The sequence below is a fragment of the Oncorhynchus nerka genome, linkage group LG14, assembly GCF_034236695.1.
Source record: "Oncorhynchus nerka isolate Pitt River linkage group LG14, Oner_Uvic_2.0, whole genome shotgun sequence".
Lineage (NCBI taxonomy): Eukaryota > Metazoa > Chordata > Actinopteri > Salmoniformes > Salmonidae > Oncorhynchus > Oncorhynchus nerka.
The window spans coordinates 71,142,026-71,286,204 of NC_088409.1; the positions used below are offsets into that span (position 1 = coordinate 71,142,026).

The 144,179-nt window shown below is 44.2% G+C and overlaps 1 protein-coding gene and 1 pseudogene across 1 annotated transcript; both read left to right on the plus strand.

Annotated features, from left to right (window-relative positions):
* The first annotated feature begins 731 nt into the window (after window positions 1–731).
* Window positions 732–12,959, plus strand: LOC115141821 (serine/threonine-protein kinase Nek8-like; annotated as a pseudogene).
* Window positions 12,960–13,392: 433 nt separating this feature from the next.
* On the plus strand, window positions 13,393–62,013 carry LOC115141822 (TNF receptor-associated factor 4-like). Its single transcript, XM_029681048.2, has 7 exons — window positions 13,393–13,706; window positions 50,390–50,441; window positions 54,056–54,160; window positions 54,392–54,553; window positions 57,444–57,605; window positions 58,487–58,642; window positions 59,395–62,013. Exons 1-7 carry the CDS (start codon window positions 13,564–13,566, stop codon window positions 60,025–60,027), a joined length of 1,413 nt encoding a protein of 470 aa, XP_029536908.1. The 5' UTR covers window positions 13,393–13,563; the 3' UTR covers window positions 60,028–62,013.
* The last annotated feature ends 82,166 nt before the right edge of the window (window positions 62,014–144,179 follow it).

The following is a 144,179-nucleotide window of genomic DNA, read 5'->3' on the forward strand; positions in this document are numbered from 1 at the left end:
GATGGAGTTCCAATGAGCAAAGGGTTGTTATGTTTGTACTTTAAGTCACGGGTGAGCTGATGGAAACAAACGTGACACATATTTCTCTGCCTGTTAATGAATGATGGTTTCTTTTGTTAACAGACTGACAAAGAAAGGTGTTTAGGCTGTAACAATGTTGTTGACTGAAATCAACAGAAACCCATCACTCCATGAACACACACATAAGAGCTAAACCAACTCAATAGAGCCCTCACTTCACTGCTGTGAATAGAGTCATACCACCATGAACACAGCGGATAAGAACACAGCGGATAAGAACACTGCACCTCTATCATGTAGACAAAGATGTAGGTAAACCACACATTGTCTGGGTCAGCAAGTCATCCTGATTATAGACCTGAACCACTAACGAGACAGGCACTGGCTGAGTTCTAAATGGCACCCCTTTCCCTACATACTGCACTGCTTTTGGGCTCCAGAGTGGCGCAGAGGTCTAAGGCACTGCATCTTAGTGCAAAGAGGCTATCACTACAGTCCCTGGTTAAAATCCAAGCTGTATCACATCAGGCTGTGATTGGGAGTCCCATAGTGCGGCGCACAATGGGCCCAGGTTTGGCCAGGGAAGGCCGTCATTGTAAATAAGAGTTTGTTCTTAACTGACTTGCCTAGTGAAATAAAGGTTCAGTTAAATAAATGTAAATTGACCAGAGATATGGCCCCTGGTCAGAAGTACAGTAGTACACTATGTACCATTTGAAATGTAACTACCCTCTCTAGTTTCCACATCTAGTAAACAATCTGCAGTGGGAAGTGGATGTTAGGTAATAACATATTTTGGATTTGATTCTGACTTCCACCCATTGATTCCTGGCACTTTTATGAGGTGTCTCTCATCTCATGAGATCTCATAAATGTGCTGATCTCTACAGATTGATTTACAACCAGTCAAGCAGTTTCAGTTGTTCTTATCTTCCCACTCAGGTACATACTACGTGATTTAATGTCCGTAGTTTCGGTGTGCACCCTACACTACACCTTCAGATAGTGCATTCCTGGACATTGACATCCATCCATCCAGTGACACACACACAAACACCCCCAGTGATAGCACACAACTCAAAACAAAATATGTCACCCAGCAGGTCAAATATGTCACCCAGCAGGTCCAGGTAGTGTGAAAGAGAGTGCACATTTCAGTTCAGCAAGGTCAACAAACAGTGTAAACAGACATTGATTACAATGATTTTCAGATCAGCATGTGGTGTTGGAAGATGTACCTGAGAATAAGCAGAAAATGTGCTGTGATGTGTAACCAGCGCATTTACAGACCTGACAAGGCCTTGTCAGTGAGACTACAATATGTTTGTTGTGGCCTGCATTAGAGCAGAGGCGGAAGCAGAAGGGACAGGAGCAAAGCTTGCCAGCTGCCTGCTTATCTCAGCCAAAGGGAAGGCGCTCCATAATTACATGCCGTCTAGACACTGTTATCTACAGCCCTACCTAGGAGAGAGATAATATGGGAATTAACACTCACTCACTCACACACACAACAGTATTTATGATGACAATGTCTAATTTAGTAAAATTATATGAAGGAGCATTCAAAAATAGCCTACAACAAAAAGCCTTTGTGTAACCACAAATAGCCCTAGACTCAGGCTCAAGGAAAACAGAAGAAGCTCGCTTTCAGACTTGCGTGCCTTTTGTCCCTAGTTGATCTCTGTAGGAGCAGAGGAAGTGTTACCTGGAGACGACTTTGGATGTTTTTTTACAGCCTAGTCTTTACAGAGATGGAGAAGTATGAGAAAATCAAAGTGGTCGGAAGAGGAGCTTTTGGGTAATCCGAAAGAATGTACTTTGAACTTCTTGATGAAACTACATGGCTAAGGCACATTACTCTTATTCATACTGTAATGAAACAGCAAGAAGCAGATCTCGAACCCTCGACCCCGAGGTGCGCTATCGACTGTACCGCAAAAGCATGCTCGAGCGGTAGAGTCGATTTCCGCGCTTAAAAGGCCAGGGTCGTTACACTACTCACTCCCTTCAAAGAGCGCGTCCTCGCGCTAGCTTGCGACTCTACGTCTTACAGGAACGCGCTCACTGGCCAAGTACACCTACTGTCGTGGATGCAAGGTCCGATCACTTCTGACACCAGTGTAATGAAACAGGCAGGGAGCAGGTCACAAACACTCGACCTTCTAGCCCGAGGTCCGGCGCGTTATCGACTGTGCCGCAAAAGCATGCTAGAGCGGCAGAGTCGATTTCCGCGCGTATAAACCCAGGGTCGTTACAATACTGTCAAACTTAAATCACGGAAAGCATGTACATTGGTTCATGCGCGCCCATCTTTAATTAAATGTCCCGCGCTCATAGAATTCGAATTATGCGCTCATTGTATTTCTATCCCTGCCCTAATCAATATTGTACAATACTAGTACATGACGAGTGCAAAGCTACTGTGTTATCTTTTTAGTCATAACTAACTGTGATGTGTAATGTTATTTGCCCATTATATAAATGGTCAAATTCTAGATCTAATGCCCACATGCATGAATGCATTCGTATTTATTACCCCATCTTCCTGGGGTCCAGCAAAATTAAGGCAGTTTATACAATTTTAATAACTTTACAATACATTCACAGATTTCACATATTACATAGCAATTTTCAATAACATCTTCCAAACACATGTGACAAATACAATTTGATTTGATTTAGCATCCATATCAGTAGCAATAATGTACAAGAGCATACAAGCAAGTAGGCCCACTGTAAGGGGATAGCCTACACCAAAACACACTTTCCCAACTCTTCACCACGCTACTCATTCTCCACCTTCCCATGCCATGTGTGACAGGATAGTGCACCTGTGTCGCCTGCGCAGTGACGGGGCCTTTGTGATCCTGAAGGAGATCCCAGTAGAGTAGATGTTCAGTGATGAACGCCTCAACGCCCAGAACGAGTGCCAGGTGCTAAAGCTGCTCAACCACCCCAACATCATAGAGTACTATGAGAACTTCCTGGAGGACAAGGCTCTGATGATCGCTATGGAATATGCACCAGGTACTGTCACATTACCCCCCCCCCCCCCCATAAGGTACATAGCTCACTGATCTCATGAAAGTCTGACACCTATGCTGTAACATAGGGTGCCATATGTTTTGCTTGTCAGATGTTCCCCATGAGGTCTCATCAGATGTCAGTCCCTGTTATAAAGCTTCAGAAGATATATGATAAAGGGCACCGCATTATGTTATAAAACTCGGTGGCCTGAGAGCCTGATCTATTCTACTGTAACTATTATTTCCCTGGTTTCTTACTGTAGGTGGAGCCCTAGCCGACTACATTCAGAAGCACTGTAACTCCTTGCTGGATGAGGACATCATCCTGTAGTTCTTAGTCCAGATCTTGCTGGCCCTGTACCATGTGCACAACAAATCCATCCTACACTGCAAGCTGAAGACCCAGAACATTCTGCTTGACAAGCATCAAATGATTGTCAAAATAGGCGATTTTGGAATCTCCAAAATACTTGTCAGCAAGAGCAAAGCCTACGCTGTGAGTGGACATGATCTAGTATTGGTCACCTGACTACATAGTAACAGCAAAATGCTTACGCTGATGATAAGCATAGTCATAGGCAGCACTGGCAGTAGAGTTTATCCTTTGTTTTATTTCCATTCAGGTGGTGGGGGTCCCATGCTGCATCTCTCCGGAGCTGTGTGATGGAAAGCCCTATAATCAGAAGAGTGATATCTGGGTGCTGGGCTGTGTTCTATATGAGCTAGCCAGCCTCGAGAGGTTTTGAGACTGCTGTACACATTTCTTTCAAATACACTTCGTACATTGCCATTACAAGTTCAGAAACTGTCCTTGCACAGGATCCAAAAGATCCAAAAATAGCATTGAAGTGAATCATATCTCACATTAGTTTTTGAAGCACGTATCTTTCCATCTTCATGTAAAATGTATTTAATTTGTTGGATGATGCATAAAGCTTACTGGTCCAAAAGTAAACCCATAAAGAAATCAAGGCATTAGTATTGTTTTAATATTTAATTCCTCTCCTTGGGCTTACACACTCTTCCTTCTTTTACAGAACCTACCTGCCCTAGTGTTGAAGATCATGAGCGGTACCTTTACCCCCATCTCAGACCGGTACAGTCCAGAACTCAGGAAGTTCATAATGAACATGCTCAACCTGGACCCATCCAAACGCCCACAGATCAATGAGATCATGGCCCACCCTGTTTGCATCAAACCCCTGCTCAACCGCTTCACTGATATAGGCAACGTCAAAATGTGCAGGTAGGGAATGCCACAAAAGTCTATCCCAAATGGCACACTATTCCCTATACAGTTCACTATATAGGGAATAGGATGCCATTTTGGACACAACCAAAGCCTCTAGCTTCTAGTCACCAGACTCATCGTAAAAACAACTATTTATCTCATGTATACATGCATTACCATTGATGGAAGTGTATGTATATAATATTCAAATACATTTTGATTTCTGGTCCATAATTGAGAAACCACTGTCCACTGTGCAGTCAGGAGGTCATGGTAAACCGGGAGGGCGAATGACCGGCACAAGGTCATTCAGAGGTCAGTGACATTCCTGCTACATCTATGATTGAACCGGTTCTGTAATAATTAACACCCTTTAGTATAATGTTTTGTCCTGTACTAGATGGACAGATGGGAACAGGAAAATTGCACTCCCTCCTGCTGTCATCAGTGTACACATGGGGCAGTGTCATCCCTGCGTCTGCCCATGCTCAACACAGAGGTGCTGTAGGTGGCCCTGGGACGCACACAGAAGATGGGCGTCACCAAGTCAGGCTGACTCATCACCTAGGAGGTCAGATTGGATTTCTTGATCCACATTTCCCTTCTCTGTCTGAATTAGCCTTGTCAACCTAGGTTTCATAGATAAATATTGCCCGTAACCATCTAAGCTACTAGCTGCCACTTTAATACCCTCAGATTATGCATTAGAATGGTTACAAGATGAAGGATTTGTTTTTAACGATATGAGAGTGTTATCTGGATAGTCTTTAGTATCAGCAGTATTCACACATTTCCTAACCACATCCTAATGGTACGGTGCCAGGCGATGTCAGTAGGAATTGGTGAGCCCACTCTGCCTGGTGCAGTAGAACAGATGCAGCTGCAGTTCAGCTCTCGCTTCCTGGAGGGACAGTCTGGAGTCACCATCAAGTCTGTGTCCTGTGGGGATCTCTTCACCACCTGTGTGACAGGTACAGGCCATAATAGCATCTCAACTGGCACCCTATTCCCTATATAGTGCACTAATTTTGACCAGGGTCAATAGGGCACTGGTCAAAAGTAGTGCACTAAGGGCCCATAGGGCTCTGGTCAAAGTAGTGCACTATATAGGAAATAGGGTGCCATTTGGGATGTACACCATCGCTTATTGTTTCCTGCTGGGGGGCACAGCATCTGTGTCAGGTCAGCCTCAGTAGGGGAACTATAGGAAATCAATATTTATTCACTGTGTGTTTTTGCTACCGCACACAGACACTGCAGTATATAGTACTATCATAAAGCACTGGAGCAGCATTGGAATGTAAGCTGCACTTGGAAGTGTGGATGTAATCACCTCTTTTACAGAACATTCATCAGTGTTTGTCCTCCCCTACAGAATGTAATCTCCACACTGCTGACCTGGCGTTTAGTAGGTATATTTTCTCTAACTGGGATACACCGTTAGTCACAGTCATAGTCTTGAGTGAGCTGTCATTAGTCCAATACCAAAAGCAGATAACACAGGATTAAAGTCCCAGCTCTATTTCCTGCTCATTTATCACCATTTATCACTGTGGTGGAGCAGATTAGTATTCCCTTGTTAGGGATTAAAACACACACTGTGCTATAGCCACACCCATCAGCTCATCGTACCTCCTCTTTTTATTTTCAATTTGCAGAACAAGGTGTTATTATGACGTTTGGAAGCGGAAGCAATGGCTGTCTCGGACATGGGGAATTTGAATGATGTAACACAGGTAAATGTCTATGATTTTGAGGTTCATTATAAACGTTGTCAGTCATTCTGGGGGAAAGCTTGATATTATTTCTCTATATGTATTTATGCCCAGCCCAAGATCGTGGAAGCCTTACTCGGATACGAGCTGGTCCAGGTGTCATGTGATGCTTCCCATGTGCTTGCTGTGACCAATGACAGAGAAATATTCTTCTGGGGAAGAGGTGACAATGGTAAATGAGCAAGTTTATTTTGGGGGTCGTCAATCACTCTCTGTCTTCTTTGATTATGTCAGCAGTGGCTGTGGGAGATCTTGGCATTCTAACAGAATGTTTTGCTTTCTGCACCCTCATGTTCCCTATCTGTTCCCCTCTGTGGCAGGTCGCCTGGGGCTGGGCATCCAGGACTCCCACAACTCTCCCCAGCAGGTGTGTGTGCCAGGGGAGTTTGAGGCCCACAGGGTGCTGTGTGGAGTGGATTGCTCCATGGTTATCAGCACCCATAACAGCATTCTGGCCTGTGGCAGCATCGGGTAAAGTTACCTTCTCTTATAGGCTACTTAGTAGAATATTTGAGTTCCAATTAACCAGTAAGCAAAATCCTCTAGTAGGATCAAGATATGAGCTACAATGCATGTAACAAACTAGTCCACATTTAAAATCAATTTCCTCTTCTGAACAGATGCTTGTTTTATAGCCTAAATATTGTGCATTCATTAGGATAAACATTCCCCTGGAATGTAGTAACAACAAAATGAACATATTCAGTCATTGCATGAAAGTGCTGTGAAATTGTACTGGCATTCCACAGAGGTTACTATTAATGCGATCAATCCTTTTCATTAACAACTCACTAAAGAGCAGCGCTCACGTTAAAGGTGAAACATGCCCTTTATTTCCATTGCACCACCCTGCTTGCTTAAGCACTGACATAGCTCTTCATTGACATGCTTTTTTGTGTTAAACTAATGCATGGGTTTATAGAGGTGGTGGATGCCATTTTCTTCTGGGCCAATATCCAGTGAGGCAGCATTCTCTTACGGTGACAAACACTCTCTCTGATAGTTAACCCATCTACCAGAAATCCTCATGGGCAGGAAACAGGGTTCTATTAGAGCGAGGGTTAGGAGAATTAGCACAGTGCTATCTGATCTGGGTTCAAATACTATTTGAAATACTTGATCTGTGCTTAATTGAGTTTGCGTGGTTTAATGGACCAATATAATATTTTCAAAACTGCTAACCTTGCCAATCTGTCACTACAGACAGGTTAAACCTTACAGTCATAGTATTTGAAAGATTTCAGATAGTATTTGAATCCAGGCCTGAGTGCTATAGCAGGGCATAGTGTGATGCTGAGTGGAGACAGCACTGCCCAGATACCTGTGGTTTACCTACTTCCTGCCCTCCCTAACTCTCTTACTCACTCTACTCCGTACTGAATATTTTCTCTGCCTTGAACACAGAACAAGAAACTCCCCCTCAATGAATTCTTACAGAACATGACACAGCATTTCCTCCTTACACTTTTGTAGTGTGAAATTGTAGAAAACACATTTCAGCTGATAAGGTCAACTGGATCTAGTTTACTTTTAAGATATCAATGTTTCCCTTTTGATACGATTCAAACATTATTTTTAATTAATTGACCAGAATAGTAGATTGATATTTTCTTCTAAGGCTGTGTTTACACAGGCAGTCCACTTCTGTTAGTTTTCCAATAATTGGGTTTGGACCAATCAGATCAGATCTTTTGCATGCCAATAATTGAGCAAAAGATCAGAATTTGGCTCCCCATTATCATTTACATTTAAGCCTATAAATGTGTTGCCATGAAAACAATTGCGACTCCTCTAAATGTGCTTGGTTAGGTACAACAACCTGCGGTTAGATAAGATCAACGCTGCAAAGGAGCCAGACCCCTGTGACCAGATTGAAGAAGTCCACTCGTTCAGTCTTGTCCAATCAGCACCGCTGAACGTGGACAAAGTTGTTTACATTTATATTGGAACAGCTCACTCTGTTGCTGTCAGAGGTTAAATTATATTGTGTCTTCACCTGACACGTCACCACGCAGTTCCTGAACCCATTGTAATTAGAAACCCAAAGTTCCTATAAGCTGCAAGGACGTGAAATCCCCCCCGTGTCATGCCTAAATAGTAAAACATCTAGATGTATTGTAATATATAGTATTATCTACTATAGGATGCTTGTGCTTCTATGTGTCTTTATTATAATAACAATATTCTTCACACATTTAATTCCCCTGTTCTGTATGTCCAGAGGAGGGTCAGTGTTTCACATTTGGTAGTAACCAGCATGGTCAGTTGGGCTGTAGCTCCCGTCGGACCAGTCGTGTGCCCTTCCTGGGCCTACAGGGCATCACCATGGCAGCCTGTGGGAAAGCCTTCACTCTAGCCATTGGATCAGGTGTGTAGGGGGCATTAACAATCAGGGAATATGCTTTAAGCGGACATTTTCAATTTATATAAAGTATTGGAGAAATGTGATGTCCTCAGTAAACTTTGGATGTTAGATAACGCACTTTATTAGAAGAGCTAATTGAACACTGTACCAATCGGTTTCTGTGCTTTCAGCAAATGCTTTAACATATATGTATTAGACATTTTCCAAAGGGTAGAAAGTTGTGGAGAATGCATGTCAGAATGTGTCAATGATCAGCATGACCTCCCATAGGGAGATTGCAGGCACAGTCACCTCATTGTTTAGGGCTGGCTTTGTTCAGCTCTGCTCTCCCAGGGATAGAGCCATTATGCTGGCATGGCAGGAGCAGGGAGGAGAAGAGAGGGCAGGTAAGACGAGGGAGAAGAGAGGGCTGTCTGTTAAGGATTGTGCAGATTCATGAATCCTGGGGTGTGCGCTGAAGAACGTAACTATTCTCTTCACTCTATCTTGGTGTAGAAGGGGAGGAGTATATCTGGAGAAAGGGGGCCCATGGCCGCCTCTGAAGAAAAGAGGTGGATTCTGGGATACCGAAAGCAGTGCAGCTCGACGAGAGCCACCCGTTCACTGTGACGGTGGCCTGTTGTCATGGCAACAGTCTGCTGGCAGTGAAACATAATATTTTTCCTATTACCTTTTTGTTAAACAAAAGTATGTGAAATTGCCAGTAGCACATACTGTTTGTGGTGAAATCAAACAGAAGGCAAAGGTGAAACTTGAGACAAGCTCCCTTAGATGATGCTGACAGAGATCCATGTTTTTTTCCTTGTAGAACAGAAGATCTGAAAGAGCCTATTTGTTAATAGCTTGATAATTAGCTAACCCCACCATGCAGATTTTCCTGTAGCTTTCTCACAGTCAGTTAATTCAAAAGTGACCACCAAGCCCCATGTTTGGCTTTTTGTGTCTCCATCGCCTCAGGGTCTGTAGTAACAGAGGCTCATTAACGTGGATGAGGCAATCAGTTGTGCCTTGCTCTCCACAAGCAATAAAATTAACAACAGGGGCCTGCCTCCCTGTCATGCTTAGCTCGTTAGGCATTGGGGAGATGAGCTGGGGTTAGCTCTGTTTATAAACCTGAATGTAACAAACCAGTGTCTCTGATAATAGGCATCCTCTGCCATCTCCACAAAACCAGGCAGAGGGTTGGTTAGGTTGAATGTCTGTATCCATTTACACCAGTAATCATTTACTCACATTTCACTATTTACCATACACAGTGCACATTTATAGTTATTGATTTCAGTTTGCTTGCATGCAGTGTATGGATCTTCATGTAATGTGAATATTTCCCCAACCTCAACAAGAGAATGTATTATCCAACCTGTGAGTAACGGTCCCTCTCATAAGGAAAAGCAAACAAGCTAGCAATTCCTCTGCTTTAAAAAAATGATGGTTTCGCAAATGGCACCCTATTCCCTTTGTAGGGCACTAATCACTAGTACTGCACTATATAGGGAATAGGGTGCCAAATGGGACGCACACAATATCTATTAAAATGCAACCCTCCCATTGAAAATATATACAGATTTAGGAAAGATTCAATTGAACATAAAATCTGATCAGTATGTAAGAGAGACGTCTCTAATTTTTGGAAGAGACCCAAGTTCCAGTCCTGTTCAAATGTAACTCGGACCTGGCTGCTTACCATGTGGTAGTGACCTGAAACGCCAACACAGTAGCCAGAGTGCCCTCACACAGGTCATTTCACCCACATTTGACTTCCATGGCTTTTGTTATTTTATCAGTATATGAGTAGTACATGAGTCCAGATACAGTATGACTAAATCCATGGTAGACAATGGCAGTGTGTGGGCATTCAAAACATTCTTGTGCCACCACACCTACTGCATTGTGAAGTAACCAAGAAGAAATGTGGGTGTATCTATAGCTAAAATACAAGAGGGAAATAATTCAATACCTGTCCTGAAACCTTTTCAAGACTCAGACCCCTTATTGCATGTAACTGTACACATGCATGCATTGGGTAAGATGGTATATTCTTGTCTGTCTTTAGTGCTAATATAAGTGATACGTTGATGGCTTCTCTGTTTACTCTTCTTTTTCTCAGCTTTGCTTGAGGAGCCCGTCCCCAGATGATACAGCTCTGTAAACCATTCCACCACCGTCCAGCCCCTCGTTAGCTGTCAGGAGAGAAACAGTGGCACATGGTGAAGGACTACTAGCCTCCTCTGAATAACCTCTTCCAGTGGCCTGTCCTTTACTAAGCCTTTAGAGGATCCCTGCACATCTTAAATCGTTTCAGTTGCTCTGTCTCAAGTCAGTTTGTATTAACTTTTAATGTTGTGTTTTTCATATAGTATTGTGTAAATGTTGGTACCTTATTAATGGCACAATTTATGGAACAAATGCAAATCATTCCATTTTAGAAGCTAAACTAAGCAAAAAAAGAAATGTCCCTTTTTCAGGACCCTGTCTTTCAAAGATAATTCGTAAAAATCCAAATAACTTCACAGATCTTCATTGTAAAGGGTTTAAACACTGTTTCCCATGCTTGTTCAGTGAACCATGAACAATTAATGAACATGCACCTGTGGAACGGTCATTAAGACACTAACAGTTTACAGACGGTAGGCAATTAAGGTCACAGTTATGAAAACTTAGGACAGTAAAAGAGGCCTTTCTACTGACTCTAAAAAACACCAAAAGAAAGATGCCCAGGGTCCCTGCTCATCTGCGTGAACGTGCCTTAGGCATGCTTTAAGGAGGCATGAGGACTGCAGATGTGGCCAGGGCAATAAATTGCAATGTCCGTACTGTGAGACGCCTAAGACAGCGCTACAGGGAGACAGGACAGACAGTTGACCGTCCTTGCAGTGGCACACCACGTGTAACAACACCTGCACAGGATGGGTACATCCGAAAATGACACCTGCGGGACAGGTACAGGATGGCAGTAACAACTGCCCGAGTTACACCAGGAACGCACAATCCCTCCATCTTGGGGGAAATGTCCTACAAGCCCTTAGTCGAGACTCTTTTTTTTGCCGAGTTTATTTAGCTTCCTAAGCTTGTGTAGCTAATATAATGCTCTACCAAAAGTATTGGAGTGAGATAGCAGGAGGAGGTCATTGGGGAGCTGTCGTGCAGTAAGGTTTTGTCTTCTCTCACTACCGAGGTTAGCATGATACAATACACAGTCCCAGGATGTCTAACTGGTTTGGTAGCTTTATTTACCCAGTATTTAGTTAGACAAAACAATGTTGAGGACTGCCACTACAGTGTGAGCCTACTAACTGACTCGTCAGTCAAATGAAGCAAACAAGTACGACACTTTAAATCTTGAGCACATTATCAGTGGCTCTCATTGTGCTTTTAGGATTAGTCCTCATCAATTGGATTAGTAACTTTTGTTTTCATTTACAATGACACGTGGTTTGTTTCGTGTCATAGTAAGGTACTTTTACACAACACATGAACAGTGAAAGTTTCTTTAAGGCTGACTAAAGGAGGCCACTGCTATAGTAAATGCAATTCTCAAGTGTTTTTCAAGATTTTTGATGTGGAAGGGTCACTAACAAAGCATGGCACAGGTATAAGAGACACATTAAGAGTCAATCTTGTCTCTTCAGCTGTGTGTGTCATAGGCATGAGTCCGTTTGATATGATGTGCTTAATTGTAACACTGGCTTCATCCCGAAGGGCACCCTATTCTCTACATAGTGCACTACTTATGAACGGAGCCATATAGGCCCTGGTCAAAAATAGTGCACTATATAGGGAAAAGGGTGCGATCACTGGCTTGATCTTACGTTGGAAAGCCTCCAAACAGGCTGAGATGGTGCAAAAAAGGTGGGTCACTGTCTAGTATAGAGATATTTACATGGTTATTAACGTCACGCCAGGGTAAGCCTACATAAAACACAGTCCTGATTTTAAGTGTTTCTAAAATCCCATATGGGAAAAATGAATGCTGGAAAAACGATTGCAACCATTTCCCTGTTTGACCGCTAGGTTGTATGGGTATTATGATTCATACTGTGGTACTATATGGTTGACAGGGTCTATGATTTAGTAATACTACAATGCTGTAGCAGATTTTCGCCAGTTATTTGAAGAAAGAGTATGTGCCTGTGTGATGATGTAATCCTGAAGCAACAAGGTTGGTGATGACAACCTATGGCTATTGAATATTTGTAAATGGACACAATTTTAAAGGTTTTAAAGACAAGTTATTGTCCTGTCATTCGAAACCACTTCCGACAATTATCGAAGTCATTGTTTCATATTGATGATCATATTTATCTGCAACCATGAATATCAGGCTCTTCTTTTTCAGTTTCACCACCAGAGGGCAGTTTTTCCTAATTAGTTATTAATGTGTCTACCTAGGGTCAATTCATCAATACATGTCATGTTTTCTGTGCAGACTTTAGGATGTCAAAACATTTCACTTTGTGATTGAACATTAGATACTGTATCTGTACCCTTTTTTAAGTGAACATGCTCCTTTCAAGCTATTTTATTAAAGTCACAATTTGCAGGTGAAAGCATACATTATTTCCATTCATTTTTAGATTATCATTCATTTAATAAAAAAGAGAGTTGAATTAAATAGCTGACAAATAAATCAAATCAAAGGAGGAGATATCATTGACCCATAGCATAGAAAAGCAGATAGGCTATGTTGAGTTCACTTTCGACTCCTCCCGCAAGAAAAATAGTAGGCGGGGGTATGTACCTAAACAGATGGGATGAGAGCATTGTCTTTAATCTGTCACTGTTACCTCTGCATAGAGACATGCGGACGATTTTCCTCCATTTATAGACCCAGATGAATATTGTCAGAAGAAGACTTCGCCAGGTTTTGATGCAATAACGTTTATACTTTCGAGGATTCCCTTTGTTTCCATGCACTCGGTCACCCGGTTGCTGGAGAGACAGCGGAGCTGAATCAGTCAATAATTTCGTCTCGCAAACCGATCTGTCGCTGGCTGGCGAAGGGGACATGAATATCTGAGAATCTCTCTGGTGACGGCCATCACAAGAGAGACATCGGTGGCATCATACCACAAATCGCATAGGTGGACCGGACACAGGGGCGAAGGGAGAGACATTAATCAGCAGTGTATTTCTACTCCTGCAGCAATGCCGGGGTTTGATTACAAGTTTCTGGAGAAACCGAAGAGACGGTTTCAATGTCCCTTATGCAGTAAAGCCATGCGAGATCCTGTTCAAGTTTCTACGTGTGGCCACCGATTTTGTGACACCTGTCTACAAGAATTTTTAAGGTAAGCTGTTGGTCTGTGTCTGTGTTTCTGTATGTCTTTCTGCGTGTGTCTGTCTCGCTCTCTCTCTCTCTCTGAATGTATATGTGTGTGTGTGTGTCATATTCCAGATTCAGAGCGATTAGCCTATTGGATTGTCATAATGATATTACATTGTAATGTGTTCTGTATACACAAAGCCTTAAGGGTAAGTCAACACCACTTCCTTTTACCTATAATATTGTTTCACCTGTGAGTGCAAAGACCTTACAAAGGAAGGACACACCTACAGGATATGTTTACATATATACTTTCCAATTGAAACTGAACATTAATGATTAGTTCCTAGAGTGTGAGACAAGACATGTAGCCTATACACAGAGAGAGAGAGGTCTAAAAGCAAGTTTTTTCAGTGTTCTTTAAACCAGTGGTTTTGAAAGTCTATGTCAAAAAATATATATATACAGTACATTCGAAAAGTATTCTAACCCATTGACTGTTTTCACATTTTGTTACATTACAGCCTTATTCTAAAATTGATCAAATAATTTTGAAGGCCAGCATCTCGGAGTCGCCCCTTCACTGTTGACATTGAGACTGGCGTTTCGCCTGTACTATTTAATGAAGCTGCGAGTTGAGGACTTGTGAGGAGTCTGTTTCTCAAACTAGACAGTCTAATGTACTTGTCCTCTTGCACAGTTGTGCACCGGGGCCTCCCGCTCCTCTTTCTATTCTGGTTAGGGCCAGTTTGCGCTGTTCTGTGAAGGGAGTAGTACACAGCGTTGTATGAGATCTTCAGCTTCTTGGAAATTTCTCGCATGGAATAGCCTTCATTTCTCAGAACAAGAATAGACTGACAAGTTTCAGAAGAAAGTACTTTGTTTCTGGCCATTTTGAGCCTGTAATCAAACCCACAAATGCTGATGCTCCAGATACTCAACGAGTCTTAAAGACTGTTTTATTGCTTCTTTAATCAGAACAACAGTTTTCAGCTGTGCTAACATAATTGCAAAAGGGTTTTCTAATGATCAATTAGCCTTTTAAAATTATAAACTTGGATTAGCTAACACAATGTGCCATTGGAACACAAGAGTGATGGTTGCTGATAATGGGCCTCTGTTCGCCTATGTAGATATTCCATTAAAAATCAGCCGTTTCCAGCTGCAATAGTCATTTACAACATTAACAATGTCTACACTGTATTTCTGATCAATTTGATGTTATTTTAATGGACCAAAAATGTGCTTTTCTTTCAAAAACAAGGACATTTCTAAGTGACACCAAACTTTTGAACGGTAGTGTGTGTATTTTTTATATATTTGGATATATATACACACTACCGTATATATACATAGACTTCGAGCGCCAGCTATTCTGAGGGAAACTTCGTAGGGAACCAGCTACTAGATGGTTCGATTAGTCTTATAAATATATATATTGGAACAGAAAATTAAGAGGACAGATTATTCTATGGGAAAATATACAAGCATTTAAAAAACTTAAGTGTTATTGGGTAAATGTATTTATTGGTTCCTTCTAATTTTGATAAGAGATACAAATGTAATGAGTTTAAGGTTATTTGTTCATGTAAAAATTGAAATGTACAGATTTTAAGGTTGTCATTATATTTGAGGTGGGGTCACAATAAATTATTGCGGGACAATAGTGGTGTATAAAAGGGGAAAGAAATGGGGTCCCCATTGAAAAAGTTTGAATACCACTGCCTTAAACCTTAAGGTATTTCACCTACCCAGCCTATGGTATTGAAAATGTTTATAACATATTTCAACATTCACTCCTTGGAAAGTTTCACCCATGTCAACTTTATTCCTTTAGATTAGCCAAATGTAGCCAGCCGTTGGGGGTGTTCTTTATACATGCAAATCTCTCATGAAGTCAGTTTTTTTTTTTCATTGCTGAATTCAAATTGGCCCAACTGGCAGTATTCTGGGAGCCACCAATGAGAACTCAAGCTCCAAAAGGCCACAAAACAGAAGAGAAAACATTTGCTTGCTTATATCATAATTTGGCCCAATGCAATTGTAATATTATACTTATATGTTTCAGATAATAAACTGTCAGAGATTCAGTGCTGTGATGAGGGAGAAATGTTTCAGACTTTGCTGCCATTCTAGCTGAAGTCCCCTACCATGACACATTATCTAATGTTAAGACCTCAGGATCAGGGACAGAGAGAGGGGAGAGGCACTTTGTCTATTTATGTGTGTGAGTCTGCATGGAAATATGTCTGCGTGTATTTGTATTTGTCCACGTGTGTATGCTTGTTAATATCTGTGTTTTCACCCAGGCAGGCAGAGGGGATCCTGGCCTATCTTCCTTGTCTTCTTGTCTGTCTTTTTGCCCTTAGGATGTATGCCTGCCTGACTGCGTTTCGGGTCAGGGGAGGGTGCAGGGTGGTAGAGGTGCTGGGTCCGGGGCAGTCAACAGTGGCGCTGCCTTGGATGAGGGGGGATTAGACAGATTCCTTTATTGGAATCAGGGAATCAGTGTGCTGAGAGATTGGCGGACCATTCACTCGGAGGTCACCAAATTCAAATCTCTTTGTAATCATTTTATTTGTCACTTGCTTCATAAACAACCAGTGAAATGCTTACTTATAGGCCCTTCCCAACAATGCAGAGAGAAAAATAGAGAAATTGCACCCTATCCCCTATATAGTGCACTACTTTTGACCAGGGCCCCTTTATGGCTCTGGTCAGAAGTAATGCACTGCAGTATATAGGGCAGTGTATCCAAACCCTGGTCCTTGAGCATAACAGTACACCTTTTCATTGTAGCCCTGGACAAACACACCTCATTCAGCTCATTGAGGGCCTGATGATTAGTTGACACGTTGAATCAGGTGTGCTTGTCCAGGGTTACAATAAAAATGTGTACTATTGGGGGTACCCAAGGACCAGGTTTGGGAAACACTGATAGGTAGGGTAGGGTGCTATTTGGGAGACATACAGTGTTTAATTTTGGCAACTATTTTAGATTTAGTTTTGAGCCACTTGAGGTTCTCATACCCCTTCACCCCTACCACATCCCTCCCAGCCCCCATTGAAAGATGGCTGAAATACTTGGGGGTCCTACTTTATGTATATTTAATTGGATTTCAATGAAACCCTCATGTAGTTGGTTATTGCAGGATGCAGGAAGCAGAGGTGGGTCTACCTGAACTTTGTGCTACGTCATCTTGGAACACAGCTTGTGTTATTGTTTGAGTAGACAATGGCTGGACATATTTCAGTTATGGCAGTTATGGTTCCCCTTTATGTTTTTGCGTTTCACTTCATTGCCAGAGACAACCAGAAGTGGGATGTTTTTTTCACCGTATAGGTCTTATCTAGTTCTCTACACATATTTAGACTATCTTGGGCTACGTCCTAAATAGCACCCTGTTCTCTACATAGTGGAATACTTTTGACGAGACATTTGCACCCTGGTTGAAAGTAGTGCATTATGTAGGGAATGGGGTGCCATTTGGGATGCGTACCAGGAATGACTTGTCTTCCTCCCTCCTAGCTGCACACTGTGAACACGGCTGATGTTGACACTCTGTGTCAGTCAAATAAATAAGACTCCTAGTCGTAAGCACAGGTTTGCAGCTAGTTTGACCACTAGCAATGCCATGCTGCTTATTCATGGTGCTGTAGATATTATCATAGGACTTGAGCCATGTCTTGTCAAAAAGGAAATTCAACAAAAAGATCAAGGCATTATTGCACTTTTTTATTTGATCATTTCTGGCACTATTATTTTAACATATGCAGTGTCCTCCACTAATATTGGCATCCTTGATAAAATGAGCAAAACAGGCTGTGAAAAAAAAAGTATGACTGCCTCATCTCTGTACCCCACACATAAAATGATCTGTATAGTCCCTCAGTCGAACAGTGAATTTTAAACACAAATTAAACCACAAAGACCAGGGAGATTTTCCAATGCCTCGCAAAGAAGGGCGCCAATTTGTAGATGGGTAAAAAAAAAAATTAAAGGAGACAATGTTTATCTCTTTGAGCATGGTGAAGTTATTAGTTACACTTTGGATGGTGTATCAATACACTCAGTCACTACAAAGATACAGGCGTTCTTCCTAACTCAGTTGCCAGAGAGGAAAGAATCCGCTCAGGGATTTCACCATAAGGCCAATGCTGACTTCAAAACAGTTACAGAGTTTAATGGCCGTGATAGAACTGAGAATGGATCAACAACATTGTAGTTCATCAACAATACTAACCTAAATAACAGAGTGGAAAGAAGGAAGCCTGTACAGAATACAAATATACCAAAACATGCATCCTGTTTGCAACAAGGCACTAAAGTAATACTGCAAAAAAATGTGGCCAAGCAATCCACTTTTTGTCCTGAATGCAAAGTGTTATGTTTGTGGCAAATCCAATACAACACATTACCACTCTCCATATTTTCAAGGATATTGGTGGCGGCTGTATATCATGCTATGGGTATGCTTGTCATCGTTAAGGACTTGTGAGTTTTTCAGGCTAAGAAAGAAACGGATGAAGCTAAGCACAGGCAACATCCTAGATGAAAATCTGGTTCAGTCTGCTTGCCACCAGATACTGGGAGATTAATTTACCTTTCAGCAGGACAATAACCTAAAACCCAAGGCCAAATCTACACTGGAGTTTCTTACCAAGAAGACAGTGAATGTTACTGAGTGGTTTAGTTACAGTTTGACTTAAATCTACTTTAAAAAATCTATGGCAAGACCTGAAAATGGTTGGCTAGCAATGATCAATAACCAATTTGACAGCGATTGAAGAATTTTGAAAAGAAGAATGGGCAAATGTTTCACAATTAGGTGTGGAATGCTCTTCAAGACAAAGTATTGTCTCAGGGGTGTGAATACTTATGTACATGAGATATTTCTGAATTTCATTTTCAATAAATTTGCCAACATTTCTAAATGGGATATTATGTGTAGATGGGTAAAAAAATAAATCAATGAAATACATTTTGAAATCAGGCTTTTACACAACAAAATGTACAATAAGGCAAGGAGTATGAATACTTTCTGAAGGCACTGTATATAAACATATTTTAATACATTTTTTTTTTTAACTAGGCGAGCCGGTTAAGAACAGATTCATATTTACAATGACGGCCTACACCGGCCAAACTCGGATGACGCTGGGCCAATTGTGTGTCGCCCTATGTGTCTCCCAATCACGGCTGGTTGTGATACAGCCTGGATTCGAACCAGGGTGTCTGTAGTGATGCAGTGCCTTAGACCGTTGCGCCACTTGGGAGCCCATCTTAATAAGATGTCTGAAGGCAAAGCTCTCCAAATATACTGTATCAGGATGACAAGCTCGTAAATAGAAAGAGAGAGACCGTTGAAGAGTAAGAGATCATTGGTGGTCAATGCCTTTTGCCTGCGGCTTTGTGTCTATCTCAGAGGCCTCCCTGTCTGTGTTCAGAGAATACAAATCCTTTACTCCCTGCATCCCACGCAATGACTCTTTTTAAAACACGAAGACGCACAGAATATAGATTTTTTTCAAGTCAAAAAAAGACCAAGCCAGTGTTTTTGTAAAGTAGTAACGACTCGTGATCATAACAGACAAAGAGAGCACGATTCAACAGTCAGTTGCAGCTGCAGTATACTGTGAAGTGGGGACAACCAGACTATCAGGGAGAGCAATCATCTGCACCTATTTTGTGGATGCGTAGAGTGACTAATGTTACTACCAGTTATATTCAGAGTTAATGGGGAATTGATTGCACTATTTGTTCAGCTCAAGTTTTTATCGCTTTCCATTTCAATGTTGGTGACCTAGGATGCTTCCCAAATGGCACTTTATTCCCTACATAGTGCACTACTTTTGACCATAACACTATGGGCTCTGGTCGAATGTTGTGCCTATATAGGGAATAGGGTGGCATTTTGGACACACACAATGTCAGTGACTTACAATGTCAGTGACATCATTGACTTGGTAAGCTTGCTAAACTGTAGCGCAGCCAAGAGAGGGGGGGGGCTCTGTTTTCAAAACACATTGTTTTCTCAGGTAGCCAAGCAAACATCACACTGTTATTCTGAATGGTATTTTGTCTTCTAAAACATTTCAGTGCCTCAGAGGTCTGTCCACAATGACTTTACTATTCATCTGTCAGGATCCTATTGGTCCAGCTGAAAGGGGTTTAGGCTATTTAACAGCCACTTCACCCTTCCATCGATCTCACACAGAAATGAATCTAGTCAATTGATTAACACAGTAAAAAGCCACACGTAGCAGAGTTCACCGAGTGTGTTTCCATTTTTCCATTGGCTTAATTAGAACACTGTGCAAACTGAGGACAGAGACAGTTGAGCACGCAGGGATTGCACAAAGGGCAGTTGGGATCATTCTGAAGCAAGCACAAGTAAGCCTATACCAAAGCTCCCTGAGGTAATTTGTATACATTTTGTACACAGAGTGGATCCCCTCCCAGTGAGTCCCAGCTTTTGTGTTCAGTATGTGAAATCAGTCCAGGCTTGCCAGCCAGCTTTCACTTTGACACTGATAGCTCTGCCAGCGTCTCTGGGACCCACCGGGATTCACCACTCTTGTGTAACAGGCCATAAAAATAGTTTATTACTTTAGAGCATAAATCACCAAATTGACACTTCCACTTACTCAGAAGTATGAATGATCTATGGTTACATCTCAGCAGGTCTCTCCTTCATCTCTATCCAAGTTTAATCTCATCTTCAACTTTTCCTCACAGTATCCCTTGAAACAAGTGGCCTCCACACCCTCGCTTCAGGTTTAACGCTTTTCATATGCTATCGTACAATAACTTGTCCCTTTTCTCTGACAGACACACTACTTTTGAACTAACACAATATTTGTTTTTTGCTGAATTATGCCAAAATCTGTCATTCTGCCCCTGAGCAAGGCAGTTAACCCACTGTTCTCCGGGCGCTGACGACGTGGATGTCGAATTAAGGTAGCCCCCGCACCTCACTGATTCAGAGGGGCTGGGTTAAATGCGGAAGACACATTTCAGTTGAATACATTGTTGGACAACTGACTAGGTATCCCCCTTTCCCTTTGTGATGAAAAGACTTAGCTTGTCTGTCAGCGTGTTAGCATGTGATGCTAATGGGCTGTTTTCTCCGCCCATGGAAAGAGCGAGGAAGTGGAGGAATGTTTAAATACAACAGGCCAACAGGCAGAAGCCCTGGAGGCTCCCTGGCCCAGCCCTGATGTAGAGTCATGGGGTAGTAGAACGAGTACAGCCCTGAGGCTTATCACTTCTGCAATCAACTGTAAGTCACATGCCTGTATGCTGATCTTGGTATGCGTCCCAAATGGCACCCTATTCCCTACTTTTGACCAGGGCCATAAGGCTCTGATCAAAAGTAGTGTACTGTATAGGGAATAGGGTGTCATTTGGAACGCAGCCCTGGTTGCTAACGGCAAACCCCTTATCATAGGCCTTGGCAATTCGCTCAATGCTCATTAGCAAAGGAGAATAAAAAAATTCTCCCCATGATATAGCGTAAGAGCGGCCTTACATGCCAAACCCATCCCATACATGGTGTGATACATGGAGTCATGTATCTTGGGTTAGTGTGTGTGTGAGCCAAGGCAGGGTCACACTTGCACAACTGTGTCATCTCTGTGGGAATACTACAGTGCTCCGGCCTAGCCTTGACTGGATCAGTAATTGGTTTATTCTGCCCCATAAATTCTTCCTGGATGTGTTTCCTCAACAATATGATAGACTACTGTAACTTATTCCTGGATGTGCCTCCACAACACTATGGTAGCCTACTGTAACTTCTTCCTGGATGGGCCTCCACAACACTATGGTAGCCTACTGTAACTTCTTCCTGGATGGGCCTCCACAACACTATGGTAGCCTACTGTAACTTCTTCCTGGATGGGCCTCCACAACACTATGGTAGCCTACTGTAACTTCTTCCTGGATGGGCCTCCACAACACTATGGTAGCCTACTGTAACTGGTAGCCTCCCACAACACTATGGTAGCCTACTGTAACTTCCTGGATGTGCCTCCACAACACTATGGTAGCCTACTGTAACTTCCACTATGGTAGCCTACTGTAACTTCTTCCTCCTTCCTGGACAACACTATGGTAGCCTACTGTAACTTCTTCCTGGATGTGCCTCCACAACACTATGGTAGCCTACTGTAACGTCTTCCTGGATAAGCCTCCCCAACACTATGGTAGCCTACTGTAACTTCTTCCTAGATAAGCCTCCCCAACACTATGGTAGCCTACTGTAACTTCTTCCTGGATGTGCCTCCACAACACTATGGTAGCCTACTGTAACTTCTTCCTAGATAAGCCTCCCCAACACTATGGTAGCCTACTGTAACTTCTTCCTGGATGGGCCTCTGTAACTTCTTCAACACACTATGGTAGCCTACTGTAACTTCTTCCTGGATGGGCCTCCACAACACTATGGTAGCCTACTGTAACTTATTCCTAGATAAGCCTCCCCAACACTATAGTAGCCTACTGTAACGTATTCCTAGATAAGCCTCCCCAACACTATGGTAGCCTACTGTAACTTATTCCTAGATAAGCCTCCCCAACACTATGGTAGCCTACTGTAACTTCTTCCTAGATAAGCCTCCCCAACACTATGGTAGCCTACTGTAACTTCTTCCTGGATGGGCCTCCCCAACACTATGGTAGCCTACTGTAACTTCTTCCTGGATGGGCCTCCCCATCACTATGGTAGCCTACTGTAACTTCTTCCTGGATGGGCATCCCCAACACTATGGTAGCCTACTGTAACTTCTGACTTCCTCTACTGTCCCGAGGCGCTTATGGTCTAATTGTTATGCCATTTTGGAACATGATGCCATTTGGATAATTGCCATGGGGTTTATACATGTGGTGATTAATCATCCCCACCGGCCAAGGAAGTATGAGTTTGAGTGTTATGAGAGGGAAGATGATTAATTTAACATTGGCAGCATAGTGTCCATGAGATGTGGTGATTGTGCTGTTTTACTGATGCAGGCTATAGGCCGACTCATCTATTCTCTCTGCTCCCAGACTTGTCTGTATGGCTTCTCAGTCTCCCACACATGTAATAACACTGAAGTCCATTTTGATGCAGCATCACCAGCATTCTCAGTGCCTCTGCAACCTCCAACTTCCTCTCTCCTTCCCCACATCGCTCTTCTTCCTTCCATCCCTTCCGCCATCTGGGAAAGCGAGTGCACAAAAAGCTTATTGTGAATGAGGAAAGAGTTTGGAGGGAAGAAAAGGGGGATGATTGATGTGGTCTGAGACAGTGGAGAGATAGAGGTCAGGCTCTCGTCAGCCAAGGGAATCTGGATGAGTGGTCTCCATTAAAGCCAGATGAATTGACTTCTGTCTATTGTGTGAGCAGTTTGATAGGGAAATGCAGAATAGAGGCACTTTTGGCCAGGGATTTAGCTAGTGTCTTTTAAAGGACTAAATGGGGTCCGGGAGCACTGGTGCCTTTCTCTGTGTGTAAGCCAGGCCTGCTCTGTCAGCTGGGCCATAGAAAAAGTGTGTGTGTGTGTGTGTGTGGGTTCAGCCGGACTAATAATGAATGGCTCAGTGAATGAGGATCTCTAGTTCCAAGCCCCACACCCATCCTCTAGTCTCTTCACATAGGCCTTCATAGACCCTCACAGGTGTCCAAAGACATTCATGTATGTATGGCACACAGGGATACAGAAGGGGATGCGGAAGGAATGTTTTTCTTTTGCTTCGTCTATTGCTGAGCAAAACGTAGTTCACTGTGCTTCGTTGAAGGGGGTTTAGTTAGCGGAGTGAAAGCCCCCAGGCCTCTGCTCTGGTCTACTCTGCTCTGCTCTGTTCTCTGGGTGGGTGGTGACGACCTCTCAAAGCTGAGTAGTGCTGTTCAGGCCAGCTGATGAACTGGGAATGATGAAGTTTAGAATCCTTCTAGAAACACTGAGGCAGTAGTAGCCCATACAAAGGAGTAGGGTGAAGTTGCTCCTAGACAGTGATCTTGGTTCAGTTTCCCCCACTAATGGTTCCGGTTAAGATTTACGGAGGGGAAGCTGATTATTAGACCTGTACCTAGAGGAAACTTCAACCCAGAGCTAGTACACAGAGGCAGTTCCTGACACACTGTAAAAGGGGGGCAGGGTGGCACACCCTGGAAGTATCCCAATCTAGGCTGTCACTATTGAGAGAAACTAAACCAGTACTTCCTCACACATGCATGGACTTTGAAGTAATCCATTGTGTGAAAGTCCACTGATCTTTTAAAGTTGAACATGTCAGTTACACTTCCCCACTACCTGAGCTAAGAGGCGTACTGCACCTGGTGAATCACAAATAGAGCTCTGCAAACATACAGTATGAATTATAGCTCTGCCCTTCAGAATAACTCAATGACCTATATTGTGCTCATTCACCCAAATCAACTGGTACAGTAGTCATTACTGTACATGAATGGACACACTGATTTGATGGCCTTGGACTCTATACATACACTACCGTTCAAAAGTTTGGGGTCACTTAGAAATGTCCTTGTTTTTGAAAGAAAAGCACATTTTTGGTCCATTAAAATAACATGAAATTGATCAGAAATACAGTGTAGACGTTGTTAATGTTGTAAATGACTACATTAGCTGGAAACAGCTGATTTAAGAGGCCCATTATCAGCAACAAACACTCCTGTGTTCCAATGGCACGTTGTGTTAGCTAATCCAAGGTTATAATTTTAAAAGGCTAATTAATCATTAGAAAACACTTTTGCAATTATGTTAACACAGCTGAAAACTGTTATTCTGATTAAAGAAGCAATAAAACTGGCCTTCTTTAGACTAGTTGAGTATCTGGAGCATCAGCATTTGTGGGTTCGATTACAGGCTCAAAATGGCCAGAAACAAAGTACTTTCTTCTGAAACTCGTCAGTCTATTCTTGTTCTGAGAAATGAAGGCTATTCCATGTGAGAAATTGCCAAGAAACTGAAGATATCGTACAACGCTGTGTACTACTCCCTTCACAGAACAGCGCAAACTGTCTCTAACCAGAATAGAAAGAGGAGTGGGAGGCCCCGGTCCACAACTGAGCAATAGGACAAGTACATGAGACTGTCGAATTTCAGAAACAGACTCCTCACAAGTCCTCAACTAGCTGCTTCATTAAATAGTACGCACAAAACACCAGTCTCAACGTCAACAGTGAAGAGTCGACTCCGGGATGCTGGCCTTCTAGGCAGAGTTCCTCTGTCCAGTGTCTGTGTTCTTTTGCCCATCTTTTCTTTTTATTGGCCAGTCTGAGATATGTATTTTTCTTTGCAACTCTGCCTAGAAGGCCAGCATCCAGGAATTGCCTCTTCACTGTTGACGTTGAGACTGGTGTTTTGCGGGTACTTTTTAAGGAAGCTGCCAGTTGAGGACTTGTGAGGCATCTGTTTCTCAAACTAGACAGTCTAATGTACTTGTCCTCTTGCACAGTTGTGCACCGGGGCCTCCCACTCTTCTTTCTATTCTGGTTAGAAACCATTTGCGCAGTTCTGTGATGGGGTAGTACACAGCGTTGTACGAGATCTTCAGTTTCTTGGCAATTCTTTGCTGCCATTTTGAGCATGTAATCGAACCCACAAATGCTGATGCTCCAGATACTCTACTAGTCTAAAGAAGGACAGTTTTATTGCTTCTTTAATCAGAACAACGTAATTGCTAACATAATTGCAAAAGTGTTTTCTAATGATTAATTAGCCTTTTAAAATGATCAACTTGGATTAGCTAACACAATGTGCCATTGGAACACAGGAGTAATGATTGCTGATAATGGGCCTATGTACGCCTATGCAGATATTCCATAAAATATCAGCTGTTTCCAGCTCCAATAGTCATTTACAACATTAACAATGTCTACACTGTATTTCTGATCAATTTGATGTTATTTTAATGGACAAAATTTGTGGCTTTACTTTCAAAAATGAGGAGTTTTTATTTAATTTAAAATTGTACCCCCTTTTTAACCCCAATTTCGTGGTATCCAATTGTTAGTAGTTACTATCTTGTCTCATCGCTCCCGTACGGGCTCGGGAGAGACGAAGGTCGAAAGCCATGCGTCCTCCGAAACACAACCCAACCAACTGCTTCTTAACACAGCGTGCATCCAACCAGGAAGCCAGCCGCACCAATGTGTCGGAGGAAACACCAACAGCACCGATGAGACAAGGATATCCCTACCGGCCAAACCCTAACCGCTAGGCCAATTGTGCATCGCCCCATGGACCTCCCGGTTGTGGCCGGCGGCGACAGAACCTGGGCTTGAACCCAGAGTCTCTGGTGGCACAGTTAGCACTGCGATGCAGTTCCTTAGACCACTGCGCCACCCTGGAGGCCAAAACGAGGACATCTTTAAGTGACCCCAAAGTTTTTAACGGTAGTGTATATGGGTCAATAAAAAAAACTATTGGTCTCTATTCCATTAGGTTATTCAACATTTGTCTTACTCAGGTATTCTGGGGAATGCGTGAACCCTTTGCTTGTTGTTCGTTTTGAATGACCTCACTAAAACAACAAACCAACAAGGTGGTATTTTGTCAACATCTATGGAATACAATACTTGGAATGGAACTTACAACACCAGGATATTTCTATTGCCCTGATAAGAGGTTTCTGTTGTGGGTGCAACTGTAAAACACCGTCTACACTTGCAAGGGTGACGTGTGCTTGTGTTCACGTGTGAGTGTGCGGCTGGGTGTGAGTGTGTGTTTGAGAGAGTATTGTATACTCCCTGAACATTTGTGTCACTCACGTGGCGTGATATACTGTGTATGCTAGAACCTGAAGTCACCCATCCATTTAATTTAAAGGCACCATCTTTTCTCATTCAGCTCCTTGGCAGAACATGAGCCTTACTGTTCTCCCATAAGACCTACTGTACCATAAGAGGAGTTATATGGGTGTGAGCCAGGACATTGCAAGATGATATCATTGAATGGGGTCTCATGGGAGGAAGCTGAGGGGCTTTAGAGGTCCAGCTGTGATGATGACATCGCTGAGAGAAAGTTATCGGGACTGTTTCACACAGCTGCAAAGTTGCAGAGTTCCTTCACACAGACTGTCTCCACATGGACCGGACAGCCCAGTTGTTATTGTCAAACTCAATTAGCGGGAACTGGGGGTCATTTGGTTGAATGTTGAATGGCATAAGGCCTTGGTGGTGCTAATTGCTGGTCTAAGCTAGGCAAATGTGAGCAAATCTATGTACTTATTCTGGGACTAAATTTCACACCTCTCAAAGAGGGAAAGCACTTAAAATTCTTTGCTGGATTTTTCTCCCCCATTGAAATGTCCTTCCTCTCCAAACGCACTGACCACGTTCCTGAGTCAATGTCCCTATGACATTGTTCTCTGTATGTCAACTCTTTATCAACATTGTTGGTTTTATACAAAAGGAGAGTTTACAAACAAAGTGTGCACAAAGCATCCCTAGAGCAGGTTTGGGACTTGCTGAGACTTGTCTGTGGCTATGGGAGGTCTTTTATTCAAAGGAGTCTGGCAGCTCTTCAGGCCAACAAAGGCGATAGGCATTCCAGTTATGCAGCAGAGCACCTTGCCCCTCAAACAGAGAGCATGTTGGGGCCAAGCTGCCAGAGTCCCAGCCTTGTCACTGGAGCCTGGCCAGTTGGCAGCCCTCCCCAGCATGGCCAGTGCCTACATGTGCATGGGTATGCATGTAAGGTGTTTATTGTGAAACATATTAGCCCTCGCGTCAGACTACGCCATAGCCACTGTCTGCCACACAACATAGTGTAATCTGCTGGAGCTTCTTCAGACCAGACAGAGCAGACCCAACCCAGGATGTGTTAGCCAACACAACAGCAAATCCAGAGAGCGCCATCTTCTCTGGGCCAGTAGTTTTTACAATTTGTACCATTTAATTGAGATCAGGATTAATGGACAATGTAGAGCAGAGAGAGACTGGGTTAAGGATTGTGGGAACTGGGAAGCGATGAGGGCTGTTAGGAGGTGGATGGATAGGAAGATTACCCAAGGTTACACAGCGGACATGGGAGGGTCTGCTCGGCCATGGCACAGCTTGTGCTTAGGTGTTCGAAACCCATTCCACTGCTCGGCAGACTCGGCTACATCTGTGCACTGCATCCTGTTGTGCTAATTGATTCCCCCCAATCTGTCTGAGTAGTCACTGCACTGGCTATGAAGCTGACAGCCCCTCTGTATACGCGCGCACACATACTCAGACTCCCACATATATTAATCTAGTATAATGCATTAATTAATGGATAAAATTCAGTTAACAATTTCTTCCCCCAAGAGAGGCTACTGGCTACTTTCTATTAAACCCAGTAGTCCTTAGAGCTATTAGAAACGTGTCTGTGAGGGATTGTTTATGTTGTGAGGCTCATTAGCAGTAGGCAGGCAGCTGACTGACTGACTGACTGACTGACTGACTGACTGACTGACTGACTGACTGACTGACTGACCACTAGGTCTGGTTGCCGAGTGGATGCCCAGGCATGTGAGGAATTTGTGTCTGGGCTTTGAAAGGAGAACAAGGGGACAGGAACATGGGGAATGGAGCGGCCCGGTCCTGCAAGGCACCTGTCTCAGTGAAAGGCTCCACTATGGAGCAAAACAGGTGTTTGCAGAGCAGTTGAGCTCTTCACTAAAAGCATACACACATCCTGAATTATAGTATTTATTTGGGAGAGGCCCCTTCAATGTTAAGGTCATTGCCATTCAACCCTAAGCCATTCCGTCCTGCCCCTCTCCCTCTGGCCAGTGAAAGGGCCATTGTGATGATGGCTCCCTTCCTTCCTGCCCGAAGTCTGCTGTCCCTTAACATCAGCTAGCTGTACTTATTGTGTTGGTCAACTAACTAAAAGCTCAATGACCTTCTCAAGTCCACCACTACCACTCTCTGTCTTTGTGGTCTCGTCCCTTCTCTCTCACAGCTCATTTCAGATATGTCAACACGGCACAATGCTCAGCCTCCTCCCGTCCTCCCATCTCCTTCCCCTGCACAGACGGGCTATTGATCCTATGAAAGAGCCGAGTGGAGGAAGTGACTAACTCACGTGCGTGGCCAGATGCATCATTCACTACCGCTCTGTTCGGGATGAGAGCGCATTTGCCTCGTAGCCTCTCGTCTCATTCATATCTTAATTAATTTCCAATTTCATCCCCTCTCAATTTAGCTTTGGTTCCGTGTCGTTCCTTTCAGTCGTCATCCTGACACGTAAATCAATACCGCTGAACAAGAGAAACCTGCTGAAGTGTTCTCTCTCACACTCACTCACTGACTTATGTACAGGAATAGTGTCACACCAAACTGGGCCATTGTGCTTTGTTTTTGTTTAGTAAAATCCACATGGCTAATCGTCCGCTCTGTTCTCCCTTGTCTCTGTCCTTCTGATTCCAAAAGCTTTGTCATTTACCTCAATGGTGTCACTCCTGGCAACAGGAGCAGCTTTAAAGAATGCATGCAACAGGAGCAGCTTTAAAGAATACATGCAACAGGAGCAGCTTTAAAGAATACATGCAACAGGAGCAGCTTTAAAGAATGCATGCAACAGGAGCAGCTTTAAAGAATACATGCAACAGGAGCAGCTTTAAAGAATACATGCAACAGGAGCAGCTTTAAAGAATACATGCAACAGGAGCAGCTTTAAAGAATACATGCAACAGGAGCAGCTTTAAAGAATGCATGCAACAGGAGCAGCTTTAAAGAATACATGCAACAGGAGCAGCTTTAAAGAATGCATGCAACAGGAGCACTGCTTTCGTTTCGAGACAAAGGAGTCTTTTTGACGTCACTGCCTCGCCTGGCTAAACAAAGAAAATGCATCCTCGAAATGAGGAGTGGACAGCAGCTTGAGCTGCAGCTGAATGCTGGTTTCAAACATGTATGGCTCAAGGAGAAGGGGACGGAGGGAAGGAGAGGATTGGATTTCTCTGGCAGGTTGTTTTTGTCTCTGAATGTATATGTGCTTCAGATTCAGGCTGATAAGGGAAACAGGAGCAACAGCATGTCTGGAGACAAGCTACTGCGTTTATCGTGTTTGTGTTTGCAGTCGGTGTGTGTCTGCGTCGCTGTTTAGATCACAGACAGCAGCCCTCTGACGGCTTTCTGAGCTCACTTCACACAAGAAGCCTTCCTTCCCTCACTGTTACCATGACCACAGCCAGCACAGGGCCCTCCCAAACTGTCACCATCAGCGAGGTGCACAGCTCAAACACACCCACTTGAAATGAATTGGTTTACCGAAAAAATAAGAAAAATAGCTTTTTCCTTCATGTCAGATCAATGGAAATGCAGGTAGAGCAGAAATATAAATTACTATTATGTAACGCTGTTTTTACTCTGAAGTGTCCCTGTATAAAAGTGCCAGGATAAGGCATCCTTTTGATCACCTTTTTGAAGGCAAGCAGCATTTAGCGAGGGCGTTTGAAGAAGGCGATGAGGAAAGTTTGGACAGTTTTGTGGCTGTGAGCGAGGAGGAAGCCTGTGATGAGCGACTTATGGCGGATGAGGGAAGATGGTTGTATTCTGTGCCATCCGCCGCAATGATGACTGGGTGCATCCCAAATGGCACCTTACTCCCTTCATAGGCCACTACTTTTGACAATGTCCCATAGGGTCTATGGGCTCTGCTCGAAAGTAGTGCACTACTGTTACTTATGCAGAGGCAGGTCACACTGCCAGGCAGGCACAGGGAGAATCCACAATCATTAACTTCTCCCAGTGCACTCTTCCTCAGATCACCACGCCCTCACACAAGTTCTTCACAGCTTTACTTCTGTGGAGATGTTGAAGAAAAGTAAACTGCATGTTATCAGTTATCTACAAGCTACACCTTCAAGGCACATTAGGACATACGTTTCAGCAGTTGGGGTTTATCATTTTGCCTATTTATTTGTCATGGGGAATCTTTGTGGTGTTTTCCTGATTGAAAATTCTCTCATTCTCTTACACAACCTGCTAATGAATGAGTTCAACAACATTAAAGGCTTGGCATAATTTTTCCCCAGATGTTCCATTGGGATAAATTAAGCTCCCAGACACCACATGACATGAATGAAAGTAGTGTACACACACCTGGTATCTCACTCACACACATTGGCCTACTGTACAGTCAGGAAGTGAGATCAAGGGACAGAGAACAAACCCTCTGACCTCACTGTTGGTTTTATCCATAAATAATATCAATCTCTATGGGTACAGCATTAAGCTATGGGTAAAGCATTAAGCTATGGGTACAGCATTAAGCTATGGGTGAAGCACTAAGCAATGGGTACAGCACTAAGCTATGGGTGAAGCACTAAGCTATGGGTGAAGCACTAAGCTATGGGTAAAGCACTAAGCTATGGGTGAAGCACTAAGCTATGGGTGAAGCACTAAGCTATGGGTGAAGCACTAAGCTATGGGTGAAGCATTAAGCTATGGGTGAAGCACTAAGCTATGGGTGAAGCATTAAGCTATGGGTGAAGCATTAAGCTATGGGTGAAGCATTAAGCTATGGGTGAAGCACTAAGCTATGGATGAAGCACTAAGCTATGGGTGAAGCATTAAGCTATGGGTGAAGCACTAAGCTATGGGTGAAGCATTAAGCTATGGGTGAAGGACTAAGCTATGGGTGAAGCATTAAGCTATGGGTGAAGCACTAAGCTATGGGTGAAGCATTAAGCTATGGGTGAAGCATTAAGCTATGGGTGAAGCACTAAGCTATGGGTGAAGCATTAAGCTATGGGTGAAGCACTAAGCTATGGGTGAAGCACTAAGCTATGGGTACAGCACTAAGCTATGGGTGAAGCACTAAGCTATGGGTGAAGCACTAAGCTATGGGTACAGCACTAAGCTATGGGTGAAGCACTAAGCTATGGGTGAAGCACTAAGCTATGGGTACAGCACTAAGCTATGGGTGAAGCACTAAGCTATGGGTGAAGCACTAAGCTATGGGTGAAGCACTAAGCTCTGGGTAAAGTACTAAGCTATGGGTGAAGCACTAAGCTATGGGTGAAGCACTAAGCTATGGGTGAAGCACTAAGCTATGGGCGAAGCACTAAGCTATGGGTAAAGCATTAAGCTATGGGTACAGAATTAAGATATGGGTGAATCACTAAGCTATGGGTAAAGCATTAAGCTATGGGTACAGCATTAAGCTATGGGTGAAGCACTAAGCTATGGGTGAAGCACTAAGCTATGGGTGAAGCACTAAGCTATGGGTGAAGCACTAAGCTATGGGTAAAGCACTAAGCACAGTAGATCACCTATATTCTGTGTAAACCGTATCAAGGTGAAGAAAGGAGAGCAAATTGGAACTTGACCTTGGTGCTATCTCTTTTAACATAACTAGACATTTAATGGCAACAGGTTCTCCTTTCAGTGCACCCATTCAGGCTTTTTGTATCAGCAACTCCTAAAAGGTGACAAGAAGGTAATTCCTTTTCGCCATTGTTCCCTCCAGAAACAAATACAGCCTGCAATGAACCCCTCTGGTCTTTACAACCAGCAAAAGGCTTTATGGTTGTTGTGGGAATTGAGTATGAAATGGGAGCACGGTGGTGAATCACAGGTCAGATAGGTTAGACACAGAAAAAATATTGCTTTCAACAGTCCTCAATTGTATCTTATTTGCCTAACTTACTCCTCATCTATTGATGTGCCATAGAAGCAAGGTATAAATAGCTTGATGCTAATTAATTCACTGCCTTTTCTCAAAAGACATTTGTTACATTTTGCTGACATCTCACACAGTGAATGTTTTAAAAGAAATGAGTGGTGATGAGAGGTTCTTATACTAAAATCAGTCTTACCAGTGCCGTCTTTAGCCAACGCTAGCATACTGCTGCTACATGTTGCATGTCTCTGTGCAGGCTTGAGAGCAGATGCAGGAAAATCAGAAGAAATGTAGTCCATAAGACATTATTGGTAGCAGGGAGGGATTATGTGTCCAGCCCACCTGCTGTCCCTGGGACAGTGTGCTGGGGGGAAGCAGCATGGAGTTGGTGAGGTAATCCGCCTTTAGCCACCAGCTTCCTGGATTAGCACAATGCTAATGTGGTCTTGCCACCGTGCGATCCTGTTGGCAGGCCATTGTTGTTCTCCCTAATTTGTGTCAGTTTTTGTAATCGCCTAAACTTCTCCATTGACCGGTGTGACGGAAGAAGTTGACGAAGGATTAGAGGGTCAGGACACTTCAGATTGGGTTTTCTGCTTTCCTCTGTATGGTCTCTTTCTGCAGAACCTCATTACATTTACATTTTAGTCATTGTAGTTGTGGTGAGTACATTTTTCCTCAATAAAGAATTTATCAGCAAAGTCCGTGCTAGTAGGAAAAGACAATAAAAAAAGGTGCAATAAAGTAAATATTTGTTTATGACTCCTTTCTCTGTGTGAGGAGTAGGAACAACAGTCACTGTTGTGTGCATTATTTCAGTGATGGACGAAGCACTGATTTCAACTCCACCATGGAGCAGATGGCTTGGCTGTCCAGGCATTCAAAGGGGCTCTGCCTGCCCGGCTCGCCTTATGCCTCAGTGAGAACAGAATAATGGAAGGAGTGTGCTCAACCAACAGAATGACTAAATGACTGTAAAATGTGCTCTGTGATGTCAGGGAGCAGGTAAATCACAGTGAACTGGGCTGGAGGGTCGATGAACCGTCACTGGTCACTAGTGGCACTGACTGTAGTGTAGAGCCTTGGACTAAGAACATTTCAAGGATGCCTAATTGAGAAACTAAACCGCTAAGTGGCTTGTGATAGATATATTACTTGTAGTTGGACAGCTGCCAGTAATACTTTATGGAGAGAATATTTTTTCTTGTCTTGGGAGTAACAGATCTCACAAGCTCTTCACAAGCACTCAGGGGGAGGATTACTCTTTGGGGATACATGCTAATGGAGGAAACGAACTAGCCATGGTCATATTCATCACTCTCAGTTCTGTGGGCCTAGTTTATAGCTATGGACTCGAGGCTTTATCGAGATTGTATTTCATCATCATCTAGAGCTGTTATGGTGACCGTATTACCGCCACACCGGCAGTCACGAGTCATGACGGCAGTCAAATTCGATGTGACCGTTTAGTCATGGTAATTAGGCTTCTCTAAGCTCTGATGCTGCTGATGGTCATTGATAGCCTACCAAACTTGGTAACTGCCTGGTACTCAGCACTCTATTGTCCCTCTAATCACTCTGACATCAATGTAAATGTCATCGAAAATCTAATCAAACACTTCATGAGAGCCCATGAGCTCATGTTGCGCAACATTTCTATAGGCTATGCAATTGTGGGAGAAAACAGAGTGATGGCCTCTATTAAAAAGAGGAGGATCCCACCAGCTTTCTATAGGCCAGGCCTACTATATTTATTTCTCAACTTTCCTAATATTATGCACATTGCTTCTCCTTACAATAGGAATATAGCCTACGTGGCTGGCATGAAAATGTACCACGGGAAAGGAGTCCTCCATTCTCTATTTAAGTGCATAGATGACATGTATTTTCCCCCCTGCCCCTGTTTCGAGACAGGTGCATAATAATGGTCCATTCTAAATCAAAACAAATCTCACACATATATTATTTAGTATATGTAAAGAGAAAATGAAATCAAGAATAGTGTGATGGGTGACAATATTAGCCTATCACTTGTGAATGATATATTATCGCTTGTGAATGATGGCCATCTTGTGTGCAGTAAGGCAAGAAAATATGCATGTTTTTTTTGGCAAAAAAACGTGTTTCAAGTTTGGGGAGATCATTGTCAAATTGTGAATGAGAGACGTGTGTACAGCCTGTACAAAAAAACAAAGCAGAGCTCATGCCTCTCATTAGAGTCGCAGCCTTACAATGTATTAAAAATCTAAACATATAGCCCAACGTTTGTATCACAACTAAAGTTACATAACTTTAAATGAAGCAAATAGGAGAACACAGAATAGCCGCATGTGTGCACTCCCTCAAATCATTTTGAGAACATATCCTTTCTATTTTATTCAGCTTTGTTCAATTGTATTTTTCATACTAGAAGATAATACCATGGAATGCTCAGCAAATCTTGTCTGCTAAATGACCTAGTGTAGCCCACAGCCATATGGCATAGCCAGATCAGGACCTAACATAGGGACAACTCAGAATATGCTATTCTGTTCTTCTGAAATAGACTCCATTTTCTTCATATCATGTTTCTTAAGACCAGTCTAAAATAAATAATGGATTTATTGTAATGGTGTAGGCTATATTACATGGATTTATTAGACTTTTTAAAATGTAGATGTTCCAAAGGTCTACATCAGTGCCTTGTAGCCTAGCCAGGAGATGCTAATTGTGTTTATGTTAAAGAACGGTCGACTACTGTGAGACTGGCAGTTATTTGCTTGACAATCGGCTGACGAAATTACAGTACATGACTGCCACAGCCCTACTCATGTCTAGAGGATGATCGACATTCTACTCACAGTACTCTGACTGTGGTTTTTGGTGGTGGGATGCCTTCTGGGGGAAACCTCTAGTTTACGGTATGATATGTGTCTGCTGATTACGTCATACTTCAGTTTGGTCGTAAGTATCAAGGCAACTTTTGTGGTAAGTAGTGAAAAAGTGCCATTTTAATCTCTGTCAGTCTTACAGCTTTTTGCCTTTGTTAGAATGTGCAGAGGATTTACTTACGCTCTCTCAGGGATGCTGCAGTCTTTATCCCTAAAGTAGGCTGTCCCATGAGGTCTCAAATAAATTTCATTTCCCAATGAGGAACCATCTCACCTCTGCATTAAGGAGCTTATACCTCCAGCAGTGTCTTAACTAATCACAGGCGGTGCTTTAAGAAGCAGGGATGGAATAGTACTCTTCTGTTTCTCTCATCCCTCAGGATTAAGACCAAACCTGCACTCTTCTCCTCTGCCGGATATCCTGCCGGTGAATACCAGAGATTAGTGAGGTGTTTGTAAGAGGAGTCTGAATACCTCCTGTGAGTTTGAGAAGGGGGCAGGATGTCACCTTTATGTCTCAGATTTACTGTATTGATGTATGCTTTACTTTCTGGCTCCATTAGCTCACTCAGGTTGGGCCCTGGTCAAAAGTAGTGCACTACATAAGAAATAGTATGCCAATTGTGACACATCCTCAGTGTTTGAGGGGTGATGGCAGGACAGTCTCTTAGTCCTATGCTATGTGTTTATAATAAGACAAAGTGCCTCTTTTAATAAGCCAATCAGTGCTTGGGCTAGTCATAAGCCAGTCTCTGAGCCCCTCTGCCCAGCGTTGGTTGGCATTCTTCAGGATTACTGTGGCGGCACCACAGCCCTTCAAAGGCAGCAGACGTCGCTCGTTGCGGATCACCCCCACAGCAGACATCTGCCCCCTGAAAGCAAAGCTAGAATTAGATCTACCATCTGTCATTAAAACGTCAGGAAATGCATGTGTGAGGAAATGCATTTACTGTGTGTGTGTGTGTATGCTAATTTGAGTCCAATATGTATAAACTGAAGATTAAGATTCTGCTCTGTTTTATAGTGCCCCAGTTTACCAGAGTTGTGTGGGTGTGAGAAGTAAAGAGAGTAGAAGCAGACAGTACTGATCAGAGTGGGGAGTTTCACACCTCTAATACTTTGACAGGAGCTCTTAGCACTTCTTCAGAGGCTAGTGGCTCCTTCTCACATGTGTGCCATGTCAAACCCAGAACCTTCATTGGCCCCTGGTGGTAGCCAAGCCCTGTGGGAAGCCCATTCAACCCCACTCCACTACCTCTACACCTTGGGTGCATCTCAAATGGCACCCTATTCCCTTTATAGGGCCCATAGGGCTCTGGTCAAATGTAGTGCACTATATTGGGAATAGGGTGCCATTTGGGATGCAACTTAAACTTAAGATCAAAGACAACCTTCTCCTTTTTATTCCCTCATCAAGTCCCCATTCTTAGATGGGTTGTCATGGGTTCAACTGAAGTGCTCAGAGCAGTGATACTGCTGGTCCTGCTTGGGGGTGTGTGTACAGTGTGTGTGGCTGTAAGGGGTTTCTTGTCTCTTTGTACTTTATCTGTGCTGCGAATGTATTGAGTATGAGGGCGGCTGCAGTCATGCGTGGTGTGCAGCCAGAGCCCAGCTAGCTCCCATTAGGATTGATGGGACCGCTCTCCATCTCAAACCCCACCCTGGACCCACATCAGCAGGAGTTAATGAAATTGAATTGATTCACTTGTACCTCCTGCATGCAGGCAGCATATAAAAAAATGTGGGTGGAAAAATGATCTGGCAATGCATTCAGGGCTCTAAAGTGTGACCGATTTGGCCGCATATCTGACAAAATATTTTGCTGTGCGACCAGGAATTTTATTTTGGGAGCACTTTGCAACTATAAAAAATATCTCCCAGATAATAATTGTTGTAATAACAAGGCTTGGCTGTAGCGTTGTTTCAGAGTGCCCTGGAGAAACAAGTGAGAGCTGATCCGTTAGCATCATGGTTGCACCATTACTACAGCGAAAGGGACTTGCTTCTAACCCAACCAGGTCAAAAGATCATTTTTATCTTTCTATAGCGCAGGGTTTCCCAAACCCAGTCCTGGGGCCCCCTCTGGGTGCATGTTTTGGTTTTTGCCCTAGCACTACACAGCTGATTCAGATGACTTAGTTATGGGGGGAGGGGGCCAGGACAGAGTTTGGGAAACTCTGCTATAGCGGATCGCAAGGATAAATCATAAACCATGTTGTGGGCCGTTCTAGAACTACTTGCGTGTTATTAACCATTTGTTACTGCTTTGTTCAGTCACTTTGTTCAGCCATTAACATAGACAGTGGAGTGGGTTGGCTGGCTAACAACCAGGTAAATGTACCAGTATATCCAAACATTTGGGGGCACAGAAAGGAAGGAAAAGGGATAGCTTCTACAGGAGATCAATAGAGAGAAATAGTAATGGCATCTTTTTGTAGGCACTAACTGTACCATGGTTCGTTGGACAAAGCTTATGGGAAAAATTACCATAATCCATTGCGCATCTACTGTTCAGGTCTGTTTCTTTTACGCCTGCTACGGAAGAGACCGAACAATGCAATCGTGAGAGGGTATAGAGAGCAGCTGTTGCTTCATGAGATATCTCTACCAGAAAATACATGATCTAAGTGATTGATAGTTGATTTTCAGAAGTCATAAAAGTGTGCTTTATTTACTTTGAAGAACTACTAAAATAGGGATTTTGGCAGACCGCACAGGCAGCAGCTCTAAAGAGATGAGATGATGACTTGGAATGAAATAATAAAGTCAGCAAATAAAACTATTGTAATATATACAGCAAATGAAATATTTTATTCAAGTAAAGTAATACGAATAAATGATGTTTAATAAGCAGTAATGGGCAGTCACTACAATCATGGGACTTGTATAATTTTTTAAATTATGTGTTGTTAACGTGATTCTTTTTTAAATAATCAAACCAACCTCAAAAAGCAATAACCAACACTACGAGATGGCTTTGCATATATTTATGGCATAAGGCTAGTAGCATAGCATCTCTCTTCATTGAATACAGGTGGTTAACGTCATCAACCCTCATTGAATATTAAAAAAAGGATTACAAAAATGAAATGTATCCACCAATCCCAAAAAAGGAGAGGTGGGAGCTGGACAGCCGCTTTGTGGACAACTCCCATTGTTACGACGGAGAGACATGTAATCTTGTCAGTATGTCCATGATCTTTGATCATAGCAATAAATGATTGACAGTTCTCTTTCATCTCATCATCACGAACCTGATGTTTTTAAAGTGACGGTGTACAATTTTCAATTTAATGCATCTCGATGGGAAAATAGTGCTTCTACACAATGTAGAAATCTAATATTCTACATATGACTTTGTAATTGCAATGACAGGTATTCTTATCAACATTTGAGCTTTTATAATAAACTAGTGTGTTTGCAGTGTTACATATTAGTTTCTAGAGCACAACATGCTTCAACAGTTGCTAGAATTCATACAGGTCCGATATAGGCTGTACCTAAATCAATTTTAAAAAATGTTATTTTCTGGTGCTCCTAAATGTCATGTATGCACAAGTGCTACCAGTGAAAAATGTTAATTTAGAGCCCTGGATCGCATTACATTTGCTAATTTATTTATCCTTTTTGAGTACCATCCAAGTACATGTAGGCTAAACAGTACAGTTAAATCCAGCCTTATATGCAGTCCATCCCATTGGAGAGGATTCATTGCCAACCCAATGAAGCACTTAACTCTGCCAGCTGAGCTATAGATCACCAATGAAGGTTTGCCAGTTCAAGCGAGTTCAAGGAAACCATAAAATTACTCAGTTGACAGTATTTTCATCCGATTGACTATTACAAAAGTACAAAGTCGACAAGAAAGGTTGTGCTGGGTTGGCAGTTGGTTTGGCAGTTTGCAGGCCACGTGAAGACTCTGAGGCCCTGGTTCCCCTGATGAAGACTCCATGTCTATAGCACAGTCACATTGATGGAAGGAGACGGCAACAGGGATTGTGAAGGAGTGAAAGCTCCGTCTCCCCTCCTCTCACACACTTAAACATGGATTATGGCGTCTCAGAGACTTGAACCCAATTTGCAGATGGCTGCATCCCTCCCTCTCTCCTCTGTGCTCTGGCAGGTGGCTGGACCCTTTGGGGGGTCCGTGTTTTCTGTTGCGCCAGAACACAATCGACTTGCATCAGAGCTGTGCCACTATGAGTCACAGTGTAGGCTAACGGTGTAGAGCAGACGCTCCTTGTTTCCAACCGATCAACCACCTCAGATCCCCCTCTGAACAGTGTGCAGAACCTATTCCATGATGTATTCTCTGAGAACTCCCTGTGGCTCAGAACATACGTCTGATATCATAAATGTCAGAGAACTATCCGTCTGTTCCTTTTCTTACAAGGATGTCAGGGAACATAACTTTGCCCTTTTTTGTTGTCAGGTTTTGACGTGCTAGCTTGTTCCCCTACGCTCTACTCGGGGGGGGCTGCTGCCATGCATGCAATTCGTAAGCTTGATTATGATTATGATGATTATTCAAAAGCTTGATTATGATGCAATTCTAAAACCCTTGGAAAATATACGTTAACACATTATTACCCTTCAACAACTGCCTGCATTAGTGCTGCTAAACAAAGATGGCATTTGAAAACAAATTGATAGTTCGCTAACCTTTGAACGTGGTAGGACTGTGTGAATTAGCTCACAGATTGCTTGTGCTCACAATTGCCAGCTCACACGGAGAAACGCAAAGAAAAATGTATTTTGTTAAGTAAGCGGTGCAAACTAGTGCCGTCACTTGCATCTGAAGAACTTCCATCTTTGTACATTTTTCTAGAGAGCTGTCCCATGATCAATACATGCGTCCGTAATGCCACCATTTCCCCAATATAGTGGTCTACTTTTACCCAGGACCCATAGGGCTCTACATGTGAATAGGGTGCCATTTGGGATGCAACCAGGCTCACCCCAGCCCTCTTCTTTGCCCCTGGGAGGAGAAGGAACTTCCTCCACTTTCTCTGTGCATGATCGGCATCACCGAGACACAGTGGTAGTGCACTATATAGGGAATAGGGTGTTATTTCGGACGCACCCAGTGACTCTTTATGGTTCACCTGACCCCCACCTGAGTTATGGGAAGCTCTCATTAAACACAACATTGCATCCTTACCAATACTGTTTATGAATCTTCCTGAGACACATCCTCCTTGTGTGGAATAAGGAACTGATATGATGGCCTTGGTATAGGCCTACTGTCGTGGCCAAAAAATATTGTCCCCCTTGCACTTTTTTCAAGTAACTAAGTTGAAATTAAGTATTTGGTCTCCACAATTCTTTATTTCACTTAATATTACAGAACCTTTGTTTTTTATTCATAACTTAACATATCCATTTAAAATAGCCTAGACTTAATAATTGGTAGCACAGCCTTTGGTCAAAATAACTGCAATCAACCGCTTCCTATAGCCATCAATGAGCTTCCTACACCATTTTAGTGGCAGTTTGGCTCACTCCTCTTGTGCAAACTGTTCCAGTTCTCCCAGACTTGAAGGGTGCCTTCTCCCAACTGCTGTTTTCAGATCTCTCCAGAAGTTTTTAATGGGATTTAGATCTGGACTCATTGCTGGCCACTTCAAAACAGTCCAGCGTTTTATCTTGAAACATTCCTGGGTGCTTTTTGAAGTGTGTTTTGGTCATTGTCCTGCTTGAAGACCCATGACCTTTGAAGGAGACCCAGGTTTCTGACACTGGGTCTGACATTGCACTCCAAAATGCCTTGGTATTCTCCTGATTTCACGATACCGTGCACCCGTTCAAGGCACCCAGTGCCAGAGGCAGCAAAGCAACCCCACAGCTTCCCTGAACCTCCTCCATGTTTGACTGTAGGGAAGTTTCTCTTTTTGTTGAAGGCTTCATTTTTTTCTGTAAACATAGAGATGGTGAGGGGCCTCCCGGGTGACGCAGTGGTCTAAGGCACTGTATTGCAGTGCTAGCTGTGCCACCAGAGATTCTGGGTTTGAGCCCAGGCTCTGCCGCAGCCGGCCGCGACCGCGAGGCTCAGGGGGCGACGCACAATTGGCCCAGCGTCGTCCGGGGTTAGGGAGGGTTTGGCCGGCAGGGATGTCCTTGTCTCATCGCACACTAGCGACTCCTGTGGCGGACCGGGCACAGTGCACGCTGACCAGGTCGCTAGGTGTACGGTGTTTCCTCCGACACATTGGTGCGGCTGGCTTCCGGGTTGGATGTGCGTTGTGTCAGTGCGGCTTGGTTGGGTTGTGTTTCGGAGGACGCATGGCTCTCGACCTTCACCTCTCCCTAGTCCGTATGGGAGTTGCAGCGATGAGACAAGACAGTAACTACTACTAATTGGATACCACGAAATTAGGGAGAAAAAGGGGTAAAATAATATATATATATATATATATATATATATATTTTAAACATAGAGATAGTTTGCTTTACCAAAAAGCTCAAATTTGGTCTCATCTCTCCACAGAACATTCTCCAATAAGGATTTTGGCATGTTCAGGTGTTTTGCCAAATTGCAGATGGGCGTTCTTATGTCTCTCTCTCAGCAGTGGGGTCCTCCTGGGGGTTATATGATAGGAGTATCATGGTGCTTGTTGAAACTGTCGTACCTTGTGTCTGAAGGTCAGCTTGAATCTGTGTGGCAGTTGATCGAGGTGCTTTCTTCACCATTCAGATAATACTTTGCTGCAATCTTCCATCAACTTTTCTCTTTCAGACACGTACAGGGAGGTAGGCTACAGTGGGCTTTGGACTTAAACTTCTTGATAATATTACGTACGGTGAAAATGTGAACATCAATGTCTCTGGAGATGGAGTTTTAGCCTTGAGATTGATTGTCCATGCTTGGCTACAATCTTGTGTCTGACCTCTTCAGATAATTCTCTGGTTTTCTTTCTTTTCTCCATGCTCATTGAGGTACACACAGTGACACAGAACAGGAGAAGGAGTCCTTTTCTCTGATCAAACTGGTTAAATGTGTGCTTTTTATATTGCAGGCACCTGCAACTCACTACAGGTGAGTTCAATTCCAAAGTAAAGGAGAAACACCTGCTTGAAATCAAATGATTTTTAACTACTTATAGAAGGTGTCAATAATATTGTCCAGGCCATTTTAGAAATGGTGTATTATTTGAAAAAAGTGCAAGGGTGCCAATATTTTTGGCCACAAGTGTATATTTTGTGTTGATCACGAAGCTCATCTCTTGGATGGGAATGCTCACTGTCTGAATGCTATGTCTGTCTGTAGGCTATTTAAACACAGTAGTTTTCCCCATGGGTTTCTTCTACCTTAGTCAATATCTTTCATCCTAGTGAGGAGAGTGGGTGTGTCCCAAATTGCACCCTATTCTCTTTATACTGCACAAGGCCCATAGAGCTCTGTGCACTATAAAGGAAATAGGGTGCCATTTGGGACGCATCCAGTATGTTGACGGGAGAGCAGGAAGAGAGAGAGAGCCATGGAAACGCTGCCAGACAACCACCCACACACTTGTCCTTGTAGTATGAGGCCTAGTTGGCTTTCCTCCACTTGCATCATTTGTGCTATTGTAGCTGAGAACAACAGTAGAAATACTCATGAAAATGTATTAAGAGTGTCTGTAGTAGAGTAGATACAGAATACATACTGTCTGGGTCCAGGCTTGAACAAACTGGATCTTGAGGAACTAGGCCTAATACCTGAGGCTGAACCAACTCTTGTTGATGTCTGTGACATTCAGATAGTCAGACATGGTCAGTTCACATTAAGCTGTCACTGACTGGACATGGACAATTCCAACACCAATGATGTGAGTCAGATATGATTTTACAAATGACATTTGCTGTACAAGCATGTCCTCTATGCATCAGTCAATCAAACCCCGATTAAAAAAGGCAAAACAAAACAAGATGTGCAGTACCAGTCAAAAGATTGGACACAGCTACTCATTCCAGGGTTCTTCTTTATTTATACTATTTTCTACATTGTAGAATAATAGTGGAGACATCAAAACTATGAAATAACACATATGGAATCATGTAGTAACCCAAAAAGTGTTAAACATAGAGAAAGTGGAGGTAGTTCCTTCTCCACCCTGGGACAAAGAAGAAGTCTGAGGTGAGCCTCGCTGCTTCCCAAATGGAACCCTATTCTGATATAGAGCCCTATGAATCCTGGTCAAAAGTAGTGCACTATGTAGGGAATAGGGGCTGCATATTTGGGCTGCTGCCCCTGCCTTTGTCCAGGCTGTAAACTGAGTCTGCATTCAGCGGGAGCAGGGAATGCTACCCTCCCATCGTATCAGGTTCCATAGGTAGAAACACCTGCTTCACCCTGTGTCCTCCACCTCCTTCCTCATCCCGGGGATCCCTCTGGTTGTGTCTCAAATGGCACCCTATGCCCTATATAGTGCACTTATTTTGACCAGGGTTTAAAGTAGAGGTCGATCGATTAAACGAAATGGCCGATTAATTAGGGCCGATTTCAAGTTTTCATAATAATCGGAAATCGGTAATTTTGGATTATTTATTTTTTGACACCTTTATTTAATCTTTATTTAACTAGGCAAGTCAGTTAAGAACACATTCTTATTTTCAATGACGGCCTAGGAACGGTGGGTTAACTGCCTTGTTCAGGGGCAGAACGACAGATTTTTACCTTGTCAGCTCAGGGATTCAATCTTACAACCTTACAGTTAACTAAATCATAATCGGTCGACCTCTAGTTTAGTTTAAAGGTCTCTAGACAAAAATAGTGCACTAGTAGGGAATAGGGTGCCATTTGCGAAGCAAATTCTGTCTGTTCTTTGGCTCGGGGCCCTTCATTCACCCAGTCACTGCCCAATGGCTCTCTCCATCTCCCCCTCCACTGTTCTACAGACCTCTTCACTCATGTGGATATGGAGTGTACTTCAGATCACTTCTCTAATCCCCTTTGTCTCTTCTCTGAATGAAAAGGTACAATATATATACAAAAGTATGTGGACACCCCTTCAAATGAATGGATTCGTCTATTTCAGCCACACCCGTTGCTGACCGGTGTATAAAATCGAGCACACCGCCATGCAATCTCCATAGGTAAACATTGGCAGTAGAATGTCCTTACTGAAGAGTTCAGTAACTTTCAAGGTGGCACCGTCATAGAACGACAAGTCAGTTTGTCAAATTTCTTTCCTGCTAGAGCTTCCCCGGTCAACTGTAAGTGCTGTTATTGTGAAGTGGAAACGTCTTGGAGCAACAACAGCTCAGCTGTGAAGTGATAGGCCACACAAGATCACAGAACGGGACCACCAAGAGTTGAAGCGCTTAAAAACTACATCTGCACAAGAACTGTTTGTCGAGAGCTTCATGAAATGGGTTTCCATGGCCAAGCAGCCGCACACAAGCCTAAGATCACCATGCGCAATGCCAAGCGTCGGCTGGAGTGGTGTAAAGCTTACCGCCATTGGACTCTGGAGCAGTGGAAACGTGTTCTCTGGAGGGAGGAATCACGCTTCACCATCTGGCAGTCCAACGGACGAATCTGGGTTTGGCAGATGCCAGGTGAAAGCTCCTTCCCCAATGCATAGTGCCAACTGTAAAGTTTGATGGAAGAGGAATAATGGTCTGGGGCTGTTTTTCATGGTTTGGCTGTGCCCCTTAGTTCCAGTGAAGGACATCTTAACACTACAGCATACAATGACTTTCTAGACAATCCTGTGCTTCCAACTTTGTGACCTTCCCCAACAGTTTGGGGAAGGCCCTTCCCTGTTTCAGTATGACAATGCCCCCATGCACAAAGCAAGGTCCACACAGAAATGGTTTGTCGAGATCGGTGTGGAAGAACTTGACTGGCCTGCACAGAGCCCTGACCTCAAATCCCTCGAACACCTTTTGGACGAATTGCAATGCAGGCCTAAACGCCCAACATCAGTGGCCAATCTCACTAATGCTCTTGTGGGTGAATTGAAGCAAGTCCCCACAGAAATTTTCCAACATCTAGTTGAAAGCCTTCCCAGAAGAGTGGATGCTGTTATATCAGCAAAGGGGGGAACCAACTCCATATTAATGCCCATGATTTTGGAATGAGATGTTCGATGAGCAGGTGTCCACATACTTTTGGTCATGTAGTGTATTTAGTCAAATGTGATGGAGGCTCTTTATCTTTTGAAGGAGAGCTGTGATTTAGAGTCCTTTCATTAGCTCCAACTGCTACTAACATCAGCAAGAAATCTCCCAATCTGTTGTTGGTTACTACTAGGCATCGTATAAACAACAGAAAATGTAGTTTTACGACAGGCCATTTAATTCAACTGGAACGGGTTTACATTTTCTCCCTTTCAGCATTGCATAGGATAGGTTCATTGTGCATATATTATATTGTGCAAGCCAGAATGGCCCTTAGGGTCATGTTTCTGTGGTGTACAAGTACAAGTACACCTCCTGGACAGGAGGCTAGTCTGTCAACAGGCTTGTAAAGGGCAGTTATAATGACAGTCTCATTACTGTTGGAAACAAGAGGCTGATCATTTGATGTCAGTTATAACACATACACACACACATTCATATACACACAAAACAACTGTTGGATTTCGGGGATTAAGAATCTCCTGCTGAGATGAAACAAGATTCCTGTTTTCTCCCAACATTCTGGGAGCAGAAGCATGGACTTGGGATCAGCTGGGAGACTGAAAGCCAGGAAGCCTGAATAAAAGGAACTGATGGCATTTAAGATCTTGTTTGTGTAGAAGAGTTAATCCACTTCTTTACTTCAAAATAAAATGATTTTGCATGAGGATGAACATTAAACCTCAGGGTAAGCTTCCAGAGAAGACAAGCAAGCCAGGCCTGATACATCTACTTGCCAGACAACCCAGTCAAGTGTCTTGATAAGATCTCTGAGTTTGAAAATACCTCCTCTGAGTCCCAAATGGCCTATGGGCCTTGGCCAAAAGTAGTGCACTATTTAAGGAATAGGGTACTATTTGGGACACAAGCCAACCTCTCACAGCAATAGCAGAACTCTCTTTTGGACGTTAACAGGTCACAGACGTCCTGCTCTCCAGAACTCTCATAAACTCCTCTGAGTTGTTTGTTTAGCTCTACACAGCCATGCCCTTTACTATTGTAAACCTGGTTAGGGTCTGGGGTCTCCCTGGCAGCTTTCTCTGTGTGTGGTGGCTGTACTGTACGGTCCCTAGACAGCCTGTCTGCAGTCTTCGGCAGGCCAACCAAACCTGGGGGATTTGTCTTGTTCTTCTCGGCGGCCGTCTGCCTGTCACGAGGCATATGGAGGGTGACGGTACAGTGTTGTGATTGCTGTCCTCACTTTATCACTGGGCTCAATGGATGGCTGTTTAATCTGCTCTCATGGCCTACAAGAGGATTTGAGGGCAAGAGAGAGGGTGCAATTAGGGGCTGGAGAGGGGGATGGGTCAGGGGGTACAGGGAAATAATAGGGTAATGCTGGGGGAAGGGGGGGGGGCTTTCACCCATGGAGGGGAAATGACCCTAATTAGAACTGGGGAGAAGGCTGTTGTCTGACCAGATAAGGGGGTGATTTTGAACATGTAATTAGGTGTGGGGCATACTCATCCAGCCTTCTGCTGTTTTGGTCCGCGGGCCTGCTGGATCGGATTTTGGCCTCCCTGCACTGCAGCACAACAGCTGTGGAGCCTAGGCTACTCTCACGGTATTAGAGACAGGGAAAGGATGGGAACCCATTGACATTTTAATGTGGTGATTATATTAAACACGCTATGTGGTTACCGAGCAGTTCTGTCTGCAGTGCTTTCCCAACATGAGTGATTGGTTAGTTTGTAGTTTATCAGCCACTCACCCTGTATAATCATTGACTTTGCTTGTGAGAGCTGTGTTCAAGTCAGGCACTGTTATCTCTGACCTGTGTATCGTAGTAGGCACATATTTGTCTCCTGTGAAACTGTAGCCTAGTTGGAGTGAAACTGTTGGTATCAGTAATGCCGTTGGTTTGTGAGTGGACAGGGTGCAAGGTCCCTGCGGGTGACCAGGCTGTACTGTATGTATGCAAAGTAATTTTCCCTTTTTTCAGTGTTACAATAACAATATTGTTGATCCTCTCACAGTGCTGAGTGATTGGAGGTGGGCATTGAAGTAGTCAAGGGCATTGAACAGTCATTAGTGCAACCTTACTCTCCACTGTAAGAAGGTCTTCAAGTAGTCATAGAAATGGTTTGTCAAGAGAAGGGGAAGACTTGTATAGAAGCTATTATTAATCCAATGCCCCCTCCTCTCTGCTAATGTGCTGTCACAAAGCGGCAGTGAGCTCCACAAACAAGCGGGCTGTAGAGTCGGGGAGCATTATGAACAGCGGGCTGTAGAGTCGGGGAGCATTATGAACAGCGGGCTGTAGAGTCGGGGAGCATTATGAACAGCGGGCTGTAGAGTCGGGGAGCATTATGAACAGCGGGCTGTAGAGTCGGGGAGCATTATGAACAGCGGGCTGTAGAGTCGGGGAGCATTATGAACAGCGGGCTGTAGAGTCGGGGAGCATTATGAACAGCGGGCTGTAGAGTCGGGGAGCATTATGAACAGCGGGCTGTAGAGTCGGGGAGCATTATGAACAGCGGGCCAAGCAGATGAATGCGTGGCTGCAGGACGTTCTCTGCAAAGCAGAGAGGGAATAATCCTGACAGGCTGTGACTACGTTTTTTTCGACTGTCTGCCTCTCTGTGTCAGACAGAGCAGAGGAGCAGCCTGGGTGGGTCCTTTACCTGTAAACCCTTCTTTCCTGCACTGCTTACATCTCCCCTGTCTAGTCCAGCAAGGAACCCCTTTTTTGTCTGTTCCTATTTCCTTTCTCTTTATGGGGGAAGAGTCACTACACAGCCCCACGTACCAAATGGCCCCCTATTCCCTATACAGTGCACTACTTTTGTGGGCCCTGGTAAAAAAAAAAATAGTGCACTATATAGGGAGTAGGGTGTTGTTTGGGATGTAGCCCACAGCTCTGCGTCATGCAGTCCGGCCCTGTGGCTCTAAAATGCATAATCAACATCAAATAGATGAGGCTCTAATGATGGAGATTAGTAAATGATTTCACAGTACATATGAGATGTTCTGCTGACTGGGCTCTTTCACCTGGTGATCGATAGATTTTTTTTTTTACAGACGCATTGTTAATGAATTGCTCTCCAGCTCCCTGCTGACAGAGTGACCCTAATGGACTGGAATTACTGTCGTCTCGTAATGCATTAACTTCCCCCTCCCTCCCTCCCTCACCTCTCTCTCTCTCCCTCCCTCCCCCTCCCCCTGTCATCCCTCTGGTCTGTTGTTCTGCATGCAGCTGATTCCACAGCAGCTGGAGAGGCAGGTCAGGCAGCCCAGCCGGGGCAAAGTGCAGGATGATCACTGATCATGTGTTCCACCACCACATGGCCCTGGGTCTCTGGTCCACTCCCTGGGGGCCTCAAGCTCTGTCAATTGACATTGAGGCCAACTAGATTCCAGGGTGTAACAATGGCCACGGGGACCCTGGTCAATAGGGACGTTGTATGCATCCCAAATGGCAACTTATACCCTACATAGTGCAAAAGTAGTCCCCATAATGGGAGGCACCCATTGTAGGACCCTGGGAGCAGAGACCACTGCCCTCCCTGCCCCCTTCGGGCTCTTTGTTTTCCTATTAATCTATTAATGTACTTTAGAGAATGGAGAGGTCAGCTTTTTTTTCTGTTGTTTACCTCGTACATGGTGATAGTAGGACAGATGGAGCTTCAGGGCCTTGTGGCTTCAACCCAAAACACTGAGGTTATTTTAGTCCCCCTCTCACACCCGTGGGCAATGAAAAGGTATGCAAAGCAAAGGAGCATTTCACCATGAGTGTTACAGTACCTCTATCAATTCTTGCAAAACTCTTGCCTGGCTGCGGCCTATGAAAATTACATTACAATCCCATAAATGTGCACTGGGCCACGAGGAAAGGGAAGTACATTCTCATGTCACTGACTGACTGACTGACTGACTGACCCTCTTGATCCATGTCCCAGCCACCACTATGGCTTAGCAGGGGGCCTGCAGCCCACCACTTCACTACAGACACGTCTCATTAAGGGGTGCACACATCGCACCGAATGTGGATTTCCCGTTCGTCTACCATTCATTTAGCGCGCTGTTGATGTCTGACTGCTGACATTTTCACCCGATTGTACATGTAAAATCAGTTTGCACTCGGTTCCCCTGTACTCTCGCAAGGCAAAATCTCAGGGGATCTGCCACTGATGGCCCTTTAAAGTTGCTCTTTGTGTCACTTATTGACTCGCTTTGCTGTAAATCAAATAAAATGACATTGGTCACGTACACATATTTAGCAGATGTTATTGCAGGTGTAGCAAAATGCTTGTAAGAAATAACACAAAAAAAAACAAAATACTGCAAAGTTGCTCTGTCAGCGCCTTCTTTGTAGATCTACTGCATAGTACATCTATGGGCTCAACACGGTGAACTTCCCCCCACTGCCTGCCTACACTACTGACGTCATCTGTATTATTTACTAGAGTGAATATTTCATGGTGGCATCAGGACTGGGGACGTGCTGCGTTGTACCAGAGGGCCACCACCACCCATCTCATGGCAGGCCACCCATCTCTTCCTGCCCTTGGTAAAAGGCAGCTAAATCAAGGCAGGCAGTGAGTGTTTCATTTTTGGCGCTGCCTGTGTGATAAAACCAGAGATCTCAGATCTTAATTTGGGTTTTATTGCCGCTGGAGAAAATAGAGAAGGAGGGAGGGTACAAAGTTACCGGCCTCCTGCTCTTTATAGGAAGCAGAAAGCCTCTTCACACACGCTCAGATTGTCATCCCCCTGCCTTTAAAAAGAGTGGTAAAAATGAACACCTTTGACATGACAGCAAGAGAGAAAGGGAGGGGTAGGGGCGGGGGAGAGAAGCCCTTAATGTATTATAGATAGACAGATCAGGCTGCAACATCTTCTCTTTTCCTCTCCAGTAATACAACTGTGAATGTGTGGAAATAAATCCCTGGAGGGAGGAACATGAAAGGGCAACTTCATAAAAGTTAGTGGCTCAGAGAAACTAAGCTTTATTGTACAGTGCAGTGTGGTTGGGATGGGTGTGTGAGAGCAGAGAATGGGTGTGCGGGTGCTTTTTGAAGGCAACTGGAGTGGCACTGTGTGTGGACCTCTTAGGACAGTGGTACCCTATCATAAAAATGGATTTTCAATGATTATTAACGTGTCCTTTCCTTCTTATGTCTTACAGTGAGGGGGTCTTCAAGTGCCCAGAGGACCAGCTGCCCCTGGACTATGCCAAGGTACGGTTAAAACTCACTTATCCACTTTCTCACATGTCCCTGACAGTCCCACCCATTCAAGTTTGAATACGATCTGTGTGCCAGTTAACCAATACTTAAGCCTACAACCATAGTTAAGCCTACAAACACGCCCCAATCAACAGAATTCACCCTCACTTTCTGATGTGCTCCTTCTTACAAAATCATGTCTCTGGGCTACCCAGTAACTTCCCCATACAACACACGTATTATGAATGTAAATCTGTGTGTTGTACCACGTCCTGGTCAGGCTGAGATGAGGCCTTATTTTAACTGTGAATCTGAAGTGGTGTGACCTAAATGGCACTTTTGACCAAAATTAGTGAACTATATAGGGAATAGGGTGCCATTTGGGAAACCGCAAGAACACATGAGTCACCATGTCCCTTACCCCAGACCCATAGACCAACAGACAGAGGGCTCAGGCAGCTAGCTAGCCATCTTCGTATAGGCCCACTAATTGCGATAACGAAGAACCACAGGCTACTCATTCCCCTTGGAATGTCAGGGTTGATGACGGTCCGTTTCTCAGTGCACAAAACAGTTCACTCTCGCACACTACTGTCAACATGGAAGTTTTACAGTTTTATACAGTACCCATGAAAAACAAATGGGCAGACATGATTACACAACCGGAGAGTGGCTGGGGAGTGGTAAAAGCACTCTCCAGCCTAACAGCCAAAGTCAAAGGTTGTGGTATATTTTTAAGTATTGCATTGCTGGAGAAAAGTGGGGTATTGCGTTGATCTGACAGAAAAGAGAGTCAAAATCACTAAAACAGTAGCTCTCCTAAAACTCTTCATCCCAGTCCAGAGAAAGAATACCACATCTAAATCTCTTTAATTAAACTTTTGGCTTCTTACGCCGTCTTTTATTTTAAGCATTTAATCAGATTGTACAGGGGGTGTATGGTGGCAGTCTATTCGTAATGAAAGAATGACTCTTTCACAAACATGATTTCCCCACTGTGCCAGAGTGTGCAGCGAAAGGATAAGGACTTAATTCTGCTCTGTGCATGAGAGGACCCCAAGCTTAACGTTTAACAAAGGAATTAAAACACCAATGACCACTAATTCATCATCTCAGTTACTGTACAGTCTCATTGGCTAGTTTTCCCATGAATTAATGAATTGCCCATACAGTAGGCCCATCCTGCTCTATACTAGAACATTAGCATGCTAAAGTGTGTTAGGAGTTCATAGGCAGTCCTGTGAGGTGGTGAGGTCAGTGGGGTAGCGCTGCTTATGCCGAGCTGCGAGCGCTAGCGAAGTTCTTAAGGAGACTGTAGTCACGACAGAGAAGCAGTACATGGGTCCCCACTGGGAGGACGTGCTCATTGCACACCTGTCAGACACTGGTATTTACTGATACCTTCACAGCCTCCCAGTCACCTGTAAAATACACCCTACTGGTGATTAGAGATGCGTCCCAAATGGCACCCTATTCCCTATATCATACACTTCTATTGACCAGAACCCTGTGAGCCCTGGCCAAAAGTAGTGCAGTATATAGGGAATAGGGTGCCGTTTGGGACACAGTCCAGCTCCCTGGGTACATCTCATTACACTATGTCCCTGTCCTTGCCCTCCCCTGAACACATCTCAATTCTAATAATGCTCTCATTTCACCCAGGCAGTGCAACATGTCATTTAAATATGGCCCTGTTGTCAAAGAGAGGAAGCAGAACGTCAGTAATGTAAAGGGATGTGTTCTGCTGTGAGACCGCAGCTGACTGTCTATTCCAAAACAGACAGACAGACAGAGACAGACACAGACAGACAGACAGACAGACAGACAGACAGACAGACAGACAGACAGACAGACAGACAGACAGACAGACAGACAGACAGACAGACAGACAGACAGACAGACAGACAGACAGACAGACAGACAGACAGACAGACAGCTTTAGTTCCATGATCCTCCAGGGACTATGTTATTAAAAGGTCTTTATTGCAGTCCCCCGCAGACTCCCAGGCTGGAACAATAAGGGAGTGTTAAGGTTTACTTTAGAGGATTTGATTTCTTTGTCATCTTGGCTCAGCATGTGATTTCCAGTTGGAAATAGTATTGCAGTTATCTGCTTCAATCACTCACCATGCATTATTATGCTGCGTACATGCTGCAGTAAATTGTAAGAGACAGTGCTGTTCTGTAGCACAATACAATACTTGCTTTATTGGTCCATTTGCACAGATAATCTATTCTTTATTTGTTGCTGTCATAGTACCCAACCTGACACACAACACACACATCACAGACTGGGAGCAACACACACATTCTCTGCCGTAGTGCTGAGTTCTTTTCAAATGGAAAGATTCTTTTCTACTTTATATTTTGGTGACTTGAAGGCAGTTTTCATTACAGCATGGTGAATGTGATATATAATTCATCCTCACTAGTTAAACTACTGTAGCACACAGCTTTTATTTGAGATGACATAACAGTTCATGTAAGTTAATGGACCAGTAAATGTTGCCAAGTCAGGAGAGTGAAAAGTTTTACCTCAGATCTACTTTTGGCCCTAATGTATTATTCACTGGACCCTTTTCAATTCCACTGCACACTTACCATTTATAATTCTGACTTTTACCGTTCTAATAGGGTGACGAGAACATAAACATTTACAGAGTACTTATTTATGTCTAAAGAAAACATTTAAGCTATGGTAAAACCATAGTATCTCAATGTTTTGATTCATAGCCTATAGAGAAAGAGACCGCCTCTCGTATGAAGGCGTGTGACTACAGTTGAGCTGTTATTTGTTTTAGGGACAGCTCTGACATTTTGAGGAAGTTCCTTTTCTCTTCGTGTGACAGAGGCAGCCTGGGCAACATATGGACGGAAATTCATGCAGTGCTGCCTCACAAGGGTTGTCACGGAGAGCGTGTGTGTATTTGTGTGGCCTAAATCTGTAAATCCAGAGGATACTGTTCTTTAGGGAGCAGATTTGGCTTGATTGGATAGAGAAGGACCTCATCCTTCTTGATCAGTGACTATGGGGTGTTCTCTCCCTCCTTCCTCACTTTAATTCTCTCTCTGATGTTTTCTACATTTCATGAACTATAATTCCAGAAACATTGCAGTATGTGTTCTTGTGTTCACAGAAGTTCAATTGTTATTCCTAATTTTGGGCCTGATTCATTCGTCATTCATGTCCAGGACTTGTACTTTCAACTTCCTCTTCTGCTGTTTTGCTGTTGGTCGCTAAGACCCTCTTTGTCAAGGCTTCATTGTATTATTAATACACTTAGTTAGGCATCAACATGATAATCATTCCTAACTGCTGGGAACACCCTTTGTCTTAATCAGTGACACACTATATTAGTTTGAGTGTTGCCCTGGGTGCGGCCACTATTCCCCCACACTGTCCCCATAAAATAACCACACCATCCAGGGTTTATACTGCAGTTATCCCAGTGTGACCCGATGACTGTGTTTTGCCATCAGTATTAAGGAGATAGCTTCCTGTACAGGCAGTGTACTTGTACGTCAACCTGCCTCATGCTACAGAAACAGGAGATAGGCTGGACAAGGCGTATCTATACCTGTGAGCCAGTGCTGATCATGTCCTCATGGTTGTGTCATGGCTACAGATCTACCCTGACCCAGAGCTGGAGCAGCAGATCCTGGCTCTGCCCATCCGCTGCATCCACAGTGAGGAAGGCTGTCGCTGGACCGGACAGATGATGCAGCTCCAGGTCAGTAGCTGCCTGCCTGGCTTTCTTACCTTTTTTTTACCTCTCTCTCACTCATCCTCTCCCTCTCTCATCCTGTCTAAGATACCTTTTTCATGTCCATAGCCCTGTGTCTCGTGCCTCCAGTGTATAGGGTTATCTGCTAGCGCAGGCCTGGCTAAATGCAGGCTGAATGAGCGTGTTGGTGTCTTGCTGCTGACACATTCCTCTCCCCCCTCCCTCCGTCTCCCTCAGGGTCACTTCTCCACCTGCGCCTTCAATGTGATCCCCTGCCCCAACCGCTGCTCCATCAAGCTGACGCGCCGTGACCTGCCTGACCACCTGCAGCACGACTGCCCCAAGCGCAAGGTCAAGTGCGAGTTCTGCGGGAGCGAGTTTACCGGGGAGGCCTATGAGGTAAATAAACAACAACAAGCAGAGACCTACTTTTTCTTTTTTCTATTTTTACAGAGTAGCACTAGCAAGTAAACAACCTGGTTAAGGCCACATTTTTCACCACTGAGTGAATAGTAGTCTTTGTAGTGTCTACTCCAGGAAGCCAAGTATGTAAATTACGCTAGCTTTTGATGGTGGCAGTGTATTTAGAAATAACACGTTTGTTGGCGTGAGGGGAGAGACGTAGAACTGTGCACCTTTCATACTGTGTTTTTCTCTCCGTCCAGAGAAGTGGTGCCTCAGGGTTAAAGTTAGCCTCTCTCCCTCTCACTAACACCTCTGTTACTGTTTACAGGCTGCCCCTCCTCTGCTCTGTTTATACAGGCCCAATGTGGCCTTTCCACCATAACAGAATCCTTAATATGGCTCCAGCTTTTTATAGGAAAGTCAGTTGTTCATTTTCAGTGGCAGTGGGATCATAAAATTGGCCCTTGAATGTTTTGGTACACCTACTGGAGAGCTCTTCTTTGACTACACCCATTCAGCATCGTTCACACCCTCTTAAGCCTTACACGGAACCCAAACCGTCTGCGTGTGTGCGCCATCGTGCATAAATTCATTTTGTCCACCTACACCAAACGCAATCACGGCACGCAGGTTAAAATATCAAAACAAACTCTGAACTAATTACATTAATTTGGGGACAGGTCAAAAAGCAATAAACATTTATGCCAATTTAGCTAGTTAGCTTGCACTTGCTAGCTAATTTGTCCTATTTAGCTTGCTTGCTGTTGCTAGCTAATTTGTCCTGTGATATAAACATTGAGTTGTTATTTTACCTGAAATGCACAAGGTCCTCTACTCCGACAATTAATCCACACATAAAAAGGCCAACAGAATCGTTTCTAGTCATCTCTTCTCCTTCCAGGCTTTTTCATCTTTGAACTTATATGGTGATTGGTATCTAAACTTTCATAGTATTACCACGACGACAAGCAACACAGTTCGTCTTTCAATCACCCACGTGGGTATAACCAATGAGGAGATGGCACGTGAGTACCTGCTTCTATAAACCCATTAGGAAATGGGAGAGGCAGGATTTGCAGCACGATCTGCGTCAGAAATAGAAATGACTCATATTTTAGCCCTTGGCAACGCAGACGCTCGTTGGTGCGTGCGAGCAGTGTGGGTGCAATAATTGAATAACATAGATTTCTAAATGTATTATGCAACGTGAGCGGTTATTCATGGTATTTGCCCCACCCGTTAAGGATTCACATAATCCCAACCAATACTACTAGTGATGCAAACTGATTGTCATAGCTAGCCACCATCCATGAATCTGCAGGTAGCTAAAGTTAACCAACTAAGTTCAATGTTAGCTAACTAGCTAACATTAGGCTATAACTAGCAATGATAATGGCTTTCTGAGATACAAATAATATTACTACACAGATCATACACTTAACGTTAAATAGTGAGCTAGCCAGCTAACTAGCTAACAGTTTGCTATAACTTGCAACGAAAATTACTTTCTGACCAAATTAGAAAACAAAAGATAGCTAAAAAATGTTGCTAGATTCTTACCAGTATACAGCCGCCTGTGTTCTCTTTTCGACTTCCTTTGCATTTGCAATCATACTGTACTCTGCTTCCACTGGGCATTCCACTGATTTCAAAACTTAGTCAACTTCTTCCATGACAACAACACTGATCTCTATTTCTTCCCCATTACTTTCATCAGAAGACTAGGTTTTTACCTAAATCAGGGATTTCCTCATCGTCTGATTAATTTACAGTCCGAGAGAGTCAGCATGGCACGATCGTTCTCCAGAAAGTAGTCCATCAGGAGGCCTCCCGAGTGGCGCAGTGGTCTAAGGCACTGCGGCTAGCTGTGCTACCAGAGACTCTGGGTTTGAGCCCAGGCTCTGTCGCAGCCGGCCGAGACCGGAAGGTCCATGGGGCGACACACAATTGGCCTAGCGTCGTCCGGGTTAGGGAGGGTTTGGCCAGTAGGGATATCCTTGTCTCATCGCGCACTAGCGAGTCCTGAGGCGGGCCGGGCGCATGCATGCTAACCACGTCGCTAGGTGTACGGTGTTTCCTCCGACACATTGGTGCGGCTGGCTTCCGGGTTGGATGCACGCTGTGTTAAGAAGCAGTGAGGCTTGGTTGGGTTGTGTTTCGGAGGACGCATGGCTCTCGACCTTCGTCTCTCCCGAGCCCGTACGGGAGTTGTAGCGATGAGACAAGACAGTAACTACTAATAATTGGATACCACGAAATTGGGGAGAAAAAGGGGGTAAAAAGAATACGAAAAATAATTTTCCCACGGATCTTTATCGAAAGCGCCTATTAAATTCAGGGCAGCAATGTTGAGAGCAGTAGCAGAACTTTTGCAGTTCTCCATGATATCTTTCATTAAAGCAGCAGTAGCAAGGATTATCTACACATACTGAGCAGCTCATGTTATACACAGAAGCACGCTACATGGCAGACCAATCCAAACTTATCTTTTGGCATGTCCAGCCCATCCATCTCAGCCAATCATGGCTAGCGGTTCCTGTCTTTTTCCATGGCAAAACCAACTAGGCTCGTAATTTAACAATTGTATTTGTATTTACAGATGGCGTACACGTTTGTTATTAAGGCACATGAAAGTTCACATGTTCCAGAAATCATTTATGCAAAAATAAAATAATTTTGATTTTTTTTAAAGTTGACTTTCAAATGCCTTTCCTGTGAAGTAGTGACGTGTGACATACGACTAGCTTCTTGAAACGGGTCACAATAATGATGAACTGCGCTGGAAGCTTGCTAGTTTTACTAGTAGTTTTGTTGGTAGTTTAGTTGGTTGTGATGATGTCAATGCTTGTGTTGTGACCTGTGTGTGTCCTGTCTTCTCTCCCAGAACCATCAGGGTATCTGTCCCCAGGAGAGTGTGTACTGTGAGAATAAGTGTGGTGCGCGGATGATGCGTCGGCTCCTGTCCCAGCACAGTCTGGCTGAGTGTCCCAAGCGCACGCAGCCCTGCAAGTACTGTGGCAAGGAGTTTGTCTTCGACACCATCCAGGTTAGTCAACAACATCAACACACCTCCTCTGACCGAACAAGCTCTAGGACTTCTTCCTTCCCTACATTCTCCTGCATATCCTGTTTTACCATCACATTTGTCATCACTTGATTAATGGCTACATTTTATTTTCCATCAATGTAGTATTTGTATTACTGCTTGGAAGGCCAGACCTAAATTAGTGCCCAAACTCAGACCTGTGAGAATGAAGTGTTTTGAAGGTTTATTCCGGAGGTTTGTTATGAGTCCTTCCCCTATTTCACTGTGTGTGATGAAGGAACAGTGCAGTCTGTCCTGGATGAAGGAGGGTTCTCAGTCTCTGTAGAGCGGGATGGCCCTGGGCCCACAGCTGCATGAACACTGGCTTTCATGGTGCCCACTACTCTGTGCCAGCCCGCTGTGCCTGCTGCTGTTTGTGCTGGCATTGCCCACCCCCGGCAGCACCTGTCACCTCTCTGCACACATCCTGTCCTCAGGCCCAGCGGCCGGCCACTCGCACTCTCCTCTCATACCCACAGTTTATTCATCATGTCTCCCTCTCAGAGCACATGCTTTATGAGTTCAGCTCCATAATCAACTCGTTTATCTCATTCATACATTTTAATAGACAGCCATTATGATATGATATGATACACTGCGTTTCTTAATCACTCATACAGTGATTTTGCTGTGCAAAGGGCTTCATGTTGTCTTGTCGATGCTCTTTCTCTTAATTGGTGGCAAAGATGCTTACATGATACGTGATTTTTAAAAATTGATCCCAATATATTTTTTATCTATCTGGCTGTATAAATCTGGTACATTTCCAGAAATGTTGATTGATGTGCATTGTCTATGTCAAATGAATGTGATAAATCTAATAACTTTTTTCTACCCTCCAGAACCATCAGTACCACTGCCCTCGGTTTCCAGTCGCATGTCCAAACCAGTGTGGCACCCCCAACATAGCCCGGGAGGACTTGGCCAATCACGTGAAGGAGAACTGTGGCAGTGCCCTCATCCTCTGCCCCTTCAAAGATGCCGGCTGCAAACACAGGGTAAGGCTGACCTGCTGCTCTCTAGCTGGTTTTCATTACTTCAGACCCTCAAAGAGAAAAACTTTGATTCTAGCTTTTTGCAAGAGGCATAGTTTTATTTTTCATTACTGCCCACTGCTTTATTGATGTCACGTTTAATAATTTTTCCACTCTCGGGTACTTTTTTGTGCATATTTCCAAAATTATATTTGGATTATTATGCTTCATGCTCCGGTTGAGTTGAAACCCTGTAACTTGTGTCCAAGGGGATGATTGTCTTCAACATACAGAGCCGTCTGCCTGTCCTGCCTCTAGGCTCTATTTTAATGAGAGTCACACGTTTTCTCTGCTATGACAGCGCATTTTAGTCTATTTTTGAAACTGACGTCAATCTGAGAAAATGTGGAGAGCTCTCAGAGTCAGAGCAGACAGGCTTCATGCTTTGTGTTTGAAATGGGCGTTTGGAAAGCTCAGTCCATAGCAATGCAGATGGTCTGACAAAATGCATCAGGATAGAGAGTACAACCAAGCGTGCAGATGTTCAGTACACCAAACACAAATGTGTGTGGCAGGGCTCCCAAAAGAGCAGCTGATTAGCAGACGGCCACAGGCTTGAATGTGAAACTCAAACAGACAAAACAATCTAGTGTGCTGTGCCACATTATTAAATCCAACATATTTCTATACAGCATTTGTACTATACAGAGTTTCACCCTCCTTGCTACACACAGTGAGTGACGTCTCCCTAACTAGTCTCTCCTCTCTTCTTGCAGTGCCCAAAACTGGCGATCGGGCGTCACCTGGAGGACACGACCAAGTCCCACCTGACCATGATGTGCAGTCTGGTGGGGCGCCAGCGACAGGAGATCCTTGAGCTGCGGAGGGAGATGGAGGAGCTGTCAGTCAGCAACGATGGAGTGCTCATCTGGAAGCTCAGCGATTACTCCCGGAAACTCCAGGAGGCCAAGCTTCGGAATAACCATGAGTTCTTCAGTCCGCCCTTCTACACCCATCGCTACGGCTACAAGCTGCAGGTGTCTGCGTTTCTGAACGGTAACGGCAGTGGGGAGGGCTCGCACCTGTCCATCTACATCCGGGTGCTGCCGGGGGAGTACGACAACCTGCTCGAGTGGCCCTTCTCATACAAGGTGACCTTCTCCATCATGGATCAGAGCGACCCGTCGCTGTCCAAGCCCCAACACATCACAGAGACCTTCAACCCTGACCCCAACTGGAAGAACTTCCAGAAGCCGTGCAGCACCCGTAACTCGCTGGATGAGAGCACCCTGGGCTTCGGCTACCCCAAGTTCATCTCCCACGACGAGATCAAGAAGAGGAACTATGTCCGAGACAACTCCCTCTTCCTCAAGGCTTCCATAGAGATCCCCCAGAAAATCATGGCCTGAGGGATTACTGGTTTTGGTTTATCAGGAGGGACGGGAGGGTAAAAGACAGGCTTGAGACTGATATGACACTTACCTTGAGAACTTCACCACACTTATTCTTTAGACACTGACTGACTGTCCACTCCACTGTAGGAGCTGCTAGTCTGTTGGCTTGTGTTGGAGGACTGGACTGGAGGATCCCGCTATATTTAAATGGTAGAGAATTCTAAGTGTTAGGTCTGCAGAAACCATCACTCTCTGATTCTTATTTGTAAATGTTTATTTTCTAAAAAAAATATTCTCAATCTGCAACAAAAAGCCTTGGAAATCGACAGTGCCTAGAAAGTTTATTTTAAGTTATATTTTGTTGTTTTTCTACAGCACAGATGTAAATATTAAGAAATGATTGAGAGATGTTCTGGGGCTAGAAGGTGTTCTTAAGCCTTTGCACTTAGAAATAATGTTTGGCTCTGGTTTGAACCATCCCATCTAATCACGAGCGGTCCAAAGAACAGGGCAAAGCTCAGGCTAGTGGAAGAAGCTCATCACACTCTCAAGCCCAACTGCCGTTTGTTTACATGCTCTTATAGTATCTCCCACTGATCCTTTAACAAATTCAAAGCTCTTGGTTAGCAAATTTGAGATTGCTATTAAGCCCTTTGTCAGCAAACAATATTACAGCTGTGAATTAAGTGTGTTTCTTCTTGTCACTCTTCTATCACTCTCTGTCTACAATTCGTAATTTGGCACATTCTATAATGCTTAGAAGGAGAGGATCATGATCTTTAGACAAAAAACAATTTGTCACAGGCAGATTTATAAGCCTCTAAAATACATCTCCTGTGGGGTCCTGAGAAGATAGATACAGTAGATGGGTTCCTATGCTTTGCTGGTCAAAGATGCTAATGTACAGTATGACGGTCTTTGAATGGGTAGAATTGAATCCACTCAGTCCTGTCAAGGGGTGATATGGTACATGTGCACTTAAGTGTGAAGGGAAAGCCATGAGGTCTTGGTATGTAGGTTGGGGAGAGATGAGCTCAAGACATCAACAGAAAAACATGCATCTGTCAATGCGATACAACGTGGACCACATTTGTGTACTGTAACCTGTATTCTTGAAATCTTCTCCCTTGATACTGAGGGCTTTTTTTTGCAGTGGAGGAACTGTTAAACGGAACCAAATTCTTTTTATATTTGAAAAATGTGAGCAACATTTGTTAATAATGTGTCATAGACAGAAAGACATTGGAGTGAATTAGCTTAACGGAGGGCTGTGAACTGAAGTGCATTCATGGTTTTTACTCAGCCCAGTTGGGCATAGGGGCTGTTTGGAAGATGCTTTATGCCTTGGTCCTCTCCTGAGAATGACGTGCGGGTGCCTCGGAAAAGAGTGCATCTTAATAGTGTGGCGATGCTTGTTACCATGGCCACCAGCGTGCATCTTCACTTCAGCACGTAAGCTTACCATAAGGAGAGGTTGAAGAGGAGCAGCCATGTGCAATACAACTGTCATAGGCTCCATCAGACTAGTAACACCCGCAGTGGAGGACTTGATCAAACATTCATGACATATGTGAATAATACTGATGTAAAAAATGCAGAAGCACATTCTGTCGTTTTTTTATTCTACATGAAAATACCTGGTTTCTTGTTATAATACCAGCCAATATTTTACAGTGATTTTAAAGTTTAAAAAAAAACATTTTGTAAGATTATGTATTTTGCAAAGTACTTAAATGTTTAATACGACTTTTTGTTGGAGAGTTAGGGTTGAGCTTGGGGATTTTCTGGACAGTTTTTAAAGTTGAATCTCTTCTGAATCTGAATAATTGGTTTGTTTGTTTCGTTTGGATCTCACATATATTGTGTCTGTATTTCGTTTTTAAAGTATTTATTTTAAGGCGCCATTACGTAAGCTTGATTAACTAGATGGCAAAAATGTTTTAATATGTTGATTGATGAGTGCTTCTCAATTTCTCTTTTAAAATAAAATACTATCTATTACCTCTTGCTTCACAATGCTGCTATATATACTCTTTATGTAGTTGTATGTCTGAGTGTTTGCATCACCTACTGAGCTCTCCGCTTTCATCCACATTTTGTCAGGCAGTTTGGCCTCTCGTTGTTTACATCCCCCCCTCAAAATGTTTTACTGATCGCATTGATGATTCTGCTAGGCTTGTAGCACATACAGTAGACCAAACTAGATACAGTTCCTGGCTCAGCTGTCTCGTGGGCAGATACCTTCACTTGTCTGAAACTACAGCAAATGTTACATTAACTCTTGCTTCCTTGATGAAAAGGTGCAATTTATGTCTGAAATTCCTGCCTTTCTCAGCACTTTAAGTTTTTCTGAGAGAAATGTCTTGCCTCACCGTGTTTCACTTGTTTTTATTTAGTCTCATGCTGAGCACCCACCATGCATCCATAGTCTGAATTGACTTTTCACCGTAGAGCTGTCTGAGGAGCAGGCCCCATCAGATTACAACACACAAAGTCCTCCTGGTCGCCTCCCTCCCTCGCTCCCTTCCTCCCTCTCTGTTCCGACACCTCCAGAGATGGAGGGAACAGAGGAAAGGGGGCAGAGGGAGAGGAAGCAAGGCAGACGTTTGCCCTGCTTTGATGTGGTGCCAGGAGTTTGCTGTAGCTCTCAGCTTGAATGACGTTGAATGTGGAGTTTAGGGAAGGGGAAAATGAGCTTTTACCTCCGTTACTCAAATGTCCCTCAGGAAGGATACTGTCTTTTTTCACTTGTTTAGAATAGTTTGGGGAACTCTTTTCTCCAAAGTAAAACATTTGAGTTTACACAAAGGCTGATGTGGAATGGTACTTACGCTCCGCTGTCAATTCTCCAGGATATTTGGTCATAGTCCTACTTACGTTTCTCTTTAAATGGCTACTTATTTATCATTATGGGAAATTTGTTCCCTTGACAAAATATGTTTCCCTGCTGTGGGTAATGTATTCAGTGGGATGATTCATCTGTGGAAGGGAGGGGTTCTCTGGGTAGGACAATCCCCTCTCTGTCTGTCCACAGACTAATGGCTTTCCACAGAGAGTGGCTTCATTCTGAGCTGCCTTCTATATAGTTAAGCATAATAACCAAAAGCCATACTGACAGCCTCAACATTTCCTGGTGCTGGGGTTCAAACAACAGCCTAGCTCGTGCTGCTTTGGGGCTGTACAGCAGCATTAAAATAGAAATGGCTAATTGCATGTTAGCTTCATGTTTCCCATGCCGAGAGTAGCGGAGCAGAGTAGTCACGTGTCATGCAGTCAATGCTCAACGTACTATACAGTACTGACCTTCTCTCTTGCTCATGTGACGGTTCGCCCGGTAAATGAGTCCTCGGGTAGCCTACACCCAAGCTCTCACACTACAGTGTTGTTCCCTATAGGTTAGCACACCCAGACTTTGGTCAACGTGAATACATGAGTGGAGTGTCCGAGCAGGTTGGGTGAAAGATGCTGAGTAAGAGGGAGGACCCAGCCCAGCCCATAAGGATTTCCTCTGCCATACAACACATCAAAGAGTTGTGGTGTGGGTTTGTGTAGCGTGCCATGCTGTCGTCTCATGTTGAAGTTAAACCATGACTGGTGTGGAGCGGGAGGGAGGGTAAGTGGAGTGGTGTGTGTGGCTCGGCCTGGCTGTGTCCTCAGAGCAACAGTGGTCTCCTCAGGACTCTGGCTGACAGATGCCTTGCACCTTGGCTACAGATAATATAGTTGAAGAGTCAGCTGATCGAACAGAGCTTTACTAGTACATTACTTTACTATACCCACAATGTCAAGTGCTGGTAATTATAAATAATCTGATTGTGGATATCATGCCACTTAACTAAGTTGATTCTCTCTACCTCTCTCCCACATGTAAAAGTTGTGCTGTTCAGTATTGTGGCTGGCTCTCCTTATTAGCACACTGGCTCTTTTTCAGTGGCAGCTTTCAGATAGATCAGATTACTGCCCCAGGAGCACAGAGAGCAGCCCTCTCACTCCATACTGTAGCCAATCAGCGCTCCCAAGGCCAGAGACCTCGGGATAGACACTGCTTTGATTCAGGGAGTCATTCCATCCAGATGCCTCCTTTCACTCAACGTTGCCCTTGATCCCAAACAAACCGGACGACATGATCTTTATCTATAATGGATGTGGTAAAGGGCTGCGCCACACTGACCAAACTGATAACCACAATCATGATGGCGCCGTACTGGATGGCCGTCGTTTTCGAGCTCCAACTAAACTTAGCTATTTTCTGATTCTTCTGGCATTTAACTTTACTTTCACAAAATGTATCCGTTATCATTAACTAGGAAAGTCAGTTAACAACAAATTCTTATTTACAATGACGGCCTACCCCAGCCAAACCCAGATGACGCTTGGCCAATTGTGCACTGCCCAATCATAGCCAGATATGATGTAGCCTGGATTTGAACCAGGTACTGTAGTGATGCCTCCTTCACTGAGATGCAGTGTCTTAGACTGCTGCACCACTCAGGAGCCCCAAGATCTTTTGAACATCAGATCAGTAGTTACTTATCCCAATTCCGACTTCAACTTCGACTTATCTAACCTGGCCGCTTTCTGCAATTCCGACCCAATTTTTAATGTTTTCAAGAGGAAACGCCAGCATAACAGAGGCAAAAGAGGAGGGGGAGTACTGGTGAGATTGAGGCTAAGGGAAAACCGGCCACCACATCCCTCCATTCTATTGGCCACTTGATAATAAGATGGAGGATATCTGATCGCGGATTTGCTAACAACGGGACTCTTGTAATTGCAATATGCTCTACTTTTCTGAAACACGGCTGTTGGACAAAATACCCGACATGGGGTATCCAACTAGATTCTCCATTCAGCAAGAGGACAGGACAGGGGAGTCACACACACTCACATACAATCTCAAATACAATCATCATAAATGCTGCATCATATACGCTGCTACTCTGTTTATCGTGAGATCATCAAGGACAACAACCACCCGAGCCACTGCCTGTTCACCCCACTATCATCCAGAAGGCAAGGTCAGTACAGGTGCATCAAAGCTGAGAGCGAGAACCTGAAAAACAGCTTCTAACTCAAGGCCATCAGACTGTAAAATAGCCATCACTAGGCGGGTTCCACTCGGTTAGGTAATCCTGCACCTTAGAGGCTGCTCCCCTATATACATAGACTTGAAATCACTGGCCACTTTAATAATGGAACACTAGTCAATTTACTAATGTTTACATATTTTTGCTTTACTCATCTCATATGTATATATTCTATTCTACTGTATTTTAGTCTATGCCACTCTGACATTGCTCATCCTAATATTTATATATTCTTTAATTCTATTCTTTTACTTTTAGGTTTGTTGTGTATTGTGTGTATTATGAATTGTTATAAATTACTGCACTGTTGGAGCTAGAAACACAAGCATTTCGCTACACCCGCAATAACATCTGCTAAACATGTGTATGTGACCAATAAAATTTTATCAGATTTTATCCTGATGCCTAGTCACCTTACCCCTATACATATCTATCTCTATCACTCCAGTATCCCTGCACTGTAAATATGAAACTAGAACTGACTGACCCTGCATATAGCTTACTTACTGTTGTTCTTACTTATATTTATATATAAAAAAAATATATATATATATAAATATATATATATGTATACAGTGGGGCAAAAAAAGTATTTAGTCAGACACCAATTGTGCATGTTCTCCCACTTAAAAAGATGAGAGAGGCCTGTAATTTTCATCATAGGTACACTTCAACTATGACAGACAACATGAGAAAAAAAATCCAGATAATCACATTGTAGGATTTATAATGAATTTATTTGCAAATTATGGTGGAAAATAAGTATTTGGTCAATAACAAAAGTTTATCTCAATACTTTGTTATATACCCTTTGTTGGCAATGACAGAGGTCAAAAGTTTTCTGTAAGTCTTCACAAGGTTTTCACACACTGTTGCTGGTATTTTGGCCCATTCCTCCATGCAGATCTCCTCTAGAGCAGTGATGTTTTGGGGCTGTTGCTGGGCAACACAAACTTTCAACTCCCTCCAAAGATTTTCTATGGGGTTGAGATCTGGAGACTGGCTAGGCCACTAAAGGACCTTGAAATGCTTCTTACGAAGCCACTCCTTCGTTGCCCGGGCGGTGTGTTTGGGATCATTGTCATGCTGAAAGACCCAGCCACGTTTCATCTTCAATGCCCTTGCTGATGGTAGGCTTTGTTACTTTGGTCCCAGCTCTCTGCAGGTAATTCACTAGGTTCCCCCGTGTGGTTCTGGGATTTTTGCTCACCTTTCTTGTGATCATTTTGACCCCACGGGGTGAGATCTTGCGTGGAGCCCCAGATCGAGGGAGATTATCAGTGGTCTTGTATGTCTTCCATTTCCTAATAATTGCTCCCACAGTTGATTTCTTCAAATCAAGCTGCTTACCTATTGCAGATTCAGTCTTCCCAGCCTGGTGCAGGTCTACAATTTTGTTTCTGGTGTCCTTTGACAGCTCTTTGGTCTTGGCCATAGTGGAGTTTGGAGTGTGACTGTTTGAGGTTGTGGACAGGTGTCTTTTATACTGATAACAAGTTCAAACAGGTGCCATTAATACAGGTAACAGGTGGAGGACAGAGGAGCCTCTTAAAGAAGAAGTTACAGGTCTGTGAGAGCCAGAAATCTTGCTTGTTTGTAGGTGACCAAATACTTATTTTCCGCCATAATTGCAAATAAATTCATTAAAAATCCTACAATGTGATTTTCTGGATTTTTTCGCCCTCATTTTGTCTGTCATAGTTGAAGTGTACCTATGATGACAATTACAGGCCTCTCTCATCTTTTTAAGTGGGAGAACTTGCACAATTGGTGGCTAACTAAATACTTTTTTGCCCCACTGTATATGTATATATATTTAGATTTATTGTGTGTTTTATTGTGTGTTTTCTGTTTTCTTTTCTGTTATTTTTAGTGGGACATTGCTATTGATTACTGCATTGTTGTGTTTACAGCTCACAAGAAAGGCATTTCACTGTACTTGTGCACGTGACATTAAGACTTGAAACAAACCACTCTCCAGCAGACATTACCAGCTGTGTTTCTCTGACATGTGTGTGTGTGTGCGTACGCAATGTGTGTACTGTGCATTGAATGGAATGGGGGTAGTTGCCTAGAGATGGGAGTCTGCCTGTAGATGATAAATCTTTTAAAGCCCTCTGTCTGAACGTAGGAGTGGGGAACGGGAACGGAAGCCTGAAGCCTCTGATGTATTGATCTCCCTATGCAGACTGTGATTCATCCAGCAAATGAGTGGTTGACCTGCTGTTCTCTACCTCTCAACAGCCAGCGGAGCAGGACCAGAGGCAGTGACCTGGAACCAGAGGCCACAGAGTGAGTCCCAAATGGCACCCTATTCACCTTTGGACTTATGTCAAAGGTAGTGCACTAAATAGAGAATAGGGTGCTATTTGGGACATTGGCAAGGGTTTCACTGACAGCCTCTCCTCTCAGCAATGCCTGCCTGGATCAATGACTGACTTGCTTTACCCATTGGGGGATGGGGCTGGGAGAGGAGGCTGTGAGAGGGAGGGGAGAGCTCTGAGGCCTCCCACTCCCTCCTTCACACTCCCTGCTGATCTCAATCAATACACTGCTAATCCTGTTCTGAGGTTTGGTTCTGGGTGATAGGTTAGGTGAGGGATTTGTGAAAATACACATGACGGTGGGTACAGTGTGTGGTTATGATTTTAAAAACCATTGTAATTTGTTTGTGTTTTTATGTGTATAAAGCGGTGAATGATACTCTTCATTCATGGGTGGAACATGTTTTTTGTGCTCATTCTAATTCCCCTTGTATATTGCAAATATCTGCATTAACAGCCATAGGGGGAAGATGTGGGGGGCAAGGCTGGGTGGTAGTCCATGTGTAAGCATCTCACATACCTCACACAAAACTGTTATGTTTAATCTTACCACTGTTTCTCGCCCCAGTTGGAAACACTAACACAGATTACTAAAGTTTCTCTCCTCACTTCCCTCTGTACAAACACTGTACAAAGACAACGCATACATACAGAGGTCAGGACCAGCCTGCTCCTGTCACCTGCTCCTAGTCTGCTCAGGGTACTGGGTGGTCAATGGCAAACACTAGGGATACACGACGCGCAGCCCAGGCCTCACTGACAGTTATGTGGACTGAAGGCTGTGAGAGGCGCTCTCTCTCTGTCTCCTGTATGGTGGTCAGAAGAACCAGTATCTGACACCTATATGATGATTCCCCAACTGCTCAGATGCAAACAAGCAGTGAGGTGTCTGACTGGAGAGAAGCCATACAGCCCCTCAGGTTTAGAGACAGATAGGACTGGAGAGAAGCCATACAGCCCATCATGTTTAGAGACAGATAGGACTGGAGAGAAGCCATACAGCCCATCATGTTTAGAGACAGATAGGACTGGAGAGAAACCATACAGACCATCATGTTTAGAGACAGGACTGGAGAGAAGCCATACAGACCCTCATGTTTAGAGACAGATAGGACTGGAGAGAAGCCATACAGCCCATCATGTTTAGAGACAGATAGGACTGGAGAGAAGCCATACAGACCCTCATGTTTAGAGACAGATAAGACTGGAGATAAGCCATACAGCCCCTCATGTTTAGAGACAGATAGGACTGGAGAGAAGCCATACAGCCCCTCATGTTTAGAGACAGATAGGACTGGAGAGAAGCCATACAGCCCCTCATGTTTAGAGACAGACAGGACTGGAGAGAAGCCATACAGCCCCTCAGGTTTAGAGACAGATAGGACTGGAGAGAAGCCATACAGCCCCTCATGTTTAGAGACAGATAGAACTGGAGAGAAGCCATACAGCCCCTCATGTTCAGAGACAGATAGGACTGGAGAGATGCCATACAGCCCATCATGTTTAGAGACAGACAGGACTGGAGAGAAGCCATACAGACCATCATGTTTAGAGACAGACAGGGCTGGAGAGAAGCCATACAGCCCCTCATGTTTAGAGACAGATAGGACTGGAGAGAAGCCATACAGCCCCTCAGGTTTAGAGACAGATAGGACTGGAGAGAAGCCATACAGACCATCATGTTTAGAGACAGACAGGACTGGAGATATCAGGGTGGATAGATATACAGTACCGTTCAAAAGTTTGTCACTTAGAAATGTCCATTTTTTTTGTCCATTAAAATAACCTCAAATTGATCAGAAATACAGTGTAGACATTGTTAATGGTGGAAATGACTATTAGAGCTGGAAATGGCAGATTTTTTGGGGAATATCTACATAGGTGTACAGGGGCCCATTATCAGAAATAAAAATGAACCCAACTTATTGTGGGAAGCTTGTGGAAGGCTACCCAACATGTTTGACCCAAGTTAAACAATTTAAAGGCAATGCTACCAAATACTAATTGAGTGTATGTAAACTTCTGACCCACTGGGAATGTGATGAAAGAAATAAAAAGTTAAATAAATCATTCTCTCTACTATTATTCTGACATTTCACATAAGACAGGGGATTTTTATTAGGATTCAATGTCAGGAATTGTGAAAAACTGAGTTTAAATGTATTTGGCTAAGGTGTATGTAAACCTCCGATTTCAACAGTACATATTTTATGCTGTTTAGTTTATTGGGGAATAATATTTTATTCACACCATAAACAAACCATAAACAATGAACATGGTTACAGGCAGTACATTCTCTGCACATGCAAGAGAGTCCCTACATCCCAAATATATTAAGACGATCTCACAGTAATTAATACAAAAGCTAAAGCCCCGTAAAGACACAAAACTGACAATGGTGTGATTAAGGACCGCTGTGAAGACAATAAGGCTGTGATTCAGAGGGGCTGCTGTGTGTGTGTGTGTGTGTGTGTGCTGAGATGACAGGGAGGCTCTGAGAGATCCTTACAGAGGGAGTATGTGTCCCATTCAGAGGAGAGGCCTGGGCTGTCATAGTCAGGGAGGACTGACTGCGTTATAGTCCATAGAGAGAACACTTCATCTCTGCAGAGAGAGGGGTTGTTCCACAAATGGCACCCTATTCCCTATATAGTGCACTACTTTTGACCAGGGCCTGGTCTAAAGTAATGCACTATATAGGGAATAGGGTGCCATTTGGGGCATGCACAACTTCATCTCACTAGAAAGAGAGAGAGACAGAACAGCACTAGTGTCAGGCACAGAGGATATACTGTAGCCTGAGAGAGAGACAGAACAGAACTAGTGTCAGGCACAGAGGATATACTGTAGCCTGAGAGAGAGGCAGCTGCATGAGTGCATACAGTAAGAACCTTCACTGTCAGGACCACCATACCAGGAGCTCCATACCAGGAGCTCCTTACCAGGTTCTCCATGAAGCTATGCCCTGAAGCTACTGAAAGGAGAGAAACAGACAGTGCAGAACAGAACAGAACAGGTTTTTCCCAAATGCAAAATGCTTCTCTGTACCCCACACATACAATTATCTTTAAGGTGCCTCAGTAGTGCAATGAATTTCAAACACAGATTCAACCACAAAGACCTGGGAGGTTTTCCAATGACTCACAAAGAAGGGCACCTATTGGTAGATGGGTAAAAAAAGCTGACATTGAATATCCCTTTGAGCATGGTGAAGTTATTAATTACACTTTGGATGGCATATCAATGCACCCAGTCTCTACAAAGATACAGGTGTCCTTCCTAACTCAGTTGCTGGAGAGGAAGGAAACCGCTCAGGGATTTCACCATGAGGCCAATGACGACTTTAAAACAGTTACAGAGTTTAATGGCTGTGATAGCAGAAAACTGAGCATGGATCAACAACATTGTAGTTACTCCACAATACTAACCTAAATGACAGAGTGAAAAGAAGTAAACCTGTGCAGTATATCATATTCCAAAACATGCATCCTGTTTGCAATCAGGCATTAAAGTAAAACTGAAAAAAATGTGGCAAAGAAATTAACTTAATGTCCTGAGTGCAAAGTGTTATGTTTGGGGCAAATCCAACACAATGCATCACCGAGTACCACTCTTCATATTTTCAAGCATGGGGGTGGCTGCATCATGTTATGGATATGCTTTTCATCGGCAAGGACTAGGGAGTTTTTTGGGATAAAAATAAATGGAATAGAGCTAAGTTAAGGCAAATTCCTGGAGGAAAACCTGATTCAATCTGCTTTCCACAACAGACACCGGGAGACAAATTCACCTTTCAGCAGAACAATAACCTTGAACACAAGACAAAATATACACTGGAGTTGCTTACCAAGACGACATTGAACGTTCCTAAGTGGCCTAATTAAAGTTTTGACTTAAATCAGCTTGAAAATCTTTGGCAAGCCTTGGAAATGTCTGTCTAGCAATGATCAACAACCAACCTTGCAGAGATTGAAGAATTGTAAAAAATAATACTGTGCAAATATTGTACAATCCAGGTGTGCTAAGCTCTTAGAGACCCATAAAGACTCACCTTCAAAGGGGATTTTAACATGTATTGACTCAGGGGTCTGAATACTTATGTAAATAATTTGAAATGATGGGGCATTGTGTGTAGTTATGAGGTATTGTGTGGAATTATGAGGTATTGTGTGGAATTATGGGGCATTGTGTGGAATTATGGGGTATTCTGTGTAATTAATTATGAGGTATTGTGTGTATTTATGGGTGAGATTATATTTTTGTTATCCATTTTTAATTCAGGCTGTAACACAACAAAATGAAAAATAAGTCAAGGGGTAGGAATACTTTCTGAAGGCACTACAGTACACTACTTTTGACCAGAGCCATGCGGCCAGGTCAAAAGTAGTGCACTATGTAGGGACTAGAGTACCATTTGGGACACAAGCGAGGTGAAATTGGGGAAATGACCTTCAGTGCTGTGTACCATGAGGAAGCACACTACATGATTGTTTGACAGGGAGATGGGAGAAAAAATGGACGGTGGGGATGATGGTTACACAGTACAAGCATGACTGAGTAATGTTGTGTTTATTCCCTACTCGACTGCACACATCAATCCACAGCGTTTTTATTTGTCACGTGCCAAATACAACAGGTAGACCTTACGGTGAAATGCTTACTTACAAGCTCTTAACCAACAATGCAGTTTTAAGAAGAATGTGTTAAGTAAAAAAAAATAGATAAGTAAAACATAGAAATAACAAATAATTGAAGAGAAGCAGTCAAATAAAGTAGCGAGGCTATATACAGGAGGTACAGGTTCAGAGTCTATGTGCGGGGGCACAGGTTAGTTCAGGTAATTGAGGTCAAATGTACATGTACTGTAGGTAGAGATAAAGTGACTATGCATAGATAATAAACAAAGTGCAGCAGCAGCATAAAAAGAGTCGGGTGGGGGGGAATGCAAATTGTTGCTGTTCAGGAGTCTTATGGCTTGGGGGTAGAAGCTGTTAAGAAGCCTTTTGGACATAGACTTAGTGCTCCGGTACCGCTTGCCGTGCGATAGCAGCGAGAACAGTCTATGACTAGGGTGGCTGGAGTCTTGGACAATTTCTTATCCATAGATTAGGGCCTAATTAATTCATTTCAATTGACTGATTTCCTTATATGAACTGTAACTCAGTAAAAAAGATATGGTCTGCTACAGCATGACTGCATGGGATGCCCTTGAAATGCTTCTCACCCTGCTTTAGCTCTTGTGTCTGTAATCTGTGTGTTTAGGTTTAACCATTGTCACGCTAGAATCTGCTGTGTAGGATAAATCTCTTTGGGTGGAAGTCAGTCGTCCTACTGTCAGTCAATCTTAACGCTGGGCTTTAGCGTTTAAGTGACATCTCTGTAGTTCTGACTCAGGTCCGGCTCTAGCCTTTTGGGGGCCCCCCAAACATCGCGGAAAAACATTTTAGTGGCGCTCCTCCTGACAGTGGAGAGAAAAATATACAGTTTAAAGCAAGTTTTCTACAATTCTACACATTTTGCCATGGGTAGCGAGAACAAACGTGCAGTTTTACAGTTAATTTCCTACAATTTTACCCATTTTGCCATGGGATGGAGAGACATTTTTGCAGTTTTAAAGTGAATTTCCTGTAATTCTACACATTTTGTAACGACTTATGCCATGTTAATATGATATCTGAGTGAGAGTCACTAACAAAACCAATGGGTGCCCTCTGGAGGTCAGGGCCCCTGGCACGTGCCCTTCGTGCCCGGTCGGTAATCGGCCATGATTACTACAAGTTTAGATAGCTGGCTAGACTACCTACCAATCTAAACAAAATGTAGCTGACAGGGCTAATTGCGTGACTGTCAGTGACTGTTAGTGACTGTAATAACAAGAGAAAAACTGATGATGCACAACCAAATTTCTAAATTGTGCCTGGTGTATTCTACTATTCATACTCTCAATAATAAGTTTAGACCCTTCTGAGTTCCTAAAAAATACATATATATTATTTTTTTGTGGTTGTAACTGCCGGGGGCCCTAAGTGAACACTTATGCCTGACACCGGCCCTGTTCTGACAACCCATAATCTGGCGTTACAGGGAAGACAGAGCAGCATGTGGTCACACAGAACAAAGACACACAGCAGATGTTTTACAGCAGCCAGCAGTAGCATAATATTGATGCATAGTGTTCACTCCAGACAAAACAAGACTACTTCCCAAATGGCACCCTACAGTATATCCTACATAATGAACTACTTTTGACTAGGGCCCATAGTGCTCTGGTCAAAAGTAGTGCGCTATATATGGAATAGGGTGCCATTTGGAATGCATTCTATGAGATGTTCTAAGGACTCTACCTGTAGCTGTCTCCATTCCTGATTATCTTTTGTCTCATTGTTTCTCTTTCCAAAAGTCTGGAATGACAGGATTAACTATTTAGGCCCTATTTGTTATAGGTGCATTATGCATAAATTGCTCAACCATTTCCTGTTTGCTAAAATTCGAATAGTTCGCCTCATTTCAGTTTATCTGACAAAAAAGCAATGTGTAGTGTGAAGACTCATTGTACCATCTATACTGCTGTGAAATATATTTCAATAACCAAATATATCGTATTTTCAGCTGTTTGAAGCTGGTGTACAAAAAAAAAAAGTAAAAGACGCAAAAATCAAACTTAAGAATGGGAAGCATAGAAAAAGATCACATAGAACAGATCTACCACTTCTTAGACTTGTGTTCAATAAGAATGACAGATCTATAACTCACATTTCTATGCGAATTTGGTCAGGTCACCCAAAAAGTTACATCTTTAATAATAATAAAACCTTTTTGCAACGAAAAACAAAAACAAAAACAAGTGAGTCTCTCACTCTCTCTCTCCCCCCCTCTCTCTCTTTCTCTCTCTCTCTCTCTCTCTCTCTCTCTCTCTCTCTCTCTCATATAACCCTGAGCCTCTTTTCCTGGAGACAACTTTAATCTCATTAGTCAATTCAGGTCAAGTAGACAAACAGGAGCAGTGTCAATGCTCCACAGGTGTCTGAGTCCTCAATATAACCCAGTTTCACTTATAACCAGCAGCAATAATGGCTGCTTTTCCAGGGAAATTTTATTTAGGTATTTTTGCTATTCAAATTTGTGTGTGTGTGCACGCACGCACACAAACACACACTCACTGACACCACAAAGACAACAGCTAGACACCTGCCAATCCATGGTATGTAGTTTTTTACCTGTTCTATGCTAATTACCAGTGTTTTCATGCTCTGTGAGTGATGAGCTGTAGTAAGTTTATTACACTTCTGCTGCACAGAGGTTAATCCTATTACAGCCACTTTCATCATAACCATAATATCTAGAGTAGATTTCCTCGTCTCTCCCCACTACACACACACACACACATCTTCCTGTGTGGCGTATCAGAGAGGAGCTACAGTATCTGTAACTAACAACACTAATATTATATGATATTACAGTATACAGTACGTCTGGGACTCTTCTCCTACAGCTGGGAATCAAGCCAGCCAGTGGTGTGACATGTTCAGTATGCCACCAGAGGATATGAGAGCTCTCCAACCTGTTCTCCCACCCTGCCTGCCTCAATTACACTTTCAATTTCACTTGTCCCAAATGTTGTACTTGTTCTCCTGCAATGATAGGAAGAAGAGGTCAATCTAATCCCCGCTGGCACTTGAAATAGTTTCAAATTGCTGTCAGTGATTACAAAGGGAACATTTTATTTTCGTTTTGGAAAAAGGGAGGGAACCAGAAATACAGAGAAAATAGAACATCTTGAGCAGATGTTCAAAGGAAGATTATCCACAGAACATGGCCTGCCTGGCTCTCTGAGCCCCTAATAGGAATACTGTCATTCAGAGCAGGGATATGCTGAACTCATCATGAAGGGCCACAATTTCTCGCGGGTCTATGTACCCACATCCACATTTCTAAATTGCACCTTGTGTATTCTACTTTTCTAACTTGTGACCCCGACTGAGTTTTTTTCCAAGGACCCATCCCTGATTAGAGTAATCAGTAGAGGAGCAGGCAATACTAGGTTGATATAGAGGAACAGCCCACTCCACTATTGGCCAACAATGAAGAGATGGCACAGTGCATGTTATGTTTGTTCGTCTGTGAGTGTGTGTGTGCTTGGAATCATGCGTGGGATGTATGTGTGGGCATATGTGTGGAAATGCTTAGATCATTGTGTGTGTGTGTGTGTGTGTGTGTGTGTGTGTGTGTGTGTGTGTGTGTGTGTGTGTGTGTGTGTGTGTGTGTGTGTGTGTGTGTGTGTGTGTGTGTGTGTGTGTGTGTGTGTGTGTGTGTGTGTGTGTGTGTGTGTGTGTGTGTGTGTGTGTGTGTGTGTGTGTGTGTGTGTGTGTGTGTGTGTGTGTGTTTGGTAAGAGAGGAGTTACATCAGAAGATAATGATTTGATGTTTAGATGTATTGAAACATGCAGCACCACCCATACTTGTCTTGAACAGTTTTCCTACGTCTGTGCTGAAGCTCAAATGTCACATCTTCCCCCACGAGCATCTGCTACAGGCACTAAACTCACCCATCCCTGTTTAAATCTGGCTGAAATCTCACATTATCCCACAGTATCAGTCTGAAGCCAAAAACAAAGTTATCAAAAAATAATAGTGTGGATTATGTATGATGTAGTTTTCTGACGGATGACATATCAAAAGATCCATCTTAACTTTAAATATACAGTCATACAATGTGAAAATAAAAAAAGCTTTTATTTCCACGGATGGAGGAGGGAGGAGGTGGGGGGGTAGCTACAGTTTTCATAAATGGGTTAATTCAATGGTAAATAGTGTGTTTTATTACCACCCCCCCCCCACTCTGCCACATAACTCCCTCACGCCAGGACAGCGGAGTCAATCACCACCTTCCGGAGACACCTGAAACCCCACCTCTTTAAGGAATACCTAGGATAGGATAAAGTAATCCTTCTCACCCCCCCCCTTAAAAGACCTAGATGCACTATTGTAAAGTGGCTGTTCCGCTGGATGTCATAAGGTGAAAGCACCAATTTGTAAGTCGCTCTGGATAAGAGCGTCTGCTAAATGACTTAAATGTAAATGTAAATGTAATAACCTGCCCTACAGGGTCGCAATGCTACATGAATCAGTCTTCTGCTCCTTTCCCTGCCAGCTCTGCCTTCAGGGGTTTTTGGTTGGCCAGTGTGTGTTGATTTTGACCATCTGACAGATGGAGTGGGCTGACTGACTGTGGGAGAAGAGAACACATCAGCTGGGAAAAGGTAGAGTGGAGTGAGTGGTTGCCAGGGAGAGCATAATCTCTTTCACAAAGATGGCCTCTGATAGGCCAGAGCTGCCACTGAGGGAAAGAAATCCCGCCAATTGAAAACAATTTATGTTTTGTTGCCGTGCCAAGCAGTCCCGACGCAAAACTGACATTTATTGGCAACAGGGCTGGCCTTCAGTGTGACACTTCAAAAACAACACTGGTCATTCAGCTCATTAGTTAACTCTGTGAGAAGCAGACAGCCTTTTCTCCACATAAACTGCACAGTTACCTGTGTCATCTTCTTAGAACCAACATCATCTTTTAACTCTAAACATTGTTGATCTGTGCCATTTGGGAGGCACCCCAAGAGCGCAACACCGGACTGGGCGCAACTCACAACCTCCCAGCAGCCAGCAGCCAATGTTAGTAGAAGGAGGAGATTGTGAATATTATTACAGATTTAACAAGAGTCTGATGCTTGTGAAAAGGATGTAGCTGGACCTCCTTCTACCTCAAACAGAACAAGACTACGTCAACAAAACCACAGTGTGCTGTGGAGCATTGGATTGGCTCTATTTACATATTTGCAGACAGACCCCCTCTCTCTCCATGTATAAAACAGAAGATAACAATACCCCCCCCTTTGATTTCCTGCTTTTTGAAGTCACAGGACTGTTCTTAGGGCTCTATTCAATCCGTATTGCAGAAGGTCAGCGTGATTGAAATTTAAAGACAAGGTTCCCCCTTAAGCGGACACTGCATTCACGGTAAAAGCTGCATATGCCGGCTCAATCGGAAATTACCTTTAAATTTCTAACGCGATGCAGATTGATTAAATCCCTTAATCTAGTCAGTGAGGGAATACAATTGCAGTACACTGTGACATTATGACGTGTACAAAGCAGAGTCAGCACGTTCCTCTCTGAGCTTGGTATCCATCAGCATTTTACAGTTTTGCTTCTACATGTGTCTCGCTCGCTCACCCAAAAAGAGGATGCAATCAAAAATACCGCAATCTCCTTCTTGTGGCAAGAATCTCCAGAGTTTATTGTACGTAGTTTACGTCTGGGTGCAAACGTCAGTAGCTGTGCTGTAGCACTGTTCAAATGCTCTGTATCACTCAGCCATTCTCATTACAGCACGATGCTAGCTGACATTAGCAGAGAGAGCATCAAAGCCAACTCTATCTCTCTGATAACAATCCTCAGTACACACAACAACACCCAAGTACATTACACTATCTCTCTCTACATGTAATTGACCTCCTGATAATGAGCAGTTTTATTTTAATGAATACATCGGCTAACAACCCTAATCTAACACGAGGTGGCAGTGCATCCTGATTTGTGCATCTCAAATTGCCAGACAGTAATTGTCAGCTGCGCATGAGTAATTTAATTGAGCATGCACACTTAAACAATGGGCTTTAATTGCATTACTCTGTCGGGCCATGACAACAGTGGGTAGACTGTGCTAATTGCATATGTAAATCAGTAATGTTTGGTCTTAACAAGGAGGGAGAATGAATGCCCTATAGACAGACTACTCTGATCCATGTAAAGCAGGACTGGCAAGCCTTCATTTCTTTTTTTCCTTTTTTCCCCCACTCCCCCCCCCCCCCCAATTTCATGATATCCAATTGGTAGTTACAGTCTTGTCTCATCTCTGCAACTCCAGTACGGACTCGGGAGAGGCGAAGTTCGAGAGCCGTGCGTCCTCCAAAACACAACCCAACCAAGCTGCATTGCTTCTTGACACAATGCCCACTTAACCTGGAAGCCAGCCACACCAATGTGTCAGAAGAAACCCTGTACACCTGGCCACCATGTCAGCGTGCATGTGTCTGGCCCGCCACAGGAGTCACTAGAGTGCGATGGGACATGGACATCGCTGCCTGCGAAACCCTCCCTAACCCGGACGACGTTGGACCAATTGTGTGCCGCCCCATGGGTCTCCCAGTTGTGGCCGGCTGCGACTGAGCCTAGACTTGAACCAGGATCTCTAGCAGCACAGCTAGCACTGCAATTCAGTGCCTTAGACCACTGCGCCACTCGGGAGGCAAGCTTTCCTTTCACTGGCGTTTAGTGTGAGAGAGTGAGGCTGAGCCAGTTCCAGCTATCATCTGTGTTTAACTTGATCTGATTGTCACATACATCGTCACATGTTGAAAGGGCAAGAATATTTTATGAGCTCCATTTTGAATGATTTAGTGAACGAATCCAAACTTCCCAGGTTTGAGTGGCACACATGTCTGACTAATGTGTCACACTAGGTGAAGAGAGAGAGTCAGTGGGGAGTAAGAGGGCACAACTCTCCATGAATTCCCCATAAGAATTCTACCACTCTCTCTCTTCCTCCTCCCTAATCTTTCTTCTTCTCCTTCTCCTTTCAGCCCTGCTTGGAGCCAGCACCACATGCACACACACACAAGTCACTCGACCCACAAGTCACTGATGCTACATGGCGGTGACACTGACTGGTTGGGTTACCATTCAAAACATTATTGCGTCCCAAATGGCACCTTATTCCTTATGTAGTGCACTAGGGTGCCCTTTGGGACACATCCATTGATTCTGGGTTTTAATATTCACACTTTATTCATAATGTATGAAAGCAGCAGTCTGGAACTTCTTGTATTTTTGGTCAAACAAGGAGGACCCATTTTCATGTTGCTTAAAAAGGCAATAAAGCACGGACTCACTCACTTGCTTCACATAAACATACACTGAAAGTACCCCTAAAAGCTTCTCTGATTAAAACATTTACCTCAGCTTAACAAGCCAATATACACATTAAGAGAAGTACTATTCCTAGATCTTTTAGGCCAGTCAGACCCACATGCATGTTAATTGTTCACAGCTTTTATATCAAATCAAATCAGATCCAGTCTGTTTTAGATTATGATGCAGCCATGTGTCTCTGGTGTTGTAGATACAGGATCTGCATCTCAAATGGCACCCTATTCCCTATAGTGCACTACATTCGACCAGGGCCCATAGGGAATGTGGTGTGGGAGAGTCTTTGGCTTGTGGGATCCAACACCATTGTCTTTGTGGACTGACTGACTGTATCCTCCCTCCTTTCCACAGAGCTGTGATTACTGCTAATTCGCCGTACAGAAGGAATACATGGTGAAGATAACTCTATAATTAGTCCTGTGGAAAGATGGACTGAATTTTCACTTCTGAAGAGAATATATTGGATGTTCATAGTGCTTTTTAATGGCACTTGCCACTCTAGACTTTTATTCCGACACCTCCCGTAATCCTCAATGCCGTTTGGAAATTAAATACATTTGTCAGTTGAAATGTTAGTGTCCATGTCAGTCTATGCCTTTGTTTGTCAGTAATTCATTTGGAAGGCCATTAGAAACTAAAGAGGAGGGAAGATTGCAAGCTGTGCTAGGAAACAACACAACTGCCAGAGAGGTGTGTCTCTGTGTCTCTGTCTCCCAAAAGCCTCTACAGAACCACAAATCATGTTTCCCAGCCCTCTCACTCCCTGACAGTCAATGGAAGAACATCGAGGAGACACAAGAGGAAGCCACAAGGAGGGAGAATACACAGCCCTCTATCCCCCCAGCCAATGCCCTCGTCTTTTACAGCCCATTTTACAGTTCATTTGGCTGTGGTGCAGCCCAGACAGACGGCTCTGAATCCAGGCTCTCTGCGGTCCCTCTACCTAGTCCCTAGTTGCGTCCCAAATGGCACCATATTCACTATATAGTAGTGCACTATATAGGGAATAGGTGTCATTTGGGAATAAGCCACAGTGTGTATGGGTCCAGGGTAGTGTAACGGGTGCTGGAGGCTGGATCAGACCAGGCTAGGGGAGGGGGGATGGAGACGGGGACCTGGTGGTTAAGCAGCGACCAGCAGTTCTCAGGGCTGATGGGACACCAGGGAGCCCTCCATCACTAGCATGGCTCCCCATCCTGTTGTGCCTCAGCACTCCCTCCCGCTGTGTCTGTGTGTGTCAGGTTTCAAGCACATGGAGTGCATTATCAGTGTGCCACTAACAGGGCATCCACCACACCCACACACACACACACACACACACACACACACCCTGCCCGCCCTGAGCCTGGGCCTCCCAGTGCGTGGTCTGGTCTGACTTGTTGTTGCAGGACAGGGCAGTGTTTACTACCGCTCAAACCGTGTGGTAAAAATCAATTGAGGAATGTTATTGGAATGTGGAGACACTCATTAATGATGGTAAATTGTTTCATTTGGAGTAAACATTTCAAATTGAGTACAGTAGTGATGGATATTATCATCAAATACTCTGACTCAGAGGTCAGTTCATTTGGCTAACCAAACGTCAAAACGTTTGTCCACAGCTGTGGACAAAAAATGAAGAGCTCAAAACCCCTTGGTTGCATTCTCTTGTCAGTTTTATGTCATAACAGTGAAATCCCATCTGATTCCTGTCGCATAACAGCCATGTTCATCTCACAGTATCAACAGGCACTGAGGCACCACTCCCTCTCCTTGGCTCCATCCCAAATGGCACCCGATTCCCTTTATAGTGCACTACTTTCCACCAGGGCCCGCTGATGAAAAGTAGTCCACTATATAGGAAATAGGGTGACATTTGGGACAAATCCCTTGATTCTAATGTAATTGAATAACTCTCCAATGTCCTCCCCCTCTTCCTGAATAAGCTGCCGTCGCCACAATCAGTAACTCAAGGGAGGAGAGTAAAGCCCTGTAACATGTGGTCCACTACTCAGTTACTTGTGTCCATTACTCATATAGTGATTTAGGCTTTTATTAGTGGAGGTAAAAGTACAAAGGTGTCTCCATCCATCAGCTTGGATTGCTCCCAACACTCCCACACTCCCTCTTTAGCTAATGACTCCACTGTCCTTCGTTGTATACTCTCACCTTGATTCCATCTGATTCCATCACATTCCATCTGCATAGACTCACACTTCATCAGCAGGAGAACAGTTAAACATTAAACCATGTTAAACTTAACAGGGGAAAATCAGGGACTGTTCTGCTCTTGTCAGTTACCCTGACCTTGATGCACACCTATAAACTCACATCATTACACCAGTGACCCTCTCCCTCTGTATTCAAATGCTTGGCATGAACCCCAGGTACCTCACTATTCGTGACTCTGGTCAAAAGTAGTGTACTATATTGGGAATATGGTGGCATTTGGAACTCAGAATGTACCTGTAGCTGAAAAAGCAGCACTTTAGCAGTGCATTATGAAGAGGTTGATACAGGAATATGAGAGCTCGGTCAGCTTACACAGGAGGTAACACCTGTTCCCCTAGTCTGCAGCACTGAGGAAGGAGAGGGGTGGAGGGATGTGACTTTGAGAGAGAGGCCATTGTGTTCCAACCCAAAGCCTACAGTGTAACGCTAAGTGTCCAATTTCATGCTGTAAACAGTGTGCAGCTGAACACAACCCCGTCTCTGCTTTGGGAGTTAAACGGAGGGAGGAAGCGGTCTTATGAATGCTGTAAGGGGTTTTACTTCAGTAATGTGTAAAAAAGCACCATGAAGCCATGCTGTCATTATCAGAACGAGGGCAAAATTCAGAAGTGGAAGAATGGGGACCAAACCTCGACAAGTGACTAAGTACTGCAATTAAATCATCATCCTGCACATGTCAGCCTCAGACTGTTGCTGTTTAGCTGCCTATCTGGCTGTAATCATTGTCATATTAGAGGAAAACAGTGTGGTGATCTGATCTCACCTGAGAGGCAAACTGACTTCTGCTATTCTGCCCCTAGAGTGGAGAGCTGTGTCTCTGAAACATTTCCTCCGCCCGCCTAGATCCCTGTCTCTCTCTCCGTCTCATGAATGCCTGTCTCTCCTCTCTTCTGCATCGCCGCTCTAAATGCATAATCATAGGGTGGCTTATGCAGAGCCCGCTCAAAATAGATAATGATGTGTAATCTCTGTCGTGATGGGCACGTCAGCAAGAATGTACATAATGATGCCAGTTCCTACGGGGAACGTGGGTGAGGAGAGGAACGCTGCCACTGGTTTCGCCCACCGCTGGATGACTGGCTATAGTCATGCACATGTTCTGTTCCTTAACCTGTTGAGTGTAGGGGGCAGTATTTTGATGTTTGGATGAAAAATGTACCCAAATGAAACTGCCTAAATCTCAGGCCCAGAAGCTAGAATATGCATATAATTGTCAGATTATGATCGAAAACACTCTAAAGTTTCCAAAACTGTCAAAATATTGTCTGTGAGTATAACATAACTGATATTGCAGGCAAAAACCTGAGAAAAATCCAACCAGGAAGTGCCTCTTATTTTGAAATCTCCCTGTTCCATTGCATGCCTTCCCTCCATTTAAAAGGATATCAACCAGATTCCTTTCCCTACGGCTTCCACGTGGTGTGAACAGTCTTTAGACATAGTTTCAGCCTTTTATTCTGAAAAATGAGCGAGAACAATCACATCGCGTCAGTGGATGGCTGGGTTCCCCCAGAGTTTTGCATGCGCCAACAGCTTGGAGCAGACATTTTCTCTCACTCTCCTAGCTACGGTCCGATTGAAATATGATTGATTATTTATTGTAAAAAACAACCTGAGGATTGATTATAAAAAACGTTTGACATGTTTCTACGAGCTTTATGGATACTATTTGGAATTTTGCCCGTCTGCCCATTGTGACCTGCACGAGCCTGTGGATTACTAAACAAACCGCGCCAACCAAATGGAGGTTTTTGGATATAAAAAGAAAAATAATCTTTATCGAACAAAAGGAACATTTATTGTGTAACTGGGAGTCTCGTGAGTGCAAACATCCGAAGATCATCATAGGTAAAATATTCATTTTTATTGCTTTTCTGACTTTCGTGACCAATCTACTTTGCTGCTGGCTGTTTGTAATGTTTTGTCTGCTGAGAGAGATGTCCTCACATAAACGCTTGGTCTGCTTTCGCTATAAAGCTTTTTTGAAATCTGACACGCCATGTGGATTAACAACAAGCTAAACTGTGTTTTGCTATATTGCACTTGTGATTTCATATTTTTAGTAATTTAATTTGAATTTGGTGCTCTGCAATTCAGCGGATGTTGACAAAAATGATCCCTCTAATGGGATGGGTGCGCCAAGAAGTTAAGGCTGCCTTTTTAGGTCTTCCCTTCTCCTAACAACGCCTCCTCCTGTGTTACAGTGAAAGGGTGTATGTGTGGATGCGGAGAGAGCTAATACGGTTGATGTGGGACATCAGGACTTAGTAATGAATGACTCAGACAATGTTATCTTTAGTATGACAAGCAGTGGTTGAGGTCAGCCTATTTTCTACCTCCCCTCATTCTCTTACACTTTCTTCTGCAACAATGAGTCTGTGTGGGACTTTTGTTTGCTGTGTGAGATGTGGGGGCATTTGTTTTTCATTTCTTGGGTTGATGATTAAGAAGTGCTGCTTGCATACATCATGAGGTTTGTTTTGTCAAGTGCTGAAAAAGTTCCTGTATTTTTCCTGGGCAGAAACAAACTCCCATGTTGCTTGCATGATACCACCATACCAATTGTAACTGTGTTGTTCATGGGCCATTAATAGTTGCTTAGAACTTAATTCAAAGTTAGTAATACCAGGGTGTGCTATAACGTTGATATCATCTTACAGCTCGTAAAACATAGCAGGTTTTTACGACCTGAAAGTGAGAGTTAATGCCCACCACCCCATAACTATATAGTGGAGAGACATGATGGTCAGTGCAGGGCAGAAACCATCCTATTAAATCACCCTGCTTATTTTTGGGAAGCAGGTGTTAAATTTGATAGCTTTTCTTGGGTTGGTTGAACACAAGTTATAACAGATAAATCAAAGGGGATTAATCTAGCTATTATGTTACTGCACTACTGCTTTTTCGAATACACCATAGTATATATTTTAAAGGTCCCACGGTTTAATTTTATTCCTCACTCAGACATTTATATTCCCAATGCCAACTTGAGAAGCAGTATTGTCTGGAAACTGTGCTATTTCAGCAATCAATATACAACAGACAATACATTTCTATGCATTTCAATAGAAAATGTTGGAGTAAGTAGACCGAGAGAGAATGAGAACATGTTATGTTCTGCTACAGCTGCAGTCTCTGAGCCCTTTTCAATATAGCTACAGCTTTGCCTACTACCAAACCCACAGCTGAATTAATTAGCATTTTTATAGATTCATAAACAGGCTGGATAAATTGTCAGGGAGGATCATTATTATTGTGGAAGCTTCAATTACTTTGGGAGGAAACGCAATACCTTGACCTTTCAACTGTCACTGCCACCTTCCATGTGTTTCTCTCCCTCTCTCTCTCATGTCAATTTCCTGCTCGGTCTCTTTTCACACAGAGATAATCTATGTTCACACTGTAATCATAATACACCAATCTCTCAGGGGCGCTGCAGATTATAGCAGTTCTGTGATGATGAGACAAAGTTCTGAAGTATGTGAGAGAGAAAGAAAGAAAGAAAGAAAGAAAGAAAGAAAGAAAGAAAGAAAGAAAGAAAGAAAGAAAGAAAGAAAGAAAGAAAGAAAGAAAGAAAGAAAGAAAGAAAGAAAGAAAGAGAGTGGCTGGTTGAGGAAATAGACTTGTGTGGTCAAACGAGGTTAGAGAGAGTGAACCTCAAGAGAAGTGCCCCCATGTGCTCAGTTACTGCTGGATGATCGACTCGATAAGTAATATGTCAAGAGGCAGTGAGAGATTGGGCAATAACGGTGTAATGGCTTTGAGTGGGTATAAATCTGAGGCAGCGAGGCTTTCTGCAGACAGCTGAGGATGAAGGAGCTGGGGTGCGGAGGTTGTGACCTGTCTTTATGAGCCTGCTGGTGACAACTGGAATAAAGATTGATGAAGGCGAGAGGAGGTGGCTCTGTCCTCTGCCCCTCCCCCTATCCTTCCTCTCCTCTGTCAGGGGCCCTACTACTCCCCCCACACAGATACAATAGGACAGGCACTACTCCCCCCACACAGATACAATAGGACAGGCACTACTCCCCCCACACAGAGACAATAGGACAGGTACTACTCCCCCCACACCAGATACAATAAGACAGGTACTGTCTTAGCCCCACTGGACAAAAACAGAAAACAGCAAACTGGGACAGAGTGGAAGCTCTGTATAAAGGGCCTCTCTCTCACCACCCACAAAGCTTGCACAGTAAACAAGCAGCCATGTTTGAACTGTAGGAGCCGGAGAGGAGACAATAGCAGGAGGAACTTATTTGTGTTTCAAATTCCACCATTTTTCCTATATAGTGCACTATGTGGCCTGGTCAAAGGGTAGTGCACTATAAAAGGAAAAGGGTGCCATTTGGGATGCAGCCCTCATCTGTAACGTGAGCTCCCTATACAGCCCTGCAGCCTGTTGGCAGATTGATTTCAGCCTGCAGATGGACAGAATGCTCCTCCCACCAGGCAGACGGGCAGGGAGGGCCCTAACCTTTCACCCCAGCAGGACGCCTCCATCCTGGGACGCTCTCCTGCCCCAGACCCCCTCTCCCCCGTCCTCCCCCTGCTGCTGCAACACTGCTGTTTGGACAACATGAAGAACACCGGGAGAATGGCCATCGGTCTTCAAAATGTACAGTCAGCTCGTCGCAAGTTGCTGAGCCCCCGTCCGCCCACAGAACCTGCCTGGCTGGACACATTGTTGATTATTCTGAGAGTTCTATGACATCTGTCAGATGTTGAATTAGAATTATGTAATGGCAGAGCGATGAGCTTGCGTCCCAAATGGAAAAGGTGGTCTAGTTTTTTTCTTCTGGTTGCACATGTGACATGCTGGTAGAAATGAGGTAAAATGTATTTAAATTTGCCTGCATTAATGTCCCTGGCCACTAGAAGTGCCGCATCTGGATGAGCATTTTCTTGTTTGCTTGTGAACTTACACAGCTTGTTGAGTGTAATCTTAGTCTCAGCATTTATGGTGGTAAATAGACGGCTACGAAAAATATAGATGAAAACTTTTTAGATAGTGTGGTCTACAGTTTATCATGAGGTACTCTACTTCAGGCGAGCAATACCACGAGACTTCCATAAAATTAGACATAGCTTACTAGCTGTTATTGACAAATAGACATACAACCCCACCCCTCGTCTTTCCAGACGTAGCTGTTCTGTCCGGCAGATGCACAGAAATAGCATGGAAAACCCAGCCAACTGTATATTATCCGTGAATATATTTGTATTATCCATGAATATCTTTGGGATGCAGCCATGGTCACAGGGGTGAGTTGACCCGCTCTGGTCCCAGTATGCTGATGAATAAATCCCAGTGGATGATGTCTAATGGGTACCTGTAATCTGCAGGGGAAATGTTGAACATTGTCGTTGTGAGGATGGGATGGGGCATGCAGATAATGCCACTGTGAGTCATAATCTAATACCCACCTGTAATGAATGCACTGGGATCTTGGTAATCCAGGCTCTGCTGTGCAGAAGCAGGCTCATACATGCAAAGCATCATGGGAAAACTACTGAACAGGTTTTTCTATAAGGCTTCCAATAAAGGACAAAACATACCGTGCCAACAAACTACTAAAAACAGCATGCTGTGGTGTGTTAGAGTGTTAGAGATCACCATCTGGGTGTCGACGACCAGTGGCCATTCAACATGTAGAATCGTCTGGAAATTAACAGAAAATGATGGCCGATGTTCTAGTCAGAGGCGAAGGAATGGCTACGAGCAGCTTTTAACTGTTCGTTGACACAGTGTGTTTGGTCTTTAAGCCCCCATTCTGATCCACAGAGTCATTGTCTAACAGGTCCCACAGCACTCTTTTAATGACTTACAGTCTAAATGAATGATCAGTGATTCATGGACTGACTATGCCCTGGAAGAGAGTACTTTGATAATCTCTCTGTGTGTATTAGGGGGACTCTGGGTTGATCGACCGCCTCACTCTATGGAGCACCACTTCACATGCACTTGGGCAAAGTGGAGCTGAGTTCATGGAATAAAACCAGCCATAAACATGAAAGAAAGTTTACAGTTAAGTGGCCTAAAGCCAGCTTTTACAAACCATCATGCAACAGTAGTAGGCTACAATCCGTAACAAACTGCCTCATAACTATGGGAGGCCATGGCATCAGCATTTTATCCTCTAAAATGCTTTTCCTATACTAATGTCATCAGCGAGCAGTGTTTGTTTATAACTGAATGTTTTGTACAAGAAGGAGACAGCTTCCATTTGAACTGATAAACAGACGCAGGCAGGTATAAAACACTGGTGAGGGTTGTCATCTCCTCAGGTATAAAACACTGGTGAGGGTTGTCATCTCCTCAGGTAAAAAACACTGGTGAGGGTTGTCATCTCCTCAGGTATAAAACACTGGTGAGGGTTGTCATCTCCTCAGGTATAAAACACTGGTGAGGGTTGTCATCTCCTCAGGTATAAAACACTGGTGAGGGTTGTCATCTCCTCAGGTATAAAACACTGGTGAGGGTTGTCATCTCCTAGGGTATAAAACACTGGTGAGGGTTGTCATCTCCTCAGGTATAAAACACTGGTGAGGGTTGTCATCTCCTCAGGTATAAAACACTGGTGAGGGTTGTCATCTCCTCAGGTATAAAACACTGGTGAGGGTTGTCATCTCCTTATGTATAAAACACTGGTGAGGGTTGTCATCTCCTCATGAATAAAACACTGGTGAGGGTTGTCATCTCCTCAGGTATAAAACACTAGTGAGGGTTGTCATCTCCTCAGGTATAAAACACTGGTGAGGGTTGTCATCTCCTCCTGAGGTATAAAACACTGGTGAGGGTTGTCATCTCCTCATGTATAAAACACTGGTGAGGGTTGTCATCTCCTGAGGTATAAAACACTGGTGAGGGTTGTCATCTCCTGAGGTATAAAACACTGGTGAGGGTTGTCATCTCCTCAGGTAAAAAAACTGGTGAGGTTGTCATCTCCTCAGGTATAAAACACTGGTGAGGGTTGTCATCTCCTCAGGTATAAAACACTGGTGAGGGTTGTCATCTCCTCAGGTATAAAACACTGGTGAGGGTTGTCATCTCCTCAGGTATAAAACACTGGTGAGGGTTGTCATCTCCTCAGGTATAAAACACTGGTGAGGGTTGTCATCTCCTCAGGTATAAAACACTGGTGAGGGTTGTCATCTCCTAGGGTATAAAACACTGGTGAGGGTTGTCATCTCCTCAGGTATAAAACACTGGTGAGGGTTGTCATCTCCTCAGGTATAAAACACTGGTGAGGGTTGTCATCTCCTCAGGTATAAAACACTGGTGAGGGTTGTCATCTCCTTATGTATAAAACACTGGTGAGGGTTGTCATCTCCTCATGAATAAAACACTGGTGAGGGTTGTCATCTCCTCAGGTATAAAACACTAGTGAGGGTTGTCATCTCCTCAGGTATAAAACACTGGTGAGGGTTGTCATCTCCTCCTGAGGTATAAAACACTGGTGAGGGTTGTCATCTCCTCATGTATAAAACACTGGTGAGGGTTGTCATCTCCTGAGGTATAAAACACTGGTGAGGGTTGTCATCTCCTGAGGTATAAAACACTGGTGAGGGTTGTCATCTCCTCAGGTATAAAACACTGGTGAGGGTTGTCATCTCCTCAGGTATAAAACACTGGTGAGGGTTGTCATCTCCTCAGGTATAAAACACTGGTGAGGGTTGTCATCTCCTCAGGTATAAAACACTGGTGAGGGTTGTCATCTCCTCAGGTATAAAACACTGGTGAGGGTTGTCATCTCCTCAGGTATAAAACACTGGTGAGGGTTGTCATCTCCTCAGGTATAAAACACTGGTGAGGGTTGTCATCTCCTGAGGTATAAAACACTGGTGAGGGTTGTCATCTCCTCAGGTATAAAACACTGGTGAGGGTTGTCATCTCCTCAGGTATAAAACACTGGTGAGGGTTGTCATCTCCTCAGGTATAAAACACTGGTGAGGGTTGTCATCTCCTCAGGTATAAAACACTGGTGAGGGTTGTCATCTCCTGAATAAAACACTGGTGAGGGTTGTCATCTCCTCATGAATAAAACACTGGTGAGGGTTGTCATCTCCTCATGAATAAAACACTGGTGAGGGTTGTCATCTCCTCATGAATAAAACACTGGTGAGGGTTGTCATCTCCTCAGGTATAAAACACTGGTGAGGGTTGTCATCTCCTCAGGTATAAAACACTGGTGAGGGTTGTCATCTCCTCAAGTATAAAACACTGGTGAGGGTTGTCATCTCCTCATGAATAAAACACTGGTGAGGGTTGTCATCTCCTCATGAATAAAACACTGGTGAGGGTTGTCATCTCCTCAGGTATAAAACACTGGTGAGGGTTGTCATCTCCTCAGGTATAAAACACTGGTGAGGGTTGTCATCTCCTCAGGTATAAAACACTGGTGAGGGTTGTCATCTCCTCAGGTATAAAACACTGGTGAGGGTTGTCATCTCCTCAGGTATAAAACACTGGTGAGGGTTGTCATCTCCTCAGGTATAAAACACTGGTGAGGGTTGTCATCTCCTCAGGTATAAAACACTGGTGAGGGTTGTCATCTCCTCATGTATAAAACACTGGTGAGGGTTGTCATCTCCTCCTGAATAAAACACTGGTGAGGGTTGCCATCTCCTCATGAATAAAACATTGGTGAGGGTTGTCATCTCCTCAGGTATAAAACACTAGTGAGGGTTGTCATCTCCTCAGGTATAAAACACTGGTGAGGGTTGTCATCTCCTCAGGTATAAAACACTGGTGAGGGTTGTCATCTCCTCAGGTATAAAACACTGGTGAGGGTTGTCATCTCCTCAGGTATAAAACACTAGTGAGGGTTGTCATCTCCTCAGGTATAAAACACTGGTGAGGGTTGTCATCTCCTCAGGTATAAAACACTGGTGAGGGTTGTCATCTCCTCAGGTATAAAACACTGGTGAGGGTTGTCATCTCCTCAGGTATAAAACACTGGTGAGGGTTGTCATCTCCTCAGGTATAAAACACTGGTGAGGGTTGTCATCTCCTCATGAATAAAACACTGGTGAGGGTTGTCATCTCCTCATGAATAAAACACTGGTGAGGGTTGTCATCTCCTCAGGTATAAAACACTAGTGAGGATTGTCATCTCCTCAGGTATAAAACACTGGTGAGGGTTGTCATCTCCTCAGGTATAAAACACTGGTGAGGGTTGTCATCTCCTCAGGTATAAAACACTGGTGAGGGTTGTCATCTCCTCAGGTATAAAACACTGGTGAGGGTTGTCATCTCCTCAGGTATAAAACACTGGTGAGGGTTGTCATCTCCTCAGGTATAAAACACTGGTGAGGGTTGTCATCTCCTCCTGAATAAAACACTAGTGAGGGTTGTCATCTCCTCGGGTATAAAACACTGGTGAGGGTTGTCATCTCCTCAGGTATAAAACACTGGTGAGGGTTGTCATCTCCTCAGGTATAAAACACTGGTGAGGGTTGTCATCTCCTCATGTATAAAACACTGGTGAGGGTTGTCATCTCCTCAGAATAAAACACTGGTGAGGGTTGTCATCTCCTCAGGTATAAAACACTCTCCTCAGTGAGGGTTGTCATCTCCTCAGGTATAAAACACTGGTGAGGGTTGTCATCTCCTCAGGTATAAAACACTGGTGAGGGTTGTCATCTCCTCAGGTATAAAACACTGGTGAGGGTTGTCATCTCCTCATGAATAAAACACTGGTGAGGGTTGTCATCTCCTCAGGTATAAAACACTGGTGAGGGTTGTCATCTCCTCAGGTATAAAACACTGGTGAGGGTTGTCATCTCCTCAGGTATAAAACACTGGTGACGGTTGTCATCTCCTCAGGTATAAAACACTGGTGAGGGTTGTCATCTCCTCAGAATAAAACACTGGTGAGGGTTGTCATCTCCTCAGGTATAAAACACTGGTGAGGGTTGTCATCTCCTGAGGTATAAAACACTGGTGAGGGTTGTCATCTCCTCAGGTATAAAACACTGGTGAGGGTTGTCATCTCCTCAGGTATAAAACACTGGTGAGGGTTGTCATCTCCTCAGGTATAAAACACTGGTGAGGGTTGTCATCTCCTCAGGTATAAAACACTGGTGAGGGTTGTCATCTCCTCAGGTATAAAACACTGGTGAGGGTTGTCATCTCCTCCTGAATAAAACACTAGTGAGGGTTGTCATCTCCTCGGGTATAAAACACTGGTGAGGGTTGTCATCTCCTCAGGTATAAAACACTGGTGAGGGTTGTCATCTCCTCAGGTATAAAACACTGGTGAGGGTTGTCATCTCCTCAGGTATAAAACACTGGTGAGGGTTGTCATCTCCTCAGGAATAAAACACTAGTGAGGGTTGTCATCTCCTCAGGTATAAAACACTGGTGAGGGTTGTCATCTCCTCAGGTATAAAACACTGGTGAGGGTTGTCATCTCCTCAGGTATAAAACACTGGTGAGGGTTGTCATCTCCTCATGTATAAAACACTGGTGAGGGTTGTCATCTCCTCCTGAATAAAACACTGGTGAGGGTTGTCATCTCCTCATGAATAAAACATTGGTGAGGGTTGTCATCTCCTCAGGTATAAAACACTAGTGAGGGTTGTCATCTCCTCAGGTATAAAACACTGGTGAGGGTTGTCATCTCCTCAGGTATAAAACACTGGTGAGGGTTGTCATCTCCTCAGGTATAAAACACTGGTGAGGGTTGTCATCTCCTCATGAATAAAACACTGGTGAGGGTTGTCATCTCCTCAGGTATAAAACACTGGTGAGGGTTGTCATCTCCTCAGGTATAAAACACTGGTGAGGGTTGTCATCTCCTCAGGTATAAAACACTGGTGAGGGTTGTCATCTCCTCAGGTATAAAACACTGGTGAGGGTTGTCATCTCCTCCTGAATAAAAACACTGGTGAGGGTTGTCATCTCCTCAGGTATAAAACACTGGTGAGGGTTGTCATCTCCTCAGGTATAAAACACTGGTGAGGGTTGTCATCTCCTCAGGTATAAAACACTGGTGAGGGTTGTCATCTCCTGAGGTATAAAACACTGGTGAGGGTTGTCATCTCCTCAGGTATAAAACACTGGTGAGGGTTGTCATCTCCTCAGGTATAAAACACTGGTGAGGGTTGTCATCTCCTCAAGTATAAAACACTGGTGAGGGTTGTCATCTCCTCATGAATAAAACACTGGTGAGGGTTGTCATCTCCTCATGAATAAAACACTGGTGAGGGTTGTCATCTCCTCAGGTATAAAACACTGGTGAGGGTTGTCATCTCCTCAGGTATAAAACACTGGTGAGGGTTGTCATCTCCTCAGGTATAAAACACTGGTGAGGGTTGTCATCTCCTCAGGTATAAAACACTGGTGAGGGTTGTCATCTCCTGAGGTATAAAACACTGGTGAGGGTTGTCATCTCCTCAGGTATAAAACACTGGTGAGGGTTGTCATCTCCTCAGGTATAAAACACTGGTGAGGGTTGTCATCTCCTCAGGTATAAAACACTGGTGAGGGTTGTCATCTCCTCAGGTATAAAACACTGGTGAGGGTTGTCATCTCCTCAGGTATAAAACACTGGTGAGGGTTGTCATCTCCTCAGGTATAAAACACTGGTGAGGGTTGTCATCTCCTCAGGTATAAAACACTGGTGAGGGTTGTCATCTCCTCCTGAATAAAACACTGGTGAGGGTTGTCATCTCCTCATGAATAAAACATTGGTGAGGGTTGTCATCTCCTCAGGTATAAAACACTAGTGAGGGTTGTCATCTCCTCAGGTATAAAACACTGGTGAGGGTTGTCATCTCCTCAGGTATAAAACACTGGTGAGGTTGTCATCTCCTCAGGTATAAAACACTGGTGAGGGTTGTCATCTCCTCAGGTATAAAACACTGGTGAGGGTTGTCATCTCCTCAGGTATAAAACACTGGTGAGGGTTGTCATCTCCTCAGGTATAAAACACTGGTGAGGGTTGTCATCTCCTCAGGTATAAAACACTGGTGAGGGTTGTCATCTCCTCATGAATAAAACACTAGTGAGGGTTGTCATCTCCTCATGAATAAAACACTGGTGAGGGTTGTCATCTCCTCAGGTATAAAACACTGGTGAGGGTTGTCATCTCCTCGGGTATAAAACACTGGTGAGGGAGGGTGTCATCTCCTCAGGTATAAAACACTGGTGAGGGTTGTCATCTCCTGAGGTATAAAACACTGGTGAGGGTTGTCATCTCCTCAGGTATAAAACACTGGTGAGGGTTGTCATCTCCTCAGGTATAAAACACTGGTGAGGGTTGTCATCTCCTCAGGTATAAAACACTGGTGAGGGTTGTCATCTCCTCAGGTATAAAACACTGGTGAGGGTTGTCATCTCCTCATGAATAAAACACTGTGAGGGTTGTCATCTCCTCATGAATAAAACACTGGTGAGGGTTGTCATCTCCTCAGGTATAAAACACTGGTGAGGGTTGTCATCTCCTCAGGTATAAAACACTGGTGAGGGTTGTCATCTCCTCAGGTATAAAACACTGGTGAGGGTTGTCATCTCCTCAGGTATAAAACACTGGTGAGGGTTGTCATCTCCTCAGATAAAACACTGGTGAGGGTTGTCATCTCCTCAGGTATAAAACACTGGTGAGGGTTGTCATCTCCTCAGGTATAAAACACTGGTGAGGGTTGTCATCTCCTCAGGTATAAAACACTGGTGAGGGTTGTCATCTCCTCAGGTATAAAACACTGGTGAGGGTTGTCATCTCCTCAGGTATAAAACACTGGTGAGGGTTGTCATCTCCTCAGGTATAAAACACTGGTGAGGGTTGTCATCTCCTCAGGTATAAAACACTGGTGAGGGTTGTCATCTCCTCAGGTATAAAACACTGGTGAGGGTTGTCATCTCCTCAGGTATAAAACACTGGTGAGGGTTGTCATCTCCTCAGGTATAAAACACTGGTGAGGGTTGTCATCTCCTCAGGTATAAAACACTGGTGAGGGTTGTCATCTCCTCATGTATAAAACACTGGTGAGGGTTGTCATCTCCTCAGGTATAAAACACTGGTGAGGGTTGTCATCTCCTCAGGTATAAAACACTGGTGAGGGTTGTCATCTCCTCAGGTATAAAACACTAGTGAGGGTTGTCATCTCCTCAGGTATAAAACACTGGTGAGGGTTGTCATCTCCTCAGGTATAAAACACTGGTGAGGGTTGTCATCTCCTCAGGTATAAAACACTGGTGAGGGTTGTCATCTCCTCAGGTATAAAACACTGGTGAGGGTTGTCATCTCCTCAGGTATAAAACACTGGTGAGGGTTGTCATCTCCTCAGGTATAAAACACTGGTGAGGGTTGTCATCTCCTCAGGTATAAAACACTGGTGAGGGTTGTCATCTCCTCATGAATAAAACACTAGTGAGGGTTGTCATCTCCTCATGAATAAAACACTGGTGAGGGTTGTCATCTCCTCAGGTATAAAACACTAGTGAGGATTGTCATCTCCTCGGGTATAAAACACTGGTGAGGGTTGTCATCTCCTCAGGTATAAAACACTGGTGAGGGTTGTCATCTCCTGAGGTATAAAACACTGGTGAGGGTTGTCATCTCCTCAGGTATAAAACACTGGTGAGGGTTGTCATCTCCTCAGGTATAAAACACTGGTGAGGGTTGTCATCTCCTCAGGTATAAAACACTGGTGAGGGTTGTCATCTCCTCATGAATAAAACACTGGTGAGGGTTGTCATCTCCTCAGGTATAAAACACTGGTGAGGGTTGTCATCTCCTCAGGTATAAAACACTGGTGAGGGTTGTCATCTCCTCAGGTATAAAACACTGGTGAGGGTTGTCATCTCCTCAGGTATAAAACACTGGTGAGGTTGTCATCTCCTCAGGTATAAAACACTAGTGAGGATTGTCATCTCCTCGGGTATAAAACACTGGTGAGGGTTGTCATCTCCTCAGGTATAAAACACTGGTGAGGGTTGTCATCTCCTGAGGTATAAAACACTGGTGAGGGTTGTCATCTCCTCATGAATAAAACACTGGTGAGGGTTGTCATCTCCTCAGGTATAAAACACTAGTGAGGATTGTCATCTCCTCGGGTATAAAACACTGGTGAGGGTTGTCATCTCCTCAGGTATAAAACACTGGTGAGGGTTGTCATCTCCTCAGGTATAAAACACTGGTGAGGGTTGTCATCTCCTCAGGTATAAAACACTGGTGAGGGTTGTCATCTCCTCAGGTATAAAACACTGGTGAGGGTTGTCATCTCCTCAGGTATAAAACACTGGTGAGGGTTGTCATCTCCTCAGAATAAAACACTGGTGAGGGTTGTCATCTCCTCAGGTATAAAACACTGGTGAGGGTTGTCATCTCCTCAGGTATAAAACACTGGTGAGGTTGTCATCTCCTCAGGTATAAAACACTGGTGAGGGTTGTCATCTCCTCAGGTATAAAACACTGGTGAGGGTTGTCATCTCCTCAGAATAAAACACTGGTGAGGGTTGTCATCTCCTCATGAATAAAACACTGGTGAGGGTTGTCATCTCCTCAGGTATAAAACACTGGTGAGGGTTGTCATCTCCTCAGGTATAAAACACTGGTGAGGGTTGTCATCTCCTCAGGTATAAAACACTGGTGAGGGTTGTCATCTCCTCAGGTATAAAACACTGGTGAGGGTTGTCATCTCCTCAGGTATAAAACACTGGTGAGGGTTGTCATCTCCTCAGGAATAAAACACTGGTGAGGGTTGTCATCTCCTCAGGTATAAAACACTGGTGAGGGTTGTCATCTCCTCAGGTATAAAACACTGGTGAGGGTTGTCATCTCCTCAGGTATAAAACACTGGTGAGGGTTGTCATCTCCTCATGAATAAAACACTGGTGAGGGTTGTCATCTCCTCAGGTATAAAACACTGGTGAGGGTTGTCATCTCCTCAGGTATAAAACACTGGTGAGGGTTGTCATCTCCTCAGGTATAAAACACTGGTGAGGGTTGTCATCTCCTCAGGTATAAAACACTGGTGAGGGTTGTCATCTCCTCAGGTATAAAACACTGGTGAGGGTTGTCATCTCCTCCTGAATAAAACACTAGTGAGGGTTGTCATCTCCTCAGGTATAAAACACTGGTGAGGGTTGTCATCTCCTCGGGTATAAAACACTGGTGAGGTTGTCATCTCCTCAGGTATAAAACACTGGTGAGGGTTGTCATCTCCTCAGGTATAAAACACTGGTGAGGGTTGTCATCTCCTCAGGTATAAAACACTGGTGAGGGTTGTCATCTCCTCAGGTATAAAACACTGGTGAGGGTTGTCATCTCCTCAGGTATAAAACACTGGTGAGGGTTGTCATCTCCTCAGGTATAAAACACTGGTGAGGGTTGTCATCTCCTCAGGTATAAAACACTGGTGAGGGTTGTCATCTCCTCAGGTATAAAACACTGGTGAGGGTTGTCATCTCCTCAGGTATAAAACACTGGTGAGGGTTGTCATCTCCTCATGTATAAAACACTGGTGAGGGTTGTCATCTCCTCATGAATAAAACACTGGTGAGGGTTGTCATCTCCTCAGGTATAAAACACTGGTGAGGGTTGTCATCTCCTCAGGTATAAAACACTGGTGAGGGTTGTCATCTCCTCAGGTATAAAACACTGGTGAGGGTTGTCATCTCCTCAGGTATAAAACACTGGTGAGGGTTGTCATCTCCTCAGGTATAAAACACTGGTGAGGGTTGTCATCTCCTCAGGTATAAAACACTGGTGAGGGTTGTCATCTCCTCATGAATAAAACACTAGTGAGGGTTGTCATCTCCTCATGAATAAAACACTGGTGAGGGTTGTCATCTCCTCAGGTATAAAACACTGGTGAGGGTTGTCATCTCCTCATGAATAAAACACTAGTGAGGGTTGTCATCTCCTCATGAATAAAACACTGGTGAGGGTTGTCATCTCCTCAGGTATAAAACACTAGTGAGGATTGTCATCTCCTCGGGTATAAAACACTGGTGAGGGTTGTCATCTCCTCAGGTATAAAACACTGGTGAGGGTTGTCATCTCCTCAGGTATAAAACACTGGTGAGGGTTGTCATCTCCTCAGGTATAAAACACTGGTGAGGGTTGTCATCTCCTCAGGTATAAAACACTGGTGAGGGTTGTCATCTCCTCAGGTATAAAACACTGGTGAGGGTTGTCATCTCCTCCTGAATAAAACACTAGTGAGGGTTGTCATCTCCTCGGGTATAAAACACTGGTGAGGGTTGTCATCTCCTCAGGTATAAAACACTGGTGAGGGTTGTCATCTCCTCAGGTATAAAACACTGGTGAGGGTTGTCATCTCCTCAGGTATAAAACACTGGTGAGGGTTGTCATCTCCTCAGGTATAAAACACTGGTGAGGGTTGTCATCTCCTCAGGTATAAAACACTGGTGAAGGTATAAAACACTGGTGAGGGTTGTCATCTCCTCAGGTATAAAACACTGGTGAGGGTTGTCATCTCCTCAGGTATAAAACACTGGTGAGGGTTGTCATCTCCTCAGGTATAAAACACTGGTGAGGGTTGTCATCTCCTCAGGTATAAAACACTGGTGAGGGTTGTCATCTCCTCAGGTATAAAACACTGGTGAGGGTTGTCATCTCCTCAGGTATAAAACACTGGTGAGGGTTGTCATCTCCTCATGAATAAAACACTAGTGAGGGTTGTCATCTCCTCATGAATAAAACACTGGTGAGGGTTGTCATCTCCTCAGGTATAAAACACTAGTGAGGATTGTCATCTCCTCGGGTATAAAACACTGGTGAGGGTTGTCATCTCCTCAGGTATAAAACACTGGTGAGGGTTGTCATCTCCTCAGGTATAAAACACTGGTGAGGGTTGTCATCTCCTCAGGTATAAAACACTGGTGAGGGTTGTCATCTCCTCAGGTATAAAACACTGGTGAGGGTTGTCATCTCCTCATGAATAAAACACTAGTGAGGGTTGTCATCTCCTCATGAATAAAACACTGGTGAGGGTTGTCATCTCCTCAGGTATAAAACACTGGTGAGGGTTGTCATCTCCTCAGGTATAAAACACTGGTGAGGGTTGTCATCTCCTCAGGTATAAAAAACACTTGAGGGTTGTGAGGGTTGTCATCTCCTCAGGTATAAAACACTGGTGAGGGTTGTCATCTCCTCAGAATATAAAACACTGGTGAGGGTTGTCATCTCCTCAGGTATAAAACACTGGTGAGGGTTGTCATCTCCTCAGGTATAAAACACTGGTGAGGGTTGTCATCTCCTCAGGTATAAAACACTGGTGAGGGTTGTCATCTCCTCAGGTATAAAACACTGGTGAGGGTTGTCATCTCCTCAGGTATAAAACACTGGTGAGGGTTGTCATCTCCTCAGGTATAAAACACTGGTGAGGGTTGTCATCTCCTCAGGTATAAAACACTGGTGAGGGTTGTCATCTCCTCAGGTATAAAACACTGGTGAGGTTGTCATCTCCTCAGGTATAAAACACTGGTGAGGGTTGTCATCTCCTCAGGTATAAAACACTGGTGAGGGTTGTCATCTCCTCAGGTATAAAACACTGGTGAGGGTTGTCATCTCCTCAGGTATAAAACACTGGTGAGGGTTGTCATCTCCTCAGGTATAAAACACTGGTGAGGGTTGTCATCTCCTCAGGTATAAAACACTGGTGAGGGTTGTCATCTCCTCAGGTATAAAACACTGGTGAGGGTTGTCATCTCCTCAGGTATAAAACACTGGTGAGGGTTGTCATCTCCTCAGGTATAAAACACTGGTGAGGGTTGTCATCTCCTCAGGTATAAAACACTGGTGAGGGTTGTCATCTCCTCAGGTATAAAACACTGGTGAGGGTTGTCATCTCCTCAGGTATAAAACACTGGTGAGGGTTGTCATCTCCTCAGGTATAAAACACTGGTGAGGGTTGTCATCTCCTCAGGTATAAAACACTGGTGAGGGTTGTCATCTCCTCAGGTATAAAACACTGTGAGGGTTGTCATCTCCTCAGGTATAAAACACTGGTGAGGGTTGTCATCTCCTCAGGTATAAAACACTGGTGAGGGTTGTCATCTCCTCAGGTATAAAACACTGGTGAGGGTTGTCATCTCCTCAGGTATAAAACACTGGTGAGGGTTGTCATCTCCTCAGGTATAAAACACTGGTGAGGGTTGTCATCTCCTCAGGTATAAAACACTGGTGAGGGTTGTCATCTCCTCAGGTATAAAACACTGGTGAGGGTTGTCATCTCCTCAGAATAAAACACTGGTGAGGGTTGTCATCTCCTCATGAATAAAACATTGGTGAGGGTTGTCATCTCCTCAGGTATAAAACACTAGTGAGGGTTGTCATCTCCTCAGGTATAAAACACTGGTGAGGGTTGTCATCTCCTCAGGTATAAAACACTGGTGAGGGTTGTCATCTCCTCAGGTATAAAACACTGGTGAGGGTTGTCATCTCCTCAGGTATAAAACACTGGTGAGGGTTGTCATCTCCTCAGGTATAAAACACTGGTGAGGGTTGTCATCTCCTCAGGTATAAAACACTGGTGAGGGTTGTCATCTCCTCAGGTATAAAACACTGGTGAGGGTTGTCATCTCCTCAGGTATAAAACACTGGTGAGGGTTGTCATCTCCTCAGGTATAAAACACTGGTGAGGGTTGTCATCTCCTCAGGTATAAAACACTGGTGAGGGTTGTCATCTCCTCAGGTATAAAACACTGGTGAGGGTTGTCATCTCCTCATGAATAAAACACTAGTGAGGGTTGTCATCTCCTCATGAATAAAACACTGGTGAGGGTTGTCATCTCCTCAGGTATAAAACACTAGTGAGGGTTGTCATCTCCTCAGGTATAAAACACTGGTGAGGGTTGTCATCTCCTCAGGTATAAAACACTGGTGAGGGTTGTCATCTCCTCAGGTATAAAACACTGGTGAGGGTTGTCATCTCCTCAGGAATAAAACACTGGTGAGGGTTGTCATCTCCTCAGGTATAAAACACTGGTGAGGTTGTCATCTCCTCAGGTATAAAACACTGGTGAGGGTTGTCATCTCCTCAGGTATAAAACACTGGTGAGGGTTGTCATCTCCTCAGGTATAAAACACTGGTGAGGGTTGTCATCTCCTCAGGTATAAAACACTGGTGAGGGTTGTCATCTCCTCAGGTATAAAACACTGGTGAGGGTTGTCATCTCCTCAGGTATAAAACACTGGTGAGGGTTGTCATCTCTCATGAATAAAACACTGGTGAGGGTTGTCATCTCCTCAGGTATAAAACACTGGTGAGGGTTGTCATCTCCTCAGGTATAAAACACTGGTGAGGGTTGTCATCTCCTCAGGTATAAAACACTGGTGAGGGTTGTCATCTCCTCAGGTATAAAACACTGGTGAGGGTTGTCATCTCCTCAGGTATAAAACACTGGTGAGGGTTGTCATCTCCTCAGGTATAAAACACTGGTGAGGGTTGTCATCTCCTCAGGTATAAAACACTGGTGAGGGTTGTCATCTCCTCAGGTATAAAACACTGGTGAGGGTTGTCATCTCCTCAGGTATAAAACACTGGTGAGGGTTGTCATCTCCTCAGGTATAAAACACTGGTGAGGGTTGTCATCTCCTCAGGTATAAAACACTGGTGAGGGTTGTCATCTCCTCAGGTATAAAACACTGGTGAGGGTTGTCATCTCCTCAGGTATAAAACACTGGTGAGGGTTGTCATCTCCTCAGGTATAAAACACTGGTGAGGGTTGTCATCTCCTCATGAATAAAACACTGGTGAGGTTGTCATCTCCTCATGAATAAAACATTGGTGAGGGTTGTCATCTCCTCAGGTATAAAACACTAGTGAGGGTTGTCATCTCCTCAGGTATAAAACACTGGTGAGGGTTGTCATCTCCTCAGGTATAAAACACTGGTGAGGGTTGTCATCTCCTCAGGTATAAAACACTGGTGAGGTTGTCATCTCCTCAGGTATAAAACACTGGTGAGGTTGTCATCTCCTCAGGTATAAAACACTGGTGAGGGTTGTCATCTCCTCCTGAATAAAACACTAGTGAGGGTTGTCATCTCCTCAGGTATAAAACACCTGTGAGGGTTGTCATCTCCTCAGGTATAAAACACTGGTGAGGGTTGTCATCTCCTCAGGTATAAAACACTGGTGAGGGTTGTCATCTCCTCATGAATAAAACACTGGTGAGGGTTGTCATCTCCTCAGGTATAAAACACTAGTGAGGATTGTCATCTCCTCAGGTATAAAACACTGGTGTCATCTCCTCAGGTATAAAACACTGGTGAGGGTTGTCATCTCCTCAGGTATAAAACACTGGTGAGGGTTGTCATCTCCTCAGGTATAAAACACTGGTGAGGGTTGTCATCTCCTCAGGTATAAAACACTGGTGAGGGTTGTCATCTCCTCAGGTATAAAACACTGGTGAGGGTTGTCATCTCCTCATGAATAAAACACTAGTGAGGGTTGTCATCTCCTCATGAATAAAACACTGGTGAGGGTTGTCATCTCCTCAGGTATAAAACACTGGTGAGGTTGTCATCTCCTCAGGTTTAAAACACTGGTGAGGGTTGTCATCTCCTCAGGTATAAAACACTGGTGAGGGTTGTCATCTCCTCAGGTATAAAACACTGGTGAGGGTTGTCATCTCCTCAGGTATAAAACACTGGTGAGGGTTGTCATCTCCTCAGGTATAAAACACTGGTGAGGGTTGTCATCTCCTCATGAATAAAACACTAGTGAGGGTTGTCATCTCCTCATGAATAAAACACTGGTGAGGGTTGTCATCTCCTCAGGTATAAAACACTGGTGAGGGTTGTCATCTCCTCATGAATAAAACACTAGTGAGGGTTGTCATCTCCTCATGAATAAAACACTGGTGAGGGTTGTCATCTCCTCAGGTATAAAACACTGGTGAGGATTGTCATCTCCTCGGGTATAAAACACTGGTGAGGGTTGTCATCTCCTCAGGTATAAAACACTGGTGAGGGTTGTCATCTCCTCAGGTATAAAACACTGGTGAGGGTTGTCATCTCCTCAGGTATAAAACACTGGTGAGGGTTGTCATCTCCTCAGGTATAAAACACTGGTGAGGGTTGTCATCTCCTCAGGTATAAAACACTGGTGAGGGTTGTCATCTCCTCAGAATAAAACACTGGTGAGGGTTGTCATCTCCTCAGGTATAAAACACTGGTGAGGGTTGTCATCTCCTCAGGTATAAAACACTGGTGAGGGTTGTCATCTCCTCAGGTATAAAACACTGGTGAGGGTTGTCATCTCCTCAGGTATAAAACACTGGTGAGGGTTGTCATCTCCTCAGGTATAAAACACTGGTGAGGGTTGTCATCTCCTCAGGTATAAAACACTGGTGAGGGTTGTCATCTCCTCAGGTATAAAACACTGGTGAGGGTTGTCATCTCCTCAGGTATAAAACACTGGTGAGGGTTGTCATCTCCTCAGGTATAAAACACTGGTGAGGGTTGTCATCTCCTCAGGTATAAAACACTGGTGAGGGTTGTCATCTCCTCAGGTATAAAACACTGGTGAGGGTTGTCATCTCCTCAGGTATAAAACACTGGTGAGGGTTGTCATCTCCTCAGGTATAAAACACTGGTGAGGGTTGTCATCTCCTCATGAATAAAACACTGGTGAGGGTTGTCATCTCCTCATGAATAAAACACTGGTGAGGGTTGTCATCTCCTCAGGTATAAAACACTGGTGAGGGTTGTCATCTCCTCAGGTATAAAACACTGGTGAGGGTTGTCATCTCCTCAGGTATAAAACACTGGTGAGGGTTGTCATCTCCTCAGGTATAAAACACTGGTGAGGGTTGTCATCTCCTCAGGTATAAAACACTGGTGAGGGTTGTCATCTCCTCAGGTATAAAACACTGGTGAGGGTTGTCATCTCCTCATGAATAAAACACTGGTGAGGGTTGTCATCTCCTCAGAATAAAACACTGGTGAGGGTTGTCATCTCCTCAGGTATAAAACACTGGTGAGGGTTGTCATCTCCTCAGGTATAAAACACTGGTGAGGGTTGTCATCTCCTCAGGTATAAAACACTGGTGAGGGTTGTCATCTCCTCAGGTATAAAACACTGGTGAGGGTTGTCATCTCCTCATGAATAAAACACTAGTGAGGGTTGTCATCTCCTCATGAATAAAACACTGGTGAGGGTTGTCATCTCCTCAGGTATAAAACACTGGTGAGGGTTGTCATCTCCTCAGGTATAAAACACTGGTGAGGGTTGTCATCTCCTCAGGTATAAAACACTGGTGAGGGTTGTCATCTCCTCATGAATAAAACACTAGTGAGGGTTGTCATCTCCTCATGAATAAAACACTGGTGAGGGTTGTCATCTCCTCAGGTATAAAACACTAGTGAGGGTTGTCATCTCCTCGGGTATAAAACACTGGTGAGGGTTGTCATCTCCTCAGGTATAAAACACTGGTGAGGGTTGTCATCTCCTCAGGTATAAAACACTGGTGAGGGTTGTCATCTCCTCAGGTATAAAACACTGGTGAGGGTTGTCATCTCCTCAGGTATAAAACACTGGTGAGGGTTGTCATCTCCTCAGGTATAAAACACTAGTGAGGGTTGTCATCTCCTCAGGTATAAAACACTGGTGAGGGTTGTCATCTCCTCAGGTATAAAACACTGGTGAGGGTTGTCATCTCCTCAGGTATAAAACACTGGTGAGGGTTGTCATCTCCTCAGGTATAAAACACTGGTGAGGGTTGTCATCTCCTCAGGTATAAAACACTGGTGAGGGTTGTCATCTCCTCAGGTATAAAACACTGGTGAGGGTTGTCATCTCCTCAGGTATAAAACACTGGTGAGGGTTGTCATCTCCTCAGGTATAAAACACTGGTGAGGGTTGTCATCTCCTCAGGTATAAAACACTGGTGAGGGTTGTCATCTCCTCAGGTATAAAACACTGGTGAGGGTTGTCATCTCCTCAGGTATAAAACACTGGTGAGGGTTGTCATCTCCTCAGGTATAAAACACTGGTGAGGGTTGTCATCTCCTCAGGTATAAAACACTGGTGAGGGTTGTCATCTCCTCAGGTATAAAACACTGGTGAGGGTTGTCATCTCCTCAGGTATAAAACACTGGTGAGGGTTGTCATCTCCTCATGAATAAAACACTAGTGAGGGTTGTCATCTCCTCATGAATAAAACACTGGTGAGGGTTGTCATCTCCTCAGGTATAAAACACTGGTGAGGGTTGTCATCTCCTCATGTATAAAACACTGGTGAGGGTTGTCATCTCCTCAGGTATAAAACACTGGTGAGGGTTGTCATCTCCTCAGGTATAAAACACTGGTGAGGGTTGTCATCTCCTCAGGTATAAAACACTGGTGAGGGTTGTCATCTCCTCAGGTATAAAACACTGGTGAGGGTTGTCATCTCCTCAGGTATAAAACACTAGTGAGGATTGTCATCTCCTCAGGTATAAAACACTGGTGAGGTTGTCATCTCCTCAGGTATAAAACACTGGTGAGGGTTGTCATCTCCTCATGTATAAAACACTGGTGAGGGTTGTCATCTCCTCAGGTATAAAACACTGGTGAGGTTGTCATCTCCTCAGGTATAAAACACTGGTGAGGGTTGTCATCTCCTCAGGTATAAAACACTGGTGAGGGTTGTCATCTCCTCAGGTATAAAACACTGGTGAGGGTTGTCATCTCCTCAGGTATAAAACACTGGTGAGGGTTGTCATCTCCTCAGGTATAAAACACTGGTGAGGGTTGTCATCTCCTCAGGTATAAAACACTGGTGAGGGTTGTCATCTCCTCAGGTATAAAACACTGGTGAGGGTTGTCATCTCCTCAGAATAAAACACTGTGAGGGTTGTCATCTCCTCAGGTATAAAACACTGGTGAGGGTTGTCATCTCCTCAGGTATAAAACACTGGTGAGGGTTGTCATCTCCTCAGGTATAAAACACTGGTGAGGGTTGTCATCTCCTCAGGTATAAAACACTGGTGAGGGTTGTCATCTCCTCAGGTATAAAACACTGGTGAGGGTTGTCATCTCCTCAGGTATAAAACACTGGTGAGGGTTGTCATCTCCTCAGGTATAAAACACTGGTGAGGGTTGTCATCTCCTCAGGTATAAAACACTGGTGAGGGTTGTCATCTCCTCAGGTATAAAACACTGGTGAGGGTTGTCATCTCCTCAGGTATAAAACACTGGTGAGGGTTGTCATCTCCTCAGGTATAAAACACTGGTGAGGGTTGTCATCTCCTCAGGTATAAAACACTGGTGAGGGTTGTCATCTCCTCAGGTATAAAACACTGGTGAGGGTTGTCATCTCCTCAGGTATAAAACACTGGTGAGGGTTGTCATCTCCTCATGAATAAAACACTAGTGAGGGTTGTCATCTCCTCAGGTATAAAACACTGGTGAGGGTTGTCATCTCCTCAGGTATAAAACACTAGTGAGGATTGTCATCTCCTCAGGTATAAAACACTGGTGAGGGTTGTCATCTCCTCAGGTATAAAACACTGGTGAGGGTTGTCATCTCCTCAGGTATAAAACACTGGTGAGGGTTGTCATCTCCTCAGGTATAAAACACTGGTGAGGGTTGTCATCTCCTCAGGTATAAAACACTGGTGAGGGTTGTCATCTCCTCCTGAATAAAACACTAGTGAGGGTTGTCATCTCCTCGGGTATAAAACACTGGTGAGGGTTGTCATCTCCTCAGGTATAAAACACTGGTGAGGGTTGTCATCTCCTCATGTATAAAACACTGGTGAGGGTTGTCATCTCCTCCTGAATAAAACACTGGTGAGGGTTGTCATCTCCTCAGGTATAAAACACTGGTGAGGGTTGTCATCTCCTCAGGTATAAAACACTGGTGAGGGTTGTCATCTCCTCAGGTATAAAACACTGGTGAGGGTTGTCATCTCCTCAGGTATAAAACACTGGTGAGGGTTGTCATCTCCTCAGGTATAAAACACTGGTGAGGGTTGTCATCTCCTCAGGTATAAAACACTGGTGAGGGTTGTCATCTCCTCATGAATAAAACACTAGTGAGGGTTGTCATCTCCTCGGGTATAAAACACTGGTGAGGGTTGTCATCTCCTCAGGTATAAAACACTGGTGAGGGTTGTCATCTCCTCAGGTATAAAACACTGGTGAGGGTTGTCATCTCCTCAGGTATAAAACACTGGTGAGGGTTGTCATCTCCTCAGGTATAAAACACTGGTGAGGGTTGTCATCTCCTCAGGTATAAAACACTGGTGAGGGTTGTCATCTCCTCAGGTATAAAACACTGGTGAGGGTTGTCATCTCCTCAGGTATAAAACACTGGTGAGGGTTGTCATCTCCTCAGGTATAAAACACTGGTGAGGGTTGTCATCTCCTCAGGTATAAAACACTGGTGAGGGTTGTCATCTCCTCAGGTATAAAACACTGGTGAGGGTTGTCATCTCCTCAGGAATAAAACACTGGTGAGGGTTGTCATCTCCTCAGGTATAAAACACTGGTGAGGGTTGTCATCTCCTCAGGTATAAAACACTGGTGAGGGTTGTCATCTCCTCAGGTATAAAACACTGGTGAGGGTTGTCATCTCCTCAGGTATAAAACACTGGTGAGGGTTGTCATCTCCTCAGGTATAAAACACTGGTGAGGGTTGTCATCTCCTCAGGTATAAAACACTGGTGAGGGTTGTCATCTCCTCAGGTATAAAACACTGGTGAGGGTTGTCATCTCCTCAGGTATAAAACACTGGTGAGGGTTGTCATCTCCTCAGGTATAAAACACTGGTGAGGGTTGTCATCTCCTCAGGTATAAAACACTGGTGAGGGTTGTCATCTCCTCAGGTATAAAACACTGGTGAGGGTTGTCATCTCCTCATGAATAAAACACTGGTGAGGGTTGTCATCTCCTCAGGTATAAAACACTGGTGAGGGTTGTCATCTCCTCAGGTATAAAACACTGGTGAGGGTTGTCATCTCCTCAGGTATAAAACACTGGTGAGGTTGTCATCTCCTCAGGTATAAAACACTGGTGAGGGTTGTCATCTCCTCAGGTATAAAACACTGGTGAGGGTTGTCATCTCCTCAGGTATAAAACACTGGTGAGGGTTGTCATCTCCTCAGGTATAAAACACTGGTGAGGGTTGTCATCTCCTCAGGTATAAAACACTGGTGAGGGTTGTCATCTCCTCAGGTATAAAACACTGGTGAGGGTTGTCATCTCCTCAGGTATAAAACACTGGTGAGGGTTGTCATCTCCTCATGAATAAAACACTAGTGAGGGTTGTCATCTCCTCATGAATAAAACACTGGTGAGGGTTGTCATCTCCTCAGGTATAAAACACTGGTGAGGGTTGTCATCTCCTCAGGTATAAAACACTGGTGAGGGTTGTCATCTCCTCAGGTATAAAACACTGGTGAGGGTTGTCATCTCCTCAGGTATAAAACACTGGTGAGGGTTGTCATCTCCTCAGGTATAAAACACTGGTGAGGGTTGTCATCTCCTCAGGTATAAAACACTGGTGAGGGTTGTCATCTCCTCATGAATAAAACACTAGTGAGGGTTGTCATCTCCTCATGAATAAAACACTGGTGAGGGTTGTCATCTCCTCAGGTATAAAACACTGGTGAGGGTTGTCATCTCCTCAGGTATAAAACACTGGTGAGGGTTGTCATCTCCTCAGGAATAAAACACTGGTGAGGGTTGTCATCTCCTCAGGTATAAAACACTGGTGAGGGTTGTCATCTCCTCAGGTATAAGGGTTGTCATCTCCTCATGAATAAAACACTAGTGAGGGTTGTCATCTCCTCAGGTATAAAACACTGGTGAGGGTTGTCATCTCCTCAGGTATAAAACACTGGTGAGGGTTGTCATCTCCTCAGGTATAAAACACTGGTGAGGGCTGTCATCTCCTCAGGTATAAAACACTGGTGAGGGTTGTCATCTCCTCAGGTATAAAACACTGGTGAGGGTTGTCATCTCCTCAGGTATAAAACACTGGTGAGGGTTGTCATCTCCTCAGGTATAAAACACTGGTGAGGGTTGTCATCTCCTCAGGTATAAAACACTGGTGAGGGTTGTCATCTCCTCAGGTATAAAACACTGGTGAGGGTTGTCATCTCCTCAGGTATAAAACACTGGTGAGGGTTGTCATCTCCTCAGGTATAAAACACTGGTGAGGGTTGTCATCTCCTCAGGTATAAAACACTGGTGAGGGTTGTCATCTCCTCAGGTATAAAACACTGGTGAGGGTTGTCATCTCCTCATGAATAAAACACTGGTGAGGGTTGTCATCTCCTCAGGTATAAAACACTGGTGAGGGTTGTCATCTCCTCAGGTATAAAACACTGGTGAGGGTTGTCATCTCCTCAGGTATAAAACACTGGTGAGGGTTGTCATCTCCTCATGAATAAAACACTGGTGAGGGTTGTCATCTCCTCAGGTATAAAACACTGGTGAGGGTTGTCATCTCCTCAGGTATAAAACACTGGTGAGGGTTGTCATCTCCTCAGGTATAAAACACTGGTGAGGGTTGTCATCTCCTCAGGTATAAAACACTGGTGAGGGTTGTCATCTCCTCAGGTATAAAACACTGGTGAGGGTTGTCATCTCCTCAGGTATAAAACACTGGTGAGGGTTGTCATCTCCTCAGGTATAAAACACTGGTGAGGGTTGTCATCTCCTCAGGTATAAAACACTGGTGAGGGTTGTCATCTCCTCAGGTATAAAACACTGGTGAGGGTTGTCATCTCCTCAGGTATAAAACACTGGTGAGGGTTGTCATCTCCTCAGGTATAAAACACTGGTGAGGGTTGTCATCTCCTCAGGTATAAAACACTGGTGAGGGTTGTCATCTCCTCAGGTATAAAACACTGGTGAGGGTTGTCATCTCCTCAGGTATAAAACACTGGTGAGGGTTGTCATCTCCTCAGGTATAAAACACTGGTGAGGGTTGTCATCTCCTCAGGTATAAAACACTGGTGAGGGTTGTCATCTCCTCATGAATAAAACACTGGTGAGGGTTGTCATCTCCTCATGAATAAAACACTGGTGAGGGTTGTCATCTCCTCAGGTATAAAACACTGGTGAGGATTGTCATCTCCTCAGGTATAAAACACTGGTGAGGGTTGTCATCTCCTCAGGTATAAAACACTGGTGAGGGTTGTCATCTCCTCATGAATAAAACACTAGTGAGGGTTGTCATCTCCTCATGAATAAAACACTGGTGAGGGTTGTCATCTCCTTAGGTATAAAACACTAGTGAGGATTGTCATCTCCTCGGGTATAAAACACTGGTGAGGGTTGTCATCTCCTCAGGTATAAAACACTGGTGAGGGTTGTCATCTCCTCAGGTATAAAACACTGGTGAGGGTTGTCATCTCCTCAGGTATAAAACACTGGTGAGGGTTGTCATCTCCTCAGGTATAAAACACTGGTGAGGGTTGTCATCTCCTCATGAATAAAACACTAGTGAGGGTTGTCATCTCCTCAGGTATAAAACACTGGTGAGGGTTGTCATCTCCTCAGGTATAAAACACTGGTGAGGGTTGTCATCTCCTCAGGTATAAAACACTGGTGAGGGTTGTCATCTCCTCAGGTATAAAACACTGGTGAGGGTTGTCATCTCCTCAGGTATAAAACACTGGTGAGGGTTGTCATCTCCTCAGGTATAAAACACTGGTGAGGGTTGTCATCTCCTCAGGTATAAAACACTGGTGAGGGTTGTCATCTCCTCAGGTATAAAACACTGGTGAGGGTTGTCATCTCCTCAGGTATAAAACACTGGTGAGGGTTGTCATCTCCTCAGGTATAAAACACTGGTGAGGGTTGTCATCTCCTCAGGTATAAAACACTGGTGAGGGTTGTCATCTCCTCAGGTATAAAACACTGGTGAGGGTTGTCATCTCCTCAGGTATAAAACACTGGTGAGGGTTGTCATCTCCTCAGGTATAAAACACTGGTGAGGGTTGTCATCTCCTCAGGTATAAAACACTGGTGAGGGTTGTCATCTCCTCAGGTATAAAACACTGGTGAGGGTTGTCATCTCCTCAGGTATAAAACACTGGTGAGGGTTGTCATCTCCTCAGGTATAAAACACTGGTGAGGGTTGTCATCTCCTCAGGTATAAAACACTGGTGAGGGTTGTCATCTCCTCAGGTATAAAACACTGGTGAGGGTTGTCATCTCCTCAGGTATAAAACACTGGTGAGGGTTGTCATCTCCTCAGGTATAAAACACTGGTGAGGGTTGTCATCTCCTCAGGTATAAAACACTGGTGAGGGTTGTCATCTCCTCAGGTAATAAAACACTGGTGAGGGTTGTCATCTCCTCATGTATAAAACACTGGTGAGGGTTGTCATCTCCTCAGGTATAAAACACTGGTGAGGGTTGTCATCTCCTCAGGTATAAAACACTGGTGAGGGTTGTCATCTCCTCAGGTATAAAACACTGGTGAGGGTTGTCATCTCCTCAGGTATAAAACACTGGTGAGGGTTGTCATCTCCTCAGGTATAAAACACTGGTGAGGGTTGTCATCTCCTCAGGTATAAAACACTGGTGAGGGTTGTCATCTCCTCAGGTATAAAACACTGGTGAGGGTTGTCATCTCCTCAGGTATAAAACACTGGTGAGGGTTGTCATCTCCTCAGGTATAAAACACTGGTGAGGGTTGTCATCTCCTCAGGTATAAAACACTGGTGAGGGTTGTCATCTCCTCAGGTATAAAACACTGGTGAGGGTTGTCATCTCCTCAGGTATAAAACACTGGTGAGGGTTGTCATCTCCTCAGGTATAAAACACTGGTGAGGGTTGTCATCTCCTCAGGTATAAAACACTGGTGAGGGTTGTCATCTCCTCAGGTATAAAACACTGGTGAGGGTTGTCATCTCCTCAGGTATAAAACACTGGTGAGGGTTGTCATCTCCTCAGGTATAAAACACTGGTGAGGGTTGTCATCTCCTCAGGTATAAAACACTGGTGAGGGTTGTCATCTCCTCAGGTATAAAACACTGGTGAGGGTTGTCATCTCCTCAGGTATAAAACACTGGTGAGGGTTGTCATCTCCTCAGGTATAAAACACTGGTGAGGGTTGTCATCTCCTCAGGTATAAAACACTGGTGAGGGTTGTCATCTCCTCAGGTATAAAACACTGGTGAGGGTTGTCATCTCCTCAGGTATAAAACACTGGTGAGGGTTGTCATCTCCTCAGGTATAAAACACTGGTGAGGGTTGTCATCTCCTCAGGTATAAAACACTGGTGAGGGTTGTCATCTCCTCAGGTATAAAACACTGGTGAGGGTTGTCATCTCCTCAGGTATAAAACACTGGTGAGGGTTGTCATCTCCTCAGGTATAAAACACTGGTGAGGGTTGTCATCTCCTCAGGTATAAAACACTGGTGAGGGTTGTCATCTCCTCATGAATAAAACACTAGTGAGGGTTGTCATCTCCTCATGAATAAAACACTGGTGAGGGTTGTCATCTCCTCAGGTATAAAACACTGGTGAGGGTTGTCATCTCCTCAGGTATAAAACACTGGTGAGGGTTGTCATCTCCTCAGGTATAAAACACTGGTGAGGGTTGTCATCTCCTCATGAATAAAACACTGGTGAGGGTTGTCATCTCCTCAGGTATAAAACACTGGTGAGGGTTGTCATCTCCTCAGGTATAAAACACTGGTGAGGATTGTCATCTCCTCAGGTATAAAACACTGGTGAGGGTTGTCATCTCCTCAGGTATAAAACACTGGTGAGGGTTGTCATCTCCTCAGGTATAAAACACTGGTGAGGGTTGTCATCTCCTCAGGTATAAAACACTGGTGAGGGTTGTCATCTCCTCAGGTATAAAACACTGGTGAGGGTTGTCATCTCCTCAGGTATAAAACACTAGTGAGGGTTGTCATCTCCTCAGGTATAAAACACTGGTGAGGGTTGTCATCTCCTCAGGTATAAAACACTGGTGAGGGTTGTCATCTCCTCAGGTATAAAACACTGGTGAGGGTTGTCATCTCCTCAGGTATAAAACACTGGTGAGGGTTGTCATCTCCTCATGAATAAAACACTGGTGAGGGTTGTCATCTCCTCAGGTATAAAACACTGGTGAGGGTTGTCATCTCCTCAGGTATAAAACACTGGTGAGGGTTGTCATCTCCTCAGGTATAAAACACTGGTGAGGGTTGTCATCTCCTCAGGTATAAAACACTGGTGAGGGTTGTCATCTCCTCAGGTATAAAACACTGGTGAGGGTTGTCATCTCCTCAGGTATAAAACACTGGTGAGGGTTGTCATCTCCTCAGGTATAAAACACTGGTGAGGGTTGTCATCTCCTCAGGTATAAAACACTGGTGAGGGTTGTCATCTCCTCAGGTATAAAACACTGGTGAGGGTTGTCATCTCCTCAGGTATAAAACACTGGTGAGGGTTGTCATCTCCTCATGAATAAAACACTAGTGAGGGTTGTCATCTCCTCAGGTATAAAACACTGGTGAGGGTTGTCATCTCCTCAGGTATAAAACACTGGTGAGGGTTGTCATCTCCTCAGGTATAAAACACTGGTGAGGGTTGTCATCTCCTCAGGTATAAAACACTGGTGAGGGTTGTCATCTCCTCAGGTATAAAACACTGGTGAGGGTTGTCATCTCCTCAGGTATAAAACACTGGTGAGGGTTGTCATCTCCTCAGGTATAAAACACTGGTGAGGGTTGTCATCTCCTCATGAATAAAACACTGGTGAGGGTTGTCATCTCCTCAGGTATAAAACACTGGTGAGGGTTGTCATCTCCTCAGGTATAAAACACTGGTGAGGGTTGTCATCTCCTCATGTATAAAACACTGGTGAGGGTTGTCATCTCCTCAGGTATAAAACACTGGTGAGGGTTGTCATCTCCTCAGGTATAAAACACTGGTGAGGGTTGTCATCTCCTCAGGTATAAAACACTGGTGAGGGTTGTCATCTCCTCAGGTATAAAACACTGGTGAGGGTTGTCATCTCCTCAGGTATAAAACACTGGTGAGGGTTGTCATCTCCTCAGGTATAAAACACTGGTGAGGGTTGTCATCTCCTCAGGTATAAAACACTGGTGAGGGTTGTCATCTCCTCAGGTATAAAACACTGGTGAGGGTTGTCATCTCCTCAGGTATAAAACACTGGTGAGGGTTGTCATCTCCTCAGGTATAAAACACTGGTGAGGGTTGTCATCTCCTCAGGTATAAAACACTAGTGAGGGTTGTCATCTCCTCAGGTATAAAACACTGGTGAGGGTTGTCATCTCCTCAGGTATAAAACACTGGTGAGGGTTGTCATCTCCTCAGGTATAAAACACTGGTGAGGGTTGTCATCTCCTCAGGTATAAAACACTGGTGAGGGTTGTCATCTCCTCAGGTATAAAACACTGGTGAGGGTTGTCAGTGAGGGTTGTCATCTCCTCAGGTATAAAACACTGGTGAGGGTTGTCATCTCCTCAGGTATAAAACACTGGTGAGGGTTGTCATCTCCTCAGGTATAAAACACTGGTGAGGGTTGTCATCTCCTCATGAATAAAACACTGGTGAGGGTTGTCATCTCCTCAGGTATAAAACACTAGTGAGGATTGTCATCTCCTCGGGTATAAAACACTGGTGAGGGTTGTCATCTCCTCAGGTATAAAACACTGGTGAGGGTTGTCATCTCCTCAGGTATAAAACACTGGTGAGGGTTGTCATCTCCTCAGGTATAAAACACTGGTGAGGGTTGTCATCTCCTCAGGTATAAAACACTGGTGAGGGTTGTCATCTCCTCAGGTATAAAACACTGGTGAGGGTTGTCATCTCCTCAGGTATAAAACACTAGTGAGGGTTGTCATCTCCTCAGGTATAAAACACTGGTGAGGGTTGTCATCTCCTCAGGTATAAAACACTGGTGAGGGTTGTCATCTCCTCAGGTATAAAACACTGGTGAGGGTTGTCATCTCCTCAGGTATAAAACACTGGTGAGGGTTGTCATCTCCTCAGGTATAAAACACTGGTGAGGGTTGTCATCTCCTCAGGTATAAAACACTGGTGAGGGTTGTCATCTCCTCAGGTATAAAACACTGGTGAGGGTTGTCATCTCCTCAGGAATAAAACACTGGTGAGGGTTGTCATCTCCTCAGGTATAAAACACTGGTGAGGGTTGTCATCTCCTCAGGTATAAAACACTGGTGAGGGTTGTCATCTCCTCAGGTATAAAACACTGGTGAGGGTTGTCATCTCCTCAGGTATAAAACACTGGTGAGGGTTGTCATCTCCTCAGGTATAAAACACTAGTGAGGGTTGTCATCTCCTCAGGTATAAAACACTGGTGAGGGTTGTCATCTCCTCAGGTATAAAACACTGGTGAGGGTTGTCATCTCCTCAGGTATAAAACACTGGTGAGGGTTGTCATCTCCTCAGGTATAAAACACTGGTGAGGGTTGTCATCTCCTCAGGTATAAAACACTGGTGAGGGTTGTCATCTCCTCAGGTATAAAACACTGGTGAGGGTTGTCATCTCCTCAGGTATAAAACACTGGTGAGGGTTGTCATCTCCTCAGGTATAAAACACTGGTGAGGGTTGTCATCTCCTCATGAATAAAACACTGGTGAGGGTTGTCATCTCCTCAGGTATAAAACACTGGTGAGGGTTGTCATCTCCTCAGGTATAAAACACTGGTGAGGGTTGTCATCTCCTCAGGTATAAAACACTGGTGAGGGTTGTCATCTCCTCAGGTATAAAACACTGGTGAGGGTTGTCATCTCCTCATGAATAAAACACTAGTGAGGGTTGTCATCTCCTCAGGTATAAAACACTGGTGAGGGTTGTCATCTCCTCAGGTATAAAACACTGGTGAGGGTTGTCATCTCCTCAGGTATAAAACACTGGTGAGGGTTGTCATCTCCTCAGGTATAAAACACTGGTGAGGGTTGTCATCTCCTCAGGTATAAAACACTGGTGAGGGTTGTCATCTCCTCAGGTATAAAACACTGGTGAGGGTTGTCATCTCCTCAGGTATAAAACACTGGTGAGGGTTGTCATCTCCTCAGGTATAAAACACTGGTGAGGGTTGTCATCTCCTCAGGTATAAAACACTGGTGAGGGTTGTCATCTCCTCAGGTATAAAACACTGGTGAGGGTTGTCATCTCCTCAGGTATAAAACACTGGTGAGGGTTGTCATCTCCTCAGGTATAAAACACTGGTGAGGGTTGTCATCTCCTCATGAATAAAACACTGGTGAGGGTTGTCATCTCCTCATGAATAAAACACTGGTGAGGGTTGTCATCTCCTCAGGTATAAAACACTGGTGAGGGTTGTCATCTCCTCAGGTATAAAACACTGGTGAGGGTTGTCATCTCCTCAGGTATAAAACACTGGTGAGGGTTGTCATCTCCTCAGGTATAAAACACTGGTGAGGGTTGTCATCTCCTCAGGTATAAAACACTGGTGAGGGTTGTCATCTCCTCAGGTATAAAACACTGGTGAGGGTTGTCATCTCCTCAGGTATAAAACACTGGTGAGGGTTGTCATCTCCTCAGGTATAAAACACTGGTGAGGGTTGTCATCTCCTCAGGTATAAAACACTGGTGAGGGTTGTCATCTCCTCAGGTATAAAACACTGGTGAGGGTTGTCATCTCCTCAGGTATAAAACACTAGTGAGGGTTGTCATCTCCTCAGGTATAAAACACTGGTGAGGGTTGTCATCTCCTCAGGTATAAAACACTGGTGAGGGTTGTCATCTCCTCAGGTATAAAACACTGGTGAGGGTTGTCATCTCCTCATGAATAAAACACTAGTGAGGGTTGTCATCTCCTCATGAATAAAACACTGGTGAGGGTTGTCATCTCCTCAGGTATAAAACACTGGTGAGGATTGTCATCTCCTCAATAAAACACTGGTGAGGGTTGTCATCTCCTCAGGTATAAAACACTGGTGAGGGTTGTCATCTCCTCAGGTATAAAACACTGGTGAGGGTTGTCATCTCCTCAGGTATAAAACACTGGTGAGGGTTGTCATCTCCTCAGGTATAAAACACTGGTGAGGGTTGTCATCTCCTCAGGTATAAAACACTGGTGAGGGTTGTCATCTCCTCAGGTATAAAACACTGGTGAGGGTTGTCATCTCCTCAGGTATAAAACACTGGTGACGGTTGTCATCTCCTCAGGTATAAAACACTGGTGAGGGTTGTCATCTCCTCCTGAATAAAAACACTGGTGAGGGTTGTCATCTCCTCAGGTATAAAACACTGGTGAGGGTTGTCATCTCCTGAGGTATAAAACACTGGTGAGGGTTGTCATCTCCTCAGGTATAAAACACTGGTGAGGGTTGTCATCTCCTCAGGTATAAAACACTGGTGAGGGTTGTCATCTCCTCAGGTATAAAACACTGGTGAGGGTTGTCATCTCCTCAGGTATAAAACACTGGTGAGGGTTGTCATCTCCTCAGGTATAAAACACTGGTGAGGGTTGTCATCTCCTCAGGTATAAAACACTGGTGAGGGTTGTCATCTCCTCAGGTATAAAACACTGGTGAGGGTTGTCATCTCCTCAGGTATAAAACACTGGTGAGGGTTGTCATCTCCTCAGGTATAAAACACTAGTGAGGGTTGTCATCTCCTCAGGTATAAAACACTGGTGAGGGTTGTCATCTCCTCAGGTATAAAACACTGGTGAGGGTTGTCATCTCCTCAGGTATAAAACACTGGTGAGGGTGTCATCTCCTCAGGTATAAAACACTGGTGAGGGTTGTCATCTCCTCAGGTATAAAACACTGGTGAGGGTTGTCATCTCCTCAGGTATAAAACACTGGTGAGGGTTGTCATCTCCTCAGGTATAAAACACTGGTGAGGGTTGTCATCTCCTCATGAATAAAACACTGGTGAGGGTTGTCATCTCCTCAGGTATAAAACACTGGTGAGGGTTGTCATCTCCTCAGGTATAAAACACTGGTGAGGGTTGTCATCTCCTCAGGTATAAAACACTGGTGAGGGTTGTCATCTCCTCAGGTATAAAACACTGGTGAGGGTTGTCATCTCCTCATGTATAAAACACTGGTGAGGGTTGTCATCTCCTCAGGTATAAAACACTGGTGAGGGTTGTCATCTCCTCAGGTATAAAACACTAGTGAGGGTTGTCATCTCCTCAGGTATAAAACACTGGTGAGGGTTGTCATCTCCTCAGGTATAAAACACTGGTGAGGGTTGTCATCTCCTCAGGTATAAAACACTGGTGAGGGTTGTCATCTCCTCAGGTATAAAACACTGGTGAGGGTTGTCATCTCCTCAGGTATAAAACACTGGTGAGGGTTGTCATCTCCTCAGGTATAAAACACTGGTGAGGGTTGTCATCTCCTCAGGTATAAAACACTGGTGAGGGTTGTCATCTCCTCAGGTATAAAACACTGGTGAGGGTTGTCATCTCCTCAGGTATAAAACACTAGTGAGGGTTGTCATCTCCTCATGAATAAAACACTGGTGAGGGTTGTCATCTCCTCAGGTATAAAACACTGGTGAGGGTTGTCATCTCCTCAGGTATAAAACACTGGTGAGGGTTGTCATCTCCTCAGGTATAAAACACTGGTGAGGGTTGTCATCTCCTCAGGTATAAAACACTGGTGAGGGTTGTCATCTCCTCAGGTATAAAACACTGGTGAGGGTTGTCATCTCCTCAGGTATAAAACACTGGTGAGGGTTGTCATCTCCTCAGGTATAAAACACTGGTGAGGGTTGTCATCTCCTCAGGTATAAAACACTGGTGAGGGTTGTCATCTCCTCAGGTATAAAACACTGGTGAGGGTTGTCATCTCCTCAGGTATAAAACACTGGTGAGGGTTGTCATCTCCTCAGGTATAAAACACTGGTGAGGGTTGTCATCTCCTCAGGTATAAAACACTGTGAGGGTTGTCATCTCCTCAGGTATAAAACACTGGTGAGGGTTGTCATCTCCTCAGGTATAAAACACTGGTGAGGGTTGTCATCTCCTCAGGTATAAAACACTGGTGAGGGTTGTCATCTCCTCAGGTATAAAACACTGGTGAGGGTTGTCATCTCCTCAGGTATAAAACACTGGTGAGGGTTGTCATCTCCTCAGGTATAAAACACTGGTGAGGGTTGTCATCTCCTCAGGTATAAAACACTGGTGAGGGTTGTCATCTCCTCAGGTATAAAACACTGGTGAGGGTTGTCATCTCCTCAGGTATAAAACACTGGTGAGGGTTGTCATCTCCTCAGGTATAAAACACTGGTGAGGGTTGTCATCTCCTCAGGTATAAAACACTGGTGAGGGTTGTCATCTCCTCAGGTATAAAACACTGGTGAGGGTTGTCATCTCCTCAGGTATAAAACACTGGTGAGGGTTGTCATCTCCTCAGGTATAAAACACTGGTGAGGGTTGTCATCTCCTCAGGTATAAAACACTGGTGAGGGTTGTCATCTCCTCAGGTATAAAACACTGGTGAGGGTTGTCATCTCCTCAGGTATAAAACACTGGTGAGGGTTGTCATCTCCTCAGGTATAAAACACTGTGAGGGTTGTCATCTCCTCAGGTATAAAACACTGGTGAGGGTTGTCATCTCCTCAGGTATAAAACACTGGTGAGGGTTGTCATCTCCTCATGAAAAACACTGGTGAGGGTTGTCATCTCCTCAGGAATAAAACACTGGTGAGGGTTGTCATCTCCTCAGGTATAAAACACTGGTGAGGGTTGTCATCTCCTCAGGTATAAAACACTGGTGAGGGTTGTCATCTCCTCAGGTATAAAACACTGGTGAGGGTTGTCATCTCCTCAGGTATAAAACACTGGTGAGGGTTGTCATCTCCTCAGGTATAAAACACTGGTGAGGGTTGTCATCTCCTCAGGTATAAAACACTGGTGAGGGTTGTCATCTCCTCATGAATAAAACACTGGTGAGGGTTGTCATCTCCTCAGGTATAAAACACTGGTGAGGGTTGTCATCTCCTCAGGTATAAAACACTGGTGAGGGTTGTCATCTCCTCAGGTATAAAACACTGGTGAGGGTTGTCATCTCCTCAGGTATAAAACACTGGTGAGGGTTGTCATCTCCTCAGGTATAAAACACTGGTGAGGGTTGTCATCTCCTCATGAATAAAACACTAGTGAGGGTTGTCATCTCCTCAGGTATAAAACACTGGTGAGGGTTGTCATCTCCTCAGGTATAAAACACTAGTGAGGGTTGTCATCTCCTCAGGTATAAAACACTGGTGAGGGTTGTCATCTCCTCAGGTATAAAACACTGGTGAGGGTTGTCATCTCCTCAGGTATAAAACACTGGTGAGGGTTGTCATCTCCTCATGAATAAAACACTGGTGAGGGTTGTCATCTCCTCAGGTATAAAACACTGGTGAGGGTTGTCATCTCCTCAGGTATAAAACACTGGTGAGGGTTGTCATCTCCTCAGGTATAAAACACTGGTGAGGGTTGTCATCTCCTCAGGTATAAAACACTGGTGAGGGTTGTCATCTCCTCAGGTATAAAACACTGGTGAGGGTTGTCATCTCCTCAGGTATAAAACACTGGTGAGGGTTGTCATCTCCTCAGGTATAAAACACTGGTGAGGGTTGTCATCTCCTCAGGAATAAAACACTGGTGAGGGTTGTCATCTCCTCAGGTATAAAACACTGGTGAGGGTTGTCATCTCCTCAGGTATAAAACACTGGTGAGGGTTGTCATCTCCTCAGGTATAAAACACTGGTGAGGGTTGTCATCTCCTCAGGTATAAAACACTGGTGAGGGTTGTCATCTCCTCAGGTATAAAACACTGGTGAGGGTTGTCATCTCCTCAGGTATAAAACACTGGTGAGGGTTGTCATCTCCTCAGGTATAAAACACTGGTGAGGGTTGTCATCTCCTCAGGTATAAAACACTGGTGAGGGTTGTCATCTCCTCAGGTATAAAACACTGGTGAGGGTTGTCATCTCCTCAGGTATAAAACACTGGTGAGGGTTGTCATCTCCTCAGGTATAAAACACTGGTGAGGGTTGTCATCTCCTCAGGTATAAAACACTGGTGAGGGTTGTCATCTCCTCAGGTATAAAACACTGGTGAGGGTTGTCATCTCCTCAGGTATAAAACACTGGTGAGGGTTGTCATCTCCTCATGAATAAAACACTAGTGAGGGTTGTCATCTCCTCATGAATAAAACACTGGTGAGGGTTGTCATCTCCTCGGGTATAAAACACTGGTGAGGGTTGTCATCTCCTCAGGTATAAAACACTGGTGAGGGTTGTCATCTCCTCAGGTATAAAACACTGGTGAGGGTTGTCATCTCCTCAGGTATAAAACACTGGTGAGGGTTGTCATCTCCTCAGGTATAAAACACTGGTGAGGGTTGTCATCTCCTCAGGTATAAAACACTGGTGAGGGTTGTCATCTCCTCAGGTATAAAACACTGGTGAGGGTTGTCATCTCCTCAGGTATAAAACACTGGTGAGGGTTGTCATCTCCTCAGGTATAAAACACTGGTGAGGGTTGTCATCTCCTCAGGTATAAAACACTGGTGAGGGTTGTCATCTCCTCATGTATAAAACACTGGTGAGGGTTGTCATCTCCTCAGGTATAAAACACTGGTGAGGGTTGTCATCTCCTCAGGTATAAAACACTGGTGAGGGTTGTCATCTCCTCAGGTATAAAACACTGTTGAGGGTTGTCATCTCCTCAGGTATAAAACACTGGTGAGGGTTGTCATCTCCTCAGGTATAAAACACTGGTGAGGGTTGTCATCTCCTCAGGTATAAAACACTGGTGAGGGTTGTCATCTCCTCAGGTATAAAACACTGGTGAGGGTTGTCATCTCCTCAGGTATAAAACACTGGTGAGGGTTGTCATCTCCTCAGGTATAAAACACTGGTGAGGGTTGTCATCTCCTCAGGTATAAAACACTGGTGAGGGTTGTCATCTCCTCAGGTATAAAACACTGGTGAGGGTTGTCATCTCCTCAGGTATAAAACACTGGTGAGGGTTGTCATCTCCTCAGGTATAAAACACTGGTGAGGGTTGTCATCTCCTCAGGTATAAAACACTGGTGAGGGTTGTCATCTCCTCAGGTATAAAACACTGGTGAGGGTTGTCATCTCCTCAGGTATAAAACACTGGTGAGGGTTGTCATCTCCTCAGGTATAAAACACTGGTGAGGGTTGTCATCTCCTCAGGTATAAAACACTGGTGAGGGTTGTCATCTCCTCAGGTATAAAACACTGGTGAGGGTTGTCATCTCCTCAGGTATAAAACACTGGTGAGGGTTGTCATCTCCTCAGGTATAAAACACTGGTGAGGGTTGTCATCTCCTCCTGAATAAAACACTGGTGAGGGTTGTCATCTCCTCATGAATAAAACATTGGTGAGGGTTGTCATCTCCTCAGGTATAAAACACTGGTGAGGGTTGTCATCTCCTCAGGTATAAAACACTGGTGAGGGTTGTCATCTCCTCAGGTATAAAACACTGGTGAGGGTTGTCATCTCCTCAGGTATAAAACACTGGTGAGGGTTGTCATCTCCTCAGGTATAAAACACTGGTGAGGGTTGTCATCTCCTCAGGTATAAAACACTGGTGAGGGTTGTCATCTCCTCAGGTATAAAACACTAGTGAGGGTTGTCATCTCCTCAGGTATAAAACACTGGTGAGGGTTGTCATCTCCTCAGGTATAAAACACTGGTGAGGGTTGTCATCTCCTCAGGTATAAAACACTGGTGAGGGTTGTCATCTCCTCAGGTATAAAACACTGGTGAGGGTTGTCATCTCCTCAGGTATAAAACACTGGTGAGGGTTGTCATCTCCTCAGGTATAAAACACTGGTGAGGGTTGTCATCTCCTCAGGTATAAAACACTGGTGAGGGTTGTCATCTCCTCAGGTATAAAACACTGGTGAGGGTTGTCATCTCCTCAGGTATAAAACACTGGTGAGGGTTGTCATCTCCTCAGGTATAAAACACTGGTGAGGGTTGTCATCTCCTCAGGTATAAAACACTGGTGAGGGTTGTCATCTCCTCAGGTATAAAACACTGGTGAGGGTTGTCATCTCCTCAGGTATAAAACACTGGTGAGGGTTGTCATCTCCTCAGGTATAAAACACTGGTGAGGGTTGTCATCTCCTCAGGTATAAAACACTGGTGAGGGTTGTCATCTCCTCAGGTATAAAACACTGGTGAGGGTTGTCATCTCCTCCTGATAAAAACACTGGTGAGGGTTGTCATCTCCTCATGTATAAAACACTGGTGAGGGTTGTCATCTCCTCAGGTATAAAACACTGGTGAGGGTTGTCATCTCCTCAGGTATAAAACACTGGTGAGGGTTGTCATCTCCTCAGGTATAAAACACTGGTGAGGGTTGTCATCTCCTCAGGTATAAAACACTGGTGAGGGTTGTCATCTCCTCATGAATAAAACACTGGTGAGGGTTGTCATCTCCTCAGGTATAAAACACTGGTGAGGGTTGTCATCTCCTCAGGTATAAAACACTGGTGAGGGTTGTCATCTCCTCAGGTATAAAACACTGGTGAGGGTTGTCATCTCCTCAGGTATAAAACACTGGTGAGGGTTGTCATCTCCTCAGGTATAAAACACTGGTGAGGGTTGTCATCTCCTCAGGTATAAAACACTGGTGAGGGTTGTCATCTCCTCAGGTATAAAACACTGGTGAGGGTTGTCATCTCCTCATGAATAAAACACTAGTGAGGGTTGTCATCTCCTCAGGTATAAAACACTGGTGAGGGTTGTCATCTCCTCAGGTATAAAACACTGGTGAGGGTTGTCATCTCCTCAGGTATAAAACACTGGTGAGGGTTGTCATCTCCTCAGGTATAAAACACTGGTGAGGGTTGTCATCTCCTCAGGTATAAAACACTGGTGAGGGTTGTCATCTCCTCAGGTATAAAACACTGGTGAGGGTTGTCATCTCCTCAGGTATAAAACACTGGTGAGGGTTGTCATCTCCTCAGGTATAAAACACTGGTGAGGGTTGTCATCTCCTCAGGTATAAAACACTGGTGAGGGTTGTCATCTCCTCAGGTATAAAACACTGGTGAGGGTTGTCATCTCCTCAGGTATAAAACACTGGTGAGGGTTGTCATCTCCTCATGAATAAAACACTGGTGAGGGTTGTCATCTCCTCATGAATAAAACACTGGTGAGGGTTGTCATCTCCTCAGGTATAAAACACTGGTGAGGGTTGTCATCTCCTCAGGTATAAAACACTGGTGAGGGTTGTCATCTCCTCAGGTATAAAACACTGGTGAGGGTTGTCATCTCCTCAGGTATAAAACACTGGTGAGGGTTGTCATCTCCTCAGGTATAAAACACTGGTGAGGGTGTCATCTCCTCAGGTATAAAACACTGGTGAGGGTTGTCATCTCCTCAGGTATAAAACACTGGTGAGGGTTGTCATCTCCTCAGGAATATAAAACACTGGTGAGGGTTGTCATCTCCTCAATAAAACACTGGTGAGGGTTGTCATCTCCTCAGGTATAAAACACTGGTGAGGGTTGTCATCTCCTCAGGTATAAAACACTGGTGAGGGTTGTCATCTCCTCAGGTATAAAACACTGGTGAGGGTTGTCATCTCCTCAGGTATAAAACACTGGTGAGGGTTGTCATCTCCTCAGGTATAAAACACTGGTGAGGGTTGTCATCTCCTCAGGTATAAAACACTGGTGAGGGTTGTCATCTCCTCAGGTATAAAACACTGGTGAGGGTTGTCATCTCCTCAGGTATAAAACACTGGTGAGGGTTGTCATCTCCTCATGAATAAAACACTGGTGAGGGTTGTCATCTCCTCAGAATAAAACACTGGTGAGGGTTGTCATCTCCTCAGGTATAAAACACTGGTGAGGGTTTGTCATCTCCTCAGGTATAAAACACTGGTGAGGGTTGTCATCTCCTCAGGTATAAAACACTGGTGAGGGTTGTCATCTCCTCAGGTATAAAACACTGGTGAGGGTTGTCATCTCCTCAGGTATAAAACACTGGTGAGGGTTGTCATCTCCTCAGGTATAAAACACTGGTGAGGGTTGTCATCTCCTCAGGTATAAAACACTGGTGAGGGTTGTCATCTCCTCCTGAATAAAACACTGGTGAGGGTTGTCATCTCCTCATGAATAAAACATTGGTGAGGGTTGTCATCTCCTCAGGTATAAAACACTGGTGAGGGTTGTCATCTCCTCAGGTATAAAACACTGGTGAGGGTTGTCATCTCCTCAGGTATAAAACACTGGTGAGGGTTGTCATCTCCTCAGGTATAAAACACTGGTGAGGGTTGTCATCTCCTCAGGTATAAAACACTGGTGAGGGTTGTCATCTCCTCAGGTATAAAACACTGGTGAGGGTTGTCATCTCCTCAGGTATAAAACACTGGTGAGGGTTGTCATCTCCTCAGGTATAAAACACTGGTGAGGGTTGTCATCTCCTCAGGTATAAAACACTGGTGAGGGTTGTCATCTCCTCAGGTATAAAACACTGGTGAGGGTTGTCATCTCCTCAGGTATAAAACACTGGTGAGGGTTGTCATCTCCTCAGGTATAAAACACTGGTGAGGGTTGTCATCTCCTCAGGTATAAAACACTGGTGAGGGTTGTCATCTCCTCCTGAATAAAACACTAGTGAGGGTTGTCATCTCCTCAGGTATAAAACACTGGTGAGGGTTGTCATCTCCTCAGGTATAAAACACTGGTGAGGGTTGTCATCTCCTCATGAATAAAACACTGGTGAGGGTTGTCATCTCCTCAGGTATAAAACACTGGTGAGGGTTGTCATCTCCTCAGGTATAAAACACTGGTGAGGGTTGTCATCTCCTCAGGTATAAAACACTGGTGAGGGTTGTCATCTCCTCAGGTATAAAACACTGGTGAGGGTTGTCATCTCCTCAGGTATAAAACACTGGTGAGGGTTGTCATCTCCTCAGGTATAAAACACTGGTGAGGGTTGTCATCTCCTCAGGTATAAAACACTGGTGAGGGTTGTCATCTCCTCAGGTATAAAACACTGGTGAGGGTTGTCATCTCCTCAGGTATAAAACACTGGTGAGGGTTGTCATCTCCTCATGAATAAAACACTGGTGAGGGTTGTCATCTCCTCAGGTATAAAACACTGGTGAGGGTTGTCATCTCCTCAGGTATAAAACACTGGTGAGGGTTGTCATCTCCTCAGGTATAAAACACTGGTGAGGGTTGTCATCTCCTCACGTATAAAACACTCTGGTGAGGGTTGTCATCTCCTCACGTATAAAACACTAGTGAGGGTTGTCATCTCCTCAGGTATAAAACACTGGTGAGGGTTGTCATCTCCTCAGGTATAAAACACTGGTGAGGGTTGTCAGTGAGGGTTGTCATCTCCTCAGGTATAAAACACTGGTGAGGGTTGCCATCTCCTCAGGTATAAAACACTGGTGAGGGTTGTCATCTCCTCCTGAATAAAACACTAGTGAGGGTTGTCATCTCCTCAGGTATAAAACACTGGTGAGGGTTGTCATCTCCTCAGGTATAAAACACTGGTGAGGGTTGTCATCTCCTCAGGTATAAAACACTGGTGAGGGTTGTCATCTCCTCAGGTATAAAACACTGGTGAGGGTTGTCATCTCCTCAGGTATAAAACACTGGTGAGGGTTGTCATCTCCTCAGGTATAAAACACTGGTGAGGGTTGTCATCTCCTCAGGTATAAAACACTGGTGAGGGTTGTCATCTCCTCAGGTATAAAACACTGGTGAGGGTTGTCATCTCCTCAGGTATAAAACACTGGTGAGGGTTGTCATCTCCTCAGGTATAAAACACTGGTGAGGGTTGTCATCTCCTCAGGTATAAAACACTGGTGAGGGTTGTCATCTCCTCAGGTATAAAACACTGGTGAGGGTTGTCATCTCCTCAGGTATAAAACACTGGTGAGGGTTGTCATCTCCTCAGGTATAAAACACTGGTGAGGGTTGTCATCTCCTCAGGTATAAAACACTGGTGAGGGTTGTCATCTCCTCAGGTATAAAACACTGGTGAGGGTTGTCATCTCCTCAGGTATAAAACACTGGTGAGGGTTGTCATCTCCTCAGGTATAAAACACTGGTGAGGGTTGTCATCTCCTCAGGTATAAAACACTGGTGAGGGTTGTCATCTCCTCATGAATAAAACACTAGTGAGGGTTGTCATCTCCTCATGAATAAAACACTGGTGAGGGTTGTCATCTCCTCAGGTATAAAACACTAGTGAGGATTGTCATCTCCTCGGGTATAAAACACTGGTGAGGGTTGTCATCTCCTCAGGTATAAAACACTGGTGAGGGTTGTCATCTCCTCAGGTATAAAACACTGGTGAGGGTTGTCATCTCCTCAGGTATAAAACACTGGTGAGGGTTGTCATCTCCTCAGGTATAAAACACTGGTGAGGGTTGTCATCTCCTCAGGTATAAAACACTGGTGAGGGTTGTCATCTCCTCAGGTATAAAACACTGGTGAGGGTTGTCATCTCCTCAGGTATAAAACACTGGTGAGGGTTGTCATCTCCTCAGGTATAAAACACTGGTGAGGGTTGTCATCTCCTCAGGTATAAAACACTGGTGAGGGTTGTCATCTCCTCATGAATAAAACACTGGTGAGGGTTGTCATCTCCTCAGGTATAAAACACTGGTGAGGGTTGTCATCTCCTCAGGTATAAAACACTGGTGAGGGTTGTCATCTCCTCAGGTATAAAACACTGGTGAGGGTTGTCATCTCCTCAGGTATAAAACACTGGTGAGGGTTGTCATCTCCTCAGGTATAAAACACTGGTGAGGGTTGTCATCTCCTCAGGTATAAAACACTGGTGAGGGTTGTCATCTCCTCAGGTATAAAACACTGGTGAGGGTTGTCATCTCCTCAGGTATAAAACACTGGTGAGGGTTGTCATCTCCTCAGGTATAAAACACTGGTGAGGGTTGTCATCTCCTCAGGTATAAAACACTGGTGAGGGTTGTCATCTCCTCCTGAATAAAACACTGGTGAGGGTTGTCATCTCCTCATGAATAAAACATTGGTGAGGGTTGTCATCTCCTCAGGTATAAAACACTGTGAGGATTGTCATCTCCTCAGGTATAAAACACTGGTGAGGGTTGTCATCTCCTCAGGTATAAAACACTGGTGAGGGTTGTCATCTCCTCAGGTATAAAACACTGGTGAGGGTTGTCATCTCCTCAGGTATAAAACACTGGTGAGGGTTGTCATCTCCTCAGGTATAAAACACTGGTGAGGGTTGTCATCTCCTCAGGTATAAAACACTGGTGAGGGTTGTCATCTCCTCAGGTATAAAACACTGGTGAGGGTTGTCATCTCCTCAGGTATAAAACACTGGTGAGGGTTGTCATCTCCTCAGGTATAAAACACTGGTGAGGGTTGTCATCTCCTCAATAAAACACTGGTGAGGGTTGTCATCTCCTCAGGTATAAAACACTGGTGAGGGTTGTCATCTCCTCAGGTATAAAACACTGGTGAGGGTTGTCATCTCCTCAGGTATAAAACACTGGTGAGGGTTGTCATCTCCTCAGGTATAAAACACTGGTGAGGGTTGTCATCTCCTCAGGTATAAAACACTGGTGAGGGTTGTCATCTCCTCAGGTATAAAACACTGGTGAGGGTTGTCATCTCCTCAGGTATAAAACACTGGTGAGGGTTGTCATCTCCTCAGGTATAAAACACTGGTGAGGGTTGTCATCTCCTCAGGTATAAAACACTGGTGAGGGTTGTCATCTCCTCAGGTATAAAACACTGGTGAGGGTTGTCATCTCCTCAGGTATAAAACACTGGTGAGGGTTGTCATCTCCTCAGGTATAAAACACTGGTGAGGGTTGTCATCTCCTCAGGTATAAAACACTGGTGAGGGTTGTCATCTCCTCAGGTATAAAACACTGGTGAGGGTTGTCATCTCCTCAGGTATAAAACACTGGTGAGGGTTGTCATCTCCTCAGGTATAAAACACTGGTGAGGGTTGTCATCTCCTCAGGTATAAAACACTGGTGAGGGTTGTCATCTCCTCATGAATAAAACACTGGTGAGGGTTGTCATCTCCTCAGGTATAAAACACTGGTGAGGGTTGTCATCTCCTCAGGTATAAAACACTGGTGAGGTTGTCATCTCCTCAGGTATAAAACACTGGTGAGGGTTGTCATCTCCTCAGGTATAAAACACTGGTGAGGGTTGTCATCTCCTCAGGTATAAAACACTGGTGAGGGTTGTCATCTCCTCAGGTATAAAACACTGGTGAGGGTTGTCATCTCCTCAGGTATAAAACACTGGTGAGGGTTGTCATCTCCTCAGGTATAAAACACTGGTGAGGGTTGTCATCTCCTCAGGTATAAAACACTGGTGAGGGTTGTCATCTCCTCAGGTATAAAACACTGGTGAGGGTTGTCATCTCCTCAGGTATAAAACACTGGTGAGGGTTGTCATCTCCTCAGGTATAAAACACTGGTGAGGGTTGTCATCTCCTCAGGTATAAAACACTGGTGAGGGTTGTCATCTCCTCAGGTATAAAACACTGGTGAGGGTTGTCATCTCCTCAGGTATAAAACACTGGTGAGGGTTGTCATCTCCTCAGGTATAAAACACTGGTGAGGGTTGTCATCTCCTCAGGTATAAAACACTGGTGAGGGTTGTCATCTCCTCAGGTATAAAACACTGGTGAGGGTTGTCATCTCCTCAGGTATAAAACACTGGTGAGGGTTGTCATCTCCTCAGGTATAAAACACTGGTGAGGGTTGTCATCTCCTCAGGTATAAAACACTGGTGAGGGTTGTCATCTCCTCAGGTATAAAACACTGGTGAGGGTTGTCATCTCCTCAGGAATAAAACACTGGTGAGGGTTGTCATCTCCTCAGGTATAAAACACTGGTGAGGGTTGTCATCTCCTCAGGTATAAAACACTGGTGAGGGTTGTCATCTCCTCAGGTATAAAACACTGGTGAGGGTTGTCATCTCCTCAGGTATAAAACACTGGTGAGGGTTGTCATCTCCTCAGGTATAAAACACTGGTGAGGGTTGTCATCTCCTCAGGTATAAAACACTGGTGAGGGTTGTCATCTCCTCAGGTATAAAACACTGGTGAGGGTTGTCATCTCCTCATGAATAAAACACTAGTGAGGGTTGTCATCTCCTCATGAATAAAACACTGGTGAGGGTTGTCATCTCCTCAGGTATAAAACACTGGTGAGGGTTGTCATCTCCTCAGGTATAAAACACTGGTGAGGGTTGTCATCTCCTCAGGTATAAAACACTGGTGAGGGTTGTCATCTCCTCAGGTATAAAACACTGGTGAGGGTTGTCATCTCCTCAGGTATAAAACACTGGTGAGGGTTGTCATCTCCTCAATAAAACACTGGTGAGGGTTGTCATCTCCTCAGGTATAAAACACTGGTGAGGGTTGTCATCTCCTCAGGTATAAAACACTGGTGAGGGTTGTCATCTCCTCAGGTATAAAACACTGGTGAGGGTTGTCATCTCCTCAGGTATAAAACACTGGTGAGGGTTGTCATCTCCTCAGGTATAAAACACTGGTGAGGGTTGTCATCTCCTCAGGTATAAAACACTGGTGAGGGTTGTCATCTCCTCAGGTATAAAACACTGGTGAGGGTTGTCATCTCCTCAGGTATAAAACACTGGTGAGGGTTGTCATCTCCTCATGAATAAAACACTGTGAGGGTTGTCATCTCCTCATGAATAAAACACTGGTGAGGGTTGTCATCTCCTCAGGTATAAAACACTGGTGAGGGTTGTCATCTCCTCAGGTATAAAACACTGGTGAGGGTTGTCATCTCCTCAGGTATAAAACACTGGTGAGGGTTGTCATCTCCTCAGAATAAAACACTGGTGAGGGTTGTCATCTCCTCAGGTATAAAACACTGGTGAGGGTTGTCATCTCCTCAGGTATAAAACACTGGTGAGGGTTGTCATCTCCTCAGGTATAAAACACTGGTGAGGGTTGTCATCTCCTCAGGTATAAAACACTGGTGAGGGTTGTCATCTCCTCAGGTATAAAACACTGGTGAGGGTTGTCATCTCCTCAGGTATAAAACACTGGTGAGGGTTGTCATCTCCTCAGGTATAAAACACTGGTGAGGGTTGTCATCTCCTCAGGTATAAAACACTGGTGAGGGTTGTCATCTCCTCAGGTATAAAACACTGGTGAGGGTTGTCATCTCCTCAGGTATAAAACACTGGTGAGGGTTGTCATCTCCTCAGGTATAAAACACTGGTGAGGGTTGTCATCTCCTCAGGTATAAAACACTGGTGAGGGTTGTCATCTCCTCAGGTATAAAACACTGGTGAGGGTTGTCATCTCCTCATGAATAAAACACTGGTGAGGGTTGTCATCTCCTCAGGTATAAAACACTAGTGAGGGTTGTCATCTCCTCGGGTATAAAACACTGGTGAGGGTTGTCATCTCCTCAGGTATAAAACACTGGTGAGGGTTGTCATCTCCTCAGGTATAAAACACTGGTGAGGGTTGTCATCTCCTCAGGTATAAAACACTGGTGAGGGTTGTCATCTCCTCAGGTATAAAACACTGGTGAGGGTTGTCATCTCCTCAGGTATAAAACACTGGTGAGGGTTGTCATCTCCTCAGGTATAAAACACTGGTGAGGGTTGTCATCTCCTCAGGTATAAAACACTGGTGAGGGTTGTCATCTCCTCAGGTATAAAACACTGGTGAGGGTTGTCATCTCCTCAGGTATAAAACACTGGTGAGGGTTGTCATCTCCTCAGGTATAAAACACTGGTGAGGGTTGTCATCTCCTCAGGTATAAAACACTGGTGAGGGTTGTCATCTCCTCAGGTATAAAACACTGGTGAGGGTTGTCATCTCCTCAGGTATAAAACACTGGTGAGGGTTGTCATCTCCTCATGAATAAAACACTGGTGAGGGTTGTCATCTCCTCAGGTATAAAACACTGGTGAGGGTTGTCATCTCCTCCTGAATAAAACACTGGTGAGGGTTGTCATCTCCTCATGTATAAAACACTGGTGAGGGTTGTCATCTCCTCAGGTATAAAACACTGGTGAGGGTTGTCATCTCCTCACTGGTGAGGGTTGTCATCTCCTCAAAAAACACTGGTGAGGGTTGTCATCTCCTCAGGTATAAAACACTGGTGAGGGTTGTCATCTCCTCAGGTATAAAACACTGGTGAGGGTTGTCATCTCCTCAGGTATAAAACACTGGTGAGGGTTGTCATCTCCTCAGGTATAAAACACTGGTGAGGGTTGTCATCTCCTCAGGTATAAAACACTGGTGAGGGTTGTCATCTCCTCAGGTATAAAACACTGGTGAGGGTTGTCATCTCCTCAGGTATAAAACACTGGTGAGGGTTGTCATCTCCTCAGGTATAAAACACTGGTGAGGGTTGTCATCTCCTCATGAATAAAACACTAGTGAGGGTTGTCATCTCCTCATGAATAAAACACTGGTGAGGGTTGTCATCTCCTCAGGTATAAAACACTGGTGAGGGTTGTCATCTCCTCGGGTATAAAACACTGGTGAGGGTTGTCATCTCCTCAGGTATAAAACACTGGTGAGGGTTGTCATCTCCTCAGGTATAAAACACTGGTGAGGTTGTCATCTCCTCAGGTATAAAACACTGGTGAGGGTTGTCATCTCCTCAGGTATAAAACACTGGTGAGGGTTGTCATCTCCTCAGGTATAAAACACTGGTGAGGGTTGTCATCTCCTCAGGTATAAAACACTGGTGAGGGTTGTCATCTCCTCAGGTATAAAACACTGGTGAGGGTTGTCATCTCCTCAGGTATAAAACACTGGTGAGGGTTGTCATCTCCTCAGGTATAAAACACTGGTGAGGGTTGTCATCTCCTCAGGTATAAAACACTGGTGAGGGTTAAAACACTGTCATCTCCTCAGGTATAAAACACTGGTGAGGGTTGTCATCTCCTCAGGTATAAAACACTGGTGAGGGTTGTCATCTCCTCATGAATAAAACACTAGTGAGGGTTGTCATCTCCTCATGAATAAAACACTGGTGAGGGTTGTCATCTCCTTAGGTATAAAACACTAGTGAGGATTGTCATCTCCTCGGGTATAAAACACTGGTGAGGGTTGTCATCTCCTCAGGTATAAAACACTGGTGAGGGTTGTCATCTCCTCATGAATAAAACACTAGTGAGGGTTGTCATCTCCTCATGAATAAAACACTGGTGAGGGTTGTCATCTCCTTAGGTATAAAACACTCATCTCCTCAGGTATAAAACACTGGTGAGGGTTGTCATCTCCTCAGGTATAAAACACTGGTGAGGGTTGTCATCTCCTCAGGTATAAAACACTGGTGAGGGTTGTCATCTCCTCAGGTATAAAACACTGGTGAGGGTTGTCATCTCCTCAGGTATAAAACACTGGTGAGGGTTGTCATCTCCTCAGGTATAAAACACTGGTGAGGGTTGTCATCTCCTCAGGTATAAAACACTGGTGAGGGTTGTCATCTCCTGAGGTATAAAACACTGGTGAGGGTTGTCATCTCCTCAGGTATAAAACACTGGTGAGGGTTGTCATCTCCTCAGGTATAAAACACTGGTGAGGGTTGTCATCTCCTCATGAATAAAACACTAGTGAGGGTTGTCATCTCCTCATGAATAAAACACTGGTGAGGGTTGTCATCTCCTCAGGTATAAAACACTAGTGAGGGTTGTCATCTCCTCAGGTATAAAACACTGGTGAGGGTTGTCATCTCCTCAGGTATAAAACACTGGTGAGGGTTGTCATCTCCTCAGGTATAAAACACTGGTGAGGGTTGTCATCTCCTCAGGTATAAAACACTGGTGTCATCTCCTCAGGTATAAAACACTGGTGAGGGTTGTCATCTCCTCAGGTTTAAAACACTGGTGAGGGTTGTCATCTCCTCAGGTATAAAACACCTGTGAGGGTTGTCATCTCCTCAGGTATAAAACACTGGTGAGGGTTGTCATCTCCTCAGGTATAAAACACTGGTGAGGGTTGTCATCTCCTCAGGTATAAAACACTGGTGAGGGTTGTCATCTCCTCAGGTATAAAACACTGGTGAGGGTTGTCATCTCCTCAGGTATAAAACACTGGTGAGGGTTGTCATCTCCTCATGAATAAAACACTAGTGAGGGTTGTCATCTCCTCATGAATAAAACACTGGTGAGGGTTGTCATCTCCTCAGGTATAAAACACTGGTGAGGGTTGTCATCTCCTCAGGTATAAAACACTGGTGAGGGTTGTCATCTCCTCAGGTATAAAACACTGGTGAGGGTTGTCATCTCCTCAGGTATAAAACACTGGTGAGGGTTGTCATCTCCTCAGGTATAAAACACTGGTGAGGGTTGTCATCTCCTCAGGTATAAAACACTGGTGAGGGTTGTCATCTCCTCAGGTATAAAACACTGGTGAGGGTTGTCATCTCCTCAGGTATAAAACACTGGTGAGGGTTGTCATCTCCTCAGGTATAAAACACTGGTGAGGGTTGTCATCTCCTCAGGTATAAAACACTGGTGAGGGTTGTCATCTCCTCAGGTATAAAACACTGGTGAGGGTTGTCATCTCCTCATGAATAAAACACTGGTGAGGGTTGTCATCTCCTCATGAATAAAACACTGGTGAGGGTTGTCATCTCCTCAGGTATAAAACACTAGTGAGGGTTGTCATCTCCTCAGGTATAAAACACTGGTGAGGGTTGTCATCTCCTCAGGTATAAAACACTGGTGAGGGTTGTCAGTGAGGGTTGTCATCTCCTCAGGTATAAAACACTGGTGAGGGTTGCCATCTCCTCAGGTATAAAACACTGGTGAGGGTTGTCATCTCCTCCTGAATAAAACACTAGTGAGGGTTGTCATCTCCTCAGGTATAAAACACTGGTGAGGGTTGTCATCTCCTCAGGTATAAAACACTGGTGAGGGTTGTCATCTCCTCATGAATAAAACACTGGTGAGGGTTGTCATCTCCTCAGGTATAAAACACTGGTGAGGGTTGTCATCTCCTCAGGTATAAAACACTGGTGAGGGTTGTCATCTCCTCAGGTATAAAACACTGGTGAGGGTTGTCATCTCCTCAGGTATAAAACACTGTGAGGGTTGTCATCTCCTCAGGTATAAAACACTGGTGAGGTTGTCATCTCCTCAGGTATAAAACACTAGTGAGGATTGTCATCTCCTCGGGTATAAAACACTGGTGAGGGTTGTCATCTCCTCAGGTATAAAACACTGGTGAGGGTTGTCATCTCCTCAGGTATAAAACACTGGTGAGGGTTGTCATCTCCTCAGGTATAAAACACTGGTGAGGGTTGTCATCTCCTCAGGTATAAAACACTGGTGAGGGTTGTCATCTCCTCAGGTATAAAACACTGGTGAGGGTTGTCATCTCCTCAGGTATAAAACACTGGTGAGGGTTGTCATCTCCTCAGGTATAAAACACTGGTGAGGGTTGTCATCTCCTCAGGTATAAAACACTGGTGAGGGTTGTCATCTCCTCCTGAATAAAACACTGGTGAGGGTTGTCATCTCCTCATGAATAAAACATTGGTGAGGGTTGTCATCTCCTCAGGTATAAAACACTGGTGAGGGTTGTCATCTCCTCAGGTATAAAACACTGGTGAGGGTTGTCATCTCCTCAGGTATAAAACACTGGTGAGGGTTGTCATCTCCTCAGGTATAAAACACTGGTGAGGGTTGTCATCTCCTCAGGTATAAAACACTGGTGAGGGTTGTCATCTCCTCAGGTATAAAACACTGAGGGTTGTCATAAAAAAACACTGGTGAGGGTTGTCATCTCCTCATCTCACTGGTGAGGGTTCATCTCCTCAGGTATAAAACACTGGTGAGGGTTGTCATCTCCTCAGGTATAAAACACTGGTGAGGGTTGTCATCTCCTCAGGTATAAAACACTGGTGAGGGTTGTCATCTCCTCAGGTATAAAACACTGGTGAGGGTTGTCATCTCCTCAGGTATAAAACACTGGTGAGGGGTTGTCATCTCCTCAGGTATAAAACACTGGTGAGGGTTGTCATCTCCTCAGGTATAAAACACTGGTGAGGGTTGTCATCTCCTCATGTATAAAACACTGTGAGGGTGTCATCTCCTCATGAATAAAACACTGGTGAGGGGTTGTCATCTCCTCAGGTATAAAACACTGGTGAGGGTTGTCATCTCCTCTCACTGGTGATAAAAAACACTGGTGAGGGTTGTCATCTCCTCAGGTATAAAACACTAGTGAGGGTTGTCATCTCCTCAGGTATAAAACACTGGTGAGGGTTGTCATCTCCTCAGGTATAAAACACTGGTGAGGGTTGTCATCTCCTCAGGTATAAAACACTGGTGAGGGTTGTCATCTCTCAGGTATAAAACACTGGTGAGGGTTGTCATCTCCTCAGGTATAAAACACTGGTGAGGGTTGTCATCTCCTCAGGTATAAAACACTGGTGAGGGTTGTCATCTCCTCATGAATAAAACACACATCTCCTCAGGTAAAACACTGGTGAGGGTTGTCATCTCCTCAGGTATAAAACACTGGTGAGGGTTGTCATCTCCTCAAAAAACACTGGTGAGGGTTGTCATCTCCTCAGGTATAAAACACTGGTGAGGGTTGTCATCTCCTCAGGTATAAAACACTGGTGAGGGTTGTCATCTCCTCAGGTATAAAACACTGGTGAGGGTTGTCATCTCCTCAGGTATAAAACACTGGTGAGGGTTGTCATCTCCTCAGGTATAAAACACTGGTGAGGGTTGTCATCTCCTCAGGTATAAAACACTGGTGAGGGTTGTCATCTCCTCAGGTATAAAACACTGGTGAGGGTTGTCATCTCCTCATGAATAAAACACTGGTGAGGGTTGTCATCTCCTCAGGTATAAAACACTGGTGAGGGTTGTCATCTCCTCAGGTTGTCATCTCCTCAGGTATAAAACACTGGTGAGGGTTGTCATCTCCTCAGGTATAAAACACTGGTGAGGGTTGTCATCTCCTCAGGTATAAAACACTGGTGAGGGTGAGGGTTGTCATCTCCTCCTGAATAAAACATGTATAAAAAACACTGGTGAGGGTTGTCATCTCCTCAGAATAAAACACTGGTGAGGGTTGTCATCTCCTCAGGTATAAAACACTGGTGAGGGTTGTCATCTCCTCAGGTATAAAACACTAGTGAGGTTGTCATCTCCTCAGGTATAAAACACTGGTGAGGGTTGTCATCTCCTCAGGTATAAAACACTGGTGAGGGTTGTCATCTCCTCATGAAAATCTTGTCATCAGGTATAAAACACTGGTGAGGGTTGTCATCTCCTCAGGTATAAAACACTGGTGAGGGTTGTCATCTCCTCAGGTATAAAACACTGGTGAGGTTGTCATCTCCTCAGGTATAAAACACTGGTGAGGGTTGTCATCTCCTCAGGTATAAAACACTGGTGAGGGTTGTCATCTCCTCAGGTATAAAACACTGGTGAGGGTTGTCATCTCCTCACTGGTGAGGGCTGTCATCTCCTCAGGTATAAAACACTGGTGAGGGTTGTCATCTCCTCAGGTATAAAACACTAGTGAGGGTTGTCATCTCCTCAGGTATAAAACACTGGTGAGGTTGTCATCTCCTCAGTTGTGTATAAAACACTGGTGAGGGTTGTCATCTCCTCAGGTATAAAACACTGGTGAGGGTTGTCATCTCCTCAGGTATAAAACACTGGTGAGGGTTGTCATCTCCTCAGGTATAAAACACTGGTGAGGTGAGGGTGTCATCTCCTCAGGTATAAAACACTGGTGAGGGTTGTCATCTCCTCAGGTATAAAACACTGGTGAGGGTTGTCATCTCCTGAGGTGAGGGTTGTCATCTCCTCAGGTATAAAACACTGGTGAGGTGTCATCTCCTCAGGTATAAAACACTGGTGAGGGTTGTCATCTCCTCAGGTATAAAACACTAGTGAGGGTTGTCATCTCCTCAGGTGATAAAACACTGGTGAGGGTTGTCATCTCATCTCCTCAGGTATAAAACACTGGTGAGGGTTGTCATCTCCTCAGGTATATGAAACACTGGTGAGTAAAAACACTGGTGAGGGTTGTCATCTCCTCATGTATAAAAAACACTGGTGAGGGTTGTCATCTCCTCAGGTATAAAACACTGGTGAGGGTTGTCATCTCCTCAGGTATAAAACACTGGTGAGGGTTGTCATCTCCTCAGGTATAAAACACTGGTGAGGGTTGTCATCTCCTCAGGTATAAAACACTGGTGAGGGTTGTCATCTCCTCAGGTATAAAACACTGGTGAGGGTTGTCATCTCCTCAGGTATAAAACACTGGTGAGGGTTGTCATCTCCTCAGGTATAAAACACTGTGAGGGTTGTCATCTCCTCAGGTATAAAACACTGGTGAGGGTGTCATCTCCTCAGGTATAAAACACTTGAGGGTTGTCATCTCCTCAGGTATAAAACACTGGTGATCTCCTCAGGTATAAAACACTGGTGAGGGTTGTCATCTCCTCAGGTATAAAACACTGGTGAGGGTTGTCATCTCCTCAGGTATAAAACACTGGTGAGGTTGTCATCTCCTCAGGTATAAAACACTGGTGAGGGTTGTCATCTCCTCAAATAAAACACTGGTGAGGGTTGTCATCTCCTCAGGTATAAAACACTGGTGAGGTTGTCATCTCCTCAGGTATAAAACACTGGTGAGGGTCTCCTCATCTCCTCAGGTATAAAACACTGGTGAGGGTTGTCATCTCCTCAGGTATAAAACACTGGTGAGGGTTGTCATCTCCTCAGGTATAAAACACTGGGGTATCTCCTCAGGTAAAAACACTGGTGAGGGTTGTCATCTCCTCAGGTATAAAACACTGGTGAGGGTTGTCATCTCCTCAGGTATAAAACACTGGTGAGGGTTGTCATCTCCTCAGGTATAAAACACTGGTGAGGGTTGTCATCTCCTCAGGAATAAAACACTGGTGAGGGTTGTCATCTCCTCAGGTATAAAACACTGGTGAGGGTTGTCATCTCCTCAGGTATAAAACACTGTGAGGGTTGTCATCTCCTCAGGTATAAAACACTGGTGAGGGTTGTCATCTCCTCAGGTATAAAACACTGGTGAGGGTTGTCATCTCCTCAGGTATAAAAAAACACTGGTGAGGGTTGTCATCTCCTCAGGTATAAAACACTGGTGAGGTTGTCATCTCCTCAGGTATAAAACACTGGTGAGGGTTGTCATCTCCTCAGGTATAAAACACTGTGAGGGTTGTCATCTCCTCAGGTATAAAACACTGGTGAGGTTGTCATCTCCTCAGGTATAAAACACTGGTGAGGTTGTCATCTCCTCAGGTATAAAACACATTGTCATCTCCTCAGGTATAAAACACTGGTGAGGTTGTCATCTCCTCAGGTATAAAACACTGGTGAGGGTTGTCATCTCCTCAGGTATAAAACACTGGTGAGGGTTGGTCCTCAGTCATCTCATCTCCTCAGGTATAAAACACTGGTGAGGTTGTCATCTCCTCAGGTATAAAACACTGGTGAGGTTGTCATCTCCTCAGGTATAAAACACTGGTGAGGGTTGTCACTGGTGAGGGTTGTCATCTCCTCAGGTATAAAACACTGGTGAGGGTTGTCATCTCCTCAGGTATAAAACACTGGTGAGGGTTGTCATCTCCTCAGGTATAAAACACTGGTGAGGGTTGTCATCTCCTCAGGTATAAAACACTGGTGAGGGTTGTCATCTCCTCAGGTATAAAACACTGGTGAGGTTGTCATCTCCTCAGGTATAAAACACTGGTGAGGGTTGTCATCTCCTCAGGTATAAAACACTAAGGGTTGTCATCTCCTCAGGTATAAAACACTGTGAGGTTGTCATCTCCTCAGGTATAAAACACTGGTGAGGGTTGTCATCTCCTCAGGTATAAAACACTGGTGAGGGTTGTCATCTCCTCAAATAAAACACTGGTGAGGTTGTCATCTCCTCAGGTATAAAACACTGGTGAGGGTTGTCATCTCCTCAGGTATAAAACACTGGTGAGGGTTGTCATCTCCTCAATAAAACACTGGTGAGGGTTGTCATCTCCTCAGGTATAAAACACTGGTGAGGGTTGTCATCTCCTCAATAAAACACTGGTGAGGGTTGTCATCTCCTCAGGTATAAAACACTGGTGAGGTTGTCATCTCCTCAGGTATAAAACACTGGTGAGGGTTGTCATCTCCTCAGGTATAAAACACTGGTGAGGGTTGTCATCTCCTCAGGTATAAAACACTGGTGAGGGTTGTCATCTCCTCAGGTATAAAACACTGGTGAGGGTTAAAACACTGGTGAGGGTTGTCATCTCCTCAGGTATAAAACACTGGTGAGGGTTGTCATCTCCTCAGGTATAAAACACTGGTGAGGGTTGTCATCTCCTCAGGTATAAAACACTGGTGAGGGTTGTCATCTCCTCAGGTATAAAACACTGGTGAGGGTTGTCATCTCCTCAGGTATAAAACACTGGTGAGGGTTGTCATCTCCTCAGGTATAAAACACTGGTGAGGGTTGTCATCTCCTCATGTATAAAACACTAGTGAGGGTTGTCATCTCCTCAGGTATAAAACACTGGTGAGGGTTGTCATCTCCTCAGGTATAAAACACTGGTGAGGTTGTCATCTCCTCATGTATAAAACACTGGTGAGGGTTGTCATCTCCTCAGGTATAAAACACTGGTGAGGTTGTCATCTCCTCAGGTATAAAACACTGGTTTGTCATCTCCTCAGGTATAAAACACTGGTGAGGGTTGTCATCTCCTCAGGTATAAAACACTGTGAGGGTTGTCATCTCCTCAGGTATAAAACACTGGTGAGGGTTGTCATCTCCTCAGGTATAAAACACTGGTGAGGGTTGTCATCTCCTCAGGTATAAAACACTGGTGAGGGTTGTCATCTCCTCAGGTATAAAACACTGGTGAGGGTTGTCATCTGGTGACTGGTGAGGGTGTCATCTCCTCAGGTATAAAACACTGGTGAGGGTTAAAACACTGTCATCTCCTCAGGTATAAAACACTGGTGAGGGTTGTCATCTCCTCAGGTATAAAACACTGGTGAGGGTTGTCATCTCCTCAAATAAAACACTGGTGAGGGTTGTCATCTCCTCAGGTATAAAACACTGGTGAGGGTTGTCATCTCCTCAGGTATAAAACACTGGTGAGGGTTGTCATCTCCTCAGGTATAAAACACTGGTGAGGGTTGTCATCTCCTCAATAAAACACTGGTGAGGGTTGTCATCTCCTCAGGTATAAAACACTGGTGAGGGTTGTCATCTCCTCAGGTATAAAACACTGAGGTTGTCATCTCCTCATGAATAAAACACTGGTGAGGGTTGTCATCTCCTCAGGTATAAAACACTGGTGAGGGTTGTCATCTCCTCAGGTATAAAACACTGGTGAGGGTTGTCATCTCCTCAGGTATAAAACACTGGTGAGGGTTGTCATCTCCTCAGGTATAAAACACTGGTGAGGGTTGTCATCTCCTCAGGTATAAAACACTGGTGAGGGTTGTCATCTCCTCAGGTATAAAACACTGGTGAGGGTTGTCATCTCCTCAGGTATAAAACACTGGTGAGGTTTGTCATCTCCTCAGGTATAAAACACTGGTGAGGGTTGTCATCTCCTCAGGTATAAAACACTGGTGAGGGTTGTCATCTCCTCCTGAATAAAACACTAGTGAGGGTTGTCATCTCCTCAGGTATAAAACACTGGTGAGGGTTGTCATCTCCTCAGGTATAAAACACTGGTGAGGGTTGTCATCTCCTCAGGTATAAAACACTGGTGAGGGTTGTCATCTCCTCAGGTATAAAACACTGGTGAGGTTGTCATCTCCTCAGGTATAAAACACTGGTGAGGGTTGTCATCTCCTCAGGTATAAAACACTGGTATCTCCTCAAAAAACACTGGTGAGGGTTGTCATCTCCTCAGGTATAAAACACTGGTGAGGGTTGTCATCTCCTCAGGTATAAAACACTGGTGAGGGTTGTCATCTCCTCAGGTATAAAACACTGGTGAGGGTTGTCATCTCCTCAGGTATAAAACACTGGTGAGGGTTGTCATCTCCTCAGGTATAAAACACTGGTGAGGGTTGTCATCTCCTCAGGTATAAAACACTGGTGAGGGTTGTCATCTCCTCAGGTATAAAACACTGGTGAGGGTTGTCATCTCCTCAGGTATAAAACACTGGTGAGGGTTGTCATCTCCCCATGTATAAAACACTGGTGAGGGTTGTCATCTCCTCCTGAATAAAACACTAGTGAGGGTTGCCATCTCCTCAGGTATAAAACACTGGTGAGGGTTGTCATCTCCTCCTGAATAAAACACTAGTGAGGGTTGCCATCTCCTCAGGTATAAAACACTGGTGAGGGTTGTCATCTCCTCGGGTATAAAACACTGGTGAGGGTTGTCATCTCCTCATCAAGAATAAAACACTTATTTTTTATTTTATTTTTCACCTTTATTTAACCAGGTAGGCAAGTTGAGAACAAGTTCTCATTTACAATTGCGACCTGGCCAAGATAAAGCAAAGCAGTTCAACAGATACAACGACACAGAGTTACACATGGAGTAAAACAAACATACAGTCAATAATACAGTATAAACAAGTCTATATACAATGTGAGCAAATGAGGTGAGAAGGGAGGTAAAGGCAAAAAAGGCCATGGTGGCAAAGTAAATACAATATAGCAAGTAAAACACTGGAATGGTAGTTTTGCAATGGAAGAATGTGCAAAGTATAAATAAAAATAATGGGGTGCAAAGGAGCAAAATAAATAAATTAATTAAATACAGTTGGGAAAGAGGTAGTTGTTTGGGCTAAATTATAGGTGGGCTATGTACAGGTGCAGTAATCTGTGAGCTCCTCTAACAGTTGGTGCTTAAAGCTAGTGAGGGAGATAAGTGTTTCCAGTTTCAGAGATTTTTGTAGTTCATTCCAGTCATTGGCAGCAGAGAACTGGAAGGAGAGGCGGCCAAAGAAAGAATTGGTTTTGGGGGTGACTAGAGAGATATACCTGCTGGAGCGTGTGCTACAGGTGGGAGATGCTATGGTGACCAGCGAGCTGAGATAAGGGGGGACTTTACCTAGCAGGGTCTTGTAGATGACATGGAGCCAGTGGGTTTGGCGACGAGTATGAAGCGAGGGCCAGCCAACGAGAGCTTACAGGTCGCAATGGTGTGTAGTATATGGGGCTTTGGTGACAAAATGGATTGCACTGTGATAGACTGCATCCAATTTGTTGAGTAGGGTATTGGAGGCTATTTTGTAAATGACATCGCCAAAGTCGAGGATTGGTAGGATGGTCAGTTTTACAAGGGTATGTTTGGCAGCATGAGTGAAGGATGCTTTGTTGCGAAATAGGAAGCCAATTCTAGATTTAACTTTGGATTGGAGATGTTTGATATGGGTCTGGAAGGAGAGTTTACAGTCTAACCAGACACCTAAGTATTTGTAGTTGTCCACGTATTCTAAGTCAGAGCCGTCCAGAGTAGTGATGTTGGACAGGCGGGTAGGTGCAGGTAGCGATCGGTTGAAGAGCATGCATTTAGTTTTACTTGTATTTAAGAGCAATTGGAGGCCACGGAAGGAGAGTTGTATGGCATTGAAGCTTGCCTGGAGGGTTGTTAACACAGTGTCCAAAGAAGGGACAGAAGTATACAGAATGGTGTCGTCTGCGTAGAGGTGGATCAGAGACTCACCAGCAGCAAGAGCGACCTCATTGATGTATACAGAGAAGAGAGTCGGTCCAAGAATTGAACCCTGTGGCACCCCCATAGAGACTGCCAGAGGTCCGGACAGCAGACCCTCCGATTTGACACACTGAACTCTATCAGAGAAGTAGTTGGTGAACCAGGCGAGGCAATCATTTGAGAAAACAAGGCTGTCGAGTCTACCGATGAGGATGTGGTGATTGACAGAGTCGAAAGCCTTGGCCAGATCAATGAATACGGCTGCACAGTAATGTTTCTTAACACTGGTGAGGGTTGTCATCTCCTCAGGTGTAAAACACTGGTGAGGGTTGTCATCTCCTCAGGTATAAAACACTGGTGAGGGTTGTCATCTCCTCATGAAGAAAACACTGATGAGGGTTGTCATCTCCTCAGGTATAAAACAATGGTGAGGGTTGTCATCTCCTCAGGTATAAAACACTAGTGAGGGTTGTCATCTCCTCAGGTATAAAACACTGGTGAGGGTTGTCATCTCCTCAGGAATAAAACACTGGTGAGGGTTGTCATCTCCTCCTGAATAAAACACTGGTGAGGGTTGTCATCTCCTCATGTATAAAACACTGGTGAGGGTTGTCATCTCCTGAGGTATAAAACACTGATGAGGGTTGTCATCTCCTCAGGTATAAAACACTGGTGAGGGTGGTCATCTCCTCAGGTATAAAACACTGGTGAGGGTTGTCATCTCCTCAGGTATAAAACACTGGTGAGGGTTGTCATCTCCTCCTGAATAAAACACTGGTGAGGGTTGTCATCTCCTCAGGTATAAAACACTGGTGAGGGTTGTCATCTCCTCATGAATAAAGCACTGGTTTCATCAAAGCCCACAGAGAGGGTTACTTCATTATTCAACAGCATGGAACATTTAGTAGATTACAGTACCGACTGGGCTGTGTGTGTGCGTGTGCGTGCACGGTAGTAACCCACACAGAGTTAGCATTAGTGCACTTACCTCAC

Coding starts and splice junctions, on each gene's coding strand:
- LOC115141822 (XM_029681048.2), top strand. CDS start 13,564: ATGCCGGGGTTTGATTACAAGTTTCTGGAGAAACCGAAGAGACGGTTT. Junction 54,554..57,443: donor TTACCGGGGAGGCCTATGAG/GTAAATAAACAA, acceptor CTTCTCTCCCAG/AACCATCAGGGTATCTGTCC. Junction 57,606..58,486: donor TTGTCTTCGACACCATCCAG/GTTAGTCAACAA, acceptor TCTACCCTCCAG/AACCATCAGTACCACTGCCC.